Raw genomic sequence first — 132,167 nt, forward strand, 5'->3', positions numbered from 1 at the left:
TCTCTCTCCTCTCCCCTCCCCCTTGTGCACACAAACACGCACACACAGAAACTGATGTGAGTTCCCCTATCTGTCAGAGCCAGTTCCTCCATTTAAGATGCTGACTTGTTTATGTTGAAGGGACAAGTGAATTACTTTTGTTAGCTCTTGCACTCAACTTTGAAGCTTGTTTGAGGCTTTTTTCTCTTAACATGTCTGCTTTATTGCAGGCGGAGGGAGCTTGAAGTCTGTTTTGTTGCTGATTTGTGGTTGATAGATATCTTCAGATAGCAGAGAGAGAGAGGGAGGTTGACTGACACACAGTGGTTTGATAAGCAGGGTTTAGGCGTGGAATTTAGTCTAGTCGATGACTGGTAGGTGGGCAGCCCTCACCCCCAGCAGCTCTCCGTCCTGTGCCTGCACTTGCTGTCCTGGGCACATAAACACATAGAGGACACAGAGGAGGAGAAGGAGGAGGAGGAGGAGGAGGAGCAGGGTCAACCATGGAGCTGTAGGGACACGCTCAGATGCCCGTGCGGATCACCAGTGGAGGAGGAGTGCCGCTGTGGAGAAGAGCTCTGCAATGAACAAGACCAAGAGGTAATTAAAAAGAAAAAAAGGAAAGAAGAGTGTGCATCAAAACTGAGAGTCTGGTGCACTCAGACCCTCCTCAGTTCAGTTCAGTTTCATAGCAAGTGTAAGTCTAAGTATGTGTCAGCAGCAAGTGCTTTGTGTGCAGCAGAGATGTGTGAAGCTTGAGGTTATGAGATGCAGTGTGGTTTGTGCAAAGGCTCTTGACAAGTCAAAGAGAAATGAGGGCATTTAGTTTTATTTTCCACTTGGTGTGTGTGTGTGTGTGTGTGAGTGTGTGTGTGTGTATTCTGCCATTTATTTGAATCTAGACAGCCAAGTGGAGAGAGAGAGAGGCTTTGTGTTAAAAGAAAGGTTGCAGACACAAATATCACGCATACACACTCACACACGGTCACAGCTAATGTGTTTGACCTGCATATCAGTGAAGAATATCAACATCTCAAATTATTTGTGTGTACTGCACACAAGCGAGCGCTGACATTCAACAGTTGTGCGTGCCTGTTGAGCGCTGCCTGCTCACCTTTCCATGGAAATGTGTTCTGCTTTTCTATGTTGTCCAGCTCATCACCTTTTACATGTCAGTTCAGTGATGGTTTTTGCATTTCATTTTAGATACGTCTGAGAAACTACCCGTTTAGTGGCTTGTGTTTTCAGTGGTACTTTTTTTACTGCTGTAGTTGTGGCCGCAGCTCTTATCAGATTGCCTGGAATGAAAGGGTTGTGTGTTGAATGTTAAGGTGGTCAGATGTGTGTTATGTGTGATTTAACTACCTGAGTTTAAGGTGGACTGATGGAGTGACCAAATTATTTTCCCTCGCCTTCAGTGGTGAGTTTATCTTAAATCAGTAGTTTGAATTACAGTTTTCATACGACTGGTAACATCCATTCCTCAATACTGAGTTCACTTTTACAAAACTCTTCACACAGTCAGCACAACAGAACTCAATGTGGACTAAACTGTGAATCACTCTTCATTGCTTTGACACAAAATAATTTATTGAATGACTGAATGATTTATTGAATCAAACTCAACCACCACTAAAGTATTCAGTCCATTTTGTACATGTTTATATACTATTATAAGAACATAACACAAAATTACTGTAAATTCATGAACAACCTCATTGGGATACTGAGCATCTATTTTCATTCCTTGATGACCTCTATGACAGACCAGGTTTTGTAATTGTATGCAACGATGTGGCGTTTCACCATCTCTCCCAGTCACAGAGTGGTTTACAGCCCATCCCAGGATGGGGTCACTTTTCCTTCCACCTTACTCTCCATCCCTTAACCCCATAGAGGAAATCTTTTCATCGTGGAGGTGGAAAGTTGATCAGATGTCCCTCTCTAACGCAATGAATGCTGGATGCCTGGACATATCTGCAGAGGATTGCCAGAGATGGATCAGGCATGCAAAAAGATTCTTTCCCATGCACATTGCAGGAGAGGACATACGGTGTGATGTGGATGAGAAGTTGTGGCAGGACAGGGTTGACTAGCACTGTTGTATATTCTATATACATGTATAGTAAATATGTATAGTTTTGGATCTCATTAGGAATTACTTTTGTTTCATAGTTTAATTTTGTGCACTTGGAATTACTCTAAGCATATTGCAGCATTTCTGATTAATTTCTGTGACACATACTGTAACGTAGCAAAATCCATATAATAAAGAAGTCCCCGTCTTTTTGGTGTAAGGGAATCTTTGCCTAGGCCAAATAAACAAACAAACAAAAGATACTGCAAAGACATTAGTGATACAAATTGTAATGCAACCTGTTAGTGGCTGCATGTTGGTAAAGAGAACTGTCTGAACAGTATACAGTGTAGAAATATAGATGGAGGAATGTTACCAGTTGTAAACACATAAAGCCAAGATAAGATGAACAAATTATTAAAAGAAACCTGTGAGGAAGAACACAATACAACAAAATAGCAAATACATTTTATTTGAATGAGAATTAAAAATCTTTGGAGAAGAAAAAAAAATGTATATATATATAAAATATGAAAATATATCAGTCTAAAAAGATATGACACTCTATATCAACATGAAATAGAATTGTTAAAAGAAGGGAAATAAGTTAAAGCAGAATTACTGATGTAGATTATGTAAGTGTGTGTGTGTGTGTGTGTGTGTGTGTGTGTGTGTGTGTGTGTGTGTGTGTGTGTATGTGTGTGTGTGTGTGTGAGAGAGAGAGAGAGAGAGAGAGAGAGAGAGAGCTGTCAAAGAACAAAGACAGAGAGAAAGTATGCATTGGCACTGAAGGTGTGTACAGTCGGACAGGTATGATTTAACTGTCCAACAGGTTCATGGCTGGAGTCCAAAACAGTTTGTACTTTATAATCTCAAAGCTGAAGAGGTTTTTGAACATTCACTGCCATTTTTCTGATGCGAACTACAATGGTTGGTACAGTGGCTTTACTGTTGGACCAAATGGATGAATGGCTCATCGCAGTAGATGCATCCCCTTGATGCAGAGGGAACAAGAACGCAGGTTGTGAGAGGGGAGAGCGAGAGAAAAAGAGCAGCTCACAAACAAGGCCTTCAAAGGGCCCTGGCTTCAATTAATCAATTAAGGAAAGAAAGAGAGGAATTTGCATATCCCCCCGCCAGTGTGGGAGCGAGAGAGGGAGAAAGGGGAGGGGGGAACTGGATCTGTGGCCAGGAGTCCTGACACGGATGGGAAAGGCAGTGAGAGGGGGATTTCCAAAGAAAAAAAGGAGAAGCTGTTTCCTGAATGGCTTGAAAAGAGCAAGGATGAAGGAAGAGGGAAAAAGTGGGTGAAGGAGTAGTCAGTGAGGAAACGGAGGTGTGAAAGGGTCTTCCTAATACAAAATCAGTGATATGATGGACCCAGTATTTAAAAAGACTTACCACTTAGGCTTCTTTCCTTGTTGACATGTACACAAGGATTTTCTTTTGTGTTCCCATGGATGCAGTATTACATTTATAGGGATAATTGTTTTGTTTATCCAATTTGTGTATCTCGTAGGTGAATGTAAATGCCCAAACAGTAACTCCAATTGTGTTCAGATTTGCATGGGAGTCCACCACACACGACTGTATTTACCAACAGCTGGCAGTCTCTTAAGCTGGTCAGGCTCAGACACAGAAAAGAGATCGTTGACTGCTGTGCTGTTAATGTGCTGTGTTACCTGCTCAGCACTCTGGGGGAAATTCCCTGACAAACATCATGACATCAATAACATTTCCCCATCAGCACTTCTGTTTGTAGTAGCGAGCGTGTCTCCTCATATGTGCGACTGCTTTGACAGACAGAGCTGGATTCACTCTGAGTCAAAGAGAGAGATCACAAGTTGTAAAGGGCACCGAGATAAAAAAAAATAACCATCGATCAGAAGTCAGAAAACGTATTGGCCAAACGTACGATAATGAATGACTCATCAAAGTTTTTAGTTTTAATTTGTTCACTGTCAGTTTGCACATTATAAAATACAAAAGTGTAAAACATATCCATACATTTTACAGGACACAATAAAGAAATAACTATGAGAAAAGTCATTCATCAAGCAAAAATGCAAAGCATACATTTAGTATTTGTTGTTTTTTCATCACTGTAAAACACTAAATACTTTTGTGTTTTGGACTGTTGGTTACACAAAACAAACAAATAAGACTTCACCAGCCCGCTCTGGGAACACATGATAGGCATTTTCACAATTTGATTCCACAATAATGAAAATGATCATTATTCAAAGACCTACAGGCATACGTTACACTTTATAAAGTTATATTTGAAGCAGCCCAGTGTGGCCCGGTGGCCTAAAGGATAAGGCATCAGCCTCTGGGTCCTCCTCAGTTGAGTATGTTAAAAGATGGTATAATTTGAAATTGCTAGAAATCAACTAAATGTCACTGCTGTCAGATGAAAACCTTTTCAAGGAGCTCAGGAAAACAACCTAGTTGTGAGCTTGATAAAAAGGGCCTTTTTGACATTGTTTAATTGTTTCTGAAATGGTTTATTGGAGTATAAGAGGTTGGTTAATTTTCTCAACAAATGGAGAAGTCAAGTCAATATTATTTATATAGCCCAAAATCACAAATTACAATTTACAATCAAACAACAACCTGAGGGTCTAAGGATAGAGAGACACATGTAATTCTTCAATTCATCTTAAAACAAGGACATCACAAAACAAGATCCTCACTGGACGATAATGTAGAAGTGTAATAGGTGGCTGAGGTATAGATAAAATGATCGTGTGTTTGTTTGGCTTCTCTCCATGTGTGGTGAGGCTAACCTATCCTTATTGTAAAATAGCTCACGGTGGTACATGCTGTGCTGTTTAGTGTTAGTGTTTTGGATTCAGTAGCCAGTGTAATGAGGCGAAGAGGAGGAGGAGGAGGAGGAGGAGAGGTGGGCATTTGTTGCCCAGCAGGTTTCCAAAGCAGCCGCCTGGAGCTGGACTACCAGGATGCAGAGAGATGGGGTCGTCACTGACATCCCCCCCATCAGGGTTTCTGAATCCAGGCATGGCTGAAGAGGAAATGTGTGGTGTGATAACTGTGACAGCTGGATGAAACAGCACGTACACGCAGGAGAGCAGCTCGTGGTATAAATAGATAAATGAATGTCACCCCGTACGCCTGTATGAAATTCATTCATCCATTCATTTTTTGTGTGACTTGAGTGTGGATGCATGTCTATGTTGAGTTATTCATTATTTGTACAGTGTGTGTGTGTGTGTGTGTGTGTGTGTGTGTGTGTGTGTGTGTGTTAAGAATATGAGTGGGCTGGGTAAATAAGCCACACACACATCACAGGTTAAGAGAAGGGGATGCAGGACTGGTCATTCAGGGAACTTGGCGCCAGTTCTCTGAACTCAAAGTATTTCCTGGTAACGTCATCACATTAGCTGCTGTATAGAGGCAGACGCAGTTTCACAGCATTACATGGTACACATTGTTTCTACAGACACATGAGGACAAAATCTGAAATACTCAGCCACAACATTGAAAGTTGTACCACCTTTTTCAATGGAGACACACACAATGATCAGGTTTTATTTAAACTTTGGTTTAATTTCAAATTTGGCAGGATGATTGTGTGTCAAACCACTTCCCTCAAATATTTTTGCAAAACTGAAGCAAAGATACCAGTTTAAATGTAAAAAGTATGAAAAGACTCCCTTATTGCGAAATACAGTCAGAAATTGCTAAACTGAGCCCCTGATCTGAAGAGGAAGCATTAATGAAAAAAAGGAGTCTCATTTGTCTTTTGAGGGGGTTTTGAAAAGTAACGTTTAAGTAAGTAATGTTAATAGATAATAATAATAGAAGTGTTGCTCAAAGAACATCATTGGTTGAAAGTTCTTTTGCACTTTTGACCGCACTCAACATCAATCCAGCTTTACTGTGTGGTTTATATGCTATGTCTGACCAAAAGCAATCATCATTCTTTTTAGTTCTCCTTGTTCGTAAACTGCCATTGAAAGCCAAAGGAACTTAACATGAACATTGTCCTACAGCAGTGGTTCCCAACATTTTGGGCTTAATGGTGATCCATAAAACAAAGTAATATATGCTTACAAGCCCTTCTCACAGGTTGCATACTGTGTGTCTGTGAGGAGTTCCAGCGAGGAGTGATCTTTCCTTAGATTGTTTTTAGAAACGAGAGGACGTAAAACTATTCAGTATTTCACTAGAAGAAAAGATAAGAAAATAAACAATTTAGTCTGGCAGAATTGTTGTTTTTTTTCCTTCTTCTTTTCTTTTGTATTTCTGTCATTGCCTAGACAACAGTTACACAGGGTGACAACACTGTGTGTATACAGTATTCATACATTGATAGATTTTGGGAAAGTTGCTGACCTCATCACACCCCTGTGATGTAATATTGTACTTTTTCAGCCTGACTTTCAGATTTTTCACAGTAACTACTGTTTAAAGCCATGCATTAATACTACAAAGGCATTGGCAATTTAAACCAGATATTTTGTACCTCTCAAAATAGTCATCTGTAAATCAAAACCACTTAATAAACACAGCTGTATTGTTTGGTTTTTAAAACTCAGTAGTAAAGGGAGTTACAGTAGTCATACCCTATCAACATATACGAGTTTAAAAAAGGTATGAGCTCATGTTTCAAAGAAGATGGGTGTTAGCGTTTATGACAGTACAAGTCCAAGTCTATGACCTATTTGATGAATAGTGAACATTTTCTGCTCAACCATTATCTGTCAGGCAGCTTCAGGTGGAGAAACACATAACAATATGTAGTTGTTTGTAGTTCAGAAAGCTGCAGCGCTTATCAGATGTGGGGAGCTGCGTTTCCTATGATGCTGACCTGCACTACCTCACCACACTCTGCTCTACTTATTTCTAGGCTATTTATCCTCTCTCTCGCTCTCTCTCTCTCTCTCTCTCTCTCTCTCTCTCTCTCTCTCTCACAGGAAGCCCAATGTGGAGAGCCTTGGTGGGCTGAAGAGCAGGAAGCTGGTCCAGCGGAGGAGGAATACATGTCCCAGTCCTCAGGATATCAGCCGGGCTCTGCAGAGCCCCAGCTCTGCTCCCAGCGCCAGTGCTCCCAGCCTGGATGAGCTCATACAGCGCTGCCTAAACTGCTTCGGTCAGTCTCTGTCCCTACGTGTTGGCATGTGTTCCCAAAGTTTGTCATGTGTCTTTACTCTTTATCACAACCAGGTTATATAAATGAGGGATGAGGGAGAGTGAGGGGGGAATCTAGGGTGAGAGAGACTGACAGGGAGGGAGGGAGGGAGGGAGGGAGACAAAGGGCAGTCTCATACAATCAAGCTTTGTTCTGTTGGGCTGCAGAGGCCAACTCGTTATTCCCATGCAATGTTAAACTATACAAATCTCTCTCCTCTCTGCCTCACGTTCAGTGGTTTCACTCTCTTCATTGGTCCCTTCATCCAAATCACAAACCAACAACATGTCTGGATACCCCTCGTGGTATCCAGCACACACATAGTTTATGTTTAATTTGCAGAGGTTTGGAGATATCCACTGGTGAGAGTCCTGCTGCCACCACAATAATGGAAGTGAATGGAATTTATTTTGAGAAGCTCAAAGATTGAAAAGTGACTAAGTAAATAAGGTAAATAATGATAACAACAATAACAACAGTCCACAGTGAGTATTCAGGACAAGACACACTGCTGTTGAGTAGTTTTATGTTGTATAATACCAGTAAAGCATGTGTACCACGTACAGTATGAATAAAAAAACAACTTGTGTGAGTTACTTACAGTATATTTATAATAGCATTAAGTATGAGTCAGCAATTGTGATTATTTGCGACAGCAGATCACATGCAAGCACATGTTTCATTAAATAGAGAGAGATATGCTGCAGGCAAATATGTGCAACAACATTTTCTTCTATATGTGGGTCTGAAAAGGATCAAAAGGTGATATTGACTCCAGTGCCACTTGGTTTGACTTGGTCAATATGTTAAAGGTGACAAGTAATGATACCCACACCCACGTGCCAATCTCATTTTTGGCCTTTGCCCCCTTTTACCAACAACCTTCAACCACAGTGAGAGACATTGACTAACACTTGGTTGCAATCTTTACGTCCCATTATGATATAATGCATGATGAAAAGGTACATTGCATATCACCTAAATTAGACACATTTGTCTAGACCTTTTTATTTATCTATTTGCTTATTTCTACTCTAGGTCACAATTGGATGTATCTCGTACAGTAGGCGAAAGGCAGGAAATCACCCGGGGCAGGTTGTCATTTCGTCGCAAGGTTAACACAGACAGACACTCACACCTACAGGAAATTTAAAATCTCCAGTCCACCTGAGCTGTATGTCTCGGGGGTGTGACAGAAAAAAACAAAGCACCTGGAGAAAACCAATATGAAAATCTAAAACCCACTCAAGTAGAACTAACTGACTGACTGAAATGAACTGAACTGAACTGAATTGAACTGCTTGACCACTGAGCCACCGAGCAGCCCACAGTTTTTTTTGTTGTTGTTTTTAATCACATTAATCCTCCTTGTGTGAAATGTGCTGCTGTGTTTTGGTTACAGATTCAGAGGGGAAGCTTTCCAGCCCCAGAGGGTCCCAGTTGGTCCACATGACCCTGATGATGCACAGTTGGGTCGTGCCATCTCAGATGTTCGCCCAGAAACTTCTCACCCTATATCCTCCACTGTCACTCAGTGCAATGCTCTGGTCCCACCGGCACACTGCTTCCAATCACATGTCCACGTTCATTAATCAGATCAGGAAACAGGCATGGCTTTGTTTTGCACTCCTTGTCGGCAAAGCAGATTTGAAGTATATATCCCTGCTGGTGTTTAGTGTAATGTTGAGCCATATCAGCACAGTGTGTTTAGATCCTTGACTCTTTGTCTCACTTATAAGGATTGCCCCTCGGACAAGAGAGGACTGAAGCGGACCCAGATCTGCCACCTAATCAGGTGAGTAAGGACGCCAGACACATGAGCGTGTTGTATGACAGACTGTGACAGAACTGGTTGGCCTGCTCTATTTGCGGGTAGTAAACATAGTTTCCGTCCTGCTTCGTGTAAAGGCAGTGGATGAGCCAGTTCCCAGCGGTATTTGAAGCAGACCCCCTCCTTGAGCAGACCATGGGGGACCTGTGGGCGCTGGTCCGGTCAGATGGAGCTGAGACGCACTCGCAGCTCGTCGACACCTCCTGCTTGTGAGCCATGTTTTGATTTGATTCACCATCATGCCCTGGAGGGATTGTTGTTTGCTTATTTGGCCAAGTTTTCTTTTCTATAAATAGAAAAAAATGTCTATTTGTGTCCTGTTGCTTGGCTTTCTTTTCCTAGAAGCCCTCATGTGAACATATTCCAGGCACCCTCACCCTCTGTGAAGAAGAGGAAGGTGTCTTTGATCTTCGACCACATGGAGTCAGATGAGATGGCTGAGCACCTCAGCTACCTGGAGTTCAAGAACTTCTGTAACGTTTCAGTAAGATCAGTGAACATCTTCTCACTATTTGCTGTTCTTGCTTTGCTTAAACCTCATCCTGTTGCCATGACTTGCAGAGATGTTGCTGCTCCCAAAAAAGACACTCACAAAAGGTGAAAGTGCAAACCATCGACCCCCTGATAAAGAAAGAGATAATACTGTGGCAACAATTTATAGTTAACGCGTACTTTTCCTGACAGCTGAGCAGAAACTTCTAAAGGTAATCATTACCTCTCCATGTTCAAGTACATTTAAGTGCACAAACCCAGCAGTGTCAGCACTGCTGGTGAGAGAAAGTTTAAGGGCCACACTTCCATGGACTTCTGTCTTTTCAAAATATCTTTGGTATCAGTAATAAAACATTCATAAGAACGACGTTTGAGTTGTCAGATTGTGAGAAATCCTTTTGGCTGGTGCACAGTATCTCTTGCAGCATAACTTACTTTGTGTTTTTAGTAAGAACAAGTATTTAATCAGCAGGATCCGCTGGACAGTTTGACCACTTACTTTCTGGAAAAGAGCTGCATTTACTTATTAAAATTACTTATTAACATCTGCATCTCCAGCTGTTGTATGACTCAAACCCTTTATGGAGTATGTCTTATTAGAAAGTAGTACCACATCTTTCCTTGTACTGAGAAGTCAGGTAAGATGCTCCTTGTTGTTCTCCAGATGTTAGATGGAAAAGCAGCAAAATATCATATGCTCTCGCAATCAACAGTGACCAGTACATCGATCTGGTTGGTGAAAGTTTCTGGGTTGTATTTGGTTTCTACTCTGCTTGTAAGTGAGTGAGTGAAAACAGTGCTAAACTCAACCGACTGCTGGCTAACTTGTTTCCTGATTGGTCAGTTCCTGGACTACCGCAGCTACGTGGTGCGAGGCTCGGTGAGGGACAACCCTGCTCTGGAGCGATCGGTCATGATGTGTAATGGAGTCTCCCAGTGGGTCCAGCTGATGATCCTCAGCCGACACACCGCCCAGCAGAGAGCCCAGGTCTTCACTAAGTTCATCCATGTGGCTCAGGTAAACTGGCTGATCAAACATCACAGAAACTGGCTACGAGGCTCAGAGGGATTTTTGTTTGGTTGACAAGAACTGTACTTGTTTGGTTTTTGTTTTTGGGAAGATGACTGTGTGCTGTTTCACACCCTGCAGTCATTCACTCTGCTCTTTCCTCTATAGAAACTTCGAGCTCTGCAAAACTTTAACACTCTAATGGCAGTGACTGGAGGCCTCTGTCACAGCTCAATCTCCCGCCTTAAAGACACCTCTAACCTGCTTCCTCCTGACATCACTAAGGTATTTTAAATATTACACATAACCATGAGTCAGTCTGTTGATGACTTCCTCACCACAAAGCTATAATGACTTAACTTGTCTTTCTTAAATCATTCTCCTTCTTGAACTCTTTGGCTTCAGTGACTTCATGTCAAAGTTACGTCTACCTTGTCTGTCTGTCAAGATATATCTAAGTTTGGGTTTTTGTTTTTTTTTTTGGTGGCATTAGATTTTTTTTAGCCTTAACTGTGAGACTAGCAGATATCAATTTAACTGTTTACATAAATGTGAGGAATAATGTGTTTGGGTGTAACAGCGAATTGGAGATTTAGTCAGTATAGGTGACATTTTCACTTCTTGTTTTCTTTTCGGGGACAACACATGTTTCTTTGTCTTGTCCTTATATCAGTTATTTCTTTTTGTTGTTTAGTTGTTCTGTTACATTGGAAAACAACACTGGTCAGTCAAACTCTAAAAGAAATAATTTAACATATAATTTAATGCAAGGCCTTCAGGTGTATACAGACAGTAGATGCTACATTTAAGATCATATAGAGAATCACATTGACATACAGTTTGACATACATGAATGACATGTACAACTACTGTATGTTGTCAAACTCATGAGCTTTGTGTAAAATGTGAACATAGCTCAAATTATGAAAATTCACTGTAGGCTTAAACAAGAAACACTTTGTTATGTTGCATACGTGCTTACTTAAATTTGTATTTTATATTTTTATGGTTATACTAAAGTCTAAATAACTAACTACAGAGACACATGACAGGCTGATTTATCATAACTTTCTTGATCTTTATCCTCTTTCAGGCCCTGAGTGAGATGACAGAGCTGCTCTCCTCTCGCAGCAACTACAGCAACTACCGGCGGGTTTACAACGAGTGCAGCGGCTTCAAGGTGCCCATCCTGGGCGTCCACCTGAAGGATCTGATCTCGCTGAATGAGGCCCTGCCGGACTACATAGACGAGGACAAGATCAACCTGAGCAAGCTGCAGCACCTGTACAGCAACATCAACGACCTTCTGGCCATTCACAGCTGCACACCGCCCTTCGAGGCCAACAAAGACCTTCTGCATCTGCTCACGGTACGAGACAGAAACTAGGAGATTATTTTTAAGAATTCAGATAAAAAGTTTCCGCAAAGAACATCTTAAATGATGTTCTTTTAATGCTTCAGCTCTCTCTAGATTTATACTACACTGAGGATGAAATATATGAACTTTCATACACCAAGGAACCCAAGAACTCCAAGATCCAGGTCAGTAGAGCTACATACTCTTCTTTGAAGTTGAGCTCTATCTAACGCCATCAGGCTCACACTTACCCTCACAAGAGGAGCGACATTTGTGTAGCTCTCTGTGGGTGTAACATCTTCTTCAAAACAAAAGCACAGACGCAGTGCTGAAATACATCAAAATCAGCCACATCAAAGTGCTGTACGTTAGGGAAGCGTGTTATGTGGTGGGTGTGCTCTTTTTTTCTCACATGTGCAGTCCTTCGTGTCTCATCACTGCATCTGTCGGTCCACAGCCTGGAGCTCCAGTTAAACCGCCCGTAGTGGCAGAGTGGGGTTCAGGGGTCACCCCCAGGCTCGACCCTGACACCATATCTAAACACGTCAAACAGATGGTGGATGTGAGTATGTGACTCTGCAACAACCTCCTGTCTTTCACTTCCTTATTACTTGGCAGGCTAAAGCAGAACTAACCAACTGCTCCTTGACAAGTGCAACTCTGATTGCTCTGTTGCCCCCTGCAGTCCATAATGAAAAACTACGACCAGAACCAGGATGGTTACATTTCACTGGATGACTTTGAGAAAATAGCAGCCAACTTCCCCTTCTCCTTCTGCACTCACGAAACTGACAGGTGAGGAAGCTGCAACATGCACAAGGGCCTCTCACCGTTGCGTGCCCGCAAAACAGAGAAGGCACGAAACTACATGAGTTGTTGAATGGTTTATAAAAAACCTCAACTCACTTACTCACTTTTGCTCTTTGGAAAATGTTCTGCCCAGGGAGGGACAAATCAGCCGTGAAGACATCACCACTTACTTCATGAGGGGAATGTCTATATGTGCCAAGCTGGGCTACAACTTCAATGACGCGCATAACTTCCATGAAACCACGTATAAACGGCCAACGTTTTGTGATACTTGTGGAGGCTTTGTGAGTATCCATTTGATCCATTTTTGGTTTTATATTAATGGCCAATCAAACTGCAATATCACACTTACCATGTCTGCCCTCTTATAGCTGTGGGGAGTCATCAAACAGGGCTTCCACTGTAAAGGTAAGATCACAATTCACAATTCATGTAGTTTCATCCTTCATCAAGAGTAATCAACCTAATCAGAGCAAGATGATGCCCCATTAAAGGATGTTAAATGGTCAGTTCACGCATTTTATAAAAAAACATATGTAACCTTAACCTGTGGTATAGATACCAAGCAGATCATTTTGGCTCACCAAAAAAAGATGAAAGTAATTTGGTTTGTCGTGCCCAAAGAATTGAACTCAACGACTTTTGTAATTTGAGTGAACTGATCCTTTAAGTAATAGTGCTTCTGTTGAAGTCTCAACATATTTTCTGTCTGTCAGACTGTGGCATAAACTGTCACAGACACTGTAGGGATCTGGTGGGAATGGAGTGCTTGAAGAAACATAAAAACCCTACTGGGTCCTGCCCGTGCACCCCTGCCCCCGACTCAAGAACCAAGGGCAACAGCTGGAGTACGTCCTTTCTCCATCATAAACAGAACACACTCACATCACCCAAAATTCCCTGTCTATGAAATGACCTTGAACCCAGTACACTGATGTCTTATGTTCCCTGTCAGGTTCAGAGGAGGAGGCCTTTGTTTTCCCCCAAAGTAATGAGACAGAACACAACAAGGGCACTCCTGTTTGGAAATATAACACAGGCGACTCAACACTGTCGGACCGCTCCACTCAGACAGATCCTGGCGTGTGGACACCTGAGAAAAAGGACAAGAGGGGAAACCACCACAACTCTCTTGTACATGCCTCCCCAGATAGAAAGGTGAGACAGGGTTCCTACAAGGTGATCATACAGGAGGACAGAGTTTCTTGACCTTTTCTGGCTTTTTATCCTATTTTTTTTTGTCATAAATGCTCATGACCTCAGCAACTGAAGAAACATCAGTTTGTCAGTCTAAATCTCTGGAGTGACTCCATGTGGGGTCAGTCCAAGGTAGACAAACAACACAGTGAGAGCTTCCAACACTTTCAGGTGCTACTACAGTAGCTAATAAATGATGAGTCAATCACCAGCACTGGCTGCTTGGAGTATAAATTTGATACTTTAGTCTTCTTACTGTTATTTTCCTGTAGACGTCGAGCAAATAGTCAAATCTGACGTTTCAATTCCACTGGTGAACTAAGATTTACTAAGTATCAGTTTTGCTGTTATGGGACCATCATTTAAAGCCTATATGAGGAGAATCTTTGTATGATTATAGTATCTTTCAAATTATTTAGATAGCATAAATGTGACAGAATTTCCACCAAAGTCAGACAATTTTAAATTCTACACACTCTCACTTTGTTTTGCACCTCTTCCCCCCTTAAAGCTCCTACACAGGTGCTTTCACTTAGATAAGGATTTGTCAAATGCTTAACACAAGACACAAGCAGCAAATTAAACCAAGAAATGGTCCTTTGTTTCTTTCCAAAAGTAAATCTGTCTTTACAAGGGAGAAGTGAGAAGTACCCTCTGTCAACTCATCCTTACCACCACAGGTACCAAGCCCATAGTTTTGGTTTTATTTACTGAGGTACAAAGGAGGTGAATGGAATTTTGTTACATTTTGACAAATTCAAAAGCAACATTTCTCTCCGGAAACACTGTCCCTTTTACTCAGGATAACCCCAGACCTCACTGTCAACAGTTTTTAAGGACTATTTAAAGGACTAAGTGCTTTCTCTGCAGATAAAACAAAAACTTTGCATGGCTCTTAGACACCAGTGTGAAGTGACACTTTTTTTTGATGAACCAATAAGGTTTCCCACTGGAAACTGAAAGGGTTTCCCACAATAAAATATTGTTTCTGTGTTTGAGTCTTATCTTATCTTGATGATAAATTTGTCTCGTCTGTTTTCCAGGTCAACACACTGCCACAAAGAACCCGAGGCTGCTCCATGCCTGTTTCCTTCTTGCAGGAGAAGGTGGAGGAGCTGCATCTCTATAAAGACAAGAGCAGAGAGCCAGACTGAGCGCTCCCGTCTTCTAACATTTCCCATCATGGACAAAACATCCAGACACCACCACGTTTCTGACGGAGCTGTCTGACTGGTGTTGAACTGATGACATTTACTGGCCATTCACATCAGAATGCCAGCAATTATACATGGACTCCCTCATGTTTCAAGTATGGATGTGATACCTTTGTATTATTTTATTTTTGTCTTATTAGTTTGGCTTATTGTTTAGGCTTCAAACATCAATTTTCCTACTGTAATTTATAAACATTTGGTTTTTAGAACAGATGCCTTGGTTCTCTGGTGCTAAGAATCTACACAACCTCAGTCCATAAGGTCATTTATGACAAAAGACACAAGTGTTTCCTGATTCTATATACACATAATAAATACAGGGTAGGAAATTAACACTAAGCTCAACAAAAGTCTGGTTAATTTAAAGTTTGGCAGCTATGTGACAACTCTGCAAATGAATTTGGAAAGTTAAGTCCGCAAAAAAATTTAAACTGCCATGGGGTTGGGTGATATCTCATATATACACACATATTGTGAGTGACAATTTGTCATTTGTCAACCAGTAGATACTGCTATATCATTTATGAGGTGTCTATTCCTTTAATATCTCAAAATTTCTATTACAGAACACTTTGTCCATATCATCTACCCCTAGTTTGGTTGGCAAATCAACCACCTCACCTAGCAACAGAAAATGTTTATTTCCTGCCCTGACAACATTTTTGACTTTCAAAGTTCTTTCAAGGTTCAGCAGGACTGCACTGGAACTATACATATGCTCCAAAAATGGCAAATTATTTTGAGCTAAATGCTTCTTTGTTTTGTCCTTTGTCCACAATTTCAGTCTTGTTGAAATTAAGAAAAATACACCAACAATGATATATCATGCAGTATGTGTTATGTTTGACTTAACTCACTGGCAGAAAAAAGGATTATATAAACATCTACAGGCGTATACAATTGCATTTATTGTATAAAGACAAGAAGACAGCTTGGATAACTGGTCATAATCAGATTTTCATTTTCAGGTAGAAAAAAATGGGTTTAACAGGATTTAAACTATTGAACAATTAACACCAATCACAAAGGGGTAAAAAAACTGCACATACAACTACTAAGAGTGGCAAAATATTCTTGATCAAAGACTGAATTAACACTTAAATACTACAGTATCAACACCTATAAAAAAAGATCCATGTTTGAATGCTATCAGAGTAAATAAAATATGCTCACTCGGTAACTGAAAAATAAAGAGCAAGACAGAGGAAAGGGTCTTGAAGGTAAAAAGCATGCATTTTGTTCTTTGTTAAGCTTCTCAAAACAAGCAAAATTATTCAGGCTTTGCTGTATTTTTCCTGCCCTGTCACTTTTTCACACTATGTATCCTAGAAATATACAATTACCTCTTCATCCTGTAGCAAATGTGGAGTTTGCAGTTACACAGACATCCACATTCAATGCATAATAGATAAACATTCATTAAATGTTTTGATACCTATCATCTAGCACCTCACGGTCACTGCTCAGAGTAAGACTTCATTCAGTAGAAAAAAAAGAAAAGACATTAAACTGTATACAGTTTATGTGTACATTGATTTGTGAGGAATGAAGGCTACTGTGTTAAACCAGACAGAAACAGTTGGGGTCTTAATGTGAGACTGTACAAAATCGATTTGCTGCAGAGGTCAGAGTGTTTAGGACACAGGTGGGTGCAGGTACAGATGCAGGGTGAAGTTACTGGGAACCAGAAGATGAGCCTTGGCTGCCCTGTCCAGGGTAGCTGCCATACTGGCTGTAATACTGGTTCCACTGGTTCTGGTTCTGGTAGTACTGCTGCCACTGCTGAGCATACTGGAGAGAAAAAGAGGAAGAAAGCACAGCAGTGAGAGCATGTTTACATTTTTTAACTTACCTCAAACTGCCCCTGCATTTCGACACATTTTTAAGCTGGGAAATCTGTTACCACTAAGAAACCGAGTCACCATAGGTATCTATTGTAACTACAATGAATTAATGAAGGCATTCATTGCTTTCTGCTATGTTTTTTTTAATACTACCCAAACAGGCAGGTTTGGCTCTCTCTGTCAGTAGGGTTAGCTTGCCAACTGCGGTTCTACTGACCTAGCCTAGCACAGAGCCCCCTAATTCCCACACCCCATTTAGGCAGTTTTTCAGCTGTGTGTAAGAGGCAGTGTTTCAGTAGTTCTTGACTACCTGCTGATATTGCTGGTTGTAGCTCTGTTGTTGCTGCTGCGGCTGTTGCTGCTGCGGCTGTTGCTGGTGGTGGTTGTAGGTCTGTGCAGTGGCAGGTGTCTGGCTGTAGCTCTGGCTGTATCCTGGGTACTGGCTGTAGTTGCTGTAATAATTCTGGTTGTAGCTGCCCTGGTTGTACCCTGGAGTGTAGCTCTGGCTGTAGCCCTGGGGGTGAAGCAACATACATTATTTACTATTACATTTAGCTTGTTTTTTCATTTGATAATTTCTCAAATTTTGTGTGAAATGGTTATGTTAAATACCTGGTTGTATCCTCCCTTGTTATAAGGGGCTGGGCGATTGTAGCTTCCACCTGACTGCTGGTTGCGGTTATATCCACCACGTGCATCAGAGCCTCCGTCACGGTAGCTGTTGCCCCAACGGTTCTGGTTATAGCTGCCACGATTGTAGCCTGACAAATAAGCAGAAATTATGTTATGATTGCAATATACCCAACTTCACTATATACCAACATACTAGCCCTAGTTTAGCCTCTAATGTATGATTAGATTCAAAGCACGAGCTAAGCATGTAGTGATCTTTTTTAAACAGTGGTAAGGTTTTGCTAAACAACCTCAATTTTTGAAAGATTCTCAGGGACTTGTCTTACAGGAAAAACATGTTTAGTTATGTGACTTGTATGTAATCAACATACTATAGCTTTACATGACCAAGATAAAGACAACATATGAGATATGCCGACTGCTCCGCTCACCTCCTCTGTATCCACCGCCTCCATCTCCACTGCGGTTCTGGTATCCACCGCGGGAACCCTCACGGTTGTCATACCGCTGGAAGCTACCACTGCCGCGGCCACGGAACCCGCCTTGCCTGTTGTCAAAGCGTTTCTCAGGGGGCGGGCCAGCCTTGCGGCCCTCCTCATTGTACTGCTTCAGCAGACTTTCAGCCTCATCACGCTGCAGCTCAGTGAACGTCACTGCCTCCAGGAAGTCGCAAGCCTCAGGGAGAGTAAAGTTGGCTTGGAGAGTGACAGAGGTGACCACAGGAGGAGAAGAGAGAGACAGCCCATCCAGCAAGAGACGGATGGAGAGGCAGAGAGAAAGAGAGAAAGAGAGGGGAAGGGGGTTGTAGTGAAGACCAGAGTAGCCACACCACCAGAAGACAAAATGAAAAATAATTACTACCATACAGAGACAGTGGAAATAATAGAGAAAACTAAGAGCAGATAGATGAAAGCAGATGGCAGGGTAAAGGGAACAAACATCACCTCCAGGAGAACATGGAGGAAAAATTTGTTTAAGCAGACACAGGAGAGGGAGGATTTCAGTAGAGGTGGGGAGGGGGACAAAAAGGACAACTAGAAGGTTGGTGAGAAGAGGAAACAGCACTGCAAACCAAGGGAAAGCTGGTGTAATGCTGTTACAAATGAACTTCCAACAACTTCAGCATGTGACTGCTTGTAAGTTTGCTATTTGGAAACATCCCTTTCAGGGAAGAAAATTGTGCAATATTAACTCTACTATTATGACCTCAACAAGGCCCAAGTCTCAGTTTGCAGTGCATTAGAGGTAAGCTTTATGAGAAGTGCCAGATAGAGGGCAAAAATAAGGAAGAATCAAATTCATGTGGACTGTTTAAAAAAAATGTCCAGGTCTGATATCTGGCCAAAGCCTATGATGGGGGAGGGGGGGAGGGGGCATCTTCCAAGTTTGATTTTAGAGACAACACATAGAAAAGTAAAAAGTAGATCTGGTGTTTTATTTGTTGTTTCCACAGCATTCCTACCTTTCATTTCTAAAACAGCATGATCGGGCACATCCTTCCCCTGCTCATTGGTTTGCTTTAATGTTCGTTCTTTTAAATCCTCGTCCGTGGGACAAATTACAATAGCCTTGCGTTGAAAACCTTCAAAAGGACGCATTTTTCGTCTCCTTGCTGATCCATATACATTTGTCTAGCAATGGTGACAAGAAAGAAGTAGAAGCTTGTTTGTTATTGTTTACTTGTAATGGCTTTCCACTGGAAGGAAGCTGGAACCCTGCAATAATGAAGTGAGAGAGGTTTGGCTTGGATGTCAGTCTACGCTTTTACTCAGGTTCTAATGGCCTCTCGTCACTCCACAGACTTACCTCACAGTCCGTGCATCCAGGTGCCCTGTGACTGCTGACAAATGTCAATTATGGACACGGGGGGACCCCACAAATATTCAACCTGACTGTATTATACGTTCGCTCAGTTGCCTAAAATGAGTTTCAGATCAATCAATAATAAGAATAAACCGACATTTACACAATTATTGAACTTATTCAATTACGTCTTCATGCAGTGACAATGTGCTGCTTGTAAATGTGTTTTAGAAAGTGTTATTGCAGATGTAGGAGAGCATTTTGTCAGCCATCTAAATCTGGATCTATCATCTATGCCCTTGCAGAACTACCTAAATGCAGAGTAAGAATGCTAGAAATGCACTGTATAGATTGTATCAATTTTGATTCAGCTGATTAAATCTGGTTCTTACACAATACTGGTTCAAATATTTATATTCATTACTAAATAATGAAAAAAATATGAACGCAAAAACAAGACGAAAATTTAGGCTGCCAACATTTGCCACAAATTACAGGATATTTGATGATTTTCATTGGTAGCAGACTAACAAAAATGTTCTATATCACTTTAAGTCACTATCTCTAATCCACCACATTCTAAAAATTTGTATTCATTAACACATGTATACTGACACACGGTGATCCAAATTTCGTGTTTAACACACACTTTACAGGTTAGATTCAGCATTCACACTGCCACGGATCTACAATACAAAGCAGATGATGAAAATAAAGTCAGCATCATGTGGTGTCATTATTCAAATAGAAAATTCACTGTCACCTGCAGCTACACACACTTTCCCACTCAACAGCAAAGCTTCTGAATGGCAGTCACAACTCAAAGTGCCAGCTGCCATCAAACAAAAGAACAAACAATCTCTCTGTTCACTTAAAAGCAACCAGTGGTTTCTACACTAACCACCAGATGATCAACACAACAATATTCCTTTTAGCATTCCAGTAAAAGCAGTTCTATAGCAATGTCAATGTCAGAACAGACTAATGTTTATACCAAAACACTGTAATAATTAGTGAACAGGATATTAAATTATTATAAGATATTAAGTACCATGGAATATTTTTATTCTGTATGTGATAAATAGTACTGATGGCTTCACTCATTTAGTAACAAATGTGATTTTACAATTTAACAGTGAGGCATTACACATACACACAAACTGAGCTTTTAGAAGTAACTTGTTTACCCTAACACCTTCAATGTATACCAAAACTAGAAATAAAAAAAAGTTAACTTGATTCCCAACGTATGTACCTTACCACCAAATTCTGCTACTACTACTACTGCATCTACAAATCAGCCACATACCTCTAACACTTAATTGTTCACAGCAAATTCTCGCTTTCTGAACCGCCCAATATGCAGTAAAACTTTGTTATAGCACAATCAATCTCATACACTTATCGTCCACAAGAGCATGCTACATCAAAAACAACTTGCTATTCTGACGGGTCCCCCCTCACTTACCTCGACTTACCTCTTCTTCATACGGACTCTAGTCCCAGTCAAGACAACAACAGACAAATATAACCTACCTGCACATACTCACAGTGTCCACAGTAAAGCCAGTCCACCATCAGACCCACCTACCTTTTTTCACATTTACTGAGCACAAGAATCTGAAAATCTAAAAACTGTTAGTCATTACTTACCTTCAGGGTCAATTTATTAAAAAACACACTCAAAAGTTCCATGTATCTCACTTAAAAATAGCTTTTAAAAAAGCTATCAACTCTGTCTTATTAAATTAGCAACAGAAGGTGTTTTTCTTACTCACCAGTCAGAGCTTACTTGTTTCTCAACATCTTTACATAGTCATGGTTTACTTGTACATTGTTGAAATTCACAAGACAAACAATACTGTATTATGACAAGAAATAGCAAGTGCAAATATACTGAGGGATGAAAACATGAAATATTCTGTCACTTATGAGAGCCATTAATCATTTTCTTTTACAATACATGACAAGCAAGCAACAAGAGGGTGATAAATGCTTCTTCTACTCTATAATACACAGAGCCCCCTGAAAGATAAATAAATAGTCCATTAGAGAGAGTGATCATCAGGGCACATTGACTGACTGTGGCGAGTATCAGAGAGTGGGTGAGAGGGCAGTACCTGATCTAGGATGTAGTTGCGTCTCTTGCGGGCAGCAATCTCAATCAGCCTGTTAAGACACTGGGTGGCCTGCTGTATCAGAACATCCCAGCGCCCGGCGTAGTTCTTCTGGCGACGCAGACCCATCACCTGCAGAACGGATAGTCAAATAAGACAATAATGGGCTGTAAAACCGTGTGAAGTGTGTTTAGTTTGAAGGTCCAAACCAACCTTCATCTTGTCCATGATGGCATTTGTGCCCAAGATGTTGTACTTCTTCTCAGGGTTGGTCTCTGCATACTTTATGGCCCAAGTGGTCTTTCCACAGGCTGGCAGGCCAACCATCATCAAGATCTGAAACAAGGAAAGATAAATAAAACAGCTTAATTCTGCATCAATGAATTACTTCACGTCCAGTAACTATTAAAATCAATCAAAATGTTTTTTTCTGTAAATTGATCTAAATGTATTAATACACATCGGTTTACTAAGATTTATTCCAACTAACAAGTATTTTTTTCTGTTGATCAGTGTCAAAAGTGTTGAATTCTTGTCTAATTACATCCACTATGTATAATATCATGGTTGTGAAAAAAAGAAACATCTAAGATGGAAAAAACATAATTTTTGTGCTGTTCCATAATTTCAACGCTGCTCTACCTCGCATTCAGATTTGGTGGCAGGTCCCTTAGTGCCTCTGATTTTGTTCTCCATTTCAAGATTGTGGATGTAGGTGTATCCTTCTGGTGGGGGAAAGTACGGCTCCAGCTTCTGTCCAAAGTTGAACTCAACAGCACAATTCTTCACCAGGACATGAGGGAACAGGGCACGGCCTGCCAACGCCTCCTTGGTTGTCCGGAAAGCAACGCCCAACCATACTCCATTCTTAGAAAAGCCCATCTCCACCTCGTCACCACTGTCGAAGTCCTAAAATTATAGTCATGAGGCAGAAAAAAGCAGCATGAGTTTTACTTGTTAATACTGTACTCAACTACCTGGACAGAACAACACAAGCATGATAAATTATTACTATAAATATTTGTAAAAAACACAAAATCAGTTATGAATTTAAAAAATTGGAGGTCCATTTTACTTAACTGCTTCGTAATATAAAGGATGATCAGTAATTATAAAATTGTCCTTATATGATGCTATTAAAAGAAGATAAAGTAATTGAATTACTGTTCCCATTACTTACAATGTAACAGCCGATGACGTCGTTTTCACCAAACTTCTCACCAAAGTCTGCAAACTTGCAGTCAGAGGATTTCTTTCCTGTTCCTCCGTACCCAAAGGAAAAGGGCTCCTCACCTGAAACAAGACAATGAAATGCGTTTCTATTTTAGGCCACCACTCTCTTTTGCAGAAATGTTGTATTTCAAACATCATCTTGATTGTTCTGGCAATTGCCCCTCTCACCAAGCTGAGTGCTGCAGTGGTTGAGTGACCATCCAATTCTGACCACATGGGGATCTGGCTCACTACTGGGCAGGTGCTTTACAGGAATTTCCTCATTGATCTGAAGTTGGAGACATACAAATCAGGTCAAAAACAAGCCTAGAGAAGACTGTCAGGGAATATATTTTGCTGTATAACAGCAACACATAATCACTTTGGAAGGTTGCTAACAAACAAGTAAAATCTCCTAAATTCTGTAAAATAGCGGTGTTAAAATAGAGTTCAAGGTTAGGTAGTGTGGGATATCATGTCCACCCTTGACTACATTGTTTAAAAATGTTCCCCACTGTGTGTTGTTTCAACAAGTACGTATACTTCCAATATATGGTGATTACTTAAGCTGAGGCAAAAATAGCAATGTAATACTTAAATGTAAAGGTATTGTATGTTAATAGGAGAAACAACGTCACATGTGGACACAGTATACAGAAAGAGTTAAATTACAGTAATTCAATGTTTCAACAGACGATTGTATGTGTGTTAAAACCACCTTGACATTAGAGGAAGATACTCATTATTCATTACCTTCATCTCATAACACACACGGCCCTGGGTGACACCATGTGAAGCTCGTGCTCCAGCCCACAGGTAAGCAAAGCCTTCTATGGTCAGGGGATAACCACTGTAGCGATCTCGGGACACTTTGAAGTGCAGATCACAGTTGTCTGAAAAGAAGCCAAGAAAGATTTTAAATGTATTGGTTTGTAAAATCTGACATTACAGATCCAGGATTTTAATTGCAAAAGTCTACACTGTATGAGGCAAGTGGGATGGCAATTCTCAAAAGCTGTGACCACATGTTTCACAAGTTAGCTTTACTTGGGCAGAGACGCATGTTATCCTTTTACTTACATGTATCAATTGTAACAAGAGTGTCATCTATGTTCTCTTCCTCATCTTCAGCAGGGGGTTGTGGTGTGCGGGATCTGTACAATATCAGCAGAGTATGAAGTTAACAGCATTGACAGCCACTTTCATTGACAAAATTCATACTATTATGTGGATTTAGAACAGCTAGAAGCCTAAATGCAAAATATCACAATTTATGATGAGCATACCTCTTGTCCTCGCGGTGCTCATAGTAGCCGTAGCCCCTGTTGTCCTCATGTGGTCTTTTGCGGCCATAGTGTCCACCTTTATCAGCTTCCACTTTGACTTGCTCAGCCTGAGCTGCGTCATCTTGCTCACTCTGATGTTCTGTCCCATGATTATCCTGCTGTCTGTCTTCAGCAGCCTCGGGGTCATCTTCTATTTTGACCTCCACTTTGACTTCTAAAATGATAATGAACAATGACTGCACAATCAAATAACCAATTGGTTACATCGCATGTCACATAACCGCAACATCCCCAACTTGACTCCAGTAAGGGACCTTTGATGTTATACACTTCTTTCCTGTTGTGTTTCTGGTTTATTTCCTTTTTACATCACCTTCATCTTAGCTGTTTCGTAATTTCTATTAAGAATCATGGCAGTCTTGCTTAGGTTGTGAAAGAATATAAACACCCATGACTCTACAGACAGCAACTGTACTCTCTCCTTCACAATGAAGTTGGTTATTTGCAAGCTCTGCTATCTAATGTCATATGTCATTTCAAGTCCAACAGACCTACAGAGGTGTTTTCAGTTGTTCTGACTTCTGCTCAGGTTGAAGTTGGATGGAGAGCTGCTGGGAATGACGTAAGGCCACCCAATGCACTCATGATGGTGTGAGCTGTCCCATATTAACAGGTGCTACAAACTAACTAACAAAGAAATCATGTGTGCAGGTTGACCATTTGTAGGTTATTTAAATTTACAGACTTAAAGGACCATCTCAGAAATGTAAGAGTAATGTGCTGCCAGAGCGGAGCAAACTGCATGCCAAGTCACCACTGAGTCATTGTGCCCCTGATAAATTGGCATGATGTGTGTCACAACTGAACACTAGTAAAGCTAGAGTCTCTCTCAACTTTATTTACATCTTCACTACTCTACTGGTGAACTCTTCATGACATAATCAAGGTCTTATTTTGTAAAATTCAAAATTGTCAAAAGTTCTTAGTGACATTTGGAGTTTACAACATTTCACAAAATGCACCTATAGGCAAAAACACTGTACAGGGCATGTTTAGCCGAAAACTGCTGAAAATCACCTTGTTTGTTCTCAACTTTCTCCTCCGGTTCTGGCACAGGCTTGGTCTCTTCCTCGGACATCATGTCAGATTTGTGTATATCAACATCGGCTGTGAAGTCAGGCATGCTGTGACCTGAATCTGAAGCTGGTTGACTTTCATATGGTTCGCCGTCTGCCTCCTCATCCTCATAGTAACCACCCGAATCTCTTCCCTCATCTTCCTCTTGTGGGACATCGCCTTCTCCATCTCCTTCTCCTTCTCCATCTCCTTCACCATAGTCCTCAGCTGCTTCTGCATGTCAAAAAGCAAGACCCAAAGCATTCAGTTCTCACTCGCGAAACAATAGAAAAATATGAACTCAATGCACTCATGTGGAACTTGCATGATTTAGTTTGTTCTCTTTAGTTTCTCATCAGCACATGGAGAAGACAATAGACTTTAGTTTATGAAGTTTAAATACCACACCCATAATCAAATTTGAAAGCAAAGTATATATTAAAAGACACAGTATCAATAGCAATTACCTTGTTGCTCTTCAGCATCGTCTACATCTTCGTTTTCTTCATTGTCTTCGACGTCCTGGCAGTATTCATCCTCCTGCTCCCCCTGCTCTGAGGCATCAGCCTGAGCTTCAGCCTCCAGAGCGGCTTTCAGCCTCTCCACCAGGTCTGCCTTCAGGCCTCTGGTGTCCAGGCCGCGGCGCTGGAGCTCCTCTTTTAATTCGTTGACTTTCAATTTCTTCACGTCAATACTCATTGTGTCTCAGATGTATGTTGTCTTTATTCGTTTGCTAACAAAACAGGGAATAAAAAAATGGTAAAGTACAACTTACAACATTGCGTCTAACTTTCAAATCGATAACAGATGGCGGCAGTGTGTCTCGTCCAAACAGGCTACATTAGCTGGTTAGCTAGTCTAGCCGCCGCTGGATAAATACCGCACCATTGTACCCGATTCCTCTAAATGGTATTAACGTTGTGATCTCGGGTTTAAAACTGCCCTTACCTATAAAAATGTTTGCAAGACGAACATATCACTGGAATATTTGTTAAGGTTGTTATTCCCTTCAAGCTTTCGCTACGTGGCTAATGTTGGTAACCTTCTTAGCCTAGCGTTAGCTAACGTAGCTTTACCGACAACCGATGCGGGACAAGTAACTTTAACTCTGAGAATATGCAAGCTGCAAGCGTTACTCAGTTTCGCATGCAGATCCTTTAGTCAATGCATTGTTTGCTCGTCTTTTAACATAGTCATGATACAAAATAAAACAAAAATAAGTTTGAGGCCTACCTTGTCTCACGCCAGTTACGCGGGTCAGTTGTGATAGAAGATTGAGACAGTTGATACTGCCCTCTAGGGTCGGATACCAGACCGAAACCTAAAACCGGAAGTCCTGCACACATACGCAGGTTTATTAACGGCTGCTATTACAGTTATATTTAAAACACTGAGGCGCAGGTTTAGCGTCAACTGAACAACGCGTTAGTTTGTATTGATAAATTATATTTGGACAGGCGAATGTGAGATAAAACCGACATATTAGCTTGGCTAGTTTGTATGTTACTCGTTATAGGCACTTGGAACACTCCAAAGTAGGAAGTGGTGCGTTGTTTACGTTGAATGAATGCTGGGTAGTGTAGTGCTAAAACCTACCCGCCTAATCACTTCGGCCTACAGCTAACACTTAAAGAAGGGACAGCAGACAGTTCAGTTCACTTACATGAAGCGATGTACAATTTACAAAAATAATCACTTGGATCTGGAGTTACTCATAATTTTCAGTGAAGTTTGTATTCTCTTCATTTGTGTGTAATATGACAGATTCTTTTAACAGACAGCATACCATTTTATTTTACACCCTCCTTTTACAGTTGTCATCACAGCCATTGTATATGAATCAGAAAAGCGATTTACAGTGTAAATACAACATAACATATCCATGAAACTGTAGGGGCAAACACATAATATTCCATTGATGTGACCCAATGTTTGTTTGTTTTTGGCCTTCAATCAAGCGCACAGAATGTTGCTCAGTTATGAGTGACATTAAATAATCACTCACAACAAAGCATGGAGCGAAAAAACAGCGTTTCCTAAGTGATTAGGGGCCTGACAATCAGTGAAATAAAAAGAAAGAAATATGCTGGAGCTGTTATAAAATATATTAACTTTTAAGTCGCCATAATGTTCATGCAAGATGCAAGATCAACTATAGAAATACACTATGAATATCATAGCAATTCCCATTTACAACTAGTTGCTCAAAGCATGAGCTAATGATAGCACCCAAATCCACAACGCACTGATATGCTTATGTACCTCTTCCACCCAACTTAATGGGCGGGGGACAGTGTGTGAAGCAGGGTTGTTATCAGGCTGCACATATGGCAGTACTATGTTCGTGCATTCTTGTTCTTTCACACACAGACCAACAAACAGGGCCACGTCATATAGAAAACAACTAATTTAATCACTTTTTGTTGGGAACAGGAAAGGACATCAGTTGCCTGTTGATCTCTCTCAGCTGAGCATCTAGAGTCTCTGTGGTTAGTGTTACTTCTGCTAGTTGAGTCTGTAGGCTTGTGATGGTCTCGTTCAGCTCATCTTCTTTGCGGCGAGAGTTAGCAGCCTGCCTGCTGTACTCCAGCACCATACATCCACCACCAATGAGGAAGATGACTGCCTCTCCCAGCAACTCTGCACCCAGCTCTGCAGCCGCATCCTCATTCAGTGGCTTAATGACGGAACCCCGAAAGCCCATGATCCGCATCTTTGTTCTCATCTCAATCCAGTGGTAAACTGTGAGAAAAAAAAATCAATATGATATTTGGGTGTTGCTCACAATTTGAAATTTGAAATACATGTGAGAATGCAATGACATGCATGTGCTCACATACTGTTTGTATTATGAATTCAATGTGATGTACAAATGCCAGGACAACTGTTCTTAGGGCACACTTCTCTCAAGCACAGTTTGTTTGCCTTAATTCAAATACGGCAGGGAACATTTTGATGTCTGTACCAAAGACCAAGCCTTTAACAGCCACCACCACCACCACCACCTGTGAACTGATCTGTTTCAGCTGGAACTAACACAATCTGAATACATGTCCATGTTTCCACGTTATTGTCCATTTTATTTTATTTTTCTAGCACTGATGAAGCGCTCAGTCAACCCTGAGTGAGATATCTTTTGAATGATCACAACAAATGTTTCTAAATTTTTATGCTTTCACTAAGAGTCTAACACTGGAGAGATTTGCTCACCTTTTAATGTGCTATTGTGTCCCATTCTTGGTTTAGTTGTTCTGTTTCATTTTGTGTGACTAGTTTAAATGTTGTGAAGATTTATTGTGTCAGAGCTTGTTTGCTTTTTTTAGACTAGTTGTCTTTATACTGTTATATTACTGTTATACTGACGTTGTATAAAATTAGTTCTTACTTCCATTGTGTCTGTCTAAACAGAGAGAATTGTCTAATGTGTCTAAACAACAGCGCACAGTGACTGGTCTGAAATATTGTCATCTATTCAAACCTGATGTCAAATTCTGAACAGGACGTGGGGCAAAAAAAAACATTCAGACTGCTGTCCTGTACAGACAGCAAAGCAAAGGCTTCATACAACCTGTTCAATGACAGACAAGACCCGCCCTCTTCGAGCTTGCCTGGCTGCTATTGGTCGACAAGATAAACCCATAAAGATGATTGGGTAAGCGGTCCTGACAAATGCAATCTCATTGGTTGTTGCAGCCCCCCTCACTTTATCCCCTCGTCCGGGTCTCTGACACTGAAATCTAGCGGTCACTGGTAGCCGTTAGCTCGGTTACTCACGCTGTGCCGGCGGCAGACAGATGTAATTCTTAAAGAACTCGCTTCTTCGTGCTCCCGCTTTTAATCGGTTCGCTACAGGCTTGCTCATCTGCCTCACTCCGAGGTAGAGGAGCTTGGCGATAGGGAAGGCACCAACAACCATCTTGGCGGAAACAGTTCAACACCGTAGGGCGGAGCACGTTGAGGTTACGCGGTGACGTTAAATGATTGACAAAGTCAGCCACAAACCCGCCCACTTGTGCAAATAACCTTTTTAAATAATGTGAATTTACGCCAGCCCAGAGAACCTAGATATATACTGACGTTTCATTGGAAGAGTTTCACATTCAGCTGAATATACATGTACATACTGTAGAACCATAACATACGATCTACCTATTAACATCCACCACAATTTGTAATTTCTTTCTTCAATTTGTAAGATTATCACTCATATATACGACAGGCTTATAGCCTACCACATTTCTATATGTCATACTGCATATGCATCATGCAGTATGACATTTTGTACACAGTACTGGACATTATAGTATGTATGTACAGTGTTTTATAAACATGTATGAAAGTGGTCATGATAATATTAATATTAGATAAAATACACATTTGTAATCATTGTGTTCATATATAGGTTGAATATCTTTAGCATTTGATGTATTAAAGTATAATATTTTATTGTTTATATTTTAGCATAAATGATTATTAGAGTTCTGTATGCAAAGGAGGGTTATAACTGCTGGGGTTATAAAGCTGACTATAGTTATCTTTATGTGCCTGTAGGAATGTATGCCACATAAAGGCTACCTATTCTTTACAGATAGCCTCAGTCATAAAAGCGTCAGCGCAGACGCGAAGATATGCATCACCTGGGCCAGCTGTGGGAGAAACACCTGGTTCGGGTTACAGCAGCGGAGAGCGCCAGAGGGGCTGGACTCCGGGCCAAAATAACTCAACTCAGTACGCAGCTATGACTATATGTCTGGAGCAGTCGCCACAAGAGAGAAACACAGATTGAGCAAACCGACTTCAGGAAGACAAGAAACTTTGAACACGGCTCAGATTCCCTCTCGAATTTGGGACAGAAGAACAGAAAGGCTCTCATTTGTTGAGGTGAGGAAGTTTTTTAAGTCGCCCAGTAGCGTACGCACACATCTGCGTGGGAAATACTGTGTGAGGTGAAGATGTATTGTTTTATTATAAGAACGTGTCTGTGTTGTGCGGGTAGTGTATCGCTGGTGGAGCTCGTAGAGTCTGTTCGTAGTTCCAGTTATACAGTCGTGAACATTTTTTTTCTTTTGAATAGTTCTTTCCATGGTGTTCTTGTTCATTGTGAGGGATCTTGAATGCGAGGAGGAGCTTATTCTCAAACTAATGAAAATCAGATGTTACCATGCCTGCCTGGCATGCCTCACAGTCTACTACCACAGAGGAAAGCTTAAGTGCAACAGTCAGCTGCTGGACATTGATAGACCGATGTGCAGCCAGTATAGCACCATTCACCAATAGCTTTAAACTAACATTCAAATATAACAGCCAGAGTTACTATCTACAGGGAGCTATGGGGTTTTGTGACTTAATAGAGATATTATCTGATTGAATGGTATTTTTACGATCTGATATTATTGTTGGATGGTCACCATATTGTGACCAGTAGATGAATGATATTAATAATGATTTTAAGTGTTAATAAGAATCCATCGTAACATTTGGAGTTCCTTATATACTGTTTATTGTGACTGCAAGATGTTTCACATGTGTCAGTTATTAGCAGGGCTAATCACTAAATAACTGTAATCTACAAGAAAACCAAACATTCTTGTCAGAGCAGGATTTAAATGGCATTTATCCAACTTGTGCACTCTGTACTGTGTCTCAGTCAAAACCAGCTGGGCTGCATTGTGTGATGCACTTGCTGTAACCTGTTTCCTAACAAACTGCTACTGCACACTGTCACCACAACATCTGTAATTTGACTTTGTCCAAAGTGATCAAACTCATGCATGCACTGAGCACACATGCCAGCATATTCACATAATTGTCACTTCTTGGTGATGGCCCTGCTTTGCGTTCTTTGCACCTCAGCATGAGCATGACACACTGCAGGCATTAAATGGAGTGTCTAACTTGCCAGTAATGTCTGTTATGTTGTGTAGCTCTGAGAGATTCGCAGGAACGCTCTAGAAGTGAATAGCATAGCTGGCATAGTGCTAGAAGCCACTATGCCAAAGGACAGCCTGCTGCATTATGAACCAAGAGAAGAATGAGAGCAGGTTGTATTGAATAGGGATTAGTTGTTATCATCTTAGAAATATCGTTAGGTCCATACATAGTTTATGTACCCTTAGTGTCTGCAGAGACTGATTGTTACCCTCAGGTTGAGCAGATCAGTAGAGCTGCATTGTTTAAGGCTGTTGTCTTTGGCAATGACAGTTGCTGTCATGAATAGAATGTGCTTGCGCGCATGCACACTTTTTTTGTGTACTAATGTAGGTAGAGAGGCTAAGCATTTAAATGACTAACTAGGTCGGAGGTGGATGTGTAAGCTTTATAAAAACAAGTCCTTTGGGTGGGGTTTTTGTATCTGAGAAGCTTATAGTTCAAGTCTGGAAGTAGAAGATGAAGAAGTTAGCCATTTATGGTAGGTCCTATGTTATAAAGCGTACAGTCTAGACCTGCTCTATTTGTAAAGTGTCATGAGATGACTTTTATTGTGATTTTGAGCTATATAAATAACGTAAAAATGAATTGAATTGAATATGTCAGCATGGAATTTATCCCTACAGTACAGTAGTCAAATTTAACTCAAGAGCTCATGTAGCTAGGGATAAAACACCAATACAGCTTATTACTTCATGGTAGTTTGGTCAAAGTGTTATAATCTATAAGACCAGAGGTGATATTCTTTGGATAAACCTTTTTGGGAAATACTTTCTGTGGTTGTGGTTGATACTGAAGATGATCTCCTTCCACTGTGACACAGATTCCCGATGCTTTACAAAATACCTCCCACCTGTATTTGCATAATTAGCCTTGGCCTTAATCTCCTATCAGAATCCAGAAATGCCAACAACCCATTTCAAACAATTCCCATCACATGAGACAGTGGTGAGCCAATGTAAACAGTACTTTGGATGACGTTGAACTTCTGGCATTAAAATAACTTCAAGGGACTGGTGATATGCCGGACATTTCAAATCAAGCTGTGCGAGAGCAATCAAGAAAGCTTTAAATACCAGGGTTTATGCTTTTCACTGAAACCTAAGAAAGCGAATCACCACAGCCCTGTATAATCACAGCTGTGGGGATCGGCAGGAGGTTTATTCACCTGTGGGACATAATTTAGTTTGTGTTGTCTGCATGACATACAGCCAGAGGTTTTAGGTGTCAATGACAAAGACAAAGAAAAAGCAAGCCACAAAGGGAAGTGTTTCGTTGTGTCAGAGGAATTTTTAAAATCATTCAGTCTCAGCCAAGTTCCCTGCCAAGAGTGAACAGAGGCAAAGCCAGAAAGATCTGGAGGAAGGATATGAAGGAGGGACCAACAATAGTGAAACAGGAGGGGGAGGAAATTAATGGATGCCTGGATGGATATAAGGAGTTCAACAGAAACTAGATGAGTAATCTGGATTTGTTGGTGAAGCACATAAAAAAGAGAAAGAGAGGGACTGCTTGTAGTCTTGGTCAGACACACCCTGGCATTCTGCAAAGCTAATGATTATTGTCTTTAATCCTTAAATCTCCCTTCTGCTTCCCACAGGATCTCTTTACTTTTTTGAGTGAACAAAGTTCAGAGTTCCCACATTTTTACATCTAGTATGCAGAGGTAGTCAGTAGTTTTGTTAAGTACTCCTTTGTGGTTTCATCTTGGCTTTACCACACGAGAGAGCTAATTGTTGTTTGTTAAAATGGTAGAACCAGCTGACATTGTAATCAAAGCACTGGAAAGAATTTGGAAAGACAGTGAATATGACGTTTTCCAAGAAACTTATCTTGAGAAAGCAACCAAAGTACAGCAGCAGATCAGCAAGCCTGGAATAGAGAGCAGCACCGCTGCAGTGGCCTCAAGCTATCAGTCCACCTTGACTTTTGTGTAGGCTGTGTTTCTGTGTCTCAATACTTAAAGACATCTCACTACTGGGTGTGTACTTTAAGGTGTAACAGTTGCCTCGCTTGATACTCATGTGATAACCGCACACATGCTGGGTTCCTGCTGTTCCTGAAAAACATTTATTCACTAAATGCCTCTCTATATATGCTTCTCCTCTCGAAACCTTCATTTTACTTCATTTTAGCCTAGTCTATGCTGTTTAGTTCACCTTAGTTTATTTGCAGAGTAATAACATATGATGATAAGAAAAGTAAAGGAAGACAAAATGCAAATTGCCAACACAAGCTGTCAAGATAAAAAAAGAAAAATCACCTCAAAACCACCAAATAACAGCAAAAAAGAACGCAACATTTATACAAGATATACATTTATATAAAGTTATACCCTTGGTTCAGTCTATTAACTTGTGAATTAACCTTAGTTAAGTTGACAATTACACTGTTATGAACAATGTTTTTAATTATATGCTGTTAATACAGAAAAGTACACTTTATAAACAAATCCAAAAATATTTACTGATTTAATCTACAAGAAAATTAAAGAGAATATGTTTTTGATGGTGTACTGACAGAGTGGCAGTAACAATAGAGTAACACAAAAAAGTTGTCATAAAACCAGAATAGAAAACAGAGAAAGCACCATACGACATGCAGAGGAGTTTAACAGGGAGGGCAGGGTTGGGGTGAATGAATTTCTGGGCAGGAAGGGGAGAGTTTAGTCAGTGAGTGATTGGCCTGACCTTTGTGAGTCAGTGAGAGTGTAATCTCTTTTTGTGTGAGCTGCTCTTGACAGAGATAAGCGTCCCAGGCTGTGTGTGAGGTGAATGCCTCACTGGGAGGAGTAGTGAGGAATGTGAGCCTGTGACCAGGCCTGATTGAGACACAACAATTCCCTGCTTCAGTACAGCGCAGAACACAGTGTGAAGTCAAGTTATTATCTGACTGTGCTGCACACTTCAACATGATGACCTTATGTAACACATGCTTTCCTCTAGTCCTGGCTAATGTTCAACTGGTGTTTGGGGGCTTATCCAGTAACTGGCAATGATGTGTATTATCAAATGTTGGTTGAGGTTTTTAAAGGTGTATGAAAAAACACACCTATGGTACCAGGCCTAACTTGAGAGCATGTAGACAAGGCATTTTAAGGGATAGTGGGTACAAAAAAAACAACAAATTACAATAATTTCTTACAAACGATGTCTGTAATACAATAAACAACAAATAGATGCTATGTTACAGGTTCAGAGTAGCCGTGGTGTGTTTTGAAGTAGGAAATGTACCAAAATAGCTCACAGAAATGTTGAGTGGTCAGACAGCAGGCCCAGCAGTTGAATCATCAGCAACAGTAGATTCCTTGTTTTCCACAGGCTGAGAGACTGACCTCACTTTCTGTCTGTCTGGATGACTATTCGTGCATGGCCGTTGTTAGTTAAACTAAAGCAGGATTACAAACGGGGGACAGGTGTAGGATGGCTCAACACACTTGGATAAACATACGATGTAACTATAAAAAGTGTAATGGAAATAATATATTAGGTTTAGACTAACATGGCAGTTATCCAGATGTACATGAAGGCCATATCAGGACTTGCTGTTCCCTTTAAGAATGTCATGAACTAAAGGTTCTCCACAATATTAAGGTTTTACAGTACAGTTTTACAGGTTTTACAGTACTTAAAAGAGAAAGCTGCACTAATATTTTGTGTTTTAAGTTTATGAAGAAGATGCCACAGAGTAGTTCACCTTTTTGTATTCCAATTTGTCTCTTTTGCGGAATCATCACACTGGAAAATTTATCAAGGTATTGAATTTTATTGTAAGGTCTGCTTTTCTTTTTACTTTTACTAAAATTTGTCATACATTTGTCATTTTCATTTATACTTACTGCCCATAGAAGCTGACAACTTATACTCAAGTCTTTATTTTATCAGTATTTGACAGCTGTTGTCATCGCAGTATATTTATGACCAGAAATGTTGAATCATGAATGATTATTTACATGCAGTGATTCTTTGGCATTAACACATTATTTGAATAGCTTTTAGACCCCAATCTGGACTGATTGACCTGTTGGCATACACATCTGTCTGGAGTATTAGCATAATCTGTCATCCACTTTACTAGCCATGTACTGCACCTGTTTGTCTTTCTGAAACTGGCTTTCAAACAGACCAGTCATATGTGATGTTAAGCTGGAACACCTGGTACCACAGACAATGTCGCTGAGTCAGCAAGTATGACAGATTCTACAGTTTAGTAGTAAATCATTGCGAGCATTACCTGCAAGGATTTTCATTTGAATATGAGGTATGAAGAAATTGTGGCCTGTTTAGACATGAAGGGCGTTCAGGTTATGTGTTCACAGAAAGTTGGCTCTCCATCAGAAGGGGAGAGAGAGCTGGCAGCCTGCAGCAGGAGAGAAAGGGTAGGGCTAAACACAGTGTTCTCAGTTTGAAGCCACAGCAAGTCTAATTTTATTGAACCAAACTAAGAGTCAACGGCTGAGTCAAATGGAATAGACAGCAGAGAGCAGAGGCTGTATGTACAAATCTTTGTGCTTTTGGATTGTATCATAGGCAGGAGGATGTTGATACCCATAAAATGTCTTAAGTGATGCATGAGAACCCATTGTCAGTTTTCACAATCACTACTACTACTCACAAGATAGCGTGAGACTGTACTCCTAACAGCTGTGGTGTGTTTCCTTTTTTAGGGGCCGAACGCTGCTACCTCACAGCCATGACTTCTCAGTCAAGCTTTGGCAGCAGCATGCTTTGTGAGTTTCCACAAATCCTTGATTTGTCTTTTTGGCTCAGTGTATATTTGTGCACATGGGACTACTATCCTATGCTAATTGTCTCTGGTGCTTATGTGGTCTTTATTCAGTCCAGACAATAAATGATGACCTGAATGCATCGCTGGCTACAGCAGATGAGTTATCCAAAGAGTTCAACTCCCTGCTGAAGGAGGCCTCCTCCAACAACAACAACACAAAGTCTGGGTTTCAGGTACACACACGCCAGCAGTTGTTGAATGCCAAAAAAATAAGTGTTGCCTTATCTTTGTTAAAATGAAACAATGTGCAAATCTTACTATCCAGCGCGGAGGTATAGTCATTCCTCATAATATTTATTTATAACAGATACATTTTCCCTTCAGACCATCTCTACAATATCCAGAGAGAAGCCTCAGTCAACCGAGCTGTCCAACACCTCCATCACTACGAGGGAGTCAAGTGGTAGCAGTAATGGCAGCTCCAGCTCTCAGCCTTTCTCACCGAGCTCAACAACTTTCCGTCCCATGGACTCCGTCTTCTCCAACAATAAAAACATACCACCCTCCCCTGTCTACTCCACCAGCCCACACTCATCCCCCAAGATGCACCAGAAGGCACTCTCTCCACTTCCTCGAGCCGACAGCTACTCGTATGGCCAGCAGAGCCCCAAACAGTCTCCTCACACCACAAGGCGTAATTCCCCCTCTCGTTACGACAGGAGCCCACGAGGCTCAATCAGTTACATGGATAGAAGCCCTTCTCCGAGCCCCACAGCTGTTTCTTTTGACCAGTCATCTCGGTCCCCCTCGCTCCATTCCTCCTTCAACCTGCTGAGCCCTTATGACAGCAGCCAGATGGGCCGCAGGTCGCCTCGGCCAGAGAAAAGCCCCTCTCCTTTGTCCTTCAATCGTCCAATGTCCAACACACTCCCTCGAAATTTCAGGCAACCTGGTAAGTGGCTGTAGTTATCCAGCTGTTTTCTGTTCCAGATCTTTTCTAATTTGGTGATGAGTCAGGTTTTTGTATTGCTAAGCATGGTACTTAGTTATGGTATGTCAAGAGAGTAGGTAGAGTCAGCAATGCTGCCAATCACAGTAGTAGTTCATAAATATTTTTACTGTTACTCTTATACAGTGTAGTAATCTTAACGGTATGTCTCAAAAAATTGAAAAATACCACCACTTTTTAGACATTAAAGTGAAAAAAAGCTATGAAAATACACTGCAACCTATCATTTAAAGAGTGGTTTGTGTCATCTTGCAACCCCACCCAAAGTAATTGAATTACTTTTAATTTTAATGTCAAAGTACTCTTTCAAAGATTCTTTAACTCAAATAAATAAAAAGCTTCCTTTTGTAATTTATCCCTCTTTCTGGCACTCTTTCTTTTTTTTGTACTTTTGCTCCTGTTTTCTTTCTTTTTCTCTATCTCTTTTTCTCTCCTAGATGAGAGTGCGCAGAGACAAAAGAGTCTTGGCAAGTGGAATGAGACAGATCTAGACGTGTCCTACGAGAAGAAACCTCACCACACATATGACAGTTGGTTGATTTTCTTTTCTGCTTCTTCAACTTTTATTTTGTATGTGAAGTTTTGGAATTCAGACCACAATTTAGATATGAGACCTAAGAAGCACTTGTGCTCTGCCTGTACTGTATGTGGTCTCTGTATGTGTTTTCTAAATTAACACGTTCCTCTTACAGCGACAGAGTGGCTCCGGCCGTCTGTGCCAAATAGCAGCTGGAGAGAATCCAACCTCGATGGCCCTCCTCTAGCCCCAAGTCTCAAAAAGGTGGGCGTTAACAGAGAGACTATCAAACAGGTACTGTGAGAGATTTGTTTGTATGGCTTATTTTGTGGCCCCTTGTGTTAGCCATTCCCTCGAGTTCTGGAGAAGCCTCAGATATCCACCAAATGGGAGTTACTGCAAGTGACCTGATATTGTTTTTCACAGATAAGAACAGGGTGTAACAGAGCTAAGCCAGTATTTGTAGAGATTACACACTTTTCATTAGCTTCTTCAACTCAATCATAGTCTTTTTGTTAAAATAATTTGGCCTCTATCAGATAGAAACCAATCCGAACTGCTAAAAGCCATACACACCAGCACCATATTAATGGCTTGTTAAGTTAAATTCTGTCAGGAAATAGATCCCTACCTCCACATCCAGCAGTCACAAAGCAACATTATTATCCATCGGAGTCCTTTTTCTGTCCACCTGATGAATATGAGTCAAGTGTACATTTTCCTTTTGGCTCAATTAATTATTATTATTATATTTTACCATTTTGTGCTGAGCACGTAGCCTACAGTGGGTTTATCAGAGCATTTTGCTGCCAGTAGTTGAAAACGGGTTGCCTAATTGTTGATGAACCATACAATACATTTGCCATAAAATCAAAACAAGCTAAAAGAGGTTTAAAAGCTCAATAGAGCTGCAGAGTTAGGTGATAATTCTCTGTGATTTGGCACAATCAGAGATCCTTCACATTACATTGTTGACTGATTCAGTGGATTGGAATTTGCAAGAATGTATCCCTCTTTTCTTTCATTTCCAGGATGCTCGCTCTCAATCTCTCCAGTTTTCCCATTGTTCTCTCCCCCGTAACACACGTATATCAGTACCTCCAGATGTTTCATCCCCAGCCCATTCCCCTTACCACCCTCAGCCCATCATTTCCCGTATTTCTATTCCCCCAATTTCCACTCAGTCCCGTCAGCACAAGCCCATACCTCTCTCTGTTATCATGCGTCTCCAAAACCCCCACTGGGGAAGAATGACCACCCGCCACCCCAGAGTCCTGGGAGGAGAAGGTGATATGGCACCTTACCAACCAGCTGCACCCATCCCGAGGGAATTCTTCAACCAACCTATGTTCCAGCCACAGCAAAACCCACCTGAGCTGAGACAGCCCGCCATATACAGCGACGGTAAAACAATATTCAACATCACATTGTGACACTCTTTATGTTCACAGGATATTTGTTTAGTTAACTTTGTGCAACAAAAATTTGAGTTTATTATCCACCTTTGCAGTGCTGAACCCAGGGGACATAGATGCAGAGTTAGAGCGGCTGGACTTTGTTCATCACATGCCTGTGATTTCCCAGAATCCCAGTAAGAAGGTCAAACAGGGTATACCACCAGCCCCCCGGCCCCTTAGCCCCACCAGGCTACAGCCAGTGGTGGCCCCTGAGGCCCAGAGCCAGGAGATTCCTGACCTGCAGGAGCTGCTCCGCATCCGGGCAGAAATCCCCCGGGCCCTGAAGAGACGGGGCTCCGTGGACCAGTCACAGCCCCTGAAGAGGGCCTCCCATTACCAGCCGAACCAGTACAAAAATCTCATCGACAAGCTTTTTCGCAGGAAGGAGTACCGCCAGAGGGGGGAGCAAGGTAGCGAAACCAGTAGCTCCTCAGACGGAGAGGACAGTGCTACACCTCCTGCCCCTTTACCTACACCTCGGACATCTACACTGATTCCCCATGACTTCAGAGTAAGAAATGTGCTTAAAGCAACTGATGATGTAATGATATCTGGACAAACAGAAATGTGTCCATTAGTGAAAAGAGAATGGTCTCTAAATTGGTTGAATTATGATAAAACCAGTTAATGTAATACATGTATGTAGTGTAGTAAAATGATATGCCGTACAACACCACATATGAAACATACAGTAAATCCCAAGAGGAATAAATAATGGAATGAACTAATAATGGGATTTAATCATTAAATATTTCATTATGCATTCAATGCACAGTTAAGGGACATTTTTTATGTAACCACTGTACCTGATATGGCAACGATTCTCATTATAAAATGGCTCATGTTACATTTTGTTTGAAATAACTGTGCTGGACAATATTCTCTGCAGTTGTGTTTTACTTTATACAAGCTGGAAACCTGTTTGTCCCTTCAGAGCTACCATTCCATTCTGCGGCGGTCCAATCGGGAGCACAAAGGTTCAGGGAGGCGAGCTCGGCTCAGCCCGCTGGTCCTGCTGCTGGACGGAGCGTTGGTCGGAGAACTGGAGACAGTGCAGAAGGCCATGCAGGAGGTGAGTGTGCCTATACTAATATATACGTATACCTTATTGTAGACACTGTCCCTGCCACTACAGCTACGACTCTGCTACTCTACTACTATAATCATACCTTAAATACTAAACCCATTGCACCAAAATAAACATGAAGCTTTGATTCAGTAAGGGAAGCAAAATCATTAGAAATTCAAACAACAATGGTGAAATCAATTCAAAGAAATTTACATGATATAAATGTGAAGACAACCAACCATAGTTATATAACAATAAACATAATCTATTGAGATTAAAGATTAATTAATTATTTAAAATGAAGGCAATAGTGCATTTTGCCTTTGTCATTTTGGTTACATTGTTTACCATTGAAACTTATTTTACATCTTTCCAGCTTCCATAAATACATTTATTAGGGAAAAAACTAATTCAAACCAGCCTGAACTAAGACAGCAAAGTGTAGTGCCAAAGCTGGTGCTCCAGCTCTGGATGTAGACGTTAAGAAGAACTTGAAAAATATGTTACAGTATATTTAACTTTCATTCTCTCGGGGATGGTTTGCTGAGCCTGCATTTCCTTATTCAACACATCCCTGCATCTTCCTCACGCAGAAATACATTTGTTGGTCATGCAGTAACACAGCCTCTTCTTTCATTTGAGCAGTTGCGGGTTAAGTGCTGGCTCAAGGTGATGCTGACAGTAGTTTTGGAAGCAGGATGAAGTGGATGAATCCAGTTACAATACAGAAGAAACACTTCTTCCTTTAACATCACACTGTCTTGATATATAACAGTGTAAGAATGTCTGAGTGCTGACTCCGTGTAAAATGTTTTCCACAGATGAATGACCCTAGCCAACCCAATGATGAAGGTATCACTGCCCTTCACAATGCCATCTGCGGGGGCCATTACAATGTAGTGGATTTCCTGGTTCGTGCTGGAGCCAATGTCAGCGCACCAGACAGCCACAACTGGTAAATATTTGCTTATTCTTATTTCACCTGTATACTCTCTCATTGTCTTTGGCCTCCTGTGTATATCCCACATAAAATGTGTGTTGTTAAGTTTTGAGTTTGCAACAACAGCAATCTTGTACCCCTAGATGTATTTAATTACCGCCAATTCTTTGGCCCACAGGACTCCGCTGCATTGTGCAGCCTCTTGTAACGACCGTCCTCTGTGTGAGTTTTTGGTGAGGAGCGGAGCTGCTGTCATGGCCATGACACAGAGCGACGGCGCTACCGCCTCCCAGAAGTGTGATCCTTATGCTGTTGGGTTCGAGGAGTGTGAGAACTTCCTGAGGGGTGAGGCAATAACACCTACACATGCATCACTACATACACACACCCTGTGACATGCTAAAAGACAATCATAATAGAATGAATCATAAAATGACACCATTTGACAGTTGCTACACCAACTGGGGCTCTGACCTTTGCACATCTAACCGCTGGTTAAATGTAAAAGGTCATTCACACACATGCACATAATATAGCTGATGCTAAAATAACCCATCATAAAATGTTTTTTACATTTATGGCTGCAACAGGACACATTGTGAGGGCAGGCTTTTAACAGTATGGCATTTTTATGCTAATATTTGGTATCCTAAAATATGAGCATTTCATACCATATCATTTTTGGCAGGCAGAAAACACACAAGCCTTAAAACACACTACACTTAAGCTTTGCATGTATTCACTGGCAGGCTTATACTAAAGTATACTAAAGTAAAAATAAGTATTAACACTAAGGAAAAATACAGATTACAGGTTTCAAAATAAAGCTATAGTGGAATATGAACACATACACATTCAGTCAAAAGCTGATATTTGGTCATGAAACACGAGTCCAAACTCTCACTTTCTAGTACAGTAAGTGTTAGACATGCATATATATCCAGCTTTCTGTGTACTACCAGGTGTAGAGGAGGCCATGGGGATGGAGAACAGCGGGGTGCTGTACGCTCTGTGGAACTACCCGGCTCAGGCAGCCGATGAGCTGAGCTTCAAAGAGGGAGACATGGTCACCATCCTGCAGAAACCTGAGGGGTCAGATTGGTGGTGGGCCTCACTCTGTGGCAGGGAGGGCTTTGTTCCAAACAACTACTTTGGGGTAAGATACAAATTTCTAAATGAAGGGTTGAATAATTTAGCCTTCACTCCCTTGGACGTTTTTGATTTTGTTACCATAATGCAGAAAATGAATGTTAATGTTTGGTTTGTTTTTCAGCTTTTCCCGAAGGTTCGACCAAAATCTCTCTGCTAAGTGGTCTCTAGATGATCAACCGTGGTCGAACTGGTGCAGCGGACTGTCTCAAAAACTGTGCTTTACAGCTTTGCACTGTTGTTTGAAAGGACTGTGTCTCTGTGGTTATGAAAAGGCTCTATTGCTGCAGGGTTTGATTAATGTTTTTGATCCGTCAGTCAAGGAGAGTTGAAGGAGAAGTCTCAGCAGACATTTTGGCCTCACTGACAAAGATAAATCTTTTTAGAGGATGTCATTTGTACTGGCTCTGCTGTAGGATATTTTTCTAGTAAAACTACAACTCTGTACTGTGCTAAACCTTTCTGTCAAGCTAAGCCTGTCCATCCAAAGGTTACGAAAGGGCCATATTCCCTGCTGTTTTGCTCAGCTGTGTTCCAGTCAGAAGTTGACATTTCTGACTCATTGGCTGGTTAGTAATCAGAATACAAACAGTGGCTGTTGGTGTTCAGTCCTCTCATCAGCGAGGTCAATGTAGCTGTATGCTGTCAACAAGCATGACCCATAATTGCTCAATTTAGAAAAGAGCTGCTTCAATCAGAGCCAAATCAACCTATTCATTACTGGAACAGAGTTGTCTGCTGCTTCATCAAAGAAGCATCTCTTAAGTGAAAGAGAGCAGTCAGAAGTTGACATGGAATTTTTACATTTTTACAATATTTCTAAAATGTACTCTATGTACATATCACTGTTTTTGCAAATACTTTATCTGATGTTAGTGTTATTTCTTCCTCTTTGTCTCCATGCCTACTGGAACTATTGTGTATAGCAACTTTTTCTGACCCCTGCTGATGGATCCTAATAACAACCACTTTCAGGATTTTACTTGCCAAATATTATTTTTGAAGAGTGATGTTTAATAGTTTCCTACCAAATGTGGCTGTAGACATATTTTTACACAGCAGAAACGTAACAGCATCTGGCTGGTTTCTACTTGGCTCTAGTCCTTTATGCTGCCTATATAAATTAATCTCGTTTGGAAGAGAACGTATGTTTTCTATGGCAATGAAACTGTCCTTTTTGTGGATGTGTGTGTTTTCACAGTGGTAGAATAAATGTTAGGTGGTGCATTCGTTTTGTGTTTTCTATGTTATCAGTTTTCAGTGTAAGGGTTTTTTTTTGCTAGGGACTGCTGTGCATTTAAGCTGTAACCCCTCCCAAGGGGAACACAGTGACCAAATGTTTAAATATTCAATAAATACACGAGTCACATGTTTTTGGTTCCCACTGAAATTGTCTGTCACAGTCATTTGTTTGTGGCTAAGATAAGACTGGAATGTCCTTTACTGACCAGCAGATGACACTGTATAATCAAGTATAAATTCAGCACCAGCATAATATTTACATATGTCAATACTACCTGCAAATATAAACTAATATATAGTGAAACACCATTTATTGTGGCTGTTTTGTGTGGTATCAGTCCTCCATGTTGTGTGTTATGTTAAACCTTCTTGCTTTGTTTCTTTTTCTTTGAAGTTATATTTATTCTCATGTTCTTTCTCCCTCTCCTCTTCTTTTACACCACAGAGCACCCAAGCGACTGCTGTGATTCTTAATGAATCAATTAGCTGCACTATTATGCATAAGGGTAATTACTAAAAAAACTACACACATGATTAATATTTTTTTAATTAAGTCTGACTCAAGCCTTTTGATCTGTAGACTATCTCTACCCCACTGGTATTAAGAAAACACCAACGCTTGTATGCTTCATCACAATCCCTGAGGAAGATTAGTGTCAACGTTGTTTGAAGCTGACTGCTGTTTCCTTTTTAATGTTCTTCTTTTTTTAATTTTATGTAGATTATAAAAACATATGATGATGATGATGATGACATACACAGAGACACACACACACACACACACACACACATTCACAATTTACCCACAAACACTAGGGTGTGTAGTTGTGGTGCGCTAATGTGGTGTTTCAGATTTTCTGGTGAATAATTCAGATGATTTAAGTGGAGTCAACTGTCCTCTAGCCTGTGGCAGCATACATAATGTTCTGCTGAAACAGATCTCCTCGTGGCCTCGACTAGAGGGCCACGCCGATGAAAAGGACCATACACTGCCCATGTTAAGTCTCATCTTTATTCATAAAATATTATATTTCTTGATCCAAGTCAACAGCTCAACCAAGGAGGTGAGATAATGTAACTTATATCACTATAGTTTCATTCAGTGGGTTTCGGAAGAAATACAATCTCTAAAAAGAGTCACGTCATCAGATTGAATATAAGGATGGAGGGAATCATGATGAATCACAAAGTTTTCACATTTTCTGTAAAGTAACTTTTTGGTTTGGATGATAAAAAAAGATGAGTCGTCATTTCAACCAACATGGGGTCACCAGATAAATCTGAGGGGGGTCACAAGATGATTAAATGGATAACAGAGATAAGAAATAAATTATTTCTGCCTTACAAATTATGCTAACTTTCTGAATTTTTTGTACTCTTTTTTTATTGTGAAAAGTTTTGCCTCTTCAGACCTCTAAAAACTATTAGAATTAAAAATGAAGGGAGCTCAGTTTATTCCTTGAATTTCATTCTTTGCTGGAAGTGCTCGCAAGTCATAGAAATGCAATCTATGACAAGTTGTAGTGAGTAAACACTGTTTCTGTTTAAATATTTGAATATTTTCTGCAGAAAACACAATCTAATGCAATCCAGTACAATACAGTGTCGTAATAACTGTTACATTTGCGAATGTTTCTTGTTGAAACAGAAAATGCAACATTGCCTCTCTCTGAGATCTATCTATTGCAGAGCTGTTGGATTAGATTGCTTTATATTGTATGCAAGGATTTCTATTTTTCTGATCACTGAGTCTCAGACACGCTCCTGCCTACAACCACAATACACATTTTCCTTGGGCCCATACGGCCACAAACATTCAGTCACACTCAAGGTTTTCTTTCTCCCTGATAATCTTTGACAGTGCTGCACTGGAGAAAGAATTGTATCTGCAGCAGTGAAGATTTTTTTTTTTGCTGAACAGTGATTCTGTTCAAGCAGAACTCATTTGATGCCTCATTGAAACCCCATTATAACCACGATGGAGCAAAATGAACTCTTATTGACATGGTCTGCGGCCAGCTGGTTCAGGGTAGCGGAGGGCCGCAGTTACTTGCCCAGTCGGTGGCACGGTTGCACATTTTTGTTTTTATCTTATTCTCATTCTCCTCACTATGTTCAATTCTGCCTCACTGCCCCCACCACCCCCTCCTACACACATACACACTGTGATTTCAGAAATGCTGGCCATTATCAGAGCCAGCCTCTTCGGCCCATCAGGGTCTGACAACCCCACTTGACACGACAGGCCGGCCCTCAACTGCTGCGGTCAAATAAACACATAAGAGCACTAAGAGTAGATGGGCTTTACAGGCATGAAGTAAAGAACAGAGCTGGGGAGGCTCTATAGAGAAATAGGAGGGGTGAGACAATGACATAGCAGGATGAATAAAGAGAAATACAGAGTGTGATAGAGGGAATGGAATATCTTTCTGCACCACGCAATTTTCTGTTTGATGGGATACCTGCAATGATAATCTATAAACCACTCAACCATGTCAAATGTGCTCCATTACACCTGCCCTGACTGACAGTAAGTAGAATCAACTATTACGATCTGAAATCTGTTCTGATGGTGACTAAAAGAAAGAGAAAAAGTATATGAAAGGAGGGGTTCATTTCATAATTTTGCTTGTGACCATGGAGTTGAAATAGACAAAAGTTGGAAACACACTCGTATCCATATACACACAGACATTGTTGAAGACATGGCTGGGGTAAACGTTGCCTCTGCCTTAAGATGGCAACCAGTGGACCCACAGGTCATCAATGTTGTATGTTTTTGCCTTTTAAGTATTGAACAAACACCCATCTCAGTTATACTACTGAGGAGATTGGTTCTGTCAGACCGGTGGCAGGAAAGTATCTTATAATGTGATCTCAGCAAGAGCTATGCTTCATTATTTAGGGACAACAAACAAGTGTGTAAATGTGTGTGTTTTTGTGGCTCTACATGGCTGTGACAACAGTTGGATGCAATTATATCGAATGCCATGTCTGTTTTCCTACAGTGAAGACCAGAACTGGACTGATGTCCCCCTATATTTGAGAATATTATATGTGACAGCCAGCAAACTGCCTTGAAGGGAGCCCTGTATGTGTGTGTGTGTGTGTGTGTGTGTGTGTGTGTGTGTGTGTGTGTGTTCGCGTGTGGATTTGTTTGCGTGTATGCACATGTGTGCCTGCATTTTTGCATGCATGCTCCACTCTCACTCAGACACTGAGGTGAGCAGACAGATCCGTGGCCCTGCAGAAACATAAAGCGTTACTGAACCCAGCCAGTCCTGCATCAAGGGCACATACTAAAAATGGGGAAACAAACAAACAAAAAAAGGGGGGAAAGCAGCCTGCAAAGATGTCCACTCCACTTCTGTTTCTTTCTTTCCCTACTTCGGCTTTTCTAGCCATGCTCCCACTCTGTGCTCCTGTGGAGTAATGAATAATAGAGGAGTGCTTGTCCTCCCTGGCTCCCCTAGTTAATCAGAGCTCGCCTGGCTGCCCTCTTCTCTGCCACTCCTCACTTTAATAAATCATTCAGGCCTTCAGGACAACAAGTCCGTCAGCGCAGCCTAAGCAAGGGCCATGCTGGTAAAAACGCTGCCATCTTCTCTCATTACAACCTCCTCCTCCTCCACTCCAAAACCAGGAACAGCACTGTCTCACTATCATCTCTTTCCTCTGTGTGTCCTTCATTTTTTCAGTTGCCCCTTCTCTCATGTCCATCACTCACTCTCTTTTCTCGTTACGAGACAAATCAGACTGGCAAGGAGTCCCACTCCATTTCTTTCCCTCCCTCTGTCTCTCTCCCATGGGGAAAGATTTCACTTAAACTCTCACTCTGCAAGGGTTCAACCCAATGTGTAATGTTCTCATTCCTCATCTCTTTACCCATTCTCCTCCTTTACGCCTCCACTCTCTCTCTCTGCCCTCCCTGTCCGAGGAGAAATTCCTGTCTGGGTTGACGTCACATGGATGTGTCCCCAATGGATGCTGCTGCATAGAGGGTTATAAAACCAATGGATACGAAAAAAATTTGCAGGGTGTACAGAGAGAGACAAGTCATAACTACAGTGAACCATTTCACTATTTAAGGGTTTAATTTGCACCATCAAGGTGCCTTTAAGCAAAGCAGTGTAGAGAAAATTCCAGTGATTTGTGTCGTCCATCAGTGAAATTTTGTATTCCAGGAGTTATTATGTGATTGTGATTTGTATCGGGGGGAGGTTTTTTATGGTTCCCTCTTTTCTTCAGCCTGCTCCTTCAACTTTTCTTTCAGTTAGTGGAGTAAATGCAGTTCCTTCATTTCACAGAATGTTTCCTCCTCTGTTGCATGCAGTTTTGTAGGTTACACATTGAGCATGTAAGTGATAAGAGGAAACTCAAAATGTTTGTGATAGAATTGCATGAGAAAATGATGACGAAGAAAATGATGGATTTTCGTCTGTATGATTGCTGAGCATCAGTGCAAATGGTGAGAGGCTACAAAGGAACAAAACTTTTTTACTGTTGATGTTTTAGATCAGGAAAACAACACCAGCCAGCACAAAATACAAGGACTTCAGTCGTGTAGAAACACACTAGTAGAGAGCTCACCAATACATTCAAAAGTCAGTTGGGATTTGTTCAGAGTTATGATGACATGACAGCAATGCATAAACAAATTGCTCCTAAAACCTCAATGTATTTTCCCCATGCTTACAGTATTTGCGCTAAGCTGCAGTAAACATGTCTAAGAGCTGGAAACACAGGAGTAAAAATGATCAATCTTTTCATCTAACGCGGTAAGACTGAAAACAAGCGTATTTCCCAAAGCGTTGGCCTGTTCCTTTAACAAGGAGCTACACTCACATTCTGGATCAGGTCTTTATCAAAATGACAAATACCAGAATGGATTTGTGGGGAAAACACACAGGAGGATGATTTGAAAGCTTTCACAAAAGCCTTTGTTTTCTCCCTATACTTGAAAACGCTCTGTCACTCCATGTTGTTCTCCATTCTTCTCTCCTCCATCCATCCTCTTTCTCCCTCCTTCCTTCCCCTCCCTCCTCCCCCCTGCTTTTATATACCCACAGATCCTCTCTGGGTATCGTCACTTTGTGCGAACAACCTCTGCATCTAACTCTGTCTCCTCTGCTCTCTCTTCTGGGTGTTCTCAGCCTCTTTGAGTCCTTTAGAGATAGACTGCCCGAGCAGCAATTATTCTTAATCTGGCTCCATTAACCAAGCCCCCCCCCAACCCCACCCCACCCTCCCAACCCACTCCCACCCCACTCCCACCACCTCCTTGGCGGGATGGTATTAATCACTTTAATTGCCAAAAAGCATGAGACCCCCATCCCATCCTCCATATCTCACCCTCTCACTTTGGTGTTTCTCTCTCCGTCTCTTTTTTTCTCCCTCCCTCTTTCATTCTTTATTTCCCTCACTCTTCTACTCTCTCTCTATCTACATCGCTCCCTCTCTACAATTGAACACAAATGACTTGACTCAAGCTTTTTCTTCATCAAGGCTCCCCTCTCACTTTGCACATCTCATCCCTTTAAATGACAACTCAAGCATTTATTTCATTATTTACCACAACCAAAAAAGTAGGGTATGCGGATATATGTGTGTGTGTTTGTGTGTGTGTGTCTGTGTGTGTGTTTGTGTGTGTGTGTGTGTGTGTGTGTGTGCTGAATGTATCCTGGTATGTGTGTGTATGCCCTGGTATTTTCTTGCTGTCTAATCTGATTAGTGGTTGTTACACCGTCCCTTTCAAATGTTCCTAACGAGGTGCTGTTTCAGTTCACTGTGAGGTTAATGAATAAAAGAAGGAAGATGTGGGCAAATTTGCTGCATCTGGGAAAAACTTGTTACAGGGTACCAAACAAAATGAGGGGGAGGGGGCACAATAGATTGCAGAGTGCAGAGGAGAGTTGTGTTATATCATCATTTTGTGTGGTGACCTCAGTTAAGCAGTGCAGTCTGCCTTGTTGCTGTGAAGTACTGTACATCAGGCAGCTCTGTCCATTGTCGTCCAAAGTGCTACAATATGGATAAGATGATGATGAGTTTATGATACATTTAAATATACATGATGCAGAGAACAATTTTATTGGTGGAAAAAGATCATATTTACAGAAACAACATTCTACAGCCATGCATGCTAACATGCTAACATGCGTATGCTAAGCAGGTGTTGTGTTTTCCATGTTCATCATTGTGCATTAGCATGCTAATAAATGCTAATTACCACCAAAGACAAAGTATAGCTGACACTGTCATTAAATGTGGTATTTGTTCATAAAGTATTGAACAAAGGGACATTTTGACCTGATGATGGCACAAAAATAAGAGGATCACCAAAGTTATTATAATTCACCCAGAAGGGGCATAAATGTTTGTACTAAATTTCATGGCATACCATCAAATAGTCGTGTAGACATTTCACTACAAAAGTCAACGTCACAGTGGCTCTAGAGGAGAAGTCAGAGGATCATCATAGTCCGTAAGATTCATCCTCTGGGGAACTTGCAGTGTACAATTACAGTGTAAAATTTCATAGCAATCAATCCAATCGTTTGTGAGATATTTCAGTCTGGACCAAAGTGGTGGACCAACCAACAGACCAACATTGCCATCCCTGGAGCCAACGTGGCTAAAAAACACTTTGTTATTTGCTCTAACGCGCTGACTAAACCTTCAAGTCTCAAATATTGTGCGTCTGCAGGTTTTGCTTTTGAAAAGGCTTCTTTCTCCTTTTGCTTCTGGTTCTTCTGGTTTCCATTTCAACACAGCTTTTTCTACTTGTAATTTTATAATATATATTAATATATAATGATAATAATAACGGTCACATAATGTAAACAGCTATGAGGCGATTCCGGGATGTGACTGGGATAATTTAGTGTATTTTCCAATTCTAGTGTCAGTCAGAACCTTTGTGTAGATTCACAATGAAGAAAAAGCTGCAGTCCTCAAAATTGAATGCCTCATTTGAGCTTAACAAAGTAGTGTCGTTTCACAGCTCATTTTTAATGTTTTACTAATAGACCTATTTGCACATATAACTTATATTATGTTAAAATGTTTTACTGCACCCATTGTAAGAGTACTTTTCTTGTAACACAGTCAGGATTGGGGGAAAATTCTGACTCCATCAAATGAATGCATTAAAGAGCTTTTGTGTTTTTGTTTGCTTGTGGTGTCTGTAATGTAAAGCTTTATAAACTGCTGTCAGTCTGCCTGAAACAAACATTTTAACATTTCTAAATGTAGAGGAGACTTTTGAAGAAATAAGATACAATCAAAAAGCTATTGTTAGCAAATATGTAAAGTTACAAGCACTCCATGTAGATTTACAGAAAGACATGAATGGAGTCAACAAAATAAGTGCTGCAGCTAACTGAGCTTATGTTGGTGTTTAAAAAGAGCATTTGCTTTACACTGTGAAAAATATTCCTTTCAATAACTGTTCAGTAAACCAATTGAGTTATTTATGATAAGTGGTAGTTCTTTAACTTGAGAAACAATACATAAAGTCATCACATCACTTTCCTTAGCACCTCACTTCATGGTGAAGTCACTTCTAATGTGGTTTGTTTGTCATGAGGAGGAAAACGGAAGAGAGTAAATACAACATTTAATTTGTCATGCAGCTGACTTCAGTCTTACCTGGTGAGGGATGTTGGCACCGTACAAACATCAGTTACTTGTTTAATTCTCTATGTATTGTTGCTCTCAGCCTAATGGTCAATGTTTACTACATTTTTGTTTTTTATTATTACTATTATTATCATTATTATTATATAAATATATATATATATATTTTTTTTATACCTAGCGTCATACACTCACCATCTGGTCGAGGTTTGTTCCAAGTTGGTGTGTTGTCTGCTCGCACATCCCTCATGAGGATGGATGTTACAGAGGAATGAAACTGACTGTGACTATGCCAAAGAGACGGAGCACAGATGAATAATCCTCTGGAAGCTCGGTCCTATTTCAACAGGATCGAGCTGCTGAAGCAATCACAGTTAGCCGAGTAAGGGGCGGCATCCCATCAATAAAGTGGACAGGACTGTTACTCTTTGGGTGGTCACTTTCCTGAACACCCTACATATCTCTCCTTCTATCTCCCTTCCCATCACTCACTCAGTCTCTCTGTTGCCTGACTAGTAATGCTCCACCCAAAATCTATCCTTTCGACTATCAAACACTCATCCCTTATAGGCTTCAAATGTGGCTGTAAAAAGTTTGTAGTTTTGTCCTTCGCAAAGAGCTGCAGCCATGGTCAGTGAGACCATGAGACACTGACCATGGAGTTTGTCAGCCCCACCCATAGACTTTACTTTGCTTTTTAAAAGGCCCTAAGAAAATGTTAAACTTCCGTGGTTTAAAAGTTCATAATTAGAGTAATAATTAGCCTTGTTTGCAGGTCAAGGTGTCCTGTTTATAGTTGTTCATACCTTTTGTCCATGTGGAAAATGCTTTTTGACCAACAAAGGATTTTTTGTTGCAGTGGCACGGCTGGTTGGTCACTGGGACAAAATTGCCGAAAGGCTGACCTTGCTACACTGTGTCCAGCTCTTTTAATGCAGGTGATCTTGTGGAGTAAAGTCACGCAAAGGTTTTAAATGAACTTCAGCCCTCTTATGGACGCAGTCACATTGCAGCGATTCACATTGCATTATTTTAGCTAATGCCATTTCAAGGTCAAGGTTGCTCGCGTTCTCTCCTGCAAGAGAAAATGGTCCTGGATTAAAGGAATAGTTCAACATTTCTGGAAATATAGTTATTTGCTTTCGTGCCAAGAGTTAGATGAGAAGATCAATACCACTATCATATTTGAATGGTACAAATTAAACTGGAGTGAGCAGCCAGTTAGCCTAGCTTAGCATTGAGAATGGAAACGGGGGAAACAGCTCGGTTCAAAGGTAACAAGATTTGCCTTCCTTGTAGTCTTCCTTTAAAATAACTGCTCCATAAAAAACAAGCATGTCACAAAAAATGGACCCCGTCTAATAAAAAACCTGCATCAAACCCACATCTCACTTGCAAGCGTGTGCTTTCTGCTAGAATACAAAATGCAGTGGAGTGATTTTCAATTAGCCTCAGTAGTTTGGTTTATAGTGTGACCTGGGCTATTAAACTTAAGTCAAATAATGTGGCAATTTATTTAGTATTCACACTGGACAAGACTTTCAGTTCGATGCTCTAGTATTGTTTGTTAAAAATAGCTTAACGATCTTATATTATATAATCACATTGCAACTGCGTTACTGTTAATCATGTGGCTGTGATTGTAATGTAAGTGTAAAATGCAACAACCTTAACGCCAGCCTCTTCTTTTTATCTCATGTAATACAGAAAACATCATTTGATAGACACTTTTTATCTTAAGATCCTATTGATACCATGAGTGCTACACTTTAATCACAGGTGTCGTGGTGATGAAACTGCGATCCTGCTGGAAGTGTTTACATCACAACAAGCTGCTGTTTTGACTTGTTGGTCCCCAAACTCTCCTCCTCAACAGTGCATCACTTTTTGTCCCCCTCACAGCTCGCTGTGTAATCAATTTACTGGTACATTAATCTCTCTCCTCCTGAGAAAACTTCACCTCTCCCCTCTCTCGCTCTCTCTTGCGCTCTCTCGCTCTCTCTCTGTCTTCCCTTAGGTCTCTCTCCCTTGTTTATTCAGCGAGCATTCCAAATATAGAAAACCAAAGATATCTCTGATGACACTTTTCAGGCATCCATGATCACTGAACCATGCGCCCATATTCAGACTGCATGTTCATGTGTGCGTGTGTGGTTGTGTGTATTTATGTAAACATTCCTGCATGTCTATGTGTTGGGGGTGATGCCTGCCGTGTGAATGTGTGTGGGTGTGTTTGTGTATCTCACGCTGAGCTCTCTCCATTTGGATTGTCCTTAGCGTTTCTTTCCTAATGTAAGATAAATAATTCAGGCCTCCAGAGGCAGAGAGTGGAGAGTGAACATTGATGGAAAAAATGAAAGAGTCATGAGCCCCGACTTTCTCCATGTATTGTCTTTCAGGGAGGGAGAGCATACAAAGACTGCATTTCCACTGTGGTGGCACGTAACCCCAGTCCTACTGTAGCGCGCACGCACACACACACACACACACACACACACACACACACACACACACACAAATCAACCCTCATCAGCTGTGTGCAGCCCAGACGGGAGATTGAGTTGCTGTATTTGCATTTTGCCCAAAGTGCTTGGCACACAAACAGGATCTCTTGTTAGCCCTTCTCTGTAACAAGGATAATAGATTACATCTTGCTAAAATATCAATATGTCCCCCAGGGCTGTTTCACACCAAAAAAAACAGCAGGCTTGAAAGAAGAGCATCCTGGACACTTCAGCATTTTTGTTATCTGAATAGTGAATGAAATTAAATTTAATGTTATAAGCCAGCCACACAGATTTAACACTTTCTAGCAATAATTATGTTTAGACCTCCAAAGTGATTTTGTTTCCCTTCCTCTGTGAGTATTAGATTAGCTGTGTTTTCCCTATTGAGCTACTTACCACCTCAGGCTTTCTGCTAATACTACACTCCCCCTTCTCTCCCTCCTTCATCCTCCCGTACAGGGTTTGCTGAGGTGGCCATTCATGTAGAGGTGTTGCAGCCACAGCGCTCCTAAAAGAAAAACACAAGCTTACTTAAAATATCAAGCCCTTGCTCTATTTGCCTGCAGCTTTTTTCATCTCATCAAGAATGTTGTAATTGAACTCAATTTCCCGTCTGATGACACTGGTGTTGCTGTATGTGTAGATATGCTGCTGCATGTGACCGTCTGTCATCTCATTGCAATGTAGTAGTTGCCTTTTCACCTACAAGTTGTCTTAATCCCAGGTTAGCTCATTATTCTCAAATCGGCTTGAAGAAAATGGCTGACAGGTTAGGAGATAAGAGTCTTATTCTCACATAGTGACACAGACGGTGGTATGTAACACAAACACACACACACAATACAGTTAGGCCCACACCTGAAGAAGACAAGGATCCCAGTAATATTTGTGAAATGAGGAATGCACACATAAGGAAATGAAAAAAACTGCTTTATCCAAATTATGTATCTAACCATTTTCTGAACCATTATTGCAAAATTGGGCATCTTTGCCTCAACTGTTAAACTCAAGGACTCAGATATTTCCTTCTTTGGGAAGTGATGGATCAGCATGGACTTTATAACAGCTAAATACTGCAGATTATTTTGAGACTAGAAGGAAAAGCATCCGTCATTTTAAGAATGGGGGCTACAATTATGGCTCAGTCGGTTATGAGAGGGTCAAATACTCACATAGGATGGATTAGTGAACCTGAATTTGGAGATGATGTGAATGTGTTGTGACTGTTTTTCATGTTTTTTGTCGGTCATTAGTCATTCAGGGGCCCCAGAAATCTTCAGGAGCTGCACTTTTATGTACATGCACATTTGGGGTCCCATGTTTACTATCCTTGGCTGACACATTTGTTGTCTGAAGTAAAATGGGGTTCATGTAAAACTTTGATCTTCCTGCTTCATAAACCAATAGCATGTGAGTGCAGAGAAGGCTGATACAGATATCTTTGGAATTAAGTCTCTGGTATCTGATGTGTTTTCAGTGTTTTCAAGTCCTGCCACTTGTATGTCAAAGTATTTTGAAATGTTACGTCTGGAAGTTGAAACAACACTGAAACCATGAAAGTGAAGTTGACAGGGTGCAGGTTTCACAGGCTGCTTTGTGTATTTGCGGTCAAACAATCGATCATATCAGAGGTAGACAACATTGTGTGTGTAGTGTGAGATCAATATCGGTCTGACATGAACAAAGCCATACACTGGTCTCACACTATGCAATATCATTAGTGCCCTCATCTCGCTTCCCCCACCAAATCAATCGTCCTATCTCCTTACATGCCCTTTGTTCTGCATGCTTCAGCTAATAAGTAAGACATAGAGATGAAGATGGGGGGGATTCATGGAGAGAGTGAGACAGAGATGGAGAGCTACAGAAATACAGGAGGAAGAGAGGGTGAGAGAGAAGGAAGGAGGGAGGAAATGAAGAGACGGAAAATAGAGTGATGGGGGAGGATGTGCTCAGACTAAGGAGAGTGTATTGATCCCTGCTTCATGATGGACTGAGAGGCCTCTTGTCACTCTGACAGCCAAAGACAAATGGAGCATCAGATAGGCAGCTTTGCGGCTGTGCTGACTGGCTGGAAAGAACCAAACAACAAGAACAACAAAAACAAAAACAAAAAACAGCCGAAAGGTTAAACCGTTGGGAGGGGGATTCTGGCTAAGAGCAGTGCGCCTCATTAAATACTCAGCGTAAGCCCTGTGGATTTCATTGATTGCTGGTGTCCAGCAATGCCTGAGCTTTATCCCGCGTGGCCCCCCCTGAAAGAGGCAAAATGAGCATGAGCCTGAAGCAGGGATGATTGTTTTTGCATCTTGAGTCTATTTCTGACTGGGGATCTTAATGTGGGCTGGCCCGAGCAGCTAAAGTGGGTCATAGGGTGAAGCGGACATGAAAGGGCTGACACAAAGTGGAGTCATCCTTGCTGGGGGGCATCTCACTGCCTCCACTCTGGTATAGCACATACACAAACAGAGCAACTGCATAACACCAACCCCCCCTTTTTTCCACCTCCCTCAGTTTTCGTTGCCTCCGCCTCTCTGTTTTGATTCCTGCCTCTGTCCATTTTTGTGTTTGCCTCATGCAGCAGCATCAATGAGATTTTCATCTCATACTTGCACCTTACTGCACATTGCGGGAATTACAATTGCAGCTTGTCCAGACTCCTAAGATCCACTGGTATCCCAATAAACACACACATTTGTGTTGCTATGGCTAACCTTAACCCCCCCCCCCCCCCCCCCTACATCCCTAGTCTTAACCCCAATCCTACTTCCAACCCAAAATCAAGCCCTGGCCCCACTAATCCTCTTAAAGAAGTAAGAAAAGGCAAAATGTCCTCACTTTGCATATGCGTGTTCCTCTTTCTATCCTTAGGAGGACCTCAGAGTAATTGAAATAAAACACACACACATGCTCAGGCACTGCACCAACAGGCTCTAGGACCCGGTACTTCCGCCGTAATAAGGTAGCAGAGCTGAGGAGATGGAGGCAAAAAGGAGAGAGGGAGAGAGAGAGAGGTGGAGTAAGAGAGAGAGGAGAGGAAGAGAGCTGTATTTGGAAAGTCAGAGAAAAGCTGAGAGTGGCAGAAGAAAGTTGACACCGCGAAAGATGCGCTGCAACCGCAACAAGGATTAATGACAGACCTTCTCCTTTCTGTGAGGAGGAGAGAGCGAGCCGAGCAGGATGCCAGAGGAGATGCTGTGCAGGGGGAAGGCGAGCCTTTGACAGAGCATGCACATTACTGCTGCCAGGCTGCACAGGTGTATTAGGTGCATCTGCATGCTTTCACAGCCGCATCAGCACAGCTCGACGGAGGTGATGCCGACAAGTAACTGACTCTGTAACTCAACGCTCACGTCCCCTCTCTCACACAAACACGTGTAGGATACACACAATCCGTTCGTGTCCAGATATACACGAATGCACATACACACACACACACACACACACACACCTTCTGCACATGCCCACGCTAAAACACCAAACACATCAGTGGATCGGTGTGTAACAGCACTCAGTCCTGTGGATGGTTAATACTGCGAGGCTGGATTCCCCCGTTTCTTCTCGGAGGACTCATCCCGAGGACAGGACAGGACAGGACAGGACAGCACAAGACGGGTCCGAGTTTCCAACGTAAAGGTGAGAAAATATTTAAAGGAACAGATACGAAACCTTGAGCTGTGTTACTTTGGATTAGAACAAAAGAAAACCCCGAATTATGATGTTCATGCGGACTGTTTTGCGTCTTCGACTATCATTTGTTATTATAACATGTGTTGCTATTTGGTTACATACTCAAAAATAATTCAGTTTTTTTCCTTTTCTCTCCATCACCCCACCCCCCCCCCCCCCCCCCCCTTTTGTGAAACAGCATTTGCAAATCTTTATGACGAGTTATAGAGTATAGAGTTAAGAATATACAAAAAAATAATGATTAAATGTGAAAGCATTGCTGTTACCTGTAAAACTGATAACCTACCTGTACAGTGAGAATACACTATCAATATAACTAATTACCTTTAATAATAACTTAATGTGTGTGTGCTCAAGCTAATCTTCACTCCTTTGCAATCTAATATTACACAGCCTGCAGTTTCTGCCTGTTAAAACATGCTTCCACTTCTAACATGTTCAGCACATTTAGGAGAGTGTTTTTTATCTCTTATAGTTAATAAAATCGAACTTTTTTAAGACTAATCTTTTTGAATGTCAGTCTGTGGGAGAGTGCATAAAAATCATCAATACCTCAAAACAGTATCCATGCTAAAGTAATAATACCTGGTGTACGGTGGCTCATGTGGAAGTGCTCGACCTATTAAAGCATGGTACCAATACATCCACCATTTGGTCAGTTAGGGTCAGGTCACTCTAACCTTCGCTGAGCAGTTTTGGCTTATAATTTATGAACTGTAAGGTTTGACAAAAACATGTTTGGTAGAAAGGTTTCCCTTTGGGGGAGTGCTCTACATATTGAAACATGTTACCAGTAGCGCCACCATGTGGTCATTTATAAAGCTCTTAATGTGTAAATTATTCTCACGTGCTTTCACTTCTAGCTTGTTCAGCTTATTCACTCTTTAAATCAGCAACAATCACACACATTTTCTGCACAAAATGCACATTCAAGTTTGGCTTTCATGTCAGCAGTAATTTGTCATTGCATTTTAAGTGGATCTCTGGTCTGACATGAAACCTTTCAATTATTGATTCAGGGCTAATATTTGAGAAAGGTGGTGCATTAATTATGATTATGTTTCTGATGAAGATGGAGGAGGGCTAAACTGATATCACCAACATTACAGGAGTGAGAGCTCTTCAGTTTTCATTATCAGTCAAACTGAAAATTCATTTTCTCACAGCTTTTTTGTATGTGTGTATATTTATGAAGATATACAATAGAGGATATGTTGCTTTGTTGTAAAACCCCAACAGCAGCAGAGCAACCCCCCTTTACAAACACACACAGCTCTGCTCCATTGTTCATGTTTGTATAGCTGTTTACTGCTGTACGACAAGCCTGGTGTGCAGTGATACAAAACCGTAGCACGCTCATGCAGCATTCCTGAAACCTCAGACAACCTGACACATCCGCATCCCTTAACACATTTTCATCTTTTGTTAAGGTAGAAAATCTGAAAGACTCTCAGCCCGAATCTGATTTGGACGATCACATATTTAAGTGTGAAATGTAAATGTGGATCAGGGTATGCTGCTGTGGAGTCTTTCAAAGGACACGCAGGGTGTTTTGCTTCACAGCGTTCAGTCCTGAGTCATTAAGAGAAGGTCTTTTCTCCGCTCTTAGCCTGACTGTGGACTGTTTGTATGAGTGTGTGTGTGTGTGTGTGTGTGTGTGTGTGTGTAGGTCATTGACAATTAGAGGCCAACAAATATGCCCTCCCTCTGTGATGATGATGATGATGAGACCATGTAACATCATCACTCATGTAAAGATCTGTGAGAGGGTAATTCTCACTCAGCTCAATTAAACTAATATGTTTAAACAACAACAGGCTGGTGTTAAGGGTTTGGGGTTTTTTTAAATGAAGAGTTTATGGTGTAACTTTCATTTCCATCCAAGTCAAAACTACAATGTGTAGGGATGAATCTGAATCCTTGTAAATGTTTGGAATTTGTTTGGTGTAAAATAATGGACACACTTCCATATTATTTTATGCTGGCTGTACAAAAATATCTTCTCTGCATGTCGTCAGCCACTAAAACATGTTTTTTATAAGTCAGGACATATTCAAGATAACATGCTGAAACTCTGGATTTTTTCAAAATCTTACTGTTGTACATTTTGTGATCCGAAATGATGGCTGAATATATCACAATAAAACCATAGTTTAAAAAATATATAATTTTCTTTCAGCTAAGAAATGACAGTCAGTTTGAAATATGTACAAATGCTTCAGTGTTGGTATAGAGTGGTTGGTATAGTGTGTTGTATGTTAGGAATGTACTCGTGTGTACAACAAGCATTTAAGCAACCTTCTCTTACATGGTCAAATGTTTTTTTATACAATGACATCCACATACAAGCAGTACACATCCATACATGTAAACCCTGCAGCAGCTGTAGAAGACACTGAAGCACAAGTGACACACATACATATATATATACACACACACATGACTACACAAACAACACAAAATTGTGAGATATAGCCAGTCCCTGTACAGTGTGTCCCATGATGCTCACAGATGCACATAACAGAACATTGAGAACAACATACAACACACTCTGCAGAGATGCTGGAGCCATTTGCAACATATTGCAGATGGGTAGCTTCTCATTCCTAGGGCCTCATTGCACACAAGCACCAGCTGTGCGAGCAGAGTGTGTGTGTGTGTGTGTGTGTGTGTGTGTGTGTGATGTCTGTAGTTATATATGTGAGCATGTAGGAGGCAGGGCATTGAGGGCTTCAAAGGGTTAGTTTACATGTGTGCATCTGAAAGGGCAAGATGTTGCAAGGCTGCAAAGGACTGCATGTGTGTGTGTGAGTGTATGTGTAGTTATGTGAAGGAAAGGAAATGACTGTGTGTGTGTGTGTGTGTGTGTGTGTGTCTGGGGTTAGAGCAGGACATACCGTGGACTGATTAATGAGCTCACGCTGTCAAACACACATACTGCGCGGGGGGCGGGGGGGTTCAAGTAAACCCAGCGCCCGCCGTGTCTGTGCTCAGTTGTTATTATAGAGAAATTCTGTGGAAATTATCCATCCTTTGCAGTCTAATGTGACAGTAACACATCCTTACTGGAAGGCATGGCTACGCTGGAATTATCCCATCCAGTTATTATCAAGCCGAGCAGAGGAACAGTACTGAAATGGCAAATTAGCCTCTGCTTCATTTATCCTGCAGTGAGCACTCCATGGTGAATGTGTTTCCATAGGAACATGATGTTACTTTGGGCATCACGAGCTGTGCAACACGCTCTACGTCGCCGCCTGTTTTTTGCTTATCTTTTCTGTTCAGTTTCCTCTCAGCTCTTGTCAGTCACTCTCAAGGAAGAGAGAGAGAAAGTGGTTTGGAAATGAAATCAATAGGGCCATTTAACCGCCACTTGGGTTTTCAGATTTTGTTTTTGGGCATATCTCGGAGCCTGCTCTGGTCTTATCAGCCTGACATCGCTGTTCTTCAAGATGTCAGGCTACTTTTTATTAGAGCCTACAGGCGTTTACAGCTCCAATTTCCTACAGCCACTGTATGCCATTTCTTTTCTACGAGTGTGTTCACTGTGTCTGCATCTCCTCAGTCTGTATCAGCTGAAATATTACAGCAATTACGTCCTGTGTGTGTGTGTGTATGCTGAGAGACAGAGAGTCAGTGTGTATCAAAAAGACTATATAGTTGTTGAAAATCTATATAAGAGTCAGCAGCAACAGTTCTCTCGACAGGGGTTTAAAGCAATATTTCCCTTTGTTGCACATTTCCATGTCTTAAGAACATGCTTTCTTTCCATACCTCAAGCAGAAATTGTACCAAGAAAGACAAGTTTTAAGTTTTGTGCAGTGGCTTTGCCAAAAGTATTGGCTGGATTATGAAAAGGGGAAGGAGTCAGATCAAAAGCAAAAGAAGAGGGGGTAGAAGTAATGGGTGGAGCTGAGTGGATGTGTGGTTGTGTATGTGTATGACAAAGCACCAGACTAAAAAGGAGCGAGATAGGGAGGGAGAGAAGAGGAGCTCTTGTAAAAGTGTTGGTGGTGATTTGCAGCGGCGTCCTTGCAACCTTCCCTCTACCTGACTGGATGTTTTATGAGCGTTGCAGAATCAGAAAAGGAGGCAGGCTTATAATACAGCTGACAGAAGTCTTTTTATGGTGGATGGGCAGAGGTGCAGGAGGGAGGGGGGTGTAATAAAGCTGAGTGCATCTCTCCTGGAATGAAGCTGCAGCGATTGGGAGGGGGCAAAAGAGAGAGGGAAGGCTGGTGAAGTGCTACAAATATTAGTGTGTGAGTGAACACAAGTGCATGTGTGCAGTATGCACCATATGTCCAGATGTGTGTGTGTGTGTGTGTGTGTGTGTGTGTGTGTGTGTGTGTGTGTGTGTTATGAGGGGGAGGCAGTTTGCTCAGAGCTGTTGCTGACGTCAGTGTGTTGAACGATCACCCAGCTTGTTCAGTATGAGAGGCACTAGCCCTCCATAAAGGGGTGGGTGAAGAGGAGAGGAGCGGAGGGGGGTTTGCACGGCGAAGCAGTATCAGCGCGCTGAGCAGAATGCAGCCCTCAGCACCACGCCAGCCCAAAGACACCCAATTATTCAATTTTTTTCCCTGTGCTGTGCAGTGAAGCGTGCAACGACGAGTCATTGAATTGATCTCGAGCCCATGAAGCACTCTGCCATGCAGAATGAATACTTACTGATGAGCTATTATGTAGTTTGTTGAAATTACACTTTCTTCTTCTACCAGGAATTAAAAGACCCTTAACACACAATACAGAGACTTTTTTCATCTCTTCTCACTTGTCAGCTCACTGTAGCATTTCTCCACCACACAGTTATGTGCTATTTTTAGATATTCTCAGTTTGGAATACATGAAGTCAATCGCATTTTAGTTTAACGTCATCATTTGACAGCACCAGGTAATGTTTTAAGTCACTTAACTTAACTTCCATGTTACGGGGCAATCAGGCGCATATGTCCAACCATCCATCCATTTTCTAAGCAGCTTATCCTGTGCTGGGTCGTTGTGGGCTGGAGCCTATCCCGGCATGCCTTAGGTGAGAGGCAGGGTACACCCTGGATAGGTCAATGTTGCTAACACAAATAAGTTTATATATGCTTAGCTGGCTAAATTTGAAAACATGATTTACATGTAAAAATGACACGTATCCACCCTAAAGATTTATGAAATGCCTGAACGGCTAAATCTCCTCAGTTGGCAAACAAAAAAAGTGTGAATTACAGCAAAGGAGTGGGACAGACAATCTGATTACTCTGCTGAGTCTCAGCTGGCTAAACCTCCTTTTTGTCTGCTCTGGCTCTCTGTAACTTACTGTATCTTAATACAGCCAAATTCACCAAGTTTAAAACAGTGATGTGTTGTTTTATTCTATTTTAGGGTGCTATTTTTAACAACAGGCCAGGGACAATGGATTAAAATGATCCAGTTAAGCTAACTCTGGCACATTTACATTTTTTTTCTTTGTGAGCATTGTCCCTATAAAATTAAGAAAAGAAATAAAAATAATAATATGTCATGTTAACCAGTATTTCCTGCCCTGCTGTATTGAAACGTTGATCAAATCAACACAATTGTGAAGTCGTCACAAAATACATAAATACAGCTTAATGACAACAGCTGTGCTGTGTGATCGGCTGTATAGACATTTGAAAGAAGTGATCGCAGAGAAAGTCGGAGGTGACAGAAGGTTTACTACCACAACAGCCCCTGAACATGTCTGGTCCATTACGTCATAGTTTGACCGAGGGCTCAGCTTTCTTTGTCCTCACTAAAACGCGATGATGATGTTTTCAGATTTAGACACTATAAATCACTGGAAAAGTAAGCTTTTCAAGTAAGAAAATGGGCCGCTTAGTGTGGATGGAGGGCCAAACTTAGCCTGCATAGTGTGACTCTCACTATTTCACTTACACAAATCAGCAACTGCAGTCCATTGACCTCAAGCACATTTTTTATTTTGCGCTTTAAATATAACAAGAGATGTCTATTTGGCTGTGAGGACAAAAATAAAATACGTGTGTTCAGGATTCACTTTCTATTATAAAACTAGCATCTGTCAGTTCAAAAAACTATAAATTGTACCTTGGCTACCGCTACAGTACACTTTATTGCATTTTGGGTATCATTAATGCTCAGGTCATTTTGCAGCACTGCAGTAACTAAGAATGTGCACAGTTACAGTGCGTCCCATGTCCAACGTCCCTGTCTTTCTTGACCTGAATGCATGTGTATTCATCGGAGATATAGGGCTGAGTTAGCAGTTTTCTAAAACACCAAGGGACAGGCCTTCCTGTGAAACCCACCGGGCTGTGTGCCAGGCAGTTGCTACACCTCAGGTACACTAACACCGGCAACTACTTTACTACACTGTATCTTAATATTTCATACCTTGTATTCTTGTACTATGAACCTTACTGCTGGAACTACAAAACAAACTCAGAGACAATCAGTCCTCTGATGGATTTTAAAGTTACGCGAGAGCGTAATATCCATAGACAGCCTTTCAAATCACACTAATCAGCACTCATGAAAACTATTTTGGTCCGTTGAATTTCTGATATTACTCAGCCTGTTAGAGACAATTTGTCTGGCTACTGTCCTGTCAGCACCTCAGGGGCTGTGCTGGCTGAAAGGATGGCTGGTTCCGATGCTGTGACAGAAGTCGGAGTTGGTGTGGACTGAATGGACAGACACTTCAGTAGCACTTGCACTGCACTGATGTCTTGTGTCTGATGTGAAGTTGAGGAAGGGGTTAGGTTTATGCATGTAGACCCAGTAGTGTGTGTGAGGAAAAACTGGAGCCTTGGCAGCACAAAACCCTCGGTAACAGGATGCTGTGTGCAGAGAGTTAGAGTAAAGCTGTGAAGTCTAAATATTTTGTGTGACCTTGTTCTCCTCTTAACAGACCTCTTCATCCTCATCTGAGAACTGGACCGAGAGCTGCCCCTGTCCCTGTCTGTCCTGAGTGAAACCCTCTTAAGGTGGACGGGGTACAATAAAAATACATGTTCCAAAGGAGTGCTGCGGCGGCAAGCAGAGAACCCGCGGCCATAAATCAACACTGGAGGACTTGGATTTCTTTATTATCGCTTCCTGCTGCAACAACAGAGGAACAGGCATGTTGGCAGGCCTGCTGACCTGCGGATGTGCACCATAGGATTCTATTTCTGGAGCCTCATTGCTTTTACAGATTAACTGCCCTCAAATATGGCCCCAATCCATTCATTGCGCCACTAGTTTGACTGCTGCCGGAGGTTGTGCATATTCAAGCTTCAAAAGACCCCACTCTGCGTCAGTCCAGTCATTTGAAGGCCCACTGCCTTTGGCCCGTTTTTTAAAAGCAGTGTCAGTTTTTCCAGACCCCTGCAGGGGAACAAACACACCGCTGCATGTCATGACAGCTTGAAAGGCATTTTTGTTATTTTCCTTACAATCATTTCTCAACTCGCAAGTCATCCCCCATTTCTATCCAGAACAGCTGAAGGGAAAGATTGATGTCCAAAGCTTTCACGCTAATACCATGATACTGTGCTTAGATTAAGACTTCATATTTTATTGCAAGAGACATTTTCCATGAGTTCCTGAGGGCAAATCACACTGAAATCCCATTGCCCAGTGTTTTCATTAGCCTGTCTGGGGCTAATCAAGGTCCTCCATCATACGAATTGGCATTTCCATATTGTATGAGAGAGAAAGTAGCTACCATTAGCATATTCATGAACACTGACACACTCAATCATGTGAAATGGAAGACATGGGGCAAACCCTGAGCCATCAAGCCCTGAAACAAATAGCTTATGACATGTGAGGAAAAGAGGATCTTGAATCCCCCTACGCAACATCAGCACATCCCATAGCACACAGGAGAAGGCTACCACTGACACATTAAGCATATTTCACTGACATGTGTTGTTAGCCTTTGGACCAAGGCCTATAATAAGAGAAAAATTAAAGAATAGGATTAAAGATGGATTGTCACTGAAACCCATCGGACACTCCGATTTGTAGATTACATTTGGTTGTTGATGTGGTGGCCTCCTGTGTGGTTGGTATTAAAAGAGAGGGATGGAGAATCTAGATGAGCTGGAGCACCCTCTTCTGGGAGAAAGCCCCAATAACAGCCGGGCATCAGGACCAGGGCTGGGGCCGGGGCTGGGGCCCGGGACTGGACAGGCCCCTGGCGGGCTGTTCAAGGGCATCTTGGTTAAGTGTGAGGAGGACAGGGCCTACCCTCCTTTAGCGTGGAGGAGCTATTGTGGACATCCACCTGAGCTTCAGCAGCAGCAGCTACTGGACCCGTGCTCCTTACCTCGCACACTGGAGTCCTTTTACCCACCAGCCCCCATCTGGGGCCACGCAGACCCCCTGCTCAGCAAAGACTACCTGGAGACCACCTTTGTGGACATTCGGCCCGGCTCCACACTGGAGAGGAAGCTGCTGGCCGAGACGCAAGACTTCCACAGTGTGTCCTACAGCATGGATGATGAGGATGACCTGCTTCCTGACTCTGATGTAAGACATCCCACTGACATGACGATAACAACATTTGTCCTTGTGTACTGACAAATGACTTTGTGTATTTGAATTCCAAATTGTAAAATCAAGCAGTAATTTGAATCAAAACAATGACAATTATAGGAAAGCAGTGCACTTGCTTGGGAGAAAAGTCCAGTAACATATAAACAGGTCTGAAGCTAACGATTATATTCTCAATCGATAAAATATTCTCGTCCAATAAGCGTCCGAAAATAGTGAAAAAGTCCCAGTATAATGTCCAAGGGGACATCTTTAAATGTCTTATTTTGTCCAACCAACAGTCCAAACCTAAGATATTCACTTTACAATGATATAAAACAGAGAAAAGCAGTAAATCCTCACTATGGATCAGGGAATAGTTGGCATTATAGCTTCATAAATGACTGAAACGATAAATCGATTATCAAAATAGCTTCTAGATTTTGGCTAATTGTTTTATCTGCACACATAAATAATAATAGTATCTGATCGTATAATTGCTACCACAGCCGCTTTGCTGCTCGGAGGAGTTTTGCATTAAAAGCAAGAGACACTCTCATATTCTCGGTACAGATTCTGGGAGCCAAAGAGGAACTTAAAATAGACATATGAGCAATGCATTTCAGGGTAGGCAGCAATTGAATGCTTACTGTCAAAAAGCCAGATTACATAAAGCTCCTCTCCTGCTGCGGTGCAGGTAATGACACTACAGTAGCGATGGAGGATGCCAGTTCTATTTCATAGATCACTGGGCAAAGCCAACCCTGGAGTGAAATGTAAATTAGCTTTAAGACTCTTACAGTGGTCATGTGATGTTTTGGAAGTCAACATGAGAATGTATATGCGTGTAAATGTCACAAATAAGTAGCTGCTGGTTGTTTAGATTGTTATGAAGTCTCTCAGCAAGGTTAAATCAAAAGGTCCAATTACCCACTGTGGACTAAAAGGCTGAAGGCCGTTTTACGATTATGACTTTGATTAAGAACACGAGCAAGTGGACAAACACACAGTAATACCACACACCATTAAAGTCAAGAGCAGTTGGCTGCCGCAAAGTTTAGGTTAAGAGTTTGCTCCGCAAGGACAAAAGAACAGCACACGAAATAACATTTTTTTCAAGCTCATTCTGAATGCTGGCAGTAGTGCAGCGATGCAAAGGCGCAGGCCTGTGGGAATAAAACCTTGCAGTGACCTCAAAGAGGAACAACACAACATCTCCTTCTCCTTTGTTTCATTTCAAAAAACGCTTAGTTAAAGGACTCAAACTGGCCCCCAAAACTCCTTCATTGCTTCATGCTGAAGTTTCACTGTGGAGTGGATCAATACTATGAGATGACCTCAGGAGTGTCCGTCAACAAAAAACGTTCCAGGATGATCACTCCTGATATACGGGAATAATTCCACACAGGACAAATCAATCCGAACATCAAAGAGTATTATTTCAGAGAAACAGAACAGGCTGTGACCTCATCATCATCGGAAAAATTGAAATAACCTTGTGAACTAATCTTTAAAGCACTGTATGTAATAATGAACACTGATTTACCCCTGTGTGATCTTCTTCAATGTCTAAAAGCAGAGAAGGGGGGGGGGGGGCTGGTGTATGAAGCATTTGCTCAAATGTTACAGGAGCATCTTTGGAAAATGCACAATTATTTCACGCACAAAATAAAACAAACAGAGTAATATGACAGGGTCGGAGTGAGAGAGGAAGTCAGATTGAATATGCAGCTGTTTCAAAAAGATACGTGAGTCATGAATTGCCTGCGGTCAGCAGAGCTAGTGCACATCCAGGCTAACCCCATTCAGTCACATTATCTTACAGGCACCAGCAAAGTTTTACAGTTGTTGTGGAGGACATGAACACAACATAACAAAAAAGCACATCTTTAATGCTTCCATTAAAAAGTGACTTGTGTTAGAGCATATTATCTTCGTATGTTTAACTAGATGAGAAACACTCAACATTGTCACAAACTCGCTTGAGTGAATGACTACGCTTTGAGTCTAAAGGGTCCGTTCACTCAAAGTGATGCTTATATATGTGATATCTAGCGAGCACATATTCAACATATAGTAGAAACAATGTCCTGGTTACTCTGGATTAGAGTTTTCAGTGGAACTACTCTGAATCTAAGAAATAGTCCCTATGAAAACTGCTCACGGTGTGTTCGACTGATAGTCCAGAGTAACTGAGAGATGTTGCTGTTCAATGTTTTAAATGTTATTTTCAATTGCTGGGCTCAGTTCATCTCCATTGCATTTGGGTGTGGAGGCAGAAATCTCAAGGACAAACATCTCCAAACTGTCTGCATGGACAGACACCATCAGAGGTTTTCTTTGTTATTTGGGTACCGGACCCTTCAACATGAACTCAACCTGAGTGCACTCTGTTTGAATCCCAGGACTCATCCATTGATGACTTCAGTGATACAGACAGCGAGAACAACTTCCCTCTGATGATCCCTCAGGACTACCTGGGTCTGGCCTTTTTCTCCATGCTCTGCTGCTTCTGGCCGCTGGGCATCGCTGCCTTCTACCTTTCACAGAAGGTACACACACACACACACACACACACACACACACACACACACACACACACACACACACACGCACACACTCAGTCCTGAGCTGACAAGATACAACCTGGCACTGTAGTTCAGAGCCAAGGGTGATTTCCTACCCTCTGCAGTGTGTGTAGACTAACAACAGGTCCAGTGTCTTAGAGTTTAGACAGGAAGGGATTACACCTAGATTTGCAGGATTACGCCACAAGAGCTTTGAAACAGCACAGAGCTCAACAATCCAAAGGAGGAATGCCAAAGTGTGGTTTTATACATTTAGATCATTTCAGAATCACAATTCTCTGTAAGTCTCTTGTGCCACCATTCAGACTGATTGTTTATACAGAAGCTGTGAGAAACAAACAAGTTTGTGTATCAGATTGTTTTCTTATTCAATAATTGATTTAGTGAGACCCCAAAACGATCGCTCGAGCCCACTGATCTATACACCTGCTCACTGATGGAAACAACAGGATGATGGGAAAGATACTGTTAAATAAGAGCCGTGTATTACTACTCACCGCTGCTACCATATCTATACCACCGTATATATATAAGCACGGTTTTATAATATTCAGATTTCCAATGCCAGCTGATATATTCTCCATCATATGCAACTGTAACAAACCACCACATTGAAAAACAAATCAATGTACCAGCAAACATGCGGCTACTTTGTGTCAGCATGCCACCAATATAACCATCTCTCACCTCCAAAATCAGTCTCAGTCTTTGACTGCAGCAGATACTAACACATTCACAAAAAGAAAGCCGGGATAAGATACAGTAGCGGCAGTGTTAATTTGATAGCTGAGATGATCAATGTCTTCAAAGACAAAGTTGGTGAAAATATGGAACAGGGAAAAGGGAACAACATCACTGTACAAACTATCTCATCAGTCACTATTACCACTGGCGGTGTGGAAAATCCCCTAACACCTCTATCTCTAGTCGCCAGAGGCCCCTAGTTTATATAGGCATCCCTCCAGCAGTGCAAAAAAAATCCCATTAACGCTTTTGCAAAGCTAACTGGCAGCAAGCTGCGAAGGCCTTTTGATCAGATCAATGGCCTTCATTAAGGTTTAATTAGAGTCATAACAAGAAGCCCCAAGGTGATAGATTTCCAATATTGTTGAGTGCTACCTAAAACAGGGGTCAGAGTCAAAGACAAGGACTAGAGGGAGAGAGGAAGGAAGGAGGAGAAAGTGATGAATGAGGCACAAACGGCGGGTGTGATTCAGAGATGGAACATAATATGGGCTTAGCGTGTGATGGGAGTGAGTGGAAGAGGAAAGTGGAGGCCAGGGAGGACGTTGACAAATGATGACGAATGCCCTTCTCTCCTCTTTTTTCCCCCCTGTAATCCTTATCTCACTCTCCTCTCTCCTCCGTTTCTCAGACCAACAAGGCATCGGCTCAGGGGGATTTTCAGGGGGCCAACGCAGCGTCTCGCCAGGCTCTGTGGCTCTCAGTGCTTTCCATTGTGTTTGGAATCATAACGTACATCTGTGCCATCGCTGCGTTGATTTCCTACCTGTCGGGAAAACCACCATAAAACCAACTCTTGCACAAGGATACACACATGCAAAAAAAAAAAAAAAAAAAAACAGACCACTCACACATTTCATGAATATCAACACATGCCAACATATCACCTGTAAATGTAAAATAATCACAGTCTTTGTCTGCAGTTATGTTTTATCTACACCAAGACAGGAGAGCTGGTGTGTAGATTATAATCACTTCTAATAGGATGAGGACATTCCTCGCACGTGAAGAAAAATCAATGAAAAAGAAGTTATACAGTATCACCCCGTATAGAACATTCAGTCTGCAAGTGTGATTTATTTTGTCACCTGAGGACTTAAGTTACCTGCCGTCCTTTGAATCTGTGCTGTAGTCGTCATCAAATGTTTAGCATTACTGAAACAAAAACTGTGACAACAAATGCAGATGTTATCACAACGCTGTAGATATCACTGTCACAATAACCATGGATGAATAATGAGAAGCAGACGGAGAAGAGAGAGGGGATATGTGGCCTTGTCTGCCTGGGAGGAGCCAAGTGGAGGGCAGTGTACGGCGATGGAGTCTGCAGATTTATGAGAAGGTCACAGCAAGGACGTGGCAGCAGCTAAATCCTGATGGACCTCGCTGTGGGTGGGCCTGAGCGAGCACTGTCGCTTGTGGGGAGGAAAGCTGGTGACGGCTTTAGAGCCCCAGAGCTTTATTTTATTTTATTTTTTTCAAATATAAGGGGCCAGAAGCAATAACCTAGAATTTCTTGCTACTCTTCTGGCCAAAGCGACGGACCCACATGGAAACACTGCACATGTACATCGATCAACCCATCCTGATTTCATTCAGCATCACTCATTGTTTACCTGCAGAAAGGACTGATTCTGCTTTGTTTATGCCAAGTTGAATAAGTATATTTATGTTGAAATACACAAAAAAAACTCAATGAAAAATACATATAGTGCCATTCTATAAGAAAATAAGAATACATGAGATGTTCAGGAGTTTTCAAATGAAATGCAAGGTCGTGATGTGAAACACAAGCTCTAGAAATAGAAATAAAGGATCTGCTTCTATATACAGTGCTAGGAAATGATGACATAGACAGAGGGGTGCAGACCTGCAAGGAAAAGTGCCAAAAATACAGAAGAAACTCTAAGGATGCTCCTTTTATGAGCTATTCCATTAATAGAAGCAACCAGGCTGCTACTCTGCTATTTTATCCTCCAAAAAAAAAAAAAAGAAAAAAAAAGAGGACTGAAATCCTTCAGGAACTTGCTTCTTGCAGTATGACAAACTTGAAAATGAAATTGTCTACTTAAACTCAAGCAAACAAACACGGTAACACTTTGTTCAGATGAGCAAAGGGGTAAAAAATAGTCTGTCGAGACATCTAGCGCTCAGCCATGTGATGCATTGTGAGTCAGTAAAATCTCCATTTCGGTCACAACACAAACCTGCACGGCGAGTTTGTGGTTTGTCGTGTGCAAACCTGCTCCAAGCTTCAGTCACTTCCTTCATTTGGTCCCGATTTATTGCAAAAACAGCTTTAATTAAACGAAACAAACTCTGGCCATATTGGTTTGAGCTTCAATGTGCCATTAACGAAACAGTGAGCAAGGGATGTCCCAAATAAATATTTTAAAAGATGACTGCAAGGTAAAAGTTGACATTTTCTATTTTGATGTATAGTTTTTATAGAGTCCACAGCTGAACTGCAAATAACTCAAATCAAATATTTTCTGCAACCCCAGTGTTGTATCAAGACTAAGCTGATAATAGTACAAGTGTATATGTAGACATACCTGTGATATCTCAGTGTTTAACCCTCGTCAGCTCTCACTGTGGATGTGCTGTGCGTCCACACACAGTGTCGTACAGTTCTGACAATCCTGAAAACATCGTCTGTCTCCACTGGACATTTGTGTCAATGAAATAATGTCCCTTTGTCCACGACTAAGTGATCCATATGGGAGCATTTAATATGGATTGCCTTGACTGATCACTCTGTCATGAGATGGGTTCTGGACTGGACGCAGTGAAGTTGACAACTCATGTGAGTCGATAAAGGTCAAAGGTCGTGGCAAATGAGATTTATTAGTGCAAGAGATATCCGGTTCACATCCTTGTATTACATGTAAATATTAAAGTGAAAGAAAAATCAATGAATCCCAATAAATGCACTTGTTTGACATCTTTTCCTCCTTTTATTTTGACTGACAATTCAATCTGGTCGTCTCACAAATGTCCAACCAGCCGCCAAAATCACTCACCACACCCACAAAACAGCTGACGGCGAATGAAGTGAAGCAAAGGCAGCCCAAAGTGGTTGCTAAATATTTTATTGGGTTATATATATTTGATCAGTATTTGTTACACTGTTAAAAAAAAGACTAGAAAAAAAGAGAGCTGCTTCTTCATCAGAGGGTTTTGGAGTATCGCCGCCTGACAGAGTCTCTGTAGAACTGGAAGATCTTCTCTGAAGCCTTCTGACTGACTGCTATACACTGCTGCAGCTGTAAAATCAAACACCATCCTCAAAATATGAAACGTCTGCAATATCACTACAGATAGAACCCGAAAAACATCTTCAGGCCTGAAGCAGATCAGTGAGCTCACACAACAATGACAGATGTGATGAAGAACATAAGAAATCAAACACAGCTGCAACAAATCACACACGAGGCACATCCACAAACTGCACTTTGACAATGTTGCAGTGTTTCAGGAAAAAGACAAACACGTTTGCTCATTTATTTACTGACCTCATGAACTGAAAATGATCCTTTGGTTAGTGACATCATCACTCTGCGTTCTTTACTGTCAATAGCAAAGGTCATCAGAGCTCGACTTTCCTGGAGCGAGAGGAAACAGACGAGAACAAATGAACAAATTCAGTGAGGATTATGACGATACTGAGAGGACATGCAAATGTTCTGGGGATGCACAACAGACTTTTTGAAAAAGTGAAGTCAAATTGTGGTCGTCAATGGTGCTACATTTTTAGTGTGCCCAACTTTTCCCCATCAACATTTTTCTATGTGTAATTTATTTTGTCACCTGAGGACTTAAACACATTTAACAAACAACACAAACTGCTGTTCTTGTCAATATTAAAGTGCCTTGGGATGCTTTGTCACACGACACAACACATGAGCCTCAGATTGACCTTTTCCTGAGCTGCAGTGGGGTCTGTGATGATTTGACCGTCTGTGTCGATGGCGCAGGTCACTCCACAGAACAGGCAACTCATAGGCAGGCCTGCATCCATAAGAGCCATACAGGCAGCATTCAAAGAGCAGGACAAGAGCTGAGGAACAGGTAAGGAAGAACACTCACCAAGAAACACCACTGGGACACCATTTCAATGCCCTACCCGCAGATTATAAATGAACTTTCCGGCACAACGCAGCCGAGAGTTTAACTGAAGGATACTGAACCATCATCATGTAACACCTGAAGGATGAGAGTGAGGGAGGAGCGAGGATGAAGAGACATGAGCAGAGATGCCTCACAGGTTTCTCGCACACATTGCTCCTGTGATCGCTCCCTTACACCTGGAACATAAATAAATGTTGGGATAAACACTTGATTCAGACAGGAAACCAACTGGCTCACTTGTTCCACCTTGTGGTGTGTTGTGGTACTACAGCTTTAGCACACGAAGTGGACAAGGTGTAAAACTAAACAGTTACTAGCATCCTAAAACCCCAAAGTTCACCTTAAATTTCCTAATTTCTCTTAGAAACATTTATTTCTGACATAAATATTTATTTAATATACATTTATACTTTTCATGTATATTATATATCTGCTCTTTTCAACACGCACTGTAACTACAGTATCCTGTGAATACTGTGTGAAATATTCAAATTCAACATTCAATACTTCCATGTTTGTACCATTACGTCAAATGTAAAATTCTACATGTTTTGTGCATGGCTTTATAGCACATTGTCAATCACTTACTGACAAAAATTAAGCTGACAATCACTTACTTGGCAGTCCCACTTTGGGCTGTACCAACACCTCCAGTGTTGCCCGGTCATAGATTTCCTTGCTGACTTTGACCTCAGCTGGTCCGTACACTCCAGCCAACACACTTGTGTCTCCTTCACATAAGAACAGAAGAGGGCATTATTCAACAGAAAATACATTATTGATCCAGGTGGGGAGATTATGTTTTGCCCGGAGCGCAACTGAAAAACAACAGAACACAGACAATAACAAATAGATAGGAAGTCTAGAAGGGAGAAAAGTGTAGAAGCTGTGATCATCAAAGTGTCGGCTGCAGATGGAGCGTCTCAGCTGTTGGCGAGTACAGGAAAAAAAACAATAAGAGGAGTAACATCAAATCACTTTCAATGTAAAGGTGTGGAATTTAGGATCGATGTTGAAAGAAACTTTTCACTTTTTAGGTTTACAGAAAAAGCAACTAGAATGGCCAATTATATAACATCAGTTCCCTACAAATAGATGTCATCATTCAAAGCTGAATCTTCCCTGAACACATTGAACTAGCAACCGCTATTTCGCTTCCTCAACAGGGATGCATTCAGAGATAATACGTAGGTGTATAAACTCCAAACTGTACGAACGATAGGCCTGACGCTGAGGAAACAAACCAGGGGTAGTAATTCTCTCACAGATGCTCAGGCCACATGTGTTTTTGTAAACAGGGGACTTCAGTTCTTACTTTATAAAAAACACTGAAAGCCAAAGTTTGATTAAAGGTTATGTGATACATTGTGCATTGATGGGTGTTTTGAAGATGATATGATTTCAATCACAGAGTATGTTATATTGGTAACCAATTTATAAACAAAAAAAAACTTGGTGGTGGTCTCTGCAGCAGCACCAAACATGTCTCTCTCCTGATAGATGTCTGCTTCTTTTTGCTTCCAACTTTCTGTAACACACCACCAAACTATTTAATAGATATACAAGTCAACAAAATGTGACCAAAAGAGTTGCTGCTGTTTACGGTTTGTTATGTTTGAACGCAGTAGCAGGACAGGAAATTCAGAAACTCGGTTTTAACCATGGGTTACCTTCAATACTGTGTCACTTAGTATGATGAACGGTGAGATATAGGTTAACATTACTGTACCTGGTTGAGATTAAGCCAAATTTAGAGTCAACGGGGAAATATGGGGTGAATTAAGTGTTGAACTACTGCTAAACTGCACACAATCCAACATATGACTCGACGGACCAGAGAGCAAAAAGCTTTGACTGAAGCTGTTCATTATAAAGTCGGCTAGCAACAGCATGAGTCCGGCTCTTAGTTGCCTTTTACAGCCGGCTCCGAGTCACATTTCTCTGTGTTGTTACCTTGGATGAAGGATGCTGAACCGTCAGGTCGAGACAGTAAGCTCTGTTCACAACCAAACTCTCTCAAAGCAACGTTTGAAGAGCCGCACACCTCCATCGTGCTGCTATTACGGTGGGAAATGATTTAGTCGCGGGCGAGTGACGTCAACTGTTTTGCCATTTTGGGGCCCTTACTGATGACATAACCCCGAGAATGTCATGCCTAGATTTACCCTTATAGATACCTTCAGATAATTTTACTAATCGGTTTAAGTATCTGTGTTACTGCCTCTGAAAATGCGTGAAGTCTCTAGTTTCTGATCGCTTCAGTTTGGTCACTATATTTTGAAAGTAACCACCGGAAGTGTTAGCAGGTTGTCATATCCGCATTGAGTTAATATGCTGCAATACTTCAAGATGACCACAAGAGGGTAGTGAACGCTCCTAATTTTAGATACACTCAATCATCATTTTCACCTTATTTTTCGTCTTTATCCACGTTTTTTAATGAATTGATTCAATTCCAAGAGCAAAAGGTCACATTTTGGTTTATCTAGCACAAGCTTGGACATGTGGAAATCCACAGAATTAAGGGCCTTGCAACATGGAGGCCAGATGCTACCTGAGCCTGAAGTACATACAGATCATTTATCTAATCAGCTGCTCCCCTGTGACATTATACCCACTTTCATGAATTTTGTCTTTTCTTTGCAGAGTTTAATATTCATTCATGCCATGTGCAGTGCAGAGGAGAAAGGCGTCCAGTCTACTGCTCCACCTGGCAACCCTGCTCAGCCAGTTACCACAGTCGGCCAGTGTGCCATCCTCCTGCTCAACCTCACCCCCCCTTTTTCAGCAAACTATTAGTATCAGACAGTGTCCTGCTCTTCCGGAGCCCCCTGCTCAGCCAAACTGCACATCAGGCCAGCATCCTGCTCCACCCGAACCACCTGTTAATCCAAACTGCACGTCAGGCCACTGTCCTGCTCCATCTGACCCGCCTGTTAATCCAAACTGCAAATCAGGCCACTGTCCTGTTCCACCTGACCCCCCTGTTAAACCAAACTGCACAACAGGCCAGCATGCTGCTCCACCTGACCCCCCTGTTCAGCCGACAACCCTTAACTACTTTAACAGACGACCCTGTTAAGCAAACAGGTCAAACATTCAGAACAGCACAGAGAAAAATAAAATAAAATAATGTGCAACCTATACTTACATAAAAACAATCTAAGAAAACATAAACTCAGGAAACACTTAATTTCTGAGAAGGACAAAGATCATCTTAAAAGTCAGTGTGTTGACTTTGTCTTACAAGGCCACCACCATACCAGTTCAAGTCATCAAAAAGACTTCAGGCAGCACACACAAAATGGTGTGCGAGAAAGATCGGTGCAGGGTCATTTCAGATTTTCGAAGGAAGAGCGATTTGCCTCATATCCAGTGCCCTCATCTATGCTCTGTGGATTTCTGTTTTACTTGCTCTTTCCTTATTTGTCTGTGTTCGAGCCCAAAGTGTCACAGTGCAGCAAGTTAGGAAGATTATTCATGACATACAATGTCAAGGGAAGGTTGTGGCATTGCGATTGTTCTCGAGGGATAATTTCCTGCTTGCACAAATGCATAGCCAAGTGGTATCTCTTCCAAACCAACAAACAGTTATTTTCATCAGATGCCGAACAAGACGCCGAACGAGACGCCCCACTGAGCGTTTCTGAATTGATGGAAGACTCACCTGCGGAAACCTCCACAGAAAATTCACCTAGAGTCGTGTATCCACAAAGAGATGAAGGACTAAATAAAATGGCCAAGTACATTTACAACCAAAAGAAATTGCCTCCCACTTTTCCAGAATCATCACCCAGTTTGAGTCTGAAATACAATTTTCAAAGTATTTGGTTCCAGCTGAAACTGTCTGCCAAGTGTGCCCAGGTCAAGTCTCCTTAACAGAGCCGGTGCTGATCACCAACAAAGCAAGAGTCATTTCTTTAACACTAGGTTTGTCTGCAAACAAGCACATATTAAACCACAGTCTTTGTTTTAGCAGTTCCTTTAAAACATAATTTTTTGTCTTCCAGATGATTCCACATATTTCAACAAGTGTCCAGATTGTGAAATGGTCTACTGTTACCAGGAGTGGACGATCTTCACGATTACAACAACCACATAGTCCTGAGTCTGCAGCTGTGCACGCTCCTCCAAAACTCAGTCAAGGTGCTCTTGTATTTCATGAGAGAAGTCAAAATGCTCTGTGGTTTGGGATTACATTTTTTACATTTTCCCAGTGAGATTATAACCTGAAAGTGTTATTTTCTGTCTGCCTGTGTTGTTGGAGTGATGGAGGTGCTGGAACAGACAGTCGGTGTCAAGTCTATGTCTGTAGTCATGATGGATCTTTAGCAAAAGGGGATTTTCAACATGGCAGGTGAGTATTTCTTTGTGTGTGTGTGTGTGTGTGTGTGTGTGTGTGTGTGTGTGCTGGGAATGAAATATTGAAAATAAATGTATTGTTATTTCCTCTGACAGTTTAAAAGCTCTCGTTTCTGACAAGATGCTTACATTTTGATGCTCTGATATAATATCATATACTCTTCTTTTCCCTTTCTGTTACATAATCATTAAATAGGTGAACAGTAATATTTGTGTCTGTACTCACACAGTCATACCAGTAATTCACAGACATTTTTGTAGGGATTGAGATTAAGGGCCTGCCTGAATCCTTTACTGGAGACATAAATGCAGATCAAACCATCTGTTGAGAAGAAAAGGTAATGAAAGTAAAAAAAAAAATCAGAATTCAATGCTGTTAATTGTGCAGACATAACAAGTTTATTGTTTTGCTTAAATTAACACTCTAGGCTGGAGATGCTCTCAGACGATGATCACCGAAAATCAGAAGAGTTCATAAGGGTCATGAAGCCTCTGTATACATCGTCGCTCTGTGTCTCAGCTGACAAGAGTCCAACTTGTAGTCAGATATTTCCCAACCTGAAAATACTGGAGGCCCACTTTGAGACCCAGGATGAATTAAATGTTTGTGTTGTTTAACCTATATTTAAGACTAGTCTGCAAGGGAGACCCGGTCAAGACAGCAGCAGAAAAAGTTGCAAACTAAACAGATAAAACAAGACTGAGAACTAGTGACGGGAAGAACAAAGCTCTCTGAACACAATCAAAAAAGGCGACATCTTCTGGACAACCCTTGTTGTTGCACATATTATTTTGTCCACCTCATATCAACAAAGGCAGGCAACCCAATGTGAGTTTCCCAAACTATCATAATTGGACGAAAAGCAATAAAATCCAGCTCTGTTGAAACACAGAATGCAAAAATGAACCACTGCAGAATAATTAGAGCAGCCCTGTGAGGAAAGTGACGACTGTAAAATGTAACACAAGTAAGAAAACTGGGCAGCCCAAGCTATTGAGGCCAATCGGAGGAACATTGAAGACATGTTGTATATTCAGTATCACTGCAGGATGTTCTTGCTGTTCTTGTTTCTTTTTAGAATTTGAACAAGGTCAGTGGATGAATTGTGTCTTTGTAGGAGACAAAGCAATGCGGAAAAGGTCGTCAGATGCATTAAACAGAAAACGCGATTGACGGCTTCAGGTACCAAATGATTCGTTGATTTGCCGAGAATGATTACACCGGAAGTTATCTGCTTTATTACAGAGTTATGATAAATGCCTCAAAACACGAGAGGCTATTGGATGCAGGGAAGCACTATGATTATGAATAAATGATCATTGGTGTCTAACATAAATCGATTCCCCCGCTGGATACAGATTGCACCCTATTTTAATTGTGGTGCTTTTGGTCACTGAGTTTTAGTTTGAAGGTTTGACCGGATGTCAAGATTGTTGTGGCCGACTTGACACTGTTGTATGTAGCTGTTCGTCCTGGCAAACGTGATTGTGGATGGGCTGCTGCAGACTGGAAGGCGATCAAACGCTTGTTGTTAGCCGGCCCTGTCGCACACCTGTAAGTGTAGAGTTTAACATTCCTGACAAGATAGCGCGGTTCCGGTTAAATCACACGACCGACGACTGTCCAGATGGCGGCTGTGAGGAGTATGAACAAAATGTATGGAGTATGTTTCCATGCTGTTCGCCAGACAGCAGGATTGAAGGCATCGAGGCTGCTTCAACACAGAGCCTTCAGAGTCAGTGTAAGTTCAAATGTGCTGTAAGTTATTGTTCTGCCAACCTAGATAGCTAGCGTTAGCTCAGTAACATGAAAGGTCGCTTTAGCGAATGAATCCCACAGGGTTGTCGGTAGAAGTGGTCTGATTTTGGCCTGGCGCACCGAAAGGTTAATTTAGGCATAAAATCAAAACTTGCGATGGCAAGTTATATTATCAGCCACTAGATGGTTAAGTGTAGGTATAAAGTTGAATATTGTTATGTTCAGGTTCGGATAGAGATGGTTGGAGTTCGGATTCTCAAGAACGCGTTGCTTCATTTCAGTTATCGCGATGACTTGTGAGCCAGCTAGCTTAGCTCACAACCTTGCAGAAACTAACGTACCCTTAACTATAGAGCGATTTTCAAACGGTGTCTCATGGAGTCAAACTAAATGTGCCACATGTTTGTTAATATGAATGTTAAAAAAATATATAATGAACCGCTTGAGTGGCACATCTGCACCTTGTATTTGTTGTTGTGACTCTGAAGCTTCGGTCGCTAGCTAGCTGGCTAAAGTTTTAGCTAGCTACATTCCCATTGGTCGAACAAGGGGGCGTGAGGAGAAAACATCCGTCCTCAAGTTCAACTTGAAGTAGAAACATCTTTTATTCAAACGAATGTGATGTGGAGAGAAAGTAACATTAAAAATGTTGTTGTCGGCTCCCGTCGCCGTTACTTGTGTCTCGGCTGTACTGTCAGTCTGGTGTCTCTATGCCTGATAGTCACAAAAATTGATCTTTTCATTGTATAGGTAACAATGGCAAATCGTTTAAAGATAAAATATGTTTCTCTTACTATCCATTCCTACAAATGTGTATTGAATCATATCTGTAGTGTCTCTGTGTGATAATTCAGGACATTTGCAGTTGCAATCTGGTTTATCAATAAATACATTTTAAAAAGTCAAAAACATTTAAATATTAAAATCAAACCTGTGTACCACTTCCATATTGTATAAAAATAGCAGTATAAGAAATGTCAACATTAAGGCTAAAATTGAGTTTGTGGATGCTGAAAGAGCTAGACAAATGGCAAATGTGACAGCTCCAGGGACACCGTCAGAAGACATGGTACTTATTGTTATATTATTATTATTATTATATTTTTGAAAAGTGTTAGTATGGGATTAGGATAACATCCCATTATCATGTTAAATGCTTAAACATATTAAATCACAGAACAATCAACTGTTGTGCAAGTTTTTAAAACAGGAAATGTGGCCATATTCCAGTAAAATCACCTTTTGTAGTATGACATCATGCAAAAAGTCAGTTTCCCATTCAGTCTCATCAGAGGAGCTGCAGAGTTTTTTCTTTCAACATCATTAAGAGAAAGATGAGTCCCCCTTTGTGGTGTCTGTTTTAGAGAGGGCCTTCCTTTGCCACAGCCACAGTGACGTTATTAATAAATAATGCTTGTATTCAATCTTTCAGGCCGTGCAGCGGCAGCAGCCCTTTGACTCATCACTGGAAAAGCCACAGTTCCCTGGAGCCTCAGCTGAGTTTGTGGATCAGCTTGAGTTCATCCAGCCTAATGTCATCTCCGGGATCCCAGTGTACCGGGTGATGGACAGGCAGGGCAATATCATCAACCCCTCTGAAGACCCTCAGGTACAGTCAGCCCCCCTACATCCCTGTTTATTAAAAATGGCACTATGATCGCCACCCCTGACTCACTTTATTGGGCCAAAGTTAATTTGTTGGTTGTCTGGTGTGTTTCTTCCCCACTCAGCTTTCCAAAGAGACAGTTTTGAACTTTTATCAGAAGATGACTCTGCTGAACACAATGGACCGCATTCTTTATGAGTCTCAGAGACAGGTACCTTTTATCTCTGGTGTTTCCTGGTTTCATCACGGAACAGCCGAAGAATATTGTAAAGGTGTGTTCATTTGTGTCTGTTTCAGGGTCGGATCTCCTTCTACATGACCAACTATGGTGAGGAGGGGACACATATTGGCAGTGCTGCTGCTCTTGACCCAAACGACCTGGTGTTCGGTCAATACAGAGAAGCTGGTAAGGATCAGACAGTATGTGGTTTTAGTTAAATTTTCCTGACATAGTTCTCTTTTAGATATAGGGTTACTTTTTTAACTTTTGATAGCAGTTTACTTACCTTAACTTTAATCTTTACATCTCATCTTTGTTGTAGTTGTCATGATAATTGGCTATCCTTTCTTTCGTCAGATACCAAGAGGGAACACACATTGTAAGATGATTAATCAGTATATATATCAGTAGTGATATAATGTCAAAACCAAAAGCTCTGCTCCAAGCTTGTTAGGCAGTTTTAGTTCAACAGATGTGCCATTGCTCACTTTGGTGCCCAATAATCACATGACTGATCATGATGCAAACACTACCTCATTCAGTCAATGACACACCCATGTCAACTGCATCAGTCATACAGAAAAATCACTAAGTCTTTACTTTTATAAATTTCCCAGGTGAGGGATTAATAAAGGATTATCTTATCTTGTAGATCACATTTCATTTGACTGTATTATAGTCCATTACACCAGCAGTGATGCTTTCAGTAGCAATTGGATTTTAGAACAAGCTTCAAATACTCAACCATCCAGAAATCCTTGTTTCTTGGAAGGAAAATATAGCCAGCAGAGCTAAGCTAACAATCTTAACCCTCCTTTAAGTTAATTGCCAACTATTATACTGATAATCGATTAATCGTTTGTCATATTTCGAGCAAAAATGTCAAACATTTGCTGGTTCCAGCTTCTTAACTGTAAGGATTTGCTGCTTTTTCTATCTATTTATGAATATAAATGATGAGTCTTTGGGTTATGGACTGTTAGTTGGACGAAAGAAGCAATTTGAAGACGTCATTTTGGGAAATTGTGATGAGCTTTTTTAGACTAAACAATTAATCGAATAATTATGAAAATAATCTGCAGATTAATCGATAATGAAAATAATCGTTAGTTACAGCCCTAATAATGATCATCAATTGCCCAGGTTTTCTTGTCTTGTGAGTAACAGTGTTATAATTCTTATGCGGCCCTGCAGGAGTGCTGATGTACCGTGGTTTTCCTCTGGATTTGTTCATGGCTCAGTGTTACGCCAACGCTGATGACCTCGGCAAAGGTCGGCAGATGCCTGTCCACTATGGCTCCAGAGATCTGAACTTTGTCACCATCTCCTCTCCTCTGGCCACTCAGATTCCTCAGGGTGAGCTGTATGACCAGCGTGTAGTGATGGGCACGTGAAGCCTTCTGAAGCTTTTGGGCTTCAAACACAGCCAGAGCTGTGACATCTGGTGGCTTGTAAAACAGCAGCCCTTCAAGACGAGAGCTGGACCACCACAACACCTCTCTGGTTTTAATAGTTTTAGTCTTGTGTGTAGTTAAAGTCCAAGAAGCCTGCATGTTATTGTTAAATTTGTAATACTTTTGTTGTACATTGTGCAGTGTGTTACACTACAATAGTTGATAAATGCATTGTCCAAAAAACCTAGATATCAAATATTTTTGCTGACATGAAATATTGATATACCTTTTTGGTGTAATTCAGGCCCAGTGTCACTGCGGGCTCATGCATTTTAACTTATTTACATTTCATATGAGTCACAATATGATATTCATTTAATTAGCCTATTACTTTTATTACACAAATGAAGCACCAGTGACTGTGGTATGTGGTATTCTTCAGCTTTACACAAGCTCCAACACAAACAAATCAGTGCGCTTCACAGGAGTGAAACAAGCTTTGGTATCATCCGTCTATCTATCAGCCTGTGCGGTAACCTCACCAGTCTGTAAGTACATGCATACACCTGTAAATATATATATTCATGCCTGATGTGTGTGTTTCAGCGGCTGGAGCTGCATATGCAGTCAAGAGAGAAAACATGAACCGTGCCGTAATCTGTTACTTCGGAGAGGGAGCAGCCAGCGAAGGGGACGCACACGCCGGCTTCAACTTCTCTGCCACCCTCGAGTGCCCAATGATATTCTTCTGTCGCAACAACGGCTACGCCATCTCTACCCCCACCAACGAGCAGTACAGGGGTGACGGCATTGGTAAGAAGCCTTGATGTGGTTATCTGCAGTATCTGATTTGAAATCCTCAGCAGCTGAACACGTTTCATTCTTTCTCTGACTGAACAGCTGCTCGTGGTCCGGGTTATGGCATGCTGTCCATCCGTGTCGACGGTAACGATGTGTTTGCTGTGTACAATGCTACAAAGGAGGCGCGCCGCAGGGCTGTGGCTGAGAACCAGCCTTTCCTCATTGAGGCAATGACCTACAGGTTAGTTGATGTTTGAATGATTTGTGACCATGCTGCATTTTCAGACTGAGGACATCTGGATTTACAGCTCTACATCCTGACTGATTTTATCATTATGAAGCTTGGTTATTACTGTGGTTATTAGATACGTGTCATTTTTGCAACATAATTGGGTCAAATTAAGGCTGGGGCCTGGTGCCTACATTACCCTAGTGATGACTACTGTAGCCTCTGGCAGAAATGAGGAGCGGGCTAGAGAGGTCTGGTAAGCTTACTTCACCACTACAACCCCAAATTTTTTCCATATTAAAACTTATCTTCAGCTCCAACTGAAAAAAGAAGTTAAATAAGTTAAATCATGAGGAACAAAAAAAAGAAAGAAACTAATAACCAGGAAGTAAACACCTGGACAAATAAAGATCAGACGTATGATGTATGTGTGATGTATATCTGATGTGGTAGTCAATGGATGGGGGTGACAGTATTTGAAGTATGGAACGCTCACTAAAGAAAAGTAATTCTGTTCACTCTTCAGAATTGGCCACCACAGCACCAGTGACGACAGCTCAGCTTACCGCTCGGTGGACGAGGTGAACTACTGGGACAAGCAGGACCATCCCATCTCCAGGCTGAGACATTACATGACGGCCCGTGACTGGTGGAGCGAGGACGACGAGAGGAGCTGGCGGAAGCAGTCCCGCAAGACGGTGATGGAGGCGTTCGAGAGGGCCGAGAAACGCCTGAAGCCCAATCCCGAACTGCTGTTTACTGATGTGTACCAGGAGATGACGCCCAATCTGAACAAGCAGAGAGAATCCCTGTGGAGGCACGTGCAGCAGTACAAAGAGCACTACCCGCTTGACCAGTATGATAAATAACTGCGCTAACGGGATGAAGCGGGTTGTGATTTGGTGACTAAATGTGGGAGTGGGTGAGGATAGAGACTGGGATAAACTGTTGCGCACCTTTTACTGTATTCATACAAATATAGTTTTGATAAGATGTGTTGTTTCTTTCTGCACAACAGAGGGAGAGATTGTGCTTTCAAAAAGATTGTACTTCATGCCTCTGGGTTTGGTGCCTTAAGTTAATAGATTTACTGTGATTAGTAAAGCTCCTCTTTTGTTTCACACCAATTCCAAGGTCACTAATGTTCTTTTTTTTTTTAGTGCAGCAAAAAACAGCTGGTGCGGTTTGAATGAAGTATGCATACAAAAGAAACAAAACAAGCAATAAATGGTGGAAGTGTACCCCTGGTGTATGTTCCCTCTCTTTAACTGTCCTCTTCGGTGATTATGGTATTTAGCAGGTTTCCTTGTGTATCATTGAGATGACTGATTTAACTGGTGTTAAACAACTTTACTATTTTAATGGTTTTTAGTATACACCCAAATTTTAGATGGGTTTGTATGCTGTTACACACATCTGTACACCCTTCGTTTTGTTGTGTGGAAAATAAATGATGAAACATTCAATTGTCTCAATTCTCTTTATTTAATTAAAATTCAATTCAATAGGAAAATGATTAAATTTGGTAAATTACATCTAAAAAGTGTTCATACCAAAAATGCTAAAAGCGTCCTCAGCTTGTCGTCCCATGACACCCAGTCCTGTTTACACTAGTTGCTTTACTGCAACTAGTCTTCAAGCTACAAGTTTCAGTCCCTGTAAGATGTTAACAGTGGACAGTACAAAACACAATTACAATACCGTCGGGTGCATCTTCTTGAAATGGGACAATGATGGAAGCAGGTAGGCCATGACATGACCAGTCCTGTTCAACAAGTCAACAATGGGCTGTGAATGCCCCTCCACAGCTTCTCCATCTGCTGTGGGGAGCGTTGGTGAATCAGAATAAGATCTTTATGTACACACAGATTCTCCCGGTCCTGCTCCTTGACGTCAAAGGTCTGAAAGCCTGCGTGTGCCTCAGGAGAAACTCCCAGAGCCTTAGAGCACATCCCAGTGTAGACGTCGTCGATGGGGAAGAAAGGAATGACACGTGAAACTGAATATAGGGGTTGCAGCAACGCTCCAGAGATGATAAAACCTCCTCCACCAGCATAAGCTGGGTATGGGCCGTCATAAAAGCTCAGAGGAATGTAGTATTTGCTGTTAGGGTCTCTGAGGGGATTTGCTGTGCTTATGACATGTCCAACATACAACTGAGAGGCCTTCGAAGGCTCCAGAGACTGCAGGTAGCTGAGTAATGCTGGTGTGTTGACAAATACATCATCATCCCCACTAAAGACGAAGGAGACATGAGGACAGTTTTTCAGTGTCCACTGGAAGAGCATGTTCATTTTGAGTGTCAAGTTCAAGAGGGATTCATGGAAGTCCCACTGCAGGAGGTCCCCAAAGTGTCTTGCTTCAAATGACAGCAGTGGGGTGAGGTCAGGGTCATCCAGCGGGGAGCTACCCAGGAGAAACACTGTGCGCACTCTCTGTCCATTCTGATACACCCCCTCTCGCCCCCAGGTATCCCGCACCGCCTGTCTCCGATCAAAGTTTCCAGGAGCTGACTTGATGGCAAAAAACAGGAAGGTCTGGTTGTCTCCCTCCCCTTCAGCGGGGATGCACTTGTTGGGTTGATTGATCAGGACCGGAGGGGACTTGCAGTTCATACCCTGCAAAAAGTCCTGGAATAAGACAGGGTAGGAGGTGAAGTCGTGCACATTGGTTTGCAGAAGCTCTTGATGTGTCTCCCTGCAGCAAGACCAATCGGAGTCATGCCTGAAAGGATTTACTCCCTTGTTCAGATTCCTGAGGGCCGAGTACAGCAGACGGTTCCAGTACGCTCTATTTTGAGGGATGGTCTGTCTGAAACCATCAGAAACAGACACATTGTGGACATCAGGTTGAGGCGTGGTGAAGCTGTCCTGCCTGGAGGATTGTGTTTTCCCATCACTGTCATGGACCTGGAGGCTGGGATGCTCTAGGAGATCCTCCGGTCCAGCCTTGCGACTGTAGGTCGTCTCTAGGTGTATGGTCGAGTAGAGGAAGATCAGAAATAAAGTGACGAGGAGAACCATAGCACTGAATGATGTCTGAATACGTCTCATTGGCTCGAGGTAAGTAAACCAAGCTGTGTGGTGTGTTGTTCCTAGAAATGGATCATCTTTCAGGGGAGATGGTCCCGGGACCTGGTGTGTTATTGTCTTCAGGTTACATAGACTCTGCCAGCAGGTGACACTCTGGATGTACCTGCTGACAGAACAGGTGACAGGTCACCTTGATGTAAATAAAATCACTCACTCATCATTCACAGCCTTGAACCTCAATGGAAATTAACGATTATCTTCAATTAGTATAATATTTAATGCAAATTGTTGCAGGATGTTTCTGTCATTTTCTCAAACCCACAAGTAAATGAGGGTATGGTTGCTTTTATATTCTCCCCCTCTGACATTTAGCACATTTTCAAATGCTGAGAAAAGAGGATCTCCAAGTCGACAACATGCCCTATAAACAACAAATTGATGTCACTGTTTCAATGTGTTGTTGTTTAGTGGGCTGGCAGAGCATAAATACTATAATACTATAAAGAAAAGCCCCAGCGCTACGTAAATAAAAATGATCTGCTACAGTTGAAGTGTAGATCTGTTACTTCATTTAAAGAAAAGCCGCAGGTGATGTGGTTATGGAGAAAAAATAGCTTGCAGCTGTACTCTCGTGGGAAGCAGCTCAACACACCCTTCTCTCCAGTGTTTAATTAGGAGCAAACCCGCTTTGAACCAACAACAAAAGGAGAGGCGTCCTGAAGGGCCTCACTGATTAAACAGGATCATAGTAAATGAAAAACACACCTGAAGTCTCGGACTTTAAGCACAGGACGGAAGCATGTCATGCATATGGATACCTACATTGCATCTTTGCCATGTTGTAGGCCATTGAAATGCGTTAGTTTTTTTTTTTTAATCGATTTCCTTCGAGTAAAACTCGATTAAAATTCGATAAAACTGCCTGGAGTTCACAGACCGCCACACCGAGTTACTACGACACCGACGCGACAGGTGTGACCTTTAAACTGGAGTCGAAAAAGTCAACAACACTCAAGTTTTGTAAAATACTTACTAAAAACAAGAAGGACGCACACGTCCTGAGGCTCAGCGGCAGAAGAGGAAGTTAGTATCCAGGAGGCTGCAGATCCTCGCGACAGGTGGACAGGTGCACAAAACCGTATCATTCAATTTCCAACCGCATATTTGTCTTTAACGGAACTGGGGCAGCGGTGTGAGCGCATGCACGTGCAGGTGTGTGCATGAGACCAGGTGATCACTTCACACTGCAGAGCAGGCAGGTGGAGGCCACGCCCAGGTGCTGTGCGTCTGACACAGGTTTATTCAAACGTTTGACAGGAAAAAACATCACTGATGTACAAATTATTTAAGATCAATTGTCTATTGACAACATCATTAGGAAGGTACACGAGCACAGTGTTCAGATCAGTAAAGCTCCTTTTTTTTTTCTTCAATGTATTGCATCTCGTGCAGGCCTTTTTTCAGCCTGCTAAGTTATGACAGAAAGAACACAAACCAGACAATGACGAAAAAACACTTGAGAAATAACTCCTATACAGTGGAAAACGGCTGCTCTACTTTCCTCATCCATACCAAACCATGCAAATGTTCACAAAGGTAATGGGCTAATTTTACCTTCTTTTGTGGAATAAAAGCACTTTAAATGGAAAAAAAACAAAACAAAAAACAATTAGCAAATTAATTGATTACGCTTCTAAAAGCATGAATTTTCTTTCTTTCATCAAATCGAACTGTTCACATCCTGAGAACTTCCCAGTATAAGGCAGAGGGGGTATTTGCAGTGGAATAACCTCAGAAACTCTTGGCCTCTCTGCTTGGAGAGGAGCTCTGCAGCTGAGATGAAGTGCTGTTTAATCAGAGGCGCCCTGATATGACCTACAGTACACTCAAGCACTCAAAAGTACCAAAAACCAATGTTTGCCCTTTAATCTATACTGGCAGGTTGGTCAGTTAGCTTTATTTAAATTCTGGAAAATATACTTTGTAAATCGTTTGTAAAGTGTTGGTAAATTGGCATCCTCTCATCCATTATATAACAAGAAAAATCAAATAAAACATTTATTATATAAGTGTGTTGGTATGAATATTTGGTCTTGCAGCCCATTATGAATATTTTAACTAATGTTGGGCCAACACCTGTATCAAAATAATATACAACTAACATACTGTATGCAGTGGGCACTCAGGAAAATAGTGTTCATACTTATAAAGACAATATTTTTTTGGAGAATTGAGTGGAGCGGATTAAAATGGAGAAATACTGCAGAGGGTAGGAAAGCAACACATTCTATCTGTGATGGAATATAAAGGGCTATAAGGGTCAAAAATTAAGGTTGCTGCTAGAATGGAAGTGAGAGGCTCAAGGCAAAAAGAAGGATGCAAGTCAGGTTGTTGAGGGCTTGAGGGAAGTCAGCGAAGGTCGCTCTCATCCTCCTGTATGGTTTTCTTGATGCGGAGAAGCATGGTGGTGAGCCACTGGTCCAACCGTGAAATGGTGTCGTATTCCTTGACCTGAGAAATGAATAGTAAATATTACCAAAATGATTGGTCCAGTCCTGTATTTCGGCATTCTGGGTTTTGGTTTGTTTTGAACATACACACGCCTGCTTGTTGACTTGAACAGTTTGTGTCAAGAAATAGATATTAATCTTTCAGAGACAAGAAAGCTTTATCTGACATTCTGACGCAAATTAGTTATAAAGAGGACCACTATGTATCTATAAAGACTATGTTTTCCTTAGCTTTTATTCCTTGACTACATGCTTTTATTCTGCTGAAAGAAAACTGTCCACTCACCGAGTCAGTATAGGCATCCACATTCTGTTCTTCATAGGCATCTAGAAGTTTCTGGTTAGATAAAAACATTTTATACAATAATCAGAAAGGCTGCCTGTTGACAAAAATACACTCTGGGGGTTAACAAAATAATGCAGAAATATTTTCAACTGAGATGCCAAAACAACAGGCTATTATACACTGTCTGCATGCTTGTAAGCATTACAAACTTGATTATCACTTCTACAGTGTTTAAACACCAGCATGACTTTCTTACTCCAATCAGAATTGTTGGGGGTGGGCCTGAACTGTATGAAAGCTGACTGGTGCTTTTGTTATATGATGCTGGGGGGTGAAATGTTGCAACAGTTGGCCAGTTATAAGGTTTATCTGGGCAGTCTGTTGAGTTAAAATGCTCTCCATCAGCCTTGCCTCTCTATATCTAGAGGATTTTTAAATTATTTTTGTTTAAGGATAGTAGAATCAAAATAACACCAAAGCCTACCTTCAACAGCTTGCATTCTCGAGAGTCTGAAAAGGCCGGAAACATTTCTTCGTACTTCTGCACAGCAAGCTGGGTGACAAGAGGATGAATATTAGGACAGTGGCTCGTGTTACACTTTCTGTAGATGGACACAAGTTCTGTGTTACGACTTACTTTTGCATTCAGCATGTCTACACAGAAGTGACAGAGTGCTGCCTTAAAGAAGTGATCCTTGGCACTGTATTTCAGGAGTGTACTGTCCATTGCGTGGGTCCCAACCTAAAATCACAAAGTATAATTCATGTTTGTTACTACAGCTCCTGAAGCGACTGATGTTGAGATAAAGGCTGGTGAGCATTATCTCACCTGTTCATAGATCTCAATCGCTTTTGGGTACTGCTCCAGCTGAGCAGCGTAGGTGGCTACTTTCAGAAGGCACTTGTTTGCTGAACTGAAAAGGAAAATCAAGAAGCTTCTCAGTCCACATGTATTCACAGAATTCAAGAGTCAAAGACCACCAAGTAACGTCAATGCACAATCACAAAACAAAGATGTAAAATGAAAAGAAATTGCAGTAATTAGAAACAAACTAAATGAAAAAAAAAAATAGAAATATACAAGCTTATAAAACATCACACCCTAAAAGCAAACAAGAGAAAATATTGCTCATTTAAATTAGTCACCTGGTGGATTCTTCACCTTTGTAATAATCTGCTGCCTGTTCATAATGAGCAATAGCCTGAAATGGAAATTGGACATAAGGTGTAAACAGAGCTTTCCCATGCCAGAATCTGCCCATAATAAAACATGAAACACAGATATTTAATCTGACCTTGTCGATGTCCACCAGCTCTGTCTCATATATTTCAGCAATGGTGATGTGATGTTTGGCTGCGATGGTGAAGCGTCCCTAAAACCAAAAAAAAATGAAAGAAATCAACAGGAGGAGTTACATGTTACATAAGTAATTTAGATTCTAAACATTGAAAATTCAATAATTTAAAAGACACTATGAAGAGTTCCTTGTCCATAGACTCACCATGTCAGTGTATATCTCAATAGCTCGGTTTAGGCAGTTTATGGCCTCTGTTGAGAAAAACAATCATATTTAGATACATGACACACCACTGCAATTATTCAATGAATTCACATCAATAAAAGAACAACGTAGGAATAAACTTTGAGATAAACAAAATTACAAGTAACCAATTGAGAGAAGTGCAAGGTTCAAGGCGAGACCCCGTTTAACAATGTTCCTGTGCCTAAAAGATGGTAATCACTGGGCTTGATGTCATTATTCATTTACACTTTTCTCCGCTGCAAAACATTAATTTGCCCACATTCCCATTTGCTAAAGGAAGAGCTGTGAATAATGCTGTTAAAGTTCCTCGTCTGAAAGATCGTAATGACATTAGTTGACACTGGCTTTAGGTACATGGTCCACTGGAACAGGTACAGCAGCTTGTAAAACGGGCATTACAAGTGAGCTTCAGCATCATATATCCAGAGGGTCGTGATGAGTAATGATTACCCTGTGGATCTGCTTTTTTGAATGCATTTCCAGCATCTATGAAGTTAGTCGCTGCATCGTGTTTGCTCTGCATCTGGAGGTGAAGGCGAGCAGCTTGGGAGAATGCATTTCCTGCAGCTGAAAAGAAAATGTTGCATGTTAGAGAATTTACAGTCTTTACAGACCTAAAAAAGGCAATCATTACACTTGTTCATTCAACCTGTAATAATTAATTATTCTTACCACACCAATTTTTGGCCATTTTGTACATGTTGGCTGCCCTCACATACATGTCACAGGCCTCTTCCATCTTGGAGGAACCCCTGTGTAACAGTACATGTGCTTAGTTAAACAAGACTCATACAGACTACTGCTGGTGATATTGACAAATATCAGGTAATAGTTTAGAGTGCAACAACTATATATTGATACTGTAAGGATATCACTAGGCTGGACAATAATTCAATATTATTGTTATTTCTAACATTTTCAGGGGGAATCATATCGTGACAAAATGAACACATTGTTTTATTGTGTTGTAAATTCCTGTCAATAATAGTGACACTTGCATCTTCAAGCTTTACCACACTGCTGTTGTTTACATTAACAATATCTGGCCCATGGGCATGCATGTAAGTTTCTGAGTTAAATAGTCACCCACTTCAATAACTTTATGTTATATACATGCTCAGCTGCGTTGGTGGACGGTGGCTTATTTTCCTTACTATCTTACTAAATCTGATACAACTCTCAAATCCCTTCCTATGTTACTGCGAACAAATGTAATGGGCATGTGATTTGCACATTTTCCCCAGTAGCTGACGCTATAGCAACAACAATGCAGCAAATATTTGTGTGGATCACTTGAAATATTACGCGACTCATCTTTGATTACAACCTCATCAGCACTTGACATAATAATAAAGCAATCCTTAATAAGACATTGTAGTAATTGGCATTGTGTATTTGAGCCTCGTTTCCTGCTGCATACAGCTATATGTTTGGATTTAATAATACTCATGTGTACTCAATTTCATGTGTTCAGCAGTGATCTGAAGGGAGATAACGCTACGTATATAGCTAAACTGCAGCGTTGACCAGACTTGCATAACACTGACCACAACAAGTTAAGTTAGATACAAAGCAGCCCCGTGTAGCAGCGACAAATTAAGAGAGTATTTAAGAGAGTAAATTAAGGACGTTTTTGTCCTGCCTTCAGATCTGGTGGTTACCGGTCAGCTGGCCACCTTCCGCTTACTTGGCCCGTAGCTTGACAAAATTAGCTAAACAGTAGCTAGCTAACTGACATACTCACCCAAACATCGCTCCGAAAAACGACTGCGATGATTTCATTTTCTTTTCAGCCTCGGCCACTAAAGCCATTGCTTCCTTTTCTTTCCCGCTATTGTCCATTTTCGTGTCACTGCTCTGATTTTGAGGAAGAACGAGGAAATGCGAAAGTCAACAAACTTGCTAACCAGTGCTAGTAGCAGCGGGTTTGGTTTGCCTTGTCACATAACCAGCAGCAAAGTAACCACCACCTCTGTCACGTGACACGGGAGCAGTGGAAACACTACTGCTGCGTTCAGGTACTCTTCGTAAGCTCCAGCATCCATCTTTCCCGTGCAATAGAGTATCTTTAATAATATCCACCGCAATTGTTCTCAGATGGCAATTAATTAAAAAACAGAAGATGAACGTGTTTTCTGATGTTGTTAATTGGGTTTAGAATCGAATCAGTTCAAACACCAACCGAGGTAGTGTAGTTGTATTTAAGTGTTGAAAAGTGATTGGGGTTTAATTCACTAACTGTCACGTACCAGCCAAATGGTATCCATTCTACGCTCCAAATTACGATTGTACATAGTAATCATTTTAATATATTGCCAAACAACAACTTCTCAGTTAACTATGTAGTATTTGAATCGCCAAAACACAGCGGCAATGTTTCTGACAACACCTGAAGGCATCTTGTGATAAACTGATGGCCTGTACAAAATAATATGCTGGTCAAATCTAGCTGACTCTTTTATTATTTATAAAGGAATGCACGAATGCCACATGGCAATGAACTACACAATATAGGCTACTTTGAAAGGTTGCGAGGTGCTGGAGCCAATCCCAGTTGACAGGTCGCCAGTTAATCCCAGGGCTGACACATCAAACTATTTAGGTTTACACCTACTGGTCGCCAGTTAACCTAACCCTGCATGTTTACCCGGAGAAAAGCCACGTCCCAAGTCCACACAGAAGTTCAAACCCAGAACCTTCTTGCTGTGCATAATACTGTAGCCTACATTATTTAAGTTGTCCTGTTAAGGTTATATATCATATAATTATTATTCGTATCATCAATGACAGTTGACAGTAGAAGACAGTTGTAGGAGTAGAGTAAGAGGTCTTTATTTTCTCTCAGGATGCTTATTAACTGCTGCATATGAATCTTTGCAGCAGTTACAACAGTTTATATGCACACTATATTTATATGTGAAGAAGTCAAACAAAACGGTGAACGAAATGTAGCCTATACATCTGTCCCCACCAGAAACTGTGATGTAGCCAAGGTAAATTAGGTTTAGGGGTCCCCTCCTGCCTGAAAAGGAGACTTTTCCTATATGTTTCCCTCGGGTGATGATCAGTAAAGCATTCCCAAAACATGACACTATTGTCACCATATTTGACTCATGATATAAGAGGCTGGGGATGCACAATCTTACAAAAGTCATACAGTCTAAAAAGGTCCCTATTACCTATGATTTATGGGGACAGCCTACATTGTTCCAGATCCCAGCTTCAGCTTTGGATCTGGGTGCAAGTTTTGCTTAGAGCAGTGGTTTCTACCAGGCAAACTGCTGTCTGTTAGTTCTTGGATGTCTAATTGTCTAATTAGATACGGTGCTGGGGGGTTTCAGAGCCACAAAGACTTAAAAAGCCTTTTGTTTTAGGTACTGTGTACACGTTTGTCCCCATAGCTAATCAGAAACGTATTCAACATGTGCTCAAGACTCCTCTAGTGATTCCAGACACCCCACATAAGACCTGATTGTTCACCAACCTTTTCAGGTATATTCTTAACGTTTTTAACATCATGTGGCACCCAGTAGCCACAGACAACAGGTTCAAACGCCCAGGAAGCAACGTTATATTAAATATATAAATATTTATTATTCAAATATATTATTTTGTTGAGTAAAAATCAGCTTTAAGCACAAGGAAACACACTGAGACACTCAGCAGCGCATGAGGGATTCGTTGTTCCACGTGAAATCAGCATGTTTGATTACACTGCACGAACACAAAGTGAAATCCTTTCTGAGCACATCGCCCGAAAACTTCACCCTTCACGAAAGTACATGTCGATAAACACACAGATGGGGCACAGATTTCAATCAGGCAAAACGGAAGTCTCCTGTTTCCTGCCTGTAGTTGGGTCCTGTACAGCAGCCCGTGCGAGGCTGTCCTGGAGACCCCGCGCTGCCTGCACCTCTATCGTCTCGGGTGAGTTTGTTACAATGTAGCAATTTCTGTATTTATCCGAATAACTGTAACAAAGCTGCAATATTCGCGTACTGCAGTTAAGCCGCAAACTGCACAGCTACCGCAATCGAAACGCCACACTGCTGCACGGCTCGGCAAACATAGTCATTTTCCACCGAATTCCCAAGCATACCCCCCTCATCCAAGAGTATTCCAACATTAACTCATATTTTGCTTGCAAGGAGAGATAGATAGCTCGCTACGCAATTGCGTTTACACTTCTAAGCAAACAATACTGCATTGTCTTGGTTGAATCGAGGTGCCGCTGTACAGTATGAGTGTTAAAATTGTGTCACTCGGTGGTTTGTTTTGAATGTCAAAGGCTCAAGCTAGCTGTACGTCTGAATATTGTTGATAGCTGGTTGGCTTAGCAGGCTAGCTAGCTAGGCTAACGAAATTTAACCCAGATGCATCCAAATGCTGGGAGTAGAGGTGAAATGGGATTTTGAAATCAAACGTTTTATTAAATTAGAGCTTTAAGTCACTCATGTAGCTGTTACATATTGTGTATTGTAACGAATCGGCAAAATATGCATGCAAAGCTCTTTGAAAACACCAGCTAGCATGTAGCAAGCCGCTTGTAGTGTCTCCATTCATATCCTGCGCACTGGCTCTGCTCTGACCGAGTAATGGCTACGATCCGCTGCCTTTTAAGAGCGGCAACCGGAGATGTGTTCCCCTCACAACCGCGGTTACATGTCTGCGAGGAAATTTTGGTGACCTGATGTGAGAGTGTTACTGGAAGTACCGTTGTTGAGACTTGTAGTAAATTCATCGAGAGCCCGCACTGGAAATCTTTCCAGGCTGCGTGAAAACCGCGCGTTTTCAGTTTGTTGTCTATTGCCGTCCGCTGTTTCTCTGTGTGTAGCAAATGTAACCGCTAACTGCACTATAATCTCTGGACGAGTTCGTAACAGCAGACGGTTTCTTGTTATTGAGTGTTTGAAAACTTGACATGTTACGATTGATGATGAAAATGGGTTCATGTGTTAAAATGTTAACTGCGAAATGTTTTATTAAGGAACCCATATATGTCAATTATAATTATTGAAGTCCAGACTTTTCATAGTTGCCTCTGTGCTTGCTTTATTCTTACTCACAAGACCCACAGCAAGCTCCAGAGAGGTCTGGCAGTAATACGTGATGTAATGTTTTGAGTCATTACAAACACAGGGATTGTGATAAAAAAAAAAAAAAAAAAAACAGTCACTCATGGCAATGAGTTTTGACAAACAATTCTAGACATGTAGCCAAGCTAAAGTAACTACAGGTTTCTATATTTGGTCTGTGGTGGAATTTGTAAGGGCAATTAGTAAATAAAATAATTATTTTATAACAATAGCAGAAAAAAAAGGATTTAAGGATCCATGTTGCAGTCAGCCAACCGTGTATCCCATACTAGGAGTTGGCTAGTAGAATCTTAATTAAAAGTTATGTTGAATATAACTTATTCTTCTGTGATACGTTGAAAAGTCTAACAACAAGTAACAATCTGAAAGCAAGATATTAAGATTTCAGGTGTTTTTTTTTTTTAGTTCTTTCTAGCATAGTGTGTAGTGCAGCATCAAGACAGCAACAGAAAGGGGTTTATTTCCTCTACGGACCATCCAGGCTGAAATAGTGTGATAATGATATTATGCAGAGCTTTTCTTAAAGAATCGCATAAATGTCATTTTGATTTTTTGACTACAAAATTATTGTTAATCATGTATAACTACATGACACACTCCTTGAGGCAGAGGGGCATATGAAAAAAAGGTTTTAGTAGTTTGTAGTTGTTCATCATCAGGTTTGGCTAACTCCTGTCAAAATGTGGTGTTGTCACATATAACGACAATATAATAGAAATGTAAATGTGTACACATCGTTGATACATTTATTTATTTGGGGAAGGGTTTTTTTTTTTTACAAGGCTTTTTTTTTCAGAGTGTATTGATAAAACAAATCATCATGGAATTTAAAGCCTTTTTCATCTTTAACAGTTGTCATGGATGATGAAGACGGCAGGTGCCTTCTAGATGTAATTTGGTAAGTTATTGCTGACACAGCACAAGATCACATTTATATTTGTCTCTTTTGTCATGTCTTGTTCTGTTCTGAATCATATTGTTTTCTCCTGCAGTGACCCAGAAGCTCTCAATGACTTTCTTCATGGATCTGAGACCCATGTGAGTATGAGAGTAAAAAAGTGAAATGGGTTTGTAATTGATGTGAAGAAGAGTCTTCACTGTATATATTTTAGTTGGGGCTCGCATGACTCTCTACTTAAGTCACTTTCAGATTACACGTTGATGCACTCTGAAACCCACGTCCTTCACTGCTTTCATTTATTTATTTATTTTTACTTGACTGCTTCCTCTGCTTAATGGTTGTCTTTGCTTTTTGATATCACAGCCTGTCTTCTCTTTTTGTTAGGCTAATTCACAAAATGAGAAATGCTAATACTAACACTTCCCAACTCTGTTATTCCCATCATTTTGCCCCTCTGTTGCTTATCTTTTCACTGGTTCTTTACAATCTGGGTTTTCTGGACTGTGTTCTGTCCTGTCCTTGCCCTCCTCCTCTGTTTGATGGTCTGTATGTTTCTCTGTCCTGGTGGCTTTTGCCTGCTGGTTTGGGTGCCTTTGGTTTCTGTCTGTCCTATCCTGGGTGGGTGTGTCTGTAGTTGGACACTGACGACCTTTTGGATGGTTCGAGTGACCCCTCCAGCTCGTTCTTCTCTACCACTGGGGTGAGTAAAATCCCCCAATCCTCTTCCTTCTGTTTTCTATCCATCTATGTAGCATGCATCTCCAAATACCCTCCCTTTCCACTAACATATCTACACTCTACCAGCTTTGATTTGCCGCGATGTGACAAGAGGTTTTTGTGGGGTTTCCATGTCTGCGTTACCACTTTAGTCATCAAAATCCATCCATCACCTGGCTTCACTTCAGTTCTCTTTCCTTTAAGGGCCATGTTCCAGAGGTCCAGCCTGCAGTCCAGCTGTCGGCCAATGAGCCGGCAGGCCTGCCCAGAGTCAGTGTTGACCTGGACTTCCTGGAGGATGAAGACATCTTGGGAGGATCCCCAGGTGGTGAAGGTGGGAGCAATGGCATTGGGACAAATCACGAGCCATGTGACATCCTGCAACAGAGCTTGGCTGAAGCCAACATCACAGAGCAAAGCTTACAGGAGGCAGAGGCTGAGCTGGACCTGGGCTCCTTTGGAATTCCAGGCCTTACGCAGGTGGTTCAGACACTACCTGATGCCAGCCTCTCTGGGGCTGGAGGCACTGCTGTTGGTGTAGGCATAGGTGTTGGTGTTGGGGGAGCAGCCGCAATTTTCCCTGGGTCAGCCCCGAGCACCACTGCTACTCCTCCCAATGCCACAGCTGACATGCTGGGGTCAGTGCTTGCTCAGCAGGCCCTTCAGCTCCAACCCCAGGTCATGAACAAGGCCATTAGTGTTCAGCCATTTATGCAGCCTGTGGGCCTGGGAAATGTGACGCTTCAACCCATTTCAAGTCTCCAAGCTCTTCCTAATGGGAGTCAGTCTGGACATTTGGGTATTGGACAGATTCAGGTTGTGGGTCAGCCTACAGTCATGACTATCAATCAGTCTGGGCAGCCAATCCTGGCTAAAGCCATGGGTGGTTACCAGCTGCACCAGTCTGGGCCAGAGGTATCAGGTGCTGGCTCTCAGGCGGGGCTTGGAGGCTCAGGGGGTGGACTTCTGATCCAAGGTAACAAAGCCACTTTGGGATCTCCAGCTTTAAACGGACCGGCTGTTTGTGTCAGCAGCACAAACAGCAGCAGTGGCGGTACAATGACTGCTCCTGCTGGGCTTTTGGGCTTTGGCAGCACCCCTCTAAGTTCAGGAATTGGACCTCAGACGCAAACTCAAGGCCAAATCATGCAGAACGTGATCATCCAGCGCACACCAACACCCATTCAGCCTAAACCCCCTCTGGGGGGAGCCATCCAACCGAAACTCTTCAAACAACAACAACAGCAGCAGCCACAGCCAGCACCCCAACCTCTGCAAAATGATGCCCACAAGGCTCTAGGGCTGCAGCAACTTCCAGTTTCTACTGCTCAGAATGTAGCCTTCCTGACAGGAAAACCAGGCTCTAACGTTGTCCTGAGTACTCAAGCCACAACACAAGGCACTCAGTTTCAACAAACCCTATTCAAACAACAAGCAGCACAACCATCTGGCAAGCCCCTCAGTGTCCACTTGTTAAACCAACAAGGCAGCATCGTTATTCCCTCTCAGACAGTCCTACAAGGTCAGAACCACCAGTTTCTCCTGCCACAGCTACAAGCAGGTGGGCAGATCCTTACCCAGCACCCTGGGGGTCACATCATAACTAGTCAGGGTCCTGGTGGACAGCTCATTGCAAACCAGATTTTAACGGCAAACCAGAACATCAACTTGGGTCAGGTGTTGACTTCACAGGGCCACCCTGGGGCTGCCCACATCCTCTCTGGACCCATTCAGCTCCAGCCTGGTCAGATGGGCACACCCACCCTCTTTCAGATGCCTGTCTCATTGGCTCAGAGTCAAAGCCAGACACAGACTCACACTGTCTCAGGTCACACCCAGACAGTCATACAGGGCATGCCAATCCAGAACTCCCTGACCATGCTTAGTCAGGTGGAGGGGCTGAGCCCTGCAGTCAGCCTTCAGCCAGCCCTGCAACCTCAGCCAGGTGGAGTCCCCAGCAGCAGCAGCACAGGAGCAGCAACCATGGCTCAAGGCCAGCCTGGAGAGTGTGTTACTGTGCTGGGTAGCTCCACAGACCAGGCTGCTCATCCCACTCAGCAGCATGTACCGCAATCCTCTATCCTTGCCATGCAACCGGCTTCCTCTGTGTCCACAGCTACCACAGTACCCACCTCTTCTCCGTCCATGTCTGTGTCCACCTCTTCCTCTGTCACAGCAGTGGGGCTGGTCCCCCCTCAGGCTCAGCACAGCCCAGGGAGGTTACTGTTCACCAACCAGGGCTCCAGTATGATCCTGAGCCCAGAGTCTCTGCAGATGTTCCTGCAACAGGTCAGTGTTCCACTCTTTGCACGTTTGCTTTAATTGTGTACAGTTAACATTGCCTTAAAAAATAATAACATGCACGGAGTGATAACTTGGTCTGACCTCTTTGGTGTACTATTTTACTCCCCCTTCCCTCCAATCCCCTTCCTCCCTCCCTCCTCGTCCTGAAATGGTAAATGTACTCCTATCAGGAGCAGCACCACCAAACAGAGAATGAGTCAACCCCCTCTGTGGGCGTACCAGCGTCTGTAATCGTCAGCAGCAACAGCATCACTGCTCCGGCCCCTGCTGTCCATGACAGCCAATTAACTGACTCTTGGGTGGGTCAGAGTCACAGCCCTTCCCCTGGCCCCTCCCACATGACAGCAGTGGTAAAGCAGGTAGAAATGCCCCTTTATGTCAAGCCCCACCCACTTGTTGCTGCTGCCGCCACAATGTTAGGGTATCTTACCTTTCCCCATCACTGCTCTGTACTCTTCTGCATTAGTCATTGCTTCCATGGTTCTCACAGTTGCTATGCAATCTAAGCTCAAAAATTACTCATGCGCTTGCAGCTTCTGTGTGTGTCTAACATTGCTTTGTTATATGTAAAGGCATGATCATTCCAGTTGTCCATATGTATTGTGTGTCAGCCACTGTGCTATTTTAATATTTAGCTGTATGCGGCTCTATAGAATATGTGACTGGCAATTAAGTGCCAGGTCTTTGTTTTCACTTTAGTGAATTGTTTAAGTAATTTGGTATGTTTTTCATCCATTCTAATAATACGTATGTATTTTGTAACGGAATACAAAAACCATGCTCATGCTTAATGGAAGAGCTACCAAGGTGCCAAGTGCAACTTGTTCACCTCTTTACTAACACTCTGCTCAGTCAAATTCAATCAACTCACCTTGCTCAATCAAATTCACTTAACTCACCTTCATCTGCTGCATTACCTTCCAATGATCAATCCACACCTCTCAACCCTGCACTTCTCATTTAGATTCTTATTTGCTTACGGTGCCACTACCCCTTGTAACTCCTAGTCTGACCAGTGTAATGACCCCCAAACGATAATTACATGCTCCCCTGACCCCAGTCCCTGAAGTCTTCAGATCACCTTCTACTTCACCATCACAGGCCCGCAGATCTTGAATTCTTGCTTTTGTGAACTGTTTTTCTTTTTTGCTCGCCAAATGATCATTGCTCCCTTTTTACGTCTAATCTTCCTCAAATGCTAGAAAAAAATCAGTGGGCTTCTACTACTTTCACTTCAGCAACTATTAGATTTTAAAGTCTAACACTTTGCTTTTGTATTGTTTGGTGTTGTTTTACCCACCTTTTGTGTAATTTTGTTTTGGGGTTGGGCGATAATTCCATATTTTTGTATATTGACTTTCAGTGACATTGTCAGAATCAGAATCAGAAACTGTTTATTGCCAAGTAACATACATTACAAGGAATTTGCTGTGGTCTGAAGGTGCTATTGTTTTGATAACAAATAAGTAGAATATAAAAGCTAAAATAATAATAATAATAATTGTGATAATATACAAATATGTTCATCATTTTACTTGTGTGCAAATTAACAGTTTCAAGCAAAGTGTGAGTAAACCCCCCAAAAATATAGCCAAAAATATGCTATTAGGGTGTTTGTTTTACATGTGTGAAGAGTTTTGTCTAATGCAATGCGTAACAGTGGAACACTGTCATTGTATTAAACATAATTTTAAGTGTTTTACACATAATCATGCATACATTTGCCATATCATAACATATATACTGATGTCAAAAAGATATTCTAATTAAGATTCTGGTATAGCCATATCGCCCAGCCCTATTTAGTATCTAGTGTCAAATCTTGAACCGTGTACTAGAATAATATTTACTGTGTGCTTGCAGAACCTTCAGTGTGTGTGTTTCTTGTGCTTGATGTCCTGATTTCCTCCTGTGTTGAAATATTGTTTGCATTCTTGAATCAAATAAGCATATCAGTATATTGTGCTTCCACTTCTTCAGGTACCATCCAGTGGACATAAGCAGCCTCTGAAGATCCAGGGCATGTCCCCATCACCGACCTTGACCACTCACACTACAGCACCCCCAGTTGCAGACAGCCCCCAGCCTTCCCAGTCTCCTCTCACTCTGAGCCAGCAGATCCAGTCACCACACCATCAACAGCAGTCGCATCCACCCTCTCAGCCTCAGTCTCAAACTCCCTCCCGCTCATGCACACCCTCATCTCATCCTCCGCTCTTTATTGTCCATAACCAAATTGCAGAGTCCCCCCAAACTGCTCCACAAGGCCAGCCGCAGCAGACACAGCCCCAGCAGGCACACATTCAAGTTCAGCTTCAGCCTCAGCCACGGCCAGCCTCACAGCCTGCCCCTTATCAACAAGATAGGCCTCCTATGTCACAGTCACCCAAGCCTCCTCCTGCACCACCTGCACAGCACCAGTTTACTGCTCCTCCTGTCAGCACTTCTGCCACTGCTGTAGTCAAAGCCCAGGTTCCCATCCAGGGCCTGACAGCAGAGCAGCAGCACCACCTGCAATTAGTAGGAGCGCAGATTCAGACCTTGTCAGGCATCACCCAGCCCTCACCTCAGCAGAAACAGCTGCTGGATAAACTGCACCAGGTATTGTCTCAGTTCACCACAAACTTCTCTTAATAAAACCTATTTGCATGCAATGAGAGGTCTTACCAGGAAAATAATCTTGTGTATTTTGACTTCACATGCTACTTTATCGCCTTTCAGCAGTTCAGCAATTGATCGATCCCTGCAATGCCAACAAATGTGTGCTGTAACAGTATGAGGTGGTTTTTCCCATTCTGAAGAACCCCAACAGTGTAGTTTTTTTTTTAATCCGATACAGTACATGGTGTTGTAGATTGCAATACATGTGATGCATGTGATGCATGTATGCAGTTTTGAACGTTTTCAACTATTCAAAAGAGTTCAATATTGAAAAGAGGGCAAAAACATCCCATACAGTACGTGAGTATACTCATATTGATTGGATTGGTGATCAACTTATCATTACAAACCAAGAGTCAGAGTAGGCTTTAGGAAACCAAATTTGTTCATCTAGGATTTCTTGTCTACAAAACGTGCAAGTAAACTGTCCTGGTGTGTTTTCAGGTCCAGCAGAACATCCTGCTGCAGGCCAAGCAGCCTGCTCAGCCTCAGCCTCAAGCCACCAGTCAGTTCAGCTCCCAGCAAGACGTGCCTGTTGATAAAGTGGTGATAGCATCATCAGCCAGCACTGGTACACCTGCTCAGCTTCCCTCATTGCTGCAGCCGACGTCGGTGCTCGTCAAAACTCCTGCTACAGGTTAGACACAATTTACCACTAATGATGTAAAATGGCTGGACCCTGAATACACCTTGAAGTATTCCCCTTTTGTAATGATTTATTTCCTCTTGTTTTAGCATCAAGTGACTTACAGGTATTCTCAGGAGCCCAAGGGCCAGCTGGAGCAATGGTGAATCAGACTGTCACTCCTGCCAGCCTTACCCAGCCTGCACAGGTAGGCAACATCACAAAGCCATCTCCCCCTAAGACATGCATGGTGTATTGTGTGTTAGCTCAATACTGAATTTCAAAGTGATAGTTTTTTTAAAATGTGTTCCTTTCATGCATTTTGTCAGTGTCTAACCTTCTTTCTGATTTTCAGGTTCAGCCAAAGCCAGGGGTGATCAGCTCAGTTGGAGGGATGACTCTGGGGAAAGGTGGGATGCAGATACAAGTGTTAGGAGCTAGTCTGACTCAAATGCCTGCTCCACAGCCCCCAGCTCCAGTACAAACTCAGGTAAAGAGTGTCACTGCATGTTAGTGATGTTCTTAAAAACTGGCTCTAATATTTAAGCTTCAGCTTGAAGGTTTAATCCCTGTTTTTCATCTTTGTTCATGTCACAGACGACAACAATGAAGATGCCTTTCAGTGCAGAGCCCAGCAAAGAAGCCAGGTCTGTGCCGCATGTATTTTAATGGCTTATTTTAACTTATAATCTTATAATGCCATTTTTCTAAATAGTATTTCTTTACGCATGCCTTGCTGCAGGATGCTAGAACAACTGAGGAAACAGCAGGGTTCAGTGCTTCACCCAAACTACAGTGCTCCTTTCCACTCTTTTGAGGACACACTGCACAGACTGCTGCCTTACCATCTCTACCAGGGAACTGCCAACTCTTCTCAAGACTATCAAAGAGGTAACAAACTCCATGGCCAACATACAGTTTAATACCTTTTTCCAAAATTCACAATCTTTATGAACATTGTTTTACTCTTGTGCACAGTGGATGATGAATTTGAGAGGGTCTCCTGCCATCTGCTGAAAAGGACCCAGGCCATGCTGGATAAATATCGCCACCTGCTCTTTGCCGAGTCAAAAGTAAGTTTATAAACCTGCATTCCCATCATATGCGTTGTTGTGGTCTCCTTTGTCCTGAATTGATTTTGAACTGATGTTTTTTGGTGTTTGAACCTGAGCAGAGACTGGGCCCTTCGGCAGAGATGGTGATGATTGACCGGATGTTCATTCAGGAGGAGAAGATTGCCTTGAGTCAGGACAGGATTTTGGCCAAGGAGAGACCAGGTACCCTACCACTGTGGCCATACATGGTTGTGTGGTTCTCTTGATCTACATTTGATGTATGATAATGATATAATTCTCTTTATTTAATTGCAGAGGAGTTTGTGGCAAACGCGCGCATGTTGGAGAGTGTAGTTTCATCCCAACAGAAATTGTCTTCTGCTGAGCCCACCTCAGTGAGTGGAGGTGTAGCTGCTGCTGTCCCTGCCCCAGCACCTGCAGCGCCTGTCCCAGCCACTCTTCCAAACATCGCCCCAAACCCTCTTCCTGCACCCACCCCATCTCCAGGTCCAGCTCCTGCTCCAGTTCCAGCTGCAGCTGCAGCACCTCCTGCCGCCCCTTCTACTACCCCTTTCCCCCCTACCAAACTAGTAATAAAGCAGGGTGGAGGCGGAGCCTCTGTGTCCTGGTCCAGCAGCTGTCCCCCGCCGCCAGCTGCAGCAGGCAGGTTGGTGGCCGAACCCACCAGCTCCTCCTTCGGTCGTGCTCCAGCAGCATCATCCTCTTTCTCCTCATCATCCTTCAACTCTCAAGTGGCCGATGATGATGACGCTCTCCCACAGAGAACCAGCAAACCGCCTATTAAGACCTACGAGGCTCGCAGGAGAATTGGCTTGAAGCTGAAGATCAAGCAGGATCAGACGGGGTTCAGTAAGGTGGTCCACAACACTGCCTTAGATCCAGTGCACACACCTCAACCTCAGCAGAGCAGCCAGTCCATATCCCAGCCTCAGACTCAAATCGAAGCTGCTGTACCACACCCAAAGTCCCACCCTTTATCAACTCCTCCTACTACAGTCATCAGAACTCAGTCCCCAGTATGCACTGCTTCTTCTGCCTCATCAGTCACCATTGCAACCACTCAGTGTAACCCACCGCTGAGAGGTAATGTTCCCCCCAATGCAGTCCCATCTTCCTCTACCTCTTCCTCTCATACTTGGTCGATGTCCACCTCCACCTCCTCCTCCTCCTCCTCTTCCACTCAAATGAATGGAACATTGGATCACCACGACATGGGTGGGGTCAAACACAATTCTGCCTCCACTGCCACTCCCTCACAGACAACTTGCCGTCTCCCCCTTCGTAAAACCTACCGGGAAAACATTAGTCCCCGGGTCAGACCTGGTGTCCCAGGGGGAGGAGACGAGAGTTTGTCCTACCCCAGGCCCACGCCATCACCCCCCAGGCATGAGGCCTCATCTCCTCCCTCAGAGCGGACAGTGATAGCCAGTGTGAAGGTGGAGAAAAGAGGCAGGGAGGCCTTGCACACTCACACAGAGTCAAGCCACGAAACGGGCCGTTTAGAGAGTGCAATGCAGGGGCTGGATGAAATGGACGAGGTGTTTAACCGTGGTATCAAAACCACTCAACACCACCATCTCCCACAGCTCCTAGACAGAGAAGGGGCAAAGGAGAGGGGGGAGGAGCACGCAGACCAAGAGACCGATGTAAGTAAATACAAGAGGGTGAGTGGAAAAAATAGACATAGGGCAGGTGGCACATTCAGGATGGACCAGCATGCCCCTGGGCCTCCCTCTCCGGAGTCCTCCTTCACACGAGACTCTTTGCTTCCTGCCAAACGCTGCAAGTCAGACTCCCCCGACATGGATAACGCCAGCTTCTCCAGCGGCAGCCCTCCAGACGACTCTCTGAACGAGCACCTGCAGTGCGCCATCGACAGCATCCTAAACCTGCAGCAGGAGCCCTCTGCCCGCATTAAAGGGGGCAACAGCAGGTCCCACCAACACCAAAGCCAGCGCCCAGCGGGCTCGGCAGCCTCATCCCACAGACCCTCAGTCCCACCCTCCTCCTCTGCTTCCTCGTCCTCCTCCTTGGCCCAGCACCCTCAGGTCGGTGGCCGTGGCCACAATGGCAGCCTGGTGCCCCAGACTCAAAGCAGATAACAGCCCCTCAGCCCCAGGCTGGACTGACGGGGGGAACTAAGAGACAGATTTGGAGGCAGGGGAAGGGGGGCACTGTGAAAACAGTATCACTGTACTACTCTGCCATGCTGTGTTGGCTTTGTTTGTCCATTTGAATTGTCCAGACATTTCTTTGTCATTTACAGCCTGAGTTAGACCCAAGGTGGAATAAGTCAGTGTGGTCAAAGGTAAAACTGACTTTGTGAATTACAGACTTGAAGATACCAGGCATTTTGTATGTGTTCTCTCAGCCAAGCTCAAATAACAAAATGAAATTGTCAGAGGTTGTTCTCTATTTCTTTCATCCTTTTTTACTTTTGATCTTTTCTTTTTCTCATTCAGTATTCATACATTCCTTTCATGTGGCCTGAGCAACAGTCTCTATCCACAGCAGCTCATCTCCTGGTTTAAATGGTGTCCCAGTGAGCATCAGGCAGCTCGTTTAGATCAGAAGTCAGCAACTTTTTGTAACTTGGCTACCTACAGCTGAGAATACAATCAGGTTCATAATGTAAAACGTCATAATACGCAGTGTCTCCCTTTACCAACCAAATTTAACTCTCTTATCACAAAGATCATGCTGCCCTACAGATGCAAACTGCACATGCTAAAATGATAGTCCACCTCTTTATCAAGAATGTATTTCTTTAGACAGTAAATATACCAGAAGGCTCAGTTAGACTGCTCACAAGGCAGCTGCTGTTTGGCTGCGACTGGCAAAATCAATTAGCCTCAACCTCCATTATGCCTGCATTTCATATCACATGCATTTTAAAGTAAAACATGTTGAGAAAATCATTTGGAAAATTTTTGAAGTTTTCTTTTTGACTGCTCTTGGGTACTGCCAAGATGTAAATGAAATGTTGCTTCTTATGTCAGATGATTTTCCAGGTTCTTGTTTTTAGACCACGCCTCCACACACACCTGATCCCTGTTGCTGATGATGCCAGGTTAGGACTTTATGCATTTCAGTCAGCAGGGGGCAGGCCAGTTTTAACTGTTGATTTTCTGTGTTCGCAGTCTGTTTGTTTCATCTTTCTGCCACTGTATCCCTGCCTCCCATGTGTGTTTTTTGTCTTTTTTAAGCCTGGTGGACAATTCAAACACAAACACAGCACAAGCATTGAAATGGAAAAAAAGGAACAATAATAATGTACAAAAAGACCGTAAGAGAATTTGAAGTATAGTATTACAGATTAATTTTGTATTGTATTTATTGTGTATAATGACACTTTTTAAAAAGACATGTACATTTAGTAAAACTGTAAATTAAACCTTGCTTCTTTTATGAAACATTGCAGGTCCTCTAGTCATTTGTCCAGCACTTTAGACAGTGATTCCTGATCTTCATGTTACATTCCTTCAGATGACTAATGATGACTGTAGTACTGTAAGATAGTCAGGAGGGGATGGTGGTAATGGTGGCGTTGGTGGGGTGTGTTCTCTATCAGACAGCCAGCAGGTGGAGCATGGATGTGGAAAAGTAGAGCTGGTCTGTGTGCTTCATGGCCTGGAGGGTTCACACACATTGGGAGGAGCAAGAGAGTTTAGACTGATGAGTGGAAAAACTGTCACATCTGTAAATGTATGACATGTTACAGTAGGCTGAGTAGAAACAAAAAAACAATTGAAAAACATGTAGGTGTTAAGAGGCCACAGCTGGAAGGGTGCAGCATGAGGTTGTGTTTATCGTTCAAAATATGCGTAAGGACACTGTGAGGTTATGTCATGTTAAAAAAAAAAAAAAAAACGACTCCACCCAAATTATTTATTCACCCCCCCTCCTCCACGTCCACGCCCTCTGACCACAGCTCAGCTCATCCCTGCCCTGCGCATAGTGTTAGTGCTGCCCACAGTGTTGCCAGGCATCACTGGAAGAGGAGGTGCATTAAACTAGGAGAAGCAAGCAAGGGGAGAGAAAAGTTTGCCTCAGAGTGGTGTGCCTGTGTGTCTTAGTGTTTGCCTTGTGCTCTTTCAGCAAGCAGAGTAAGGACCCTTGCCAGATCTGGAGCTCATCTGAAATACATTAAACCCTGGAGAAGAACGATCCTCTGTAATCTAGCTGCGCTGGTGCTCCACTGAAGGTTCCTATTTGCTGTCAGAGGTACACCCATACATGTAGCAGCAGCTCCTCCAAGAGACTGACTGTTTTTGTCTCCTCAAGTCAAAATATTTTCCAAACTCCAGAGGGCAAGGCTGGAGAGAGGGAGAGATCAAGGCGCTTGAAGAAGTCTGAGCTTTCTCCATGATAACTTGGTAAATACTCCTTTTAAATATGGTTATAATGATCAGCTTGTTTTTTTGTTTTTTTACTTTTTAACAAATATAGTCAGGTTGTGATACAGTAGAGGAAACTGAGCATTGATGGCGTTTGATGAGTGCAAAGATCACAGCTTAGCAGATTTAATGAAACGGGAAACTTTCTAACTCTCAATAGTCTTTTTGAACAGTTTTTTCTGTTTGACTCTCCTGATACTTGTTGCTCCTGCATGTTACAATTCTTGTTTCAAGTCCAACATTGTGTTGCAATTGTGGTGCACAAACCCACAAGGCATTTTCCACCATCCTTAAACTTTAGAAACTGATCCCAGCGCCTTATTCAAACCTTTGATTCTCACGGGAAGCCTGTAGAGCTACTTTTACTCGTACAGATTGGCTGGCACAGTACTTTTGTATGTAATGGCGGTCAAACCACATTTAATGTCTCTCCTGTAGATCTCCAGGGTTCGCCATTTTGACAAGAACTCTTTCCACACTGGTCTTGTGACATGTCAGGACTGGGTTGCCTATTCTCCTTTGGGCAGATATTTTTTTTTTTATCCTTGTTCAAATGGGATTTGCAAGAGAGAAGCTCTCCACAGATGAGTTAACGTCTGCTGACACGTGTCTTACCTTTGTGCCTTTGTGTCAGTCTGCTTATGATAATGAGTTGTGCCTTAAATTCCTAATCCAGTGTTTCTGTTTATGTAGATTACAGTAAAAAAAAAAGAAAAAAAAAGACAGATTATTACTCAAGGGTTAAATTAGTTTTCCGTGTATCAACTGCAAGGTCTTTTCCTTACATGAACAATTGAGCCATGCACGTATTTCATGTTACACTGAGGAACCACAGAGGATAAAAGGAATGTCTTACTCATTTCACTGTGAAGAAATGAGCTGTCCCTGTGCAACTCCTGACGCGGGGCTGGGTTTGCAAGTTTTCCAGTGTGAACACCAACTTTTTCCAGGCATGCACTGACAATGCTTGGCTGACTCCTGGTGGGCTGAAGCTTACTCCAGATTCCACATCCTTTCTCTAGGTGGTGGCAGACTTTGATCACCAGATGCAAGAACACTAAGACACCTTTTTGCCATCTGGATTAACCTCTACTTGTGTCACTTTCTGTCCACATTACAGGGGCTGAAAGTTATCAGTGTGGCAACTGTTTCCAAAGGGGAAGATCCAGACTTCAAACGAAAAATAAGCCCTATCGTTCCTCTTGGTGTGTGCAGAGGAGGTTTCAAGGACAAGTGAGCAGCATTCACATAAATACAGGAAACACCTGAAGGTTTTCCCAGGTTCAGCCACAGGAAATACAGCTCCAAACAACAGACACACACTGACACTGATTTTTGTAAGAAGCTCCCTATCGTCTTGTTAGTCAATCAACATGTCACGCTGGGGGCGAAAAAATGTGAAGAAGGCTCCTGAGGTGATCCGCACTGTGACAGAAGGGCTCAAGTCCTTGTATCGTAAGAAGCTGCTGCCTCTGGAGCAGTACTATGGTTTCCATGACTTCCACTCTCCCAGTCTGGAGGATGCAGACTTTGATAACAAGCCTATGGTGCTGGTGGTGGGACAGTACTCGACTGGAAAAACAACGTTCATCAAGTAAGACATTACAGCTCAGCATCATTTGTTCACTGTTAAATCTTGTGTGAGTTTACCAGTACTGAAAAAATCACAAGCTATGTGTGTGACTGACAGGTATCTACTGGAGCAGGATATTCCTGGAAGCAGGGTGGGACCTGAACCCACCACTGACTGCTTCACTGCCATCATGCATGGGGAGGTGGAGGGAGTCATCCCTGGGAACGCCCTTATTGTAGACCCCAACAAGCCATTCCGCAAACTCAACCCTTTTGGAAACACCTTCCTCAACAGGTGAGGACAGGGATTTTATTCGCACTGTGTTGTGTAATGACTCCAGGGCCAGATAGATATCAGCATGAAATGGACACACTATGTGAGAGAACCCAAGGAGGGAAAACAGGGAAGGAGAGATAACAAAGTTTTTTAGCTCTTTGGAATTTCAAGTCCTTGTGCCAAATTTCAGAGCGGGGAGGCACTTGCCTTATTTGTGGAAAAATGGAGAAAGGGAGCGATATCACCCGAGAGGGTGATGAAAGCTAATGTACTCAGACAGGAACTGCACTGTATACGCAAGTTCAAAGACGAGGTCAGAGGGCTCCACAACCCCTCGGGGCCAAGACAAATAAATGAAGTCACAGATTTTGCAAGGATTAGGAAACCTGTAAGAGAAACCTTAACACTTAAGTTCTTTCCTCTACTCTGTTTACTGTCTTGGCTGCCAGATTTCTGTGTATGTTTTTCCACTGATTACTAAACTAAGAAAGAAGTCACTCACATGTTTTACAATAAAGTGCTGTTCGCTGCTAGAAACATGGGCATGCAGGCCAGAAGTGACAGAAACACACAGTGCTACGGTTAATGGGGCTCTAACGTAAGATTTCTGATGCCAGTTTTCCAGCAGTCCCTCTCTCCCTCTGCAGGGTGTGTTTGTGAACGTATTTGCATCTCTTCTTTTGCGTTGACTTCCTGTTCTGGGAATGGTGGGCTCGTTAAGCTCATAAGCCACAGGAAGTGGTGTTGTTGTTCTAAGCCACACATCGTTAGCGGGCCTTATTGTTTGATTCTGGCAGTAGTGGTCATTTTCCTTCAGGAAGCCCACTGCAATGAGAGGCCTGCTTGCACACAATGGCTTGCAGTGGGAGGGGTGGGGGGTGTGGAGAGGGCAGCTTCCAATCTGCTCCTTAGATCACATTGGCCTCTTTGATAAGAGTAACCCATTTTTCACATGATTTAGATTCTTTCCTTCAGTGTTTCAAACAAAGCTGACCTCTCTGAACTTGTGTCTTATTATCGTCTATGTGACTTTTCTCCTGTCTGCTGATGAAAATACCAGGTTCCAGTGCGCCCAGATGCCCAACCAGGTCCTGGAGAGTATCAGCATTATTGACACACCGGGGATTCTGTCCGGTGCTAAGCAGAGAGTAAGCCGAGGTGAGAGAGGTGGCAAAGGTGGCAAAGGTGAGGAGAGGGCATGGGGGGGCCTGCAGAGACACACATCCTTGAACGTCAGCTCACAAACTCATCTCCTTGGCACGTCTGGCTAACTCATGGGACCAGTCTGTCACAATAACACTTGGCAGCAGGGCAAGAAAACATCTTAGCAGTACACTGAGCAGCCATAAAATCATAATTAGGAACAGAGAAAATGCAGACAAAAATTCTGGAGGAATGTACTGTTGAGAAATAACTTTCATCATCAACTCACAGTAGTTTTTCACTTTTCTATTCATCCACGCTTTAAGTAACTCATTATTACTCAAGTCAATCTGCATGGGCAACTAACAAGTTTAAAGGGTCAGTGCAACCAAATTGTGAAGCACATATGTCCTCACTTACCACTGGTGGTATCTTGCAGATAGTTTTGGTTTTATCTGCTGAGGTTTTGAAATATCCGTCTGTGAGATTTCTGCCTCCACCCAAATACAGTGGAGGTGAATGGAATGTTGTTTGTGGTGCTCGCAGCGTGGAGAAATTACATTTTTTTTAAATCCTCATCAACATGTCTTTCCAGGGAGAGCGCTCCAGTTTCTCTGGATAGTCCAAACTGTTTATTTGGTAAGAAGTAGTTCCAATGCAAACTCACAGTGAAGTTTGCGGGGGTAACTGGGACATAGTTTTTGAAAATATGATGCCGTCAGTCTCTTTCAATAGTGCTGTGAGCACCACAAACAGAAATCAATTGAAATAAAATGAAGAGGTGGCTTTTTGAAATCCAAGGGGGGTACAAACCAAAACTATCTATGTGGCTATATCACAGGGGATAAGTGAGAAAATAAGTTCTTTGTAATTTGGGTCAACTGACCCTTTTAGTATGATCATGTTAATACAGACGAAGAAATCACTCAAAAAGATGAAAATTGGTTTTGTCAGACTTGTAGACTGGTATCTTTCACGTTAAAAGTCAAAGAATTGTTTTTACAATGTGGTATCTTGCATAAAGTGAAGCCCTGAAGCTGTTGTGTGTTTGACAGATACAGATAAGAGGTGTGAGGGGTTTGTGTCTGTGTCGACCTTCTCCCCTCTCCTGCTCCATTTTGTTTGGTGCTTACTACACATTCAGGTTTATGAATATCTTAGTTATTGAGTTATTTTTCTCCTCAAACAGGCTATGACTTCCCAGCTGTGCTGCGCTGGTTTGCGGAGCGTGTGGACCGCATCATCCTGCTGTTTGATGCCCATAAACTGGAGATATCAGACGAGTTCTCCGAGGCCATCGGTGCCCTAAAAGGCAATGAGGACAAGCTGCGTGTGGTGCTCAACAAGGCAGACATGGTGGGCACCCAGCAGCTGATGCGAGTGTACGGTGCACTCATGTGGTCCCTGGGGAAGGTGTTTGGCACCCCGGAGGTTCTGCGCGTCTACATTGGCTCCTTCTGGTCAGAACCGCTGATGGTTACAGACAACCGTAAGCTGTTTGAGCTGGAGGAGGAGGATCTGTTTGCTGACATCCAAAACCTCCCTCGCAATGCAGCTTTACGCAAGCTGAACGACCTGGTCAAGAGGGCACGTCTGGTTAGGGTGGGTTTTATTGGCATGTCAACATGTGTTTATTAAATGATCATTGATTGGTTGACATCACTGCACTCTTATCATGTTAGCTGTGTAAAAACCTTGGTGTGCTTTTCTCGATCCCAGGTCCATGCACACATCATCAGCTACCTGAAGCAGGAGATGCCGTCTGTCTTCAGGAAGGACAATAAAAAGAAGAATCTGATCTACCAGCTGCCAGTTATTTTCTCCAAGATCCAGCTGCAGCACAACATTTCCGCTGGAGACTTCCCAGATTGTGCCAAGATGCAGGTTAGTCTGAGTCTGTTTGTTTTCACTACTGGGCACATCTGGCAGGCAATTATTACATCATTACATTAAGACCTCTCTTTAACTACTCCATACTGTTTTTTAAAATAGTTTAGTTAAATTGAAATGACATTTCAAATCTCCTGACTCACACATTTGTATCATTCCCTTTTTAAAGGAGCAACTGATGGTCCATGATTTCACCAAGTTCAAAACCTTGAAGCCCAATCTGATGGCAGCCTTGGATGAGTTGCTCTCTGCTGACATTGCCAAACTGATGCCCCTCCTGCGGCAGGAGGAGCTGGAAGCAGGTGAGCAACCAGGTGTGCAGGGTGGAGCCTTCATTGGGACCCGAGCCGGACCATTCAATGAGGGCGACCCCTTCGCTGAGGAGAACGGAGAGGGATGTGAGGAGGAGGATGATTGGGTGGTGACCAAAGACAAGCCCAAATATGATGAAATCTTCTATAACCTTGCTCCCAATGAGGGGAAACTGAGTGGCATCAAGGCTAAGGACTGGATGGTGAGCTCCCGCTTGCCCAACTCGGTGCTGGGTCGAATCTGGAAGCTGTCGGATGTGGACCACGATGGCATGCTGGATGATGAAGAATTTGCCCTGGCCAGCCACCTGATTGAGGTCAAGCTGGAGGGCCATGGTCTACCCCCTGAGCTCCCCACACGTCTGATCCCGCCCTCCAAACGCAGGCAGAAGGGTTCTGATGCATAGACATGTCACAAAGTCCCTGGAGCTGAGAGAGACTCTTCTCTTTTGGCTGTCACACTTATGCTACTGTTTGTATTTGCTCTTGTTTTCCCCCAGACCCATGACAAAATGTTGTATGTAATGCGTTCAACTTTTCCTCCGAGACTGATTCTGGTCTAGCACAATGGAACGTACTGTTTTAAAATGTAACTTTGAGACTAGGCCTTACTGCAAAATATTGCGTATTAAGAAGTCACATGGGTCTGGTTGCTTCTCCCCCTTGGCTCCTCAAAGTTAGCTTTTTATGATGAGCATTAAAAATATACCTACTTGTGTTTGTTGAGCAGAAATAAATAAAGGCTGGCGCCCTTTAAGCGAGCAGTATTCCGCATTTATTTGACCAAATACAGAGCAAAACGTTTCTGTATTAAATCCTTTAAATTCAACATTCATTTAGTGACTAGATTGAAGTGGCATAGAATTATCGTGATCATTTGTAGGATAATCTGTTTTCAGGTCTGGTCATTCCAGTGAGGGAGTCATCTACAGGTTTATTTACAAAGATTTATATTGCTCAAATGATTCATTCATAGTATTTTAAACTCAAACTGGTGCAAAATCTAATAACCTGAATGCATTTCACTTTGATGCTTTACATGCCACAATTTTGTGCATATACTTTATATATTATTTTTGTAATTGTTGCTGTTGTTTTGTATGTGCAGGAGCAAGACCTCAGTTGTATAAAAGAACATGACATGCTGAGATGAACTTTTCAACTAGACTGATTGATATATTACTGACTACTGTACACAGCTCCACCAACTGTTCTTATGTTAACTATTATTGTAACCAAATAAAATTCCCTGACTGTGTCTTGTCTCTTTAGTGACCCCTTTGTAAGTAAAACTGTACACAATTAAACATGAAGTACATGATACAGAACTAATTGTTGAGTGCATTTAATTTGGCACTCTTTTAACAAGATTTTCTTTTCTATCAAGCTCACTTGGTCTCTCAGTGACAGACCAGATAAACAGTGAGTCACACTCTCCCCTGCCAAGTCCCCATACCACCATTTTCCGAGGCTCTCTCCCCTCATTCCCACCATCTGAAGCCTTTTTTTCTGCCTCTCTCGCTCTCTCGCGAACAAACTCACACAGTTAAATACAGTCCATTCCCCCTCATCCCTGTTTACTTCTACATTCACTCTTTCACTATCATGCCTGTAAATCTTTTTATCCTGTGTAAACTATGCGGTAAAAGCACAAATATGTGTCCCGTGTAGAGCCGTGTGTGTTTCACATAAGGCTTTCAAGGTTCGCAGAAGAAGGGGTGGCCTTCCCCGCCTCCCTGTTCCACTCCTCCATGGAAAGAAACACAAATGAGAAACAGAGGCAAAGCAGCGCTTTCCCCCCTGCTCTCTGGCTTACAGTGACTCACATGTGAAGAATGTGGTGGGCTGGCCTAAGAGTTATTAATATCTCCTTTCCTAGGGTCCGCTAAGTTTCCTCAGGCTCATGCACAGGATCTAGACACTGTACCTTTATGAAAGACGTTAACAACATCCCCCTATTTGGAGTGTTCCTGAGCTAGACCTGCAGCACACCACACCTTCTCCTGTGTATTTGTGACCGAGAAAGAGGGAGGTAATATTTGATAAAAGTAAGGTTTCACTAAAGCCGAAATGTTTTTAAGGACATATAATTTCTAGACTAGAAAGGAACGGTTGCTTGCTTCTTGTATATCTAGCAATGCCATTTTAGAGAGGAGAATAAAAAATCCCCATAGCAGTTTGAACAATGCCTGCCTGTTATATAATTAGGCTGTGCTGAGTCATAAACCATCTCAAACATTTGTGGCTCAAATCAAGCATCAGTGCTGGGGTAAAACATAGACAGACAGGCCCAAGCTAAAGCAGAGGATCCCCAACAACATCAGACATCCCCAACAACGAAGCTTACTCAACGAAACCGGGGTCTCCGTATACGTCACTCTGTGTTTACGTGGGGAATTCCTCACTAGCAAACCTGCCATGGAAGAAAAACTGAGGTCATCAGCTATGGAGAGGGGTGACACCTGGTGGATACAGGATTTTTGGCAACCTTACACTGAAGCTGTACACAACAGTGTCCAACTGTAGATGGCAGACTGGAGGCATGCAGCTGCTTGCATTAAAGGATAGTTTCACTTTTTTTTCCTGTACATATGTACGTTGAAAGTTACTGGTTTCTGCAATTGTTCCTTCTGAAGTGATCCATGATGTGGGTCAAAACACAAAGTCCTCCTTTTGTGCAAAATAGCATTTTAATGTTCAGCCAAAACTAATAATTGGCTTCTGCAGTCGGTTAGTCAAATCAAGTGGGCATCCTCCAGACTGCGGAAGTTTCCGCTGAACCTAAGAATACATGTATAATACACACAAACTGAGGATTCCTCATCTCTTTTGGAGTTGTGTAGGAGGGATCTCTTCATGACAAGTATGAACAGAGGGAATAATTACAGCAACCATGAGTATTTTATTTAGATAAACGATACACAAATGTGAAACTACTTGTTTTGTATGTTTAGTATTTTTTGACAAACATTTTTATTTTGGTATTTTATTGAAGTCAATCTGTTTTAAAATTAACTTGTAATTGCACTTTTTCTTCATCAAATATCTTGAACAATAGTTAATGGCTGATATAATTTGTCACAAATAAGGAAAGACAGTTACAGAGAACTTTAAATTTTATTATTAATCCAAAAAGTAAGCAAACCATGTTGAAAATATATATGCTTGAAATATTTTACCTGCCTATACATGGCATGTTTTCACTGACTCAAACCCTTAACATTTAGAAACACTGTTGTAAAAAATATGCAAAACATTAAGCAAAACATGAAGGCAAACCTATAGTATCACTATTAAGAGCCAAACAACATGTAGTATCAAAGGTAAAGTTGTATCAGTGTGTACAAAATATCTTCCACACATGGCACATCAACATGTGACAAAAGCACTCATTCCAGCTTCTCCTCAAATGTCACAAAAGGCTAATTTAATCACCGTATTCAAAAGAGCATTTGAATTATTTTCCCCAATAGTTTGCAATACATTTTTAGTGATTTCTGCAGTGCTCAGAAACTGAAATGGTTTTTGATGTCTTTGATCTGTTTCATCATGTCACCAATTTGCTGTCCCTGTTCTCTGAGGACGTCCTGAACAACCTTCTTCTGGTGGGCATTGAGTGAGACTGTTGTCCTGGCTGCAGGGACATCCTTGTCCACTTGTGTCTTCTGGTACTCCATCTTCATGTTCACCTGTTTGATGCAGTTGTCCAGGTGTTTCAGTTGATCGCTGATGGTCTGCAGCTCCTTCTTCATATCCTTTTCACTGTTTGACAGTATGGGTAGTTGGCTTTGCAGGCTGCCCAGCACTTTTTTAACCCTGTTCATAATGGTTTCCTGGCGATACTTTGCATCTTCGTACTTATCAGCCAACCTCTCTGCTGCCTCTCTCAGACTCATCCTCTCCTCCCTGCACAGAGTCAATTCTTCCAGCTGCTTGTTCTTCTGACCTGTCAGGAGCTTTACCCTTCTCTGCATTTCTTCACGGGCCATGTCCTGCTTGAGAATGTACTCCTCACGGAAGACCTGTGTGGCTCTGCTAAGAAGCTGCAGACACTCTGGAGGTGGTGGTGACGTGTCCTTGTCCCCAGCCTTAAGTACAAGAGGATTGGTGGAGCTACGTGCCAGGATGTTGCGGATGTGCTGCTCGAAGGAGTCATCAGCCAGCCCACGCAGAGGAGAGCTACCAGAGCCTGGGCCTGGATAGGAACAAAGCAGGGGAGGGGAGGGAGGGCGAATGGAGCTCAGTAGGGGCAACAGGATGCACTCGTAGGTGCTGGTGATGCAGACCATGGTGGCGCCCAAAGAAAGGTCAGACACAATCAAAAATCCACGAACCGGTGCTGACTGACTGGTTAGGAGGGGTCTGGTACAAAGAATGTGCTCTACAATACAGCGCTTCTCAGCAGCCAGCTCCTGGATACCGTCCTTATCCTCCTCATCTGACTTGAGGAACTTCTGCAGCTTGTTGACCCAGATTAGCCCCACACTGTGCACTCCTGCTTCATGGGTGCAGTGATACCTGTGTTGACACAGGGAGTCTCTGTGCAGTCTGATTGGGCATGTGAAATCAAACTCTTGCGGCTCCTCATCCTCTCCTGTGGCTACTTTGAGGGTGAGCTCTAGCTCAACACACTCAAAAACATAAAGAGCCGGGATTGCCTCCGTTCCTCGGATCCACTTTTCCACTGCCCCTGCCTCTTCCTCTTCTTCAGACTCCAGCACCACACAGTGATACAGTGTGCCTGTTTCAGTGGCAATGACCAGGATACTGGGCACACATGGCAGGCAGAGAATGGCGCAAGCATCATAGCCATAGTTATCCTCTGCTGCAGGATACATCGGGAGAGGTCCAACTGGTTTACTTGGACTCACACCGTTTGCTTGGCTTGTGTAGCTCACATAGGTCTCCCCATTTTCGTAGAGGATGTACAGCGGGTAGACCAGCTGTTCTTTGAAGCACTGTGCTGCCAGCTGCCGAGGGGGGGACGAAATCGGCCCGAAGTCAAACGCCACTGCAATCTCACCTAAAGATGCTGCGTATGAACGGACCGGATGATGTAAGCTGTTGTCATCTTCCGACTGCGACAATGGTAGAACTTCGGTCAGCGTTTGGGGCGACTTCAAGCTGTAAAACCTGATGGTGTTATCGGATGTGAGCAGCACCAGGTGGGGCTCGTCGGTCTCGCTGGGGTACCAAGCCGCCTGCCGCAGATTCACTGACGGTGAGCTGGTGAAGAAGCGCTCCGCCACCGGGATGGTCTTGCAGTTGATTTCGCTCCTTCCGCCCTCGAACTCGGACCTCTTGCCCCATCGCTGAGGAAGCTCGAGCACCGAGACGCCCCGCTGCCCGACGAGGGCGACGTGATGCTGCGTTGGACTTAGCAACACCTGGCACACTTCGAAGAGAGGAGGGTTAATGCATAGCAATGCTTGATAGTTCCCGCTAATGCGACTGTCATCCGAGTTTAGCTGTCGCAAGTTGGTCGTGTAAAACACGCGGTCTGCGTCGTCCCACACGAAAAAGTCCCCACCCAAACAAAAGGTGAGGTTTTTAGCGACCTTCCTTTCACTCGAATTGGGTTCCACATCCAACTTCTCTCGTATTTTTTTGAAAATGGTATGGTTTGGTAGCTCATTCAGCCACCGTTCTGCACTGAATGCCGCCATCTTGATCCGCCGTCTGTCTCAGGGAAAACAGTCCATAGCAACACGAGTGTTTCACGACAGTCATTTAACGTATTACGTTGGCCGTTGTCGTGTATTTTGCAGAATCACCATGGCGTTGAAAGAGACTGCGGGGCTGTATGAGACACTCAAAGCAGAATGGAACAAGAAAAATCCAAATCTGAGTAAATGTGGAGAACTTCTGACCAAACTCAAGGTAGTGCCGTACATCGATTTGTCTACTTTTGATTTTATGGGTCGAACCAGAAACACTGCCTATTAAGAAGCGTCGGTGCTGTTAGCAATTGTAGCTGAGCTTGCTAACTCAGACTAGCTAGGCTAACGTTGTGTGTAGAGTTTTATATTAGTTAGGTAAAATTTAGACGCCTACAATGATATTCCTTGTTGGTAATAACACTGCGTTTCCATTTGTTAGGTGCATGTTAGTTCGGCTGAAAAGTCGATTTAATCGTTTTAGGATTTCTGTTACGACAGTCAGGAAACATATCATTACAGTCAGTGTTGCTAATGTTAACGTTACAGATCGCTAATTCACTGTCCAACTAGTTTTAACCTGGAAACTGACACCGAAATTAAACATTTGAACGACAGGTAATTGAGATGACATCCTGCTTCTTTGCGTCTCTAATGTTAGTGTTGAAATTTTATTGTTTGGATGTGTTATTTTCCGAAATCCCGTGCCGTGGCAGGAAGCGCTGACAGCACCTTTGCTGATGTTATGAAGGAGTAGTGTCATCATCTTAGATTAAGACAAAGAATTTGGATAACACAAGTGACACACTGAGTTTGACATTGTGCAGGAAATGACACCAAACCTCTCTTAACAGGTTTCATTACTGGAACTGAACTTTTTACCTACCAGTGGTTCCGCGCTCACAAAGCAGCAGCTCATTTTAGCTCGTGAGTATAGGTGTCAAGTCAAGCTGACAGACAACATTCATATTAATTATGGATTAATTATAAGAATGTATGCCACATCTAAGACAGATTTGTGCCTGTGTTCCAGGTGATGTCCTTGAAATTGGAGCGTTGTGGAGTATCCTCAAGAAGGACATCCCATCCTTTGAGAGATACATGGCCCAGCTAAAATGTTACTACTTTGATTACAAGTAATGTCACTTTTTCGTTTTTCACGTGTAGTGGGGTTTTGTTACATAGTACTCACTGCGTTTTTGTAACATTGCTCTTTCTTTACCTTTGTCATTAAGGGATGAACTGCCTGAAGCTGCCTACATGCACCAGTTACTTGGACTGAACCTGCTCTTCCTGCTCTCACAGAACCGTGTCTCTGAGTTTCACACAGAACTTGAGAGACTGAGTGCACGAGATATTCAGACCAACGTATACATCAGACACCCAGTGTCCTTGGAACAGGTGCTGAAATAGACAGAGCACATTTAGGGCATGATATTGCATTGTTATTCTGCTGTGACAGAGAATCAAGGGTCAAATATTTATATTTGTGCTCTAATTAGTAATTTGTACCCTCAAACTACTTAACTTGTTCCCTCAAATCAATCATTTGGGTTCTTTAATTATTTAGTTGACTACCTAAATCAATGTTGTTAAATTATTTCAGCAATAGGGATTGGTTGCAGGTTGTCGTGGCTTGTCCAGACAATTAGGAAGGAGCACCCAGAGTGTTAGTGGCAGTTTTGGTGTAGTGGTGCTCTCAAATTACTGAATTAATTCCTTCAAATTATCATAGCGACTCTATTGTCTCCTCAACATTGCATTTCTTGTACAGTTGTGATACTACAATAGACATTACAGTACTCCATGGTTATTAATGGCTGGCCAGTTTTGACTGCTGTGTGCAGACAAATAAATAGTGAAATTGTGAAAATCGGGTCATAGAGAATCTACATGGATCACCAAGATTTGATACAGTTTTAAGATTTTGGCCTGCCATACATGGATGTGCTATCTGTGATATGCCATACTCAAAAAGGATTAATTCAAAGGTACAAATTCGAAATTAATTGGAACAATTTATCAAAATGTTTCCCCCAGCAGGGCTCTGTGGAATTCTCTATTTACATATAATATTAACACAGTGTTAATAATAACAATTAATATGTGCATACCATCTTAATGTTTTATATCCTCTCATGGCCTTTTCAGTACTTGATGGAGGGAAGCTACAACAAGGTATTTCTTGCCAAAGGCAACATCCCTGCTGAGAGCTACACCTTTTTTATAGATATTCTGCTTGACACAATTCGGTAAGAATGGGAACAATGCCTACTATCATTTCTACACTTGTTTCTTTGATACAGAACATTCTTGTTTGTATTTCCATGTGAAATTAATTTGCATGTTTTGTTTCAGGCCCCAGTGCATCTTGTGGTTTTAAAATGTTGCTTATGTAATGTAAATACTGGCGTATGTCATGATTGGTTGACGGTTCATTAAAACCATATATCAGGAGATCTTCAGCATAGTACAGTAAAGTCAGCACTTCAAACCTCTTTCTAAATTTGTGAGAAGGTGGTTGTAAAATTGATGGTTTATGCTGTCTCACTAGTTAACTCAACACATTGATCAAAACAAATGTAAAGTGGATGACAATTTAAACATATCCTCCCTTTTCTCTCCTATAGTCTGGTAAGGCATATTGATCTGATACAAAATATGGACTCTGCAAACGAAACATCTCCATCCAGTTATTTTAATGTATCAGGAAGACCAGGTGATAATATGACTTTAAAGATAACTTTAACTAAAACTGTGACCTTTTCAATTGCAGTGACGAGATCGCAGGTTGCATAGAGAAAGCATATGAGCAGATCCAGTTCAGTGAAGCCACCCGTGTGCTTTTCTTCAGTTCCCCCAAAAAGATGACAGAATATGCCAAGAAGGTATGTGTACTTTCATTTGGGAAGCAAACTTAAATTTTAAGCAGTATGCAGAGATTACAAGAAGAAAACAGACAATTTCTGCAGATGTGAGTTTAAATCTGCACAAACATTTTACTTTGTAGGTGTCAGTACTATTAGAGATCTTTCTTCATAATTTGTCTTGCTGAGATAGAGAAAATGTTTGTGCAGATGTTTACAGCAGATACAATTTGTATTACGTCTGTGCAATTGTACCTTGTATGGGCAGAATCTGAAAATACATGTAATTTTACAAATGTGAAAAATAGCCTGTGAGGGCTCTAAAACTAGTATTTAATGTATTTAAATAAAAGGAAGCTAATAAAACTATTTAAGTAAGGTGGAAAAAGCACCCAGCCACTGGGTTTAACCTTCAGCAGTTCTTCAACAACTTTTTCTTGTGATTTAAAATTGAAACAAAATGATTTCCTAAATTTTAGCCTGCAAAGAATAAAATAGCTAAACAGCCAAAGCTGAGAGTTCTGTTCATTTCATTTCAGCGGGGATGGAGTTTGAGCCCAGATGGCTATTACTCTTTCACCAGTCAGCAGCAGCGGACAGAAGAGGTGACCATCCCCTCTACGGAGCTGGCACAACAGGTCATCGAATATGCACGACAGCTGGAAATGATTGTGTAATCCGGCCCCAGGAACACACTCAACCATGTACAGACACACTCAGACACACACACCGCTGATCCAGTATACATCCAGTCAGCTCGAATGCAATTTCCCTGAGGAATATGACTTCATTGATTGCCAGAGCAAAGCATTTCCTGTATTCTTAAACCTGTTCGGCATTTTGCTTTCATGTTAAAAGATGGGGAACAAAACTAAAAGTATAGCAGGTGACCAGTCTGTTCAGCAATTTCTACACACCTTCCTTTATTGACATTCAAGGGTTTAAATGTTACAGTTAATAATTTTATCTAAGATGCCACCTGTCCAACAATAAAGTTGAGCTTTTTATGGGTCATTCCCAGCTGGTGACCGAAAAACAAGAACTTCGAGTCCAGCTACTACAGTTAATACCCTTGGGTCTCAGCTCTTTTACAACTACAAGAAAGTTAATTACAATCACCACGCTGTGACTTTGCCTTTCAGTGTCACACAAAACTATAAACACAACTCTCAACTTTTTTCCTCAAATTCAAGCAAACTTTTTGTATACAAAGTTCATTTTCTCCTTAGTAGAGCTCACAGAAATGTATTACCTTTGCCTTGTATCCTAGCAACTGAAAGAAATGCCATTGAAGTTTGAGTGTTTTCTAAATGGTAATGCCTCTTCCTCTCTAGATGGTTTGTAATCCAGTTGATCTTACAATGCAAATCTTTGTCTGCAATAAATGATTCGGAAAATAAACTTCTTGAATGGCTTTTTTTTAATACTACAACTCTAATTTTCCTACGAAGCAAGTAATTTACAGGAATGTAATTTTAATATGCAGGTGCTTTAATATGCAGGTGATTAATGTAATATATTTTGAGTGTCTTTTCTCATTGGTGAGAGTCTCCTTCCTGTGTCTCTTTTAGTGCTAAGCAAGCTAAAAATCTTGCTGTGGTGACCCAGGAGGCTCACACAGGTAGTTTTGGTATTCATCAGACCTGTGGAAATGGTGGGCAAACTAATGATATAAGAGCATAAAGGAAAATACAAGGAAAAACAAAACAGTTTGCACCTATTTTCTTGACATAAAATTGCAAAATAGTAAAAATGCAGTTAATCAAACTGTAAAATGGCTTTAAGTGTAATGTGTAGCTCACCACTTTTGGACCTGTCCCCGGGTTATGGGTTGACGGCACACTTTGTGGGGACAGGACTGATTCACGGTGAACGGGCGCCAGCGACCCTCAGCATGGACTTCTGGAGGCATTGCAGGGGTGATGCCTGGCTCCTGTTTTTCTTTTTCAGCCTGACCATTCATCTCTTCTTTCATATTGACATTTCTTGTCTTCATATTAGATTGGTTTTGATTTAATGCTTTGAGTGTGATACTCACAGCCTTGTGAATGTTTTGTTCTCTGTTTTGAGGGGCATCAACAACAGGAACTTGGTGCATCCTAGTGACCACTGCGTCATTACCATTGCTGGGTTCCATTTGATGACTAATAAGTTGAGTAGGGTGTTGTCCTGGATTAGTTTTGGAAGTGTTATTGAGGTTTCCAGTTAAAGCATTTGCTTCGCTATGGTTAGCCTCTTTGGTCACTGCTCCTTTTGAGGTCCCATTTTTTATGTCCTTATTGAATGGACGGTTTTTCTTTTGTTTCTTCTTTTTTGACTGTAGAATACCCATCTTTGTTTTATTCCACTTTCCTGCAAAATATGTGTGATATTATCAGCAGACTTAAAGGTTTCTTATTGTCAACAAATCCCATGAAACCACAGACGAACTGACTACAAACAAGTTTGGTTTGTGTATCCAAAGCCTGATATAGCTTATTACTCTGTGCCATAGAGCTCCAATAATGTCCAAAAACGATTAAAAACACATCAATAAGTCACACCATTGCACTGTGTGACATGTCCCTTCATTACCACAAACCATAGTCACTGTAGTTTATTTTGAGTTAATCCTGCATATGATATACCATCCTGCTGCTGGAAATACTCACTAGAGCACCAAATGTGTATTATTTCGCCACTGTAAATAGTCCCCAACAAATGCACTGCTTACTCCTAAACATTAGCTGTTTTAGAAAGTGAACTTGTAACTGTAGCTATATATCTGTGCCAATTTTGAAAGATTTACATCTTCAGTAGGAACAAATAGACTTGGGGGTTGATGAGTCAGAACGTATCGACAGGTGGATTAACACATTTTTGGTTATGGTGTTTTGTAAAGATTATGAAAAATATAGAATAACACCGAAGGCTTTTTTTGTTCTGTGGTTTTGTAAAGACCACAATACTTGATTACTTCATCTTTGCTAAGCAATTTGTTTTTAAACTTCAAGCTTGTGGTGTAACTTTACCACAAATAATATACTAGGATGACTTTTTTAATGTTCAATATAAGTTTTGGATATATTGTAAACTTTGATTTTGTCACTTACCACTGAAACTCCCAAACTGATTATGGGAAGATAGGACAAGAAAGATTTCCATTTAAAGTTATCTTACAGCACAAACCAGACATAGCCTATCCACAGGCAGGTTAAAGTAAAGTTAGCTAACTACTGCACTAACCTAACCCGCGTCTTTTCACAGTAAATGCTTATATTAGTTATCTGTTGTGCTTGGTTGCTCCCTTTACAAATGTTAGCTATATGTTGTAACGTTAGCTACAGAAACATGCACCACGTAAATTCATTTTTTGATTAATTGACATTTATGTTAGCTAACATAACTTCAGTTGAGGTAGCTAGCTAACGAGTTGAGGCAGGACATTCAAGCTACATTAATTTAAAGTAATTAACGCTAGCTCACTTAACTTGAGACGTTATGGTTATCTGATTATACAAGTTGTGTTTAAGCAAACTAACCTAGTTACGTGGCCGGTCAGACGGTCTGCAGGGACGTTTAACTGATAAATTGTGTTGACAAACGAAATTGTGAGTGAGAGTGACGCCGTCAGTTCTACCAAAACATCCGTATATTACAATATATACAGTACATGAAGGAAGTTCAGTTATACTGCCACAGCAAATGTTTATTGTCGTATAATTTCCCCCCGGGGATCAATAAAGTATTTCTGATTCCGATTCTGATTTAAGACCTTCATTATTTTAGTTTATATTGTGGTGCATATTCCTAAATATAAATAAAGTTTACTTTAATCAAATTTCCTCAAACGAATTGACAAACAGAAAACCTGGAGTCGTTCGGAAGGTTTGGTTCCTGGGTGCCTGGAAATATAATGAAGCTGCCACGTTTATTCTGCTGTCTGCTCTGTTCTTGATGGGAAACTGGAGGTGCGTACACAAAGCACAGAGGGCGGGAGGTGGTGGTGGAAGTGTACTGTATAGTGATAGATGTTATCCAAAAATGGTGATAACATCTATGAAAATATGTGACCTTAAAAGTATATCCATATCCTATAGACCTCACTTGTCAATTTGGTTGTCAGTCTTTTTCATAATTAAGTCTTTATCGTCAAAAGATCTGATGGGTCACAGATCAATTACCACGTTGTGTCCTCAATGAACTCTTTGTAAAATAGCATCATTAGACCATAGTAGTACATTACATACATATTATGAATTGATGGTGCATTACAGTCATTGTTTTGTTTGCGTTAACTTTTTAATACTATGATGTGCTACCACACAATATTGTAACATGATTTTATAGCTTCTATAATAATATAAACTAATATTTTTTTGACTGTAGAAGTGAAGACAGAACCATCCAAAAGTAGCTGAGTGTATGTGTAATTATGTTATTAAGGCGCTGTCCTTGGTGCTGAAACACAAGTGGTCTTATGTCCCCAAATTTATGGAAGGAGCGAGAATGCCTGCCATAGGCCTGTAAATGTTACAGCTATGGGAATTACCTATGTGAAGTGTACGTAACGTAACTTCATTTTAACAGGGTTGAAAAGATCTTCTTCAGAAGGGCAGACTATAACGTTGTCTTTAAGGTTAGACGGGCGCAGAATGGACTGGGACTCATGTGAAGTGGCAGCAACATGTTGTAAACGTAACACTACCGAAAACACGGCCGCAGCGTTAATTACTGTGACCAGTACCCTACATGACGTGATATTTTTCGACATCGAAGAGAGAGCGTAGTAGATAAAACTGGGCTCGTCCGGGATTTGAACCCGGGACCTCTCGCACCCTAAGCGAGAATCATACCCCTAGACCAACGAGACGTACGTCGTATCTGACGTCCGCCTCTCTGGCCAACTTTGTTTGTACTGCTCTTCCACACGGTGAATTTTGTATCGTTACCAAAACTTTTAACCCACCGTACTTTAAAATGCTCGTGGCCTCAGTGCTCGCTGATAATTTGTACTATATGCTTATTATAGCCTGTAAGACACTGTTTACATGTACAGTAGATTCCTGCAACAAATGCGTGTAATTCCTTAAACGTAGAAATACTACTAAGCTATTATTTACTGTTGACTACAACATCGTGTTTGCGACGGCAATGTAGGTAATATCAGGTTCGTATATTTAAGGATTTTAAATAAAAGAAGTAACCACAAAGTCACATAAAGTAGCCTAACTTTATACTTCGTCTAGAGTTCCGCAGACGCAGTGTTATTCAAATAGGGTTTGTGATTTCACTAATGAATAAGCCCCAAATGAAAAGTGTTTTTAAAGTCGGAGATGCGGTTGCTTTATATTGCTGTCCACGGTGCTGAAACCTTTCTCGCTGCGAGCACCGACGCTACGATCATATGGGACACTGGAACAGATTGTGTTCTTTTCCTGCTTATGATGAGCAACCACATAATATACACAGTTAAGAATTAAATAGAATAAACATTCGAAGAAAACAATAAACCAGGCTTGTGCTTGTGTAATTTTAAAACACAAATGCTTGCAAAGATGCAATGAAGGGCAAATCCCTCTAAATGTATTTTACCTATATTTTATGTTTGCTCTATAGAATTTGTTTGCCCCGTGATAATCAGGGGATCAACCGGAGGTCATTGATGGTTTACCCAGCTTTTCATTTACCACCCACGTCACTGCATATATCAGCTACTCACAGCTCAATTTCAATAATTTAAAACCACATGGTTACACTGACAAACCATATAGCCCATCTAAAGCCACGATGCTGTCAATGATTAGTGCGGATGTGTTGCCACAGGGCAGGTAAAGTGAGAAAGGGAATAAGCGAGGGAGTGATTTGGAGCGAGAGAGAGAGAGAGAGAGAGCGAGAGAAGGAGGGAGGGAGGGAGAGAGGGAGGGAGAGAGAGAGAGAGAGGGAGGATGCTGCCAGCGGAAAATGGCTGCTGCAACCTCAAGCCTATCCTGATACACCGAAACGACATCAAGGTGGAGAGAGAGAGCGAGAGCAAGAGAGAGAGGAAGAGAGAGAAAGATTAGGAAAATGAGAGCAGATAGAGAGAGAATGTGAGTGAGCCTGTGAGTGTTTCCTGAAAGGAGGATAAAAAGAGAGAGAGAGGAGACCCTGGGGTGGGCTGCTGCAAGCGGCGGGCAACACCGAGCCATGGAGGGCGAGTAAGTCCTTACATTTTCATTTTTAACATTGCACATATATATTCAGCCATTCGCCAAAACGGATAGCAAGAACGCCACCGCCATCAATGTTACACCAACCCAGCATCATGCACTATTATCACAATCGGTGCTCTACAATTTAGCAGGCTGCCGAGAATAAAAACACCATTACGTAGTCTTGAATCAACAGCATACACCCCATTTCCGATATATCCATGCCAATATGTGATAAATGTTAAGCCACCTACATGTGGACCTGTGCTTTTAGACGACTGGCACTCAATCTACACGCACACAATTAAAACAAAATGATGAAAACATATTAAACAAACAACAGAAGCTGTACAACAATTCAGAACTAAATGCGTGGTTAGCGATTGGTAAAAACAGTCACGAAATCAGTCAATGTGTAAAATGTATGGGGGAAAAAGGCGAAATATGGCGAGTTTGGGGCCAGCATCGCGTCATTCAAGACATGGCTACAGTAAAACGAGGGAGGGATGGAGGCGTTGTGATTTTTATCAACGTGTCTCGGGGTTTCATTATGATTTTTTAAAGCCAAACTTTATGAATGAAATGTGATTTTTTTCTCTCTCTCGCTCGCTCTCCCTCATCCTCACCCCTCCTCTCCTCCTTCCCTTTTCTAATCGCCCCCCTCCCCCCATCTCTCGTTTCCTCTCCATCCTCTCACCCACTCGTTCCTTTTTCACACGCGATTGCATTGTATTTAGGCCTAATAAAATTTCCGGCGAAATGTATAACACACAGTGCGGTGTCGAATCCGGTCCTGCTCCATCCCATTCATAAAAAAATATAACATAATATCGGGGTGTGTTAATGAGTGCGTGCAGCAGGGGCGGAATGGAGAAAAGGAGCGTCTTGGAAAATAATTGCAACAATTGAAATTCAGTGTGATTTGAAAATAGCGAAAAGACGCGACTGTGCATGCATTACATGCACATGTCGAACTGCTGTGCTGAATTATTCAGCCGATTGGCGAGGGCAGAGCTTATTTTTGCAAGAATGCCGGGGCCTCTGATGGCGAATGGGTGCGTTCATTGATACATCTATCTGGGAAACACTCATTCTTCCTCCCTCCTCCCATTTGGCCATTTCTCTCCTCCTCAACGCTGGCTTTCTTTCTATTCACATTATCCTAGTTCTGTTATTACCAGCGCATATAGCCTACAGTCAGCCAGCCGCACGCTGAACATCCCATTTCTCACATTCTCCTCACAGCAGAAATGTTTAAATAACGCCAAACCAGACCCATCCAAATATTTCGTTATTTTTCCTATTTGTTTACCGTCATCACATGCTAATTAAAATCACATTTACCTCAATCACGTGGCCATAGATTATTAAAAAACTGCCCTGACTGTTACTCTATGATACGCCAGTACTCATACAGGCCAAGCTGTCAATTCTGTCTTCTTTGTGTGAATTTCATCATGCAAGCTGAAAACATTGCCTTGGCATCATATGCAGTCATTACACATTTGTACTGCATTTTTGTATTATGGAAGTCTGATCTCTGCTTCTCTATTGTCAGCTGAATGGATGTGCGTATCAGTGCGTTAATGTTTGCGGGTATTTGTGTGTGTGTCAGTGTACATCATTGCGTTGTTTAATCAGCCTGGGCCTCTGCTCACTCTCTCTGGCTTCCCTGACAGTGTGCGTGTTCGTGCAGTGGTGATGACACGTGATGACTCCAGTGGCGGTTGGGTGCCCCTTGGAGGTGGCGGCCTCAGTCATGTGGTCATATGTAAGGGGCGGAGTCATGACGGCAGGGGGCGGAGAGAATACATCATACGTGGAGAACGGCTGCGAGATCGAGCAGTGAGTGTGTGCGTGTGTTATGGCTGTCTTTGGTGCCACGTTGATCCTCAACACCACCTAAAGACTGTAGATTCATGTTATGTGAGGACATGATTTGAGAAGGGGACACATCTTGGTTGGTAAACTAACTTCTTATGTTGCCGGGATTGCTATTTGTGTCTTTAGCCGGTGTTGGAGTGTGCAGTGCAAAGGGGGTTAGTGTACAACAAGGTGAACCCCATCTTCCATCACTGGCGAGTAGAGGATCGAAAGTTTGGCCTTACGTTCCAGAGTCCTGCCGATGCCATCTCCTTTGAGAAAGGGCTGCAGACTGTCATAGACAAGCTCGACAGAGGTAGAGATACATGAGTCACACACAAAAACTGATTTCATTAGTTGTGTTGAAATGGGCTTAGAAAGTATCTAGCAGAGCCTAAATCCTCTCTTTTCATGTTATCAAGGCTCTGACTCGCCCTCGTCCTCCACGCCAGAAGAGGCAGACACCGAGGATGACGGACAAGCTGTGAGTACCTGAGCAGTTTGTTGTTTCAGCATTTATTTTCTAAAAAGGGCTTGTTTACGCTGCAGATGGGCCCCAGTGCAGTTAGTGATGTTTTTGATCTGTGGGATGACATGCAGCCTCTGCCAGTCCCATACAGGAAGTGAGTCGTCATCCAACAGCAGAAAAGAGATGCTTCCCAAACCCATCACCATAGTGACGAGCGAGTCGTCGTCTACCTGCTTCGTGCGGTCGGAAGAGTTTAGCTTTGGATCCAGCCATGCCGTCACCACTCAGACACCTGCTCAGGTAGCACAACACCTTCTGCTCCGAGTCCATCATCGCTACTTCATTGGGATAACAAAATGCTCAAAGGAACAGACACACATTGACTTAATTTTCAGTTGATTTCTCTGTACGTGCTCTCATCACACTTGTGAGCTCTAATGATGATTACTGTAAAAGAATGGGAACCGCCTTGGGTCCATCAGGGGATTCCCAACAAAATGAACGCTATTTTAATTTCACTATAAGACATAAGATAAATGAAAAAACATGGAGGGTTTCCTTCTGTTTCCACCCTCAAGTCCACACTTACAGTAGAAACATTTATTTATTCTACATGAAGTACAAATCAAATCAAAACAACTCACTGATGTCACATAGAATGATTGATTTGATTACTTGATTACTTGTACTCCTATTTGAGATATCCTAGAGATGAAAACCTTCTGTAACTGCTGCCACAGTACACATTGTACCTGACTCACTCTGTAATCCTATACCCTCTCCACAGATCCACACCAGGCCGGGACAGCACCAGCTCTCACAAATGACGGCTGTGTTGAATCCCCCAGCGCCCCCGCCCCCACCTCCTGCCCCACCTACTCCTCCTGTGGGTCCCCCGGCCTCATCTCCTCTGTCCCCCCTCTCACCCACAATTTCTCTGCTGGAGGAGGGAGACCTGCGCAGTGTGGACCCCTGCAAAGACCTGTGGGGTTCTCGAGGTTATGAGGACTACAGACGGGCGGGGGCCACCAGGACTATGGTCGGGGGGCTGACCGGGGGTGTGGTTGTCAGTGGTGGAGGGAGTCTGCAGGACAAGTCAGAGCTGTGCGTGGTTCGCTTTGAGAAGGAGCTGGCAGGAGTGGGGACGGCAGGCTGCGATGTGACAGTGAGCCTGGACAGTAAAGCTTCCCAGCGTCTCTCCTCGTCGTCGCCCACCTGTATGTCCATGCCCAACGCTGTGTCAGGCGTGTCCTCAGGTGCCGGCTCACCCCAGGAGACGGGCAAAGGCTCGCCCTCTCCCTGCTGCATCCACACCTCACTGGCCACGCCCCGGTCGCGGACACGTAAGAGAGGAGGAGGGGCCAGCAGCAGTGGCGACACGGGGGTAATCTCCCCCGATGACGACAGCCCGTGTCCTCAGGCTTCATCGTCATGCTCATCTCGCT

General features: G+C 42.1%; 14 protein-coding genes and 1 non-coding gene across 19 annotated transcripts in view; 8 read left to right on the forward strand and 7 right to left on the reverse strand.

Moving 5' to 3' along the window:
- Positions 1–481: 481 nt before the first annotated feature.
- rasgrp4 (RAS guanyl releasing protein 4) lies at positions 482–16,351 on the forward strand. Its single transcript, XM_070906560.1, has 17 exons — positions 482–579; positions 6,997–7,172; positions 8,614–8,725; positions 8,944–9,006; positions 9,120–9,251; positions 9,385–9,526; positions 10,379–10,552; positions 10,712–10,828; positions 11,637–11,912; positions 12,005–12,085; positions 12,358–12,462; positions 12,586–12,695; positions 12,844–12,994; positions 13,082–13,118; positions 13,427–13,558; positions 13,666–13,868; positions 14,951–16,351. Exons 1-17 carry the CDS (start codon positions 563–565, stop codon positions 15,059–15,061), a joined length of 2,139 nt encoding a protein of 712 aa, XP_070762661.1. The 5' UTR covers positions 482–562; the 3' UTR covers positions 15,062–16,351.
- hnrnpul1 (heterogeneous nuclear ribonucleoprotein U-like 1) lies at positions 16,007–26,399 on the reverse strand. The gene is made up of 16 exons (XM_070906559.1): positions 26,366–26,399; positions 25,600–25,865; positions 25,094–25,366; positions 24,017–24,230; positions 23,811–23,884; positions 23,484–23,623; positions 22,920–23,019; positions 22,699–22,811; positions 22,161–22,427; positions 21,732–21,854; positions 21,522–21,650; positions 19,061–19,229; positions 18,030–18,293; positions 17,578–17,726; positions 17,276–17,479; positions 16,007–16,912 (listed from the first exon to the last, which is right to left on the reverse strand). The coding sequence occupies exons 2-16, from the start codon at positions 25,829–25,831 to the stop codon at positions 16,796–16,798; spliced, it is 2,568 nt and encodes an 855-aa protein (XP_070762660.1). The 5' UTR covers positions 25,832–25,865; positions 26,366–26,399; the 3' UTR covers positions 16,007–16,795.
- A 514-nt stretch (positions 26,400–26,913) lies between these two features.
- Positions 26,914–29,048, reverse strand: opa3 (outer mitochondrial membrane lipid metabolism regulator OPA3). The gene is made up of 2 exons (XM_070906413.1): positions 28,907–29,048; positions 26,914–27,874 (listed from the first exon to the last, which is right to left on the reverse strand). Exons 1-2 carry the CDS (start codon positions 29,046–29,048, stop codon positions 27,546–27,548), a joined length of 471 nt encoding a protein of 156 aa, XP_070762514.1. The 3' UTR covers positions 26,914–27,545.
- Positions 29,049–29,885: 837 nt separating this feature from the next.
- Positions 29,886–43,319, forward strand: ppp1r13l (protein phosphatase 1, regulatory subunit 13 like). 2 transcript variants are annotated; one of them, XM_070905565.1, is made up of 13 exons: positions 29,886–30,013; positions 35,727–35,789; positions 35,900–36,021; positions 36,173–36,740; positions 37,235–37,327; positions 37,490–37,608; positions 38,346–38,718; positions 38,825–39,282; positions 39,706–39,843; positions 40,662–40,795; positions 40,959–41,125; positions 41,743–41,936; positions 42,054–43,319. In XM_070905565.1, the coding sequence occupies exons 2-13, from the start codon at positions 35,753–35,755 to the stop codon at positions 42,087–42,089; spliced, it is 2,439 nt and encodes an 812-aa protein (XP_070761666.1). In that variant the 5' UTR covers positions 29,886–30,013; positions 35,727–35,752; the 3' UTR covers positions 42,090–43,319. The 2 variants fall into 2 exon arrangements, with proteins under 2 accessions (XP_070761666.1, XP_070761667.1); XM_070905566.1 differs by having other exon boundaries at positions 37,490–37,578.
- Positions 43,320–65,067: 21,748 nt separating this feature from the next.
- tmem91 (transmembrane protein 91) lies at positions 65,068–69,636 on the forward strand. The gene is made up of 3 exons (XM_070906569.1): positions 65,068–65,514; positions 67,923–68,069; positions 69,481–69,636. Exons 1-3 carry the CDS (start codon positions 65,068–65,070, stop codon positions 69,634–69,636), a joined length of 750 nt encoding a protein of 249 aa, XP_070762670.1.
- A 2,148-nt stretch (positions 69,637–71,784) lies between these two features.
- On the reverse strand, positions 71,785–75,032 carry exosc5 (exosome component 5). Its single transcript, XM_070906381.1, has 6 exons — positions 74,934–75,032; positions 73,598–73,711; positions 73,035–73,156; positions 72,769–72,909; positions 72,365–72,454; positions 71,785–72,115 (listed from the first exon to the last, which is right to left on the reverse strand). Exons 1-6 carry the CDS (start codon positions 75,028–75,030, stop codon positions 72,020–72,022), a joined length of 660 nt encoding a protein of 219 aa, XP_070762482.1. The 5' UTR covers positions 75,031–75,032; the 3' UTR covers positions 71,785–72,019.
- A 3,779-nt stretch (positions 75,033–78,811) lies between these two features.
- Positions 78,812–84,817, forward strand: bckdha (branched chain keto acid dehydrogenase E1 subunit alpha). Its single transcript, XM_070905861.1, has 8 exons — positions 78,812–79,084; positions 80,534–80,710; positions 80,832–80,918; positions 81,005–81,113; positions 82,122–82,283; positions 82,928–83,134; positions 83,222–83,363; positions 83,878–84,817. The coding sequence occupies exons 1-8, from the start codon at positions 78,971–78,973 to the stop codon at positions 84,218–84,220; spliced, it is 1,341 nt and encodes a 446-aa protein (XP_070761962.1). The 5' UTR covers positions 78,812–78,970; the 3' UTR covers positions 84,221–84,817.
- A 109-nt stretch (positions 84,818–84,926) lies between these two features.
- b3gnt2l (UDP-GlcNAc:betaGal beta-1,3-N-acetylglucosaminyltransferase 2, like) lies at positions 84,927–86,404 on the reverse strand. Its single transcript, XM_070906424.1, has one exon. It carries the CDS (start codon positions 86,402–86,404, stop codon positions 85,121–85,123), a length of 1,284 nt encoding a protein of 427 aa, XP_070762525.1. The 3' UTR covers positions 84,927–85,120.
- A 1,256-nt stretch (positions 86,405–87,660) lies between these two features.
- Positions 87,661–92,660, reverse strand: napab (N-ethylmaleimide-sensitive factor attachment protein, alpha b). Of its 3 annotated transcripts, none has more exons than XM_070905386.1 (11): positions 92,468–92,660; positions 91,401–91,475; positions 91,174–91,337; positions 90,682–90,728; positions 90,475–90,552; positions 90,326–90,381; positions 90,009–90,093; positions 89,817–89,921; positions 89,664–89,732; positions 89,180–89,230; positions 87,661–88,894 (listed from the first exon to the last, which is right to left on the reverse strand). In XM_070905386.1, the coding sequence occupies exons 1-11, from the start codon at positions 92,563–92,565 to the stop codon at positions 88,793–88,795; spliced, it is 930 nt and encodes a 309-aa protein (XP_070761487.1). In that variant the 5' UTR covers positions 92,566–92,660; the 3' UTR covers positions 87,661–88,792. The 3 variants fall into 3 exon arrangements, with proteins under 3 accessions (XP_070761487.1, XP_070761488.1, XP_070761489.1); XM_070905387.1 differs by having other exon boundaries at positions 91,174–91,290; positions 91,396–91,475; XM_070905388.1 differs by lacking the exon at positions 91,174–91,337 and having other exon boundaries at positions 91,396–91,475.
- A 4,016-nt stretch (positions 92,661–96,676) lies between these two features.
- bicra (BRD4 interacting chromatin remodeling complex associated protein) lies at positions 96,677–106,405 on the forward strand. Its single transcript, XM_070906263.1, has 14 exons — positions 96,677–96,717; positions 96,812–96,857; positions 97,355–97,420; positions 97,642–99,726; positions 99,912–100,100; positions 101,722–102,342; positions 102,847–103,039; positions 103,138–103,235; positions 103,383–103,517; positions 103,625–103,674; positions 103,770–103,918; positions 104,006–104,100; positions 104,199–104,304; positions 104,398–106,405. Exons 1-14 carry the CDS (start codon positions 96,677–96,679, stop codon positions 106,203–106,205), a joined length of 5,682 nt encoding a protein of 1,893 aa, XP_070762364.1. The 3' UTR covers positions 106,206–106,405.
- A 1,941-nt stretch (positions 106,406–108,346) lies between these two features.
- Positions 108,347–114,951, forward strand: ehd2b (EH-domain containing 2b). Its single transcript, XM_070905455.1, has 7 exons — positions 108,347–108,479; positions 109,621–110,094; positions 110,191–110,367; positions 111,410–111,507; positions 112,682–113,094; positions 113,212–113,376; positions 113,552–114,951. The coding sequence occupies exons 2-7, from the start codon at positions 109,874–109,876 to the stop codon at positions 114,098–114,100; spliced, it is 1,623 nt and encodes a 540-aa protein (XP_070761556.1). The 5' UTR covers positions 108,347–108,479; positions 109,621–109,873; the 3' UTR covers positions 114,101–114,951.
- Positions 114,952–116,864: 1,913 nt separating this feature from the next.
- On the reverse strand, positions 116,865–119,359 carry nup88 (nucleoporin 88). Its single transcript, XM_070905541.1, has one exon. The coding sequence runs from the start codon at positions 119,357–119,359 to the stop codon at positions 117,200–117,202; it is 2,160 nt and encodes a 719-aa protein (XP_070761642.1). The 3' UTR covers positions 116,865–117,199.
- A 109-nt stretch (positions 119,360–119,468) lies between these two features.
- On the forward strand, positions 119,469–123,618 carry psmd8 (proteasome 26S subunit, non-ATPase 8). Its single transcript, XM_070905542.1, has 7 exons — positions 119,469–119,573; positions 120,205–120,277; positions 120,384–120,486; positions 120,586–120,751; positions 121,502–121,602; positions 122,127–122,238; positions 122,757–123,618. Exons 1-7 carry the CDS (start codon positions 119,469–119,471, stop codon positions 122,892–122,894), a joined length of 798 nt encoding a protein of 265 aa, XP_070761643.1. The 3' UTR covers positions 122,895–123,618.
- Positions 123,619–126,997: 3,379 nt separating this feature from the next.
- On the reverse strand, positions 126,998–127,069 carry trnap-agg (transfer RNA proline (anticodon AGG)). Its single transcript has one exon. It is a non-coding gene; the product is annotated as a tRNA-Pro (tRNA).
- A 1,075-nt stretch (positions 127,070–128,144) lies between these two features.
- The window catches only part of spred3 (sprouty related EVH1 domain containing 3), a 4,370-nt gene continuing 347 nt past the window's right edge, over positions 128,145–132,167 (forward strand). The window contains exons 1-6 of one of the 2 annotated variants that reach the window (XM_070906305.1): positions 128,145–128,257; positions 130,070–130,235; positions 130,401–130,569; positions 130,676–130,737; positions 130,864–131,022; positions 131,510–132,167. The exon at positions 131,510–132,167 is cut by the window's right edge and continues 347 nt beyond it. In XM_070906305.1, coding sequence (XP_070762406.1) covers positions 128,145–128,257; positions 130,070–130,235; positions 130,401–130,569; positions 130,676–130,737; positions 130,864–131,022; positions 131,510–132,167 — 1,327 coding nt within the window. Of the gene's footprint in view, positions 128,258–128,385; positions 128,397–130,069; positions 130,236–130,400; positions 130,570–130,675; positions 130,738–130,863; positions 131,023–131,509 lie in introns of those variants that run through there. The other variant, XM_070906306.1, reaches the window with a different exon arrangement.

The sequence above is a fragment of the Enoplosus armatus genome, chromosome 5 (genome assembly GCF_043641665.1).
Source record: "Enoplosus armatus isolate fEnoArm2 chromosome 5, fEnoArm2.hap1, whole genome shotgun sequence".
Lineage (NCBI taxonomy): Eukaryota > Metazoa > Chordata > Actinopteri > Centrarchiformes > Enoplosidae > Enoplosus > Enoplosus armatus.

Bases quoted from the DNA above. Each gene is read 5' to 3' on its own strand.
- tmem91 (XM_070906569.1), top strand. From the start codon at position 65,068: ATGGAGAATCTAGATGAGCTGGAGCACCCTCTTCTGGGAGAAAGCCCC. The intron at 65,515-67,922 runs GTAAGACATCCC...TTTGAATCCCAG, and splicing joins ACCTGCTTCCTGACTCTGAT to GACTCATCCATTGATGACTT. The intron at 68,070-69,480 runs GTACACACACAC...TCCGTTTCTCAG, and splicing joins CCTTCTACCTTTCACAGAAG to ACCAACAAGGCATCGGCTCA.
- napab (XM_070905386.1), bottom strand. From the start codon at position 92,565: ATGGACAATAGCGGGAAAGAAAAGGAAGCAATGGCTTTAGTGGCCGAG. The intron at 90,382-90,474 runs GTCAGATTAAAT...TTTCCATTTCAG, and splicing joins AGCTGGTGGACATCGACAAG to GCTATTGCTCATTATGAACA. The intron at 89,922-90,008 runs GTGAGATAATGC...TTGTGATTTTAG, and splicing joins CGATTGAGATCTATGAACAG to GTTGGGACCCACGCAATGGA.
- bckdha (XM_070905861.1), top strand. From the start codon at position 78,971: ATGGCGGCTGTGAGGAGTATGAACAAAATGTATGGAGTATGTTTCCAT. The intron at 82,284-82,927 runs GTGAGCTGTATG...TGTGTGTTTCAG, and splicing joins GGCCACTCAGATTCCTCAGG to CGGCTGGAGCTGCATATGCA. The intron at 83,364-83,877 runs GTTAGTTGATGT...TTCACTCTTCAG, and splicing joins ATTGAGGCAATGACCTACAG to AATTGGCCACCACAGCACCA.
- b3gnt2l (XM_070906424.1), bottom strand. From the start codon at position 86,404: ATGAGACGTATTCAGACATCATTCAGTGCTATGGTTCTCCTCGTCACT.
- nup88 (XM_070905541.1), bottom strand. From the start codon at position 119,359: ATGGCGGCATTCAGTGCAGAACGGTGGCTGAATGAGCTACCAAACCAT.
- exosc5 (XM_070906381.1), bottom strand. From the start codon at position 75,030: ATGGAGGTGTGCGGCTCTTCAAACGTTGCTTTGAGAGAGTTTGGTTGT. The intron at 73,712-74,933 runs GTAACAACACAG...TCTTATGTGAAG, and splicing joins TTCAGCATCCTTCATCCAAG to GAGACACAAGTGTGTTGGCT. The intron at 72,455-72,768 runs GTCAATCTGAGG...CTCTCGCTCCAG, and splicing joins CCACTGCAGCTCAGGAAAAG to GAAAGTCGAGCTCTGATGAC.
- bicra (XM_070906263.1), top strand. From the start codon at position 96,677: ATGGATGATGAAGACGGCAGGTGCCTTCTAGATGTAATTTG. The intron at 103,675-103,769 runs GTCTGTGCCGCA...GCCTTGCTGCAG, and splicing joins GAGCCCAGCAAAGAAGCCAG to GATGCTAGAACAACTGAGGA. The intron at 103,919-104,005 runs GTAACAAACTCC...TCTTGTGCACAG, and splicing joins TTCTCAAGACTATCAAAGAG to TGGATGATGAATTTGAGAGG.
- ppp1r13l (XM_070905565.1), top strand. From the start codon at position 35,753: ATGACTTCTCAGTCAAGCTTTGGCAGCAGCATGCTTT. The intron at 39,283-39,705 runs GTAAGAAATGTG...TTGTCCCTTCAG, and splicing joins TGATTCCCCATGACTTCAGA to AGCTACCATTCCATTCTGCG. The intron at 41,937-42,053 runs GTAAGATACAAA...TTTGTTTTTCAG, and splicing joins TTCCAAACAACTACTTTGGG to CTTTTCCCGAAGGTTCGACC.
- ehd2b (XM_070905455.1), top strand. From the start codon at position 109,874: ATGTCACGCTGGGGGCGAAAAAATGTGAAGAAGGCTCCTGAGGTGATC. The intron at 111,508-112,681 runs GTGAGAGAGGTG...CTCCTCAAACAG, and splicing joins TAAGCAGAGAGTAAGCCGAG to GCTATGACTTCCCAGCTGTG. The intron at 113,095-113,211 runs GTGGGTTTTATT...TCTCGATCCCAG, and splicing joins AGAGGGCACGTCTGGTTAGG to GTCCATGCACACATCATCAG.
- rasgrp4 (XM_070906560.1), top strand. The intron at 8,726-8,943 runs ATATCCTCCACT...TCTTTGTCTCAC, and splicing joins GCCCAGAAACTTCTCACCCT to TTATAAGGATTGCCCCTCGG. The intron at 12,696-12,843 runs GTGAGGAAGCTG...TGTTCTGCCCAG, and splicing joins TGCACTCACGAAACTGACAG to GGAGGGACAAATCAGCCGTG.
- psmd8 (XM_070905542.1), top strand. From the start codon at position 119,469: ATGGCGTTGAAAGAGACTGCGGGGCTGTATGAGACACTCAAAGCAGAA. The intron at 119,574-120,204 runs GTAGTGCCGTAC...CTCTCTTAACAG, and splicing joins AACTTCTGACCAAACTCAAG to GTTTCATTACTGGAACTGAA. The intron at 122,239-122,756 runs GTATGTGTACTT...ATTTCATTTCAG, and splicing joins TGACAGAATATGCCAAGAAG to CGGGGATGGAGTTTGAGCCC.
- opa3 (XM_070906413.1), bottom strand. From the start codon at position 29,048: ATGGTTGTTGGTGCCTTCCCTATCGCCAAGCTCCTCTACCTCGGAGTG. The intron at 27,875-28,906 runs GTGAGTAACCGA...TTTTTCTCACAG, and splicing joins CTGTCTGCCGCCGGCACAGC to TTTACCACTGGATTGAGATG.
- hnrnpul1 (XM_070906559.1), bottom strand. From the start codon at position 25,831: ATGAGTATTGACGTGAAGAAATTGAAAGTCAACGAATTAAAAGAGGAG. The intron at 23,020-23,483 runs GTAATGAATAAT...CTCCAACTTCAG, and splicing joins GTGTGTGTTATGAGATGAAG to ATCAATGAGGAAATTCCTGT. The intron at 18,294-19,060 runs GTAGGAATGCTG...TCACTCTCCAAG, and splicing joins TGCTGTTTTAGAAATGAAAG to CCAACTTTACTCTCCCTGAG.